The 144,179-nt window shown below is 37.0% G+C and overlaps 1 protein-coding gene, 2 long non-coding RNA genes and 2 other non-coding genes across 6 annotated transcripts; 2 read left to right on the forward strand and 3 right to left on the reverse strand.

The window, feature by feature from the left end:
• Positions 1–1,695: 1,695 nt before the first annotated feature.
• On the forward strand, positions 1,696–7,373 carry LOC134153767 (uncharacterized). Its single transcript, XR_009961227.1, has 4 exons — positions 1,696–1,731; positions 2,400–2,498; positions 4,958–5,071; positions 6,787–7,373. It is a non-coding gene; the product is annotated as an uncharacterized LOC134153767 (long non-coding RNA).
• Positions 7,374–13,342: 5,969 nt separating this feature from the next.
• LOC134153766 (uncharacterized) lies at positions 13,343–68,518 on the forward strand. The gene is made up of 8 exons (XR_009961226.1): positions 13,343–13,481; positions 16,253–16,397; positions 20,268–20,393; positions 54,423–54,504; positions 56,346–56,379; positions 64,545–64,589; positions 65,094–65,236; positions 66,825–68,518. It is a non-coding gene; the product is annotated as an uncharacterized LOC134153766 (long non-coding RNA).
• Positions 68,519–106,668: 38,150 nt separating this feature from the next.
• Positions 106,669–109,181, reverse strand: LOC134153855 (cytochrome c oxidase subunit 7C, mitochondrial). 2 transcript variants are annotated; one of them, XM_062600347.1, is made up of 3 exons: positions 109,024–109,179; positions 107,861–108,006; positions 106,669–106,763 (listed from the first exon to the last, which is right to left on the reverse strand). In XM_062600347.1, the coding sequence occupies exons 1-2, from the start codon at positions 109,096–109,098 to the stop codon at positions 107,890–107,892; spliced, it is 192 nt and encodes a 63-aa protein (XP_062456331.1). In that variant the 5' UTR covers positions 109,099–109,179; the 3' UTR covers positions 106,669–106,763; positions 107,861–107,889. The 2 variants fall into 2 exon arrangements, with proteins under 2 accessions (XP_062456331.1, XP_062456332.1); XM_062600348.1 differs by lacking the exon at positions 106,669–106,763 and adding an exon at positions 107,202–107,211 and having other exon boundaries at positions 109,024–109,181.
• LOC134154027 (small nucleolar RNA Z39) lies at positions 107,437–107,498 on the reverse strand. Its single transcript, XR_009961310.1, has one exon. It is a non-coding gene; the product is annotated as a small nucleolar RNA Z39 (small nucleolar RNA).
• LOC134154026 (small nucleolar RNA Z39) lies at positions 108,478–108,540 on the reverse strand. Its single transcript, XR_009961309.1, has one exon. It is a non-coding gene; the product is annotated as a small nucleolar RNA Z39 (small nucleolar RNA).
• Positions 109,182–144,179: the final 34,998 nt, after the last annotated feature.

Raw genomic sequence — 144,179 nt, forward strand, 5'->3', positions numbered from 1 at the left:
GATACTGATCAGCTGGATAGTGGTTCAGTACAAAGTCAGACCTTAAAAATATTGTTTGACAAATGAGATGCAGTTTTAAAAGAAATTAACATCTAACTTACTGGCTAAGCAACACTGAACTTGACTGAAAAGCGGAAACTGAATAACAGAATTCAGTTAGAGAGCTTACTCATAACTGTAGTTAGCTCAAGGAGTACAACTCTATACTCAGCTGTATCTTTTGGTTTGGAAATAGGGAAGTTTTTTATTGGGTTTCTATGTAAATCTAATAGAACTTGAAACTGTACTCATGACATATATCAGTAAAGTAATACAATTGAATTTTTCAAATTAAATACTTCAGGGCTTCAAAAATCTTTAAATGTGTTTTTTATCTGATATATTTAAACTACCCATTTTTTTTCCAATTGGTACAAAGAAAAATATTGTCTTCATTTATCTAGAAAGGCTGAATGGAAGGGAGAAGAGAGCAGAGCAGAGGAAGATTTAGCTTATAAAGACTCTCAGAAATAAAGCCACTAGGAGATACAGCTATCTAGGAGCTTTTTTATTGCACAATTTCTTGATCTGGGATGCTTCAAATAAATATAACAACACCTACTTAAATTACCACTAATAATTAATCATCATCAAAAAGTAAAGTGTTAAAATTCTTAGTTTGTTTCCCTATCTGTTATCTTAATGGTTTCAAAATGAAAAGTTTCTTTGCAGAGATGTCTACATATTTTTGCAAGGTAAACTATTCCATATCTGTAGAGTAAAAAAAAAAAAAAAAAAAAAAAAGGAACCTCATTATTTGCATGTAATCCCCTCGAGAACAGAAACCTTTTTCTGCTGGTCAGGCTTCTGTCCTTGTCAAGTGTCATCTGTCTGTCACTGTTCTGAATTGTATCTCATGTCTTCAAGAGCTGAAGCCCTAGTTAGGAAATAGCCTAGTTAGGAAATAGCCTTCCTCTTTTTACTGAATTATCGGTAGGTGGCTTTTAAAATAGTAAAAGACTAAACTGAGAAATTCCTTACAATGAATTGAATTAGAAACTAAGTATTTATCTAAATAAGACATAACAATGAACAATAAAGTCCCTCTATTTTCTTTTCTTGTATAAATTACTCATTGCCATAAACCCCAAAAATAATTCTTGCATCATGGAAATTCTCATCTATGAGAGGCAAGAAAAAAAGGTTTTAAATAGCATTCAAAATGCTTCCTCAGCAATTTAGAATAAAGATATTGCTGAAGTACAGATTACTTATGCTATTTTTGGATGAAACAGTTAACTTGTGCAAGAATTTCAGTTTGTATCTGAGTCAGTTATTCATGTTGAATTCAGCAAAAGCTAGGAATGACAAGTACAAGTTAACTGTGAAGATATCTAAAGGTTTTGTCACAGGCTTACACTCAGTTATTGAGGCTTGTGTGAAAATTATCCAAACTGTTTTGTTTGTAGAATGGGGTTTTACTTATTTTCTTAACCATAAGATTCTTTCTTTTTTTCCATCAAATTCACTAGAAATTAAAGTGTTGACGGGAAGAGTAAGGGAAAAAATATCTTAGGAGATTTTGAGAAAAAATAGGGATGTTTATCCTCTTTTTGCTTCTAATGAGAAGACAAATGGTTTTATTTATTTGTATTGTGCTTTTCTGCTCTACTTGTTTAGGCAATTAGCAAGGATTACATGATATAAAAGAAGGGATCTAGCATAGGTCCTGGGGCAGAATGGAAAATAAAGGTAAGAATCAGTGCATGGTTGTTTTTTTCATGAAAAGGAAATCCAGTGCCTGTGTCAGAAGTCTTTTAAACTTGTCTTCACGCCTAAGATTTCATGACTTTTTTCCTGCTAAGGCAGCCGTTGTTAGTAGAATCATCACTTACCTCCCTGCAGTCAAAGTTATCTGCAAAGGTCATTTCTCCAATTTAGCCTTTCCAAAATAATTACTTCTCCTAAACACAGACACAGTGTTGTTTCTGCTAAAGTTCTTTTTTTCTGCCTTGAAGAAGTAGAGAAAGAAAAATTTATGATCTAGTACAGAAACCTCAGATGCTGCCCAGGTCATTGCTGATGCCACAGCTCACCTAAATCTTCGCCTGCTGAATTTGCCACACTGGACTCCTGGGATCCTAAGTTTTGCTTCAAAGTGCATTCTAACTACTTTGTGAGCACAGACTGACTTTCAGGGCTTCGCAGAAATGTAATCTCAGGGCTCAGCTGAATGAGGCACTCCAGCTCAAATGCTGATCCCATGCAAACATCCCCATTGCTTAAGTGCATCCTTTCTTAGAACTGCAGCCATGTACACAGTCTAGTTTACTCAGGCAAAATAGTTTAGACCAGTGCTTTTCAAACTGCTGTCAATACACACCAATGGGAGGGTTGAAAGTGTTTACCCCTAATTACAGCTGGCTCTGACATCCCCTTTGCGGAGGAAGTGAAATGCAGCATCTCTTCTCAGAACTAGGACTGGAGGTGGTGACATCTCAAGATTGAGGAGCTCAAGGGTGAGTAAACAGTAGTTCAAACCTCAATCAAGCATCTATAATTATCCCCTTCCTTGTTTTTTCTCACTAGTTAGAATGTTCAAAATCTTACGTGCACTCGGATCCCCTGTTTTTTCTCCTGCCCCACCTGCCTTTGGAATACAAATCTCTTAGAATTTTCTTTTCCTGCCAGAGAGCATCTGGTAGTGCTTTCTTTTTCAAACGTCGGGAGAGAGATCTTTTCTATTGAAATGTTCAAATTGCTTAGCTGGGTAACTCTAGACTTACCAGCCAATAGGGTTACACTGGTTCTCCTAAGCAGTCAGCTCTATGGTGTGTAAAAGCAGGTGTCATCTGAGAAGATTTGTAGCTCTTTATTACTGGTCTGTTTCATGATCCTTTGTATTCATGTCCAAAACAGAGTAAAAAGGTAACAGAGAAAGTAGACAAGCCTTAGGTTCAACAGTTGGTAACCTGATTGCATGTACATAAAGAGAAAAAGAGAGTTCCCCAAATGACTGGGACTTATAAAATGTATACAAGTCTGTAAGTTCTCCAAGTCAGTACAACTAGAGTATACAACAGAGACAAGTAGATAGACACGTATGAAAAAAAAGCAAGAAATAAGCTGTTTTAACTTGAAAGAAAACTGAATGTGGTCCACACTGAACTTCTGTGATATTTTCAGCAACTTGATTTTAAACTGTTTCCACACTTCAGAGATGTCCAAACATTTACCTACAGTTCTTAAGCAAACAATTTTCTGTATCATAATTTTCTACATCATAATTTTATATGTCCCAGCAGCTCTGGTTGCTTGTGCTCATAAGGCATTTTATTTTTGTCATGATTACTTTTCATACTAGTCAAAAAACCCACAGTATAGATATATTCAGTATACAAAAATTGAAATGAAATCATCAAAAAATAATTGACTTTAAATCCAAAAGTGTTTTATATTAAGATACACTTGACACTGAAATAGGTGAAAGTAGTTCTTTAATTCCATTCATGTCATTCTGGCAAAATCTCTTTGGATATGGGCACAAATTCTTTCAGCTCTTAAAACTGTGCGCTCCCTAACCATTCACTAACAGTTACAAAATAAGTTCTATAAACTAGTCAAAAAGAGATCAATGTATGTGACTGAAAAGACCAGTCTTTTCGTTCATCCCATTGTCATCCAAAGACCTGAGGAAATGTAAGTTTGAAATTAGTAAGATTAGATATAGATTGGAAAACAATCTCTCTGAAAATGAATGTTTCTCTGAAAATGAATCTGAAAACAAAACCCACATATACCTCCCATCTCTCACACAGCTTCTTTTATATGCTTCTCATGATCTTTTTACTTTTGATATTTTCAAGCAGAAGGAAGAAGAAAAAGGTCTGGTGGGCTGTCTTCATTTAAGCTTGCAGATAGAAGGCCTACTCTACTTTTTTTTCTTTTTGTTTTCATGAAGTTTGCATCTCAAAACACTTTGCACCAGCTCTTTGGGACCTAGGTCATTATGAATCACAGCCCCCACCAGAACTGAGCTTTCTGATGGAAATTATTTTCCAGTGTCACAAAATAACTGAAAATAGAAATGAAAAATAATAATCCAATTTTGTTTGCAACTCTTTCATCAATTAAATCACAGGCAGAGGTGGCCTACAAAGGTGGTTTCTGTCTTGAGAGAAGAACCAGCTTCTGACCAAAATAATTAATAATACTAAAATAATTAATACACTAAACACTAATACGCTAAAATAATTAATAATTTACTTGGGGTATTGACCTCACATTGATCTCAATTTTGTCGTGAATTTAGGTGTCAAATAAGGTGGCAAGCTCCTAATGGTAACAGAGAGAGCAGACAAGCGTGATGTTCAACACAGAATTGGTAATCTGATTACATATATGTATATCACTCTTTATGTGTACATACTGAAATGCATAAAGAGAGATAAAGAAAAAGGAGAGGCTACTTGATATAGTGAAGTTAAACTGTGAAACTCCTTCTTGCAACATATTTTGGATTTTAAAATTCTGCTTTGGTTAAAAAAGTAATTGGAAAAATTCATAATAGAAATATCCCTTTAGCTCTGTTAAACACAAACTCAGAAAGTTCCTGAGCTGCTAATTGCTCAAAAAGTGTGTTGCAGAGAATGTTTTCACTCAAGGTTTAGCTTATTTTTGTACTTTTGGTTGCATTTGTTGTTGATATTTGTCAAAGATGGGATACTGGACAGGACACTATTGTGACCTGTTCCAGTAAAACTTCTCTTATTTTCTTGTACTGGGTTATTAGAAATGCAAAATTAAAACACACAAAGCACAACTATAATTTCTATCAATTCTTATAGCCTATCAATTTATAATTTCTGTCAGCTTAGCTGTAGTGCTTATGTGTAGTAATAGTTAATTAAAATTAGACAATGCAAATTCATTCTATCCATTGAATTATAACGTTTATTTATTCTCTTTATTTTTTCAGTACCTTATGAAGGTTTTAATAAATCTTACTTAATAAATGTTGACGCTGGAGACCAAGTTAATATGTTCTTAGGATAAATTGACGAGTCACTGCAACTTAGTTATTTTGGGCTAGGTAAGTTTACAAAATTGTTAATAAATTCCCTGTTTGATAACTGTTTTGAGTTCAGAATATATTTACTATAAAACCTGCTCCAGTATAAAGCCCATTGCATGCAGTAGGTCTGTTACTAGCAAGAATTCTTAGACTAATGAGCCACAGGATGGCACTGTTCAACCAGAAATAGCACAACTGTCTGTCGTATTGCACTAGCTGAGCTGCAGAGCCTGCAAAGAATCGCTGAAGTTCATGAGCTAAAGATCCACCCAGTATGAGAAAATTACTAGAATTTTAAAGATAAAATTAGCGGCTTCCCTTATGTATAAATTATTTAAACTATTTTGATAGCTTAATATTACTTCAATTGCTAAAGAAAATAAAGTTTTGTAGGTAGAGCCTACAAAATCCAATATCTTTTATTGGATTAACTGTCAAAAAAAAAAAAAAAAAAAAAGGAAATGAAAAACTTAGGGTTATACAGTCTCTTGTCTTCCTCAATAATTTAACATGGCAGCAGGGAGATTTCCTTTTTGGTGGATACAGCAAATAACAAATCTGTATGTGACAAATGTTAGCCTATCCCACAGAAAAGGTTTTCTCTCTACAGAGAGTGCTTTTGAGGAAGAATCATTGTGGGAAAATGGAGAACTGGAAACTAACCTTAGTGCTTAAAATAATCTTACAGTCTCATGTCGGTAAATCCTGACTATGCTTGGCACTGGCAAGTTACCGCAAAAGTTGACTTATCGAGCACCAGCATGTGTTGCTGCTCACGCAAGTGTCAAAGAATATAGGGGAGAGAAAAGTAGCACTAGGATGACAAGTCCATAAAGAAAGAAAATACTATACCATTTTTGTAATTTATAATAAGTGCAATTATTTCAGACTGGCTTCAGATGTAAAGCAATATAGGATACGTATAAAACACATACTGTGAATAATCATCCCTTGAAAGCTCTTCAAATTTCACCTCGGCTTCCCAGCACTGGCAGATTTCTTTAACACCCAAGAATTATGAGGTTTTCATGACAAGCATATGCTTACAGTGGTATATGAGGCAGACCTTTGAATTGTTAAGTTAGTTAAAACCACAGAGAAACCTGTTTTTATGTGTAAAACTATTTATCCAACTGTGCTCTTTTTTTTTTACTGCTACTAGGTCAAATTTTAGGGTTGAGTGGAATAGGGAAAACACTCCCAAAACAGTCCCTCACTTTATGTAGTGCATATATAGTTGTAGCTGCAGGCTATTGAGGTCTGTAACTATGTTGACAACTGGAAATATGTAATACAAAAAGACTAAGCTAGCTGTAGAAAGAAATTGAGAGATAGCAAAAGACCAAAAATAAATAAAACTATAGACTATAGAGTATACAAGAAAAATGTGAGAAAGGAAGGAAATCACTTTGCCTTTCTTATTTAAAAGGGGAGGAAAAATGAAATACAAGATTTGAATTTTCATATTTGAGATAGTAGGAACACATTGCCTGATTGGGAAGTGGCATTGACTGAGGCAAGGTCAAGATGACATGTTCTGCCTACATCAAAACTTACACCTTAGTTTTGCCAAAGGCGCAGCAGGCATACACAGCTTGCCTACCCCCTTGTACTGCCCAGCCCCTTAGGAACTTAAAGTAGAAATTCACTGTAGGTTTAAAATTAGACTCTGTACATGCTCGAAAGTGTCTTGGTGTCTGTCTCCTTTTCAACTTCTGTCTTGTTCCCCACAGGTGAGCACCAGGGCCTAGCTGAAAAGTAGCTCATCTAGTAATTGCTAACAGGCCTTACCTGGGAGGAAGTCAGGCAAGGCTGTTGTTACTGTTTCTCCTTTCAAGACATTTATTCCTTCACCATAGCATTCTTTTTTTCTTTGTTTTGTAACTTTCTGTAACTTTCTGTTTTGTCCTGTCTTGTCTCTGCCAGATCTATTTTATCAGTTTCTGCCCTCTTCTATTGAAATGTTGCTTTGCTGCTTCTGGGACTTCTACACCATTATGCTTTCCTGTTCCTGCTGTTCTTTCTACAAATCCTCTGAAAAGACCCTTAGTTATGGAAAAGTTCAAGAGAGTAAATCTGACTGTTTTATGGTTTTAGCTGGAGCCCCTGCGAGGGAAGACATAGAGATTTCTCTTTCAGAAGCACCAAGCAGCTTGCATGCTGCTCTCTTCAAGTCAGGATTTCCAACATTTCTATTTGCACAAAAGTCAATAAAACTGGTTGTGTTATGAACAAGCAAATCCGAGTGTCCTATTTTAAAAAAATCCATGATTCTTTGGACTACCCATTCAACTGAATTTGGGTCACGAATTATACCCACAAACAAAACAATCTACAACAAAATCATCTACAGTAGCATTAAAAGATAACTAGATTGGAAAAGTTTTACAAAAATCATGCAACTGATTCTTGTGCTCTGAGTTATGCAAGTATTCGACTCATCGCATAACTATAGTAAATGAAATGCTTGCAACAGATTACTTCTTCCCTTGAAGTAACATACAGATGTAAGTGTCCTTCCTTATGCTCTCCCAATTCATTTCCAAGCAGCCCCACCAAGATTTGCCCTTCTAAAAAGCCTGGCTTCCTCTCCCACTTCCATTCTTGCAGCACCAAGTCTGTCTCTCAATTTTCCAGTCCATTCACTATTTCCTTATACTGCATTCACTTCTCTGCTCCAGAGTTCTTGTTCCCTTTGTTCAACTCTGGATCTTTCCTACCTATGTCCAAGCTTTCTGTTTTTAATGTTCAAATAAAATAGCTTCCTCTTATAAATTCTGGAGGCCACTAGGTGCTCCAGAATTTATACAAGAATTTCCATTTCCCGTATTTTCTAGCATCTTTCCATACTCTGCTCTCAAGCAGCTGGGAAAAAACAGAGAAAGATTAGGTCTATCATGCCCCAAATGCCAAGATTGCTTTTAAGTGCTATATGTCTATATAAAAATCTTTGTCCCTTGTTAAATTTTAGTCTATTGCTTCATCCTTTGGGGCGTTGGGCCAGTGTTCAAGAACAGGGCATTGGCATACCACATTGTGATGAGTGAACATAAGGTGTGACTAGGTCTTGAGTCCTCAATGGATCATCTGCTCACCATGCTTTTTCCTCTTCTAAATTAGTCTGGTACTACCACCATTCTGTTTACCAGTTGTGTCCAGCTGAAACACTTGTGCATGGCACTTCATGCACTCCTTTCTTTCTTTCCTCTGCTAAAAAAATTGAAGTGTTATACTCTTTCAGAGAAAAGGTCGCCACAGGTTTTTGTGAGCATAACAATACGTTTTATTGTACTTTTTTTATTCAAAGCAAACGTTTTGACTGATTTTTTTTTTTTTAATAAAGTGAGCCTGAGGAAGCTTGTCTGTAAAATCTTACTTTGTCAGAGAACTGTTATTCCGTTATGAACAACTGAGAATAGAATTGTGGCCAGGATAATTTTGTTACGTTTAATAAGAAGCAATGCTGAAATACATGCCTGTAACAAGTATAGCTTTTACATTTGTTTTGAGATTTAATTGTTTTCTGATTTGATAGAAAAATAAACTTTTTTTCTCTGCTCCATATTCTCACCTAGACTGTATTTCCTACTCTATGATCCTCTTTGTCTCTCCTGTTCTTAGTGTTTCATTAAGGACTTAGCTACATAATTTGAAATTTTGCCTTTTAGTTTTAGAAGTCATTATGTCTATCAGATATAAATATAATGGCAAAACTTTTCAAGCATATGTTGAAGCATTTGTTGAGATTTCTTCTTGACCTTTAACATTGTTTATTCGCATGTTATCACTTTTAATAAGAAATGAGGCCAGTATTCTTTGGCCTCTGGTATGTCAAAGTTTTTGAATTAATCTGTCTCCTGACTGAAGTACACCAAGTTGTATGATGAAGAAGGTAGATGAGTATTTCATCATTCCTGATAGATTTGGTTAGATGACTATTGTAACTCACCTGATGAAACTTGGTGTGACTTCAGGGAAAGCAATGGAATTACATCAACTTAGGTCACATGAGAATCAAGCCCTGAAAACATGAAAAGGTACCAACAGTATGAAAATACTAATCAACACTGCGGTAAAGAGAGACCTGCATATTGTACGTACATTGGTCAGATTTCATCCCAACTTGTAACACATAGTTGTATTTTGGTATGCTGAAATATTTTCTGGTATGTGACTATATGGCATTACACTTTTTTGAAACTTAAAATATAGCTCAGGTGTATAGCCCATTTACACATCTCACAAGGCTTTTGTCTCAAAACATCATAAAGAGCACAGTGACTGACTGTGACTGAAAGACAATTTTAATTAGAAGCCTTACTGTTATTTTTGCTGATACTAAAAGAAAGTTTTAATTTTAATCAAAATATAGTTTATAGGAGCAAAGGAGTAAAGTACTTTTGCCTGCAAATGTATTTTTCTCTTTGCTCATACTGATTCATTTTTATTTTTCAAATAGAAGGATGATATCCAATTGGACTATGCAAATTAAATCACTAATGCCTAATATTTCTTTAATGACTTCTATGAAACAGAACAGATTTCTTAAGGAAGGCATTTATGTCAAGGAGGAATGGGAACCTAATCTAAAATTGGTTTTGTATGGATCTGAGGTCTGTCCTTTGCATTCTGAGTATCTTAATTTTGTTGTATCTCATTTTTGCGTAATAAGGTGCTTATCAAATACGAAGTGAGAAAATAAAAAATAAAATTCCTTTGCAATAGATTAATTTGAGATCATGGCAGGAAGAGTTCTATCAAATTCTTTGCTGGACATTTAACTCAAAATCTCGTAATGGTCTCTCATAGATGACTTAGAATAGTAGATTCTAACTTAAGTCCATATTTAAATATATTCTAGTGTTATAACTGTAGTTTGGTAAAATCTAAATTCAATTATATTCTGAGAATCTGTAAGTGTTATAACAGGTAAGATCTCAAAGATTAGTCAAAAATTATTTACACTTTTAATATTTATTGAAGTTTACAACTTTACTACAGACTTATCCAACTGTAACACAACCACATTTTAAGAAAACTGAATTGAGGGGTCTTGTTCCAGCTAAGAAGTTGTACAGGATGGAAGCTAGTTCTTAAACTATACTGACTTCGAAATAATTTAGAATTATAATTTTTTTAGTGGTCTGTGGTATACTTTTAAAGTCTACTGCAATGTAGCTTGCTGTCAAAGAAATTCATTTCTTCTATACCCCATTCCAACATGTCCTGCTATGCTAATGCTGGGAATGCTTTCAAAAGATTTGGTTTTATCAGCTGCATACTGATTTTCCTCCACCAAAGAAATACTCTCTTGGCTAGCTACAGCTATGCTACATTTATGTTTAAGTAATCAAGCTGTACAATGGAGATTGAATTGACATAGGATAAGACTGGACAATAGGTGTGCTCAGGGGTGCTTCCTGCCCTCATAGATTTCATGGAGTACATGCAAACACCTTTATGATATCAATGGTCTTCAAAATTTCCAATCCATGTGAGCAACAGTAGGACATGAGAATACGTCCGATGTAAATCCACTCCAAATTAACTGGCAGAAGTGGTTAGGAAAAATGACAAGTTTTAACTGCAATTGATACTTTTTTCCTGTCTCAGCATAGATAGCAGTGATAAGTGGGGCTGATTCTGGAATACAGGATTGCATGAATTGTGTGTATCAATTATTGTTAGCATGAAAAAAAACATTTAAAATTCATTGGAAGAACTCATTGGAAAGACTTACTGTGCCATAACTACATGATCAGTCAAGGTTTAATGTCTCTGAAAAAAAGGCAAGGGGCCTCAGGAGCTGCATGTTTTGTCACTGTGGGCATATTCATTGTCCTTTAACATAATAGCAGTTTTCTCTTTCTATTTGCTTTTACCCTCTTAAAGTGTTTCCAGACAGCAGTCCACATCCACTTTGCAGATCTAAATAAACCAAGTTATTTAGGGGCAGTCCTGGAAATTTGAGGTTCAAGGCTTCATCCCACAAGTCATAAAAATAAACCTTTTTTATTCTGGAAAGTGGAAACTCTGGCATCATTTAAAGAACCATCTAATGGCAAACTTTGGGGAAGTACTGACAGGAACATTTGCTAAAGTTGACTTGATTAGTCTTATATTGGGAAACTTTCTCAAACTGGAAACATTCTTGAGGAACTGGTGTAATTCCTCTGTTATCATATAGTAGCAACTATATATACCAATATACTGCTGAACTTGTTTGTGGGGAGTAATAAGGAGTAATGATTTACCCTCATATATATCTATTTGTATCATCTATATCCGTATCTGTCTGTGGTTATATCTATCTTTATTGTTTCTTCCTGTGTAATGCAACATAGCAGGAGTGTGTATGTTCAGAAATTAATTTCCCCATTTGAGAAAATACAGAAGACTCCTTTTGCCCTTTTGTGTTTCCCTTATGAGTACCTTTAAACCCTTTCCACCCCTGTCATTTTCACAGGTTGATTCCTTTTTGTTAGTTTCAGATAACACTGATATTACTGTACTTTTTTTCCTATGGTCACGGTGGCAAGTGACCATATTTTTTTTTACTGTTATCTCAGTTAAAAAAAAAAAAAAAAAAAGAGGAAAGAAAAAAGAGTTAGAAATATGGTCTTGAACAGATGAAATGCAAATATGTTTATTGGATTAATAAAAATAGGATGCATGAGAATATTTCTCTACAATCCAAATTTACAGAAAAATCCTTAGATTAGTTCAGTCATCTGGAATTATGCATAATTTTGGAAAGGAAACATGTACCTTGGATAAAAAAGATGATAAAGGAAAGTGGAAGTTGGGAAGCACTGATTCCTGGTCACTTCCAAGTGCAGAAATGAAAATAACTTCAATAAAACTAAGAAAGGGTAATGATAGACCACAGTTAAATAGAATGACTAGCGGGAGATAGATAACTGATATACAGTAAGTCATTGTAATGCTGAGTGGTGAGTTTCTAAAGGTTATGCTGGATCAAAACGGCATCTGAAAATTTTATTGTTATGCCACCGATATTCAGATATAAATTAATTTTACTATACATTTTTAGCAAAGCCCTTCATCTCCTTCATCTCAGATAAAGATATGGACCTGAAAACAGGGATTTGATTAATGATCACTGTTATTTATTTATTTATTTATTTATTTATTAGCAGTGTCAGTATAACAACGTAGTTTGGAATGGTTATGAGAATGATTAGGTCATATAACAGCATTGTATATTGATTTAATTCAAGAAAAATTTCCTAATTTAGTTGTGCTCCACTTATGCAAACTCAATACTGGCAACAGTGTCTTAAAAGCAGGGATACAGGTTAGCACTCAGAAGGATCTGACTCCTGTTTTGTCTAATTTAGTTTATATCTTCTCTTAAAATTATACTTCACATATCCCAGGCAATTTACATTTACAGTAACTGTTCACTGCTGATGACAAAAGCTTTTATCTTGTCATGCAAGAATTCAGCTGGTCCTGTCAGTGCACTTACTCTCAAAAGTGGCCGGATACCGTCAAATAGCAAGGCTTAGAAAGCTCTGCTGTCAAAGATGGATTCCGATTAGAAATTTCAGTTTGTGCTTCTTGCTGGAACTGCAAAAATTTGTTCTGACCTCATCTGGTTCTGATGCCACAATCCTTGGCTTTATTCACAGAGTAATTTAGAAATGAAGAATGTAACCATTCAGAGTTCATAGATTAAGAAAAAAACTACTTGAACCCCACTATGAACTAGAACAGAATTTTAGCCATGGTAATAAGATTTGAGAAGAGATAATGGTTAAAATAAAGTCTCCTTAAGGCACATCACATGAAGGAGATAATTGGCATATAATTGGTATATGTGTCTTCAGACCCTAAGACTGTTGAAAAGTTAAAATAATCATTAAAGTACAATTAATTCTTTTCGAGTCAAAAGGATTTTTGTATTCAGCTAGCAAATCTTATCCACTACTTAAATAGCCTAATTAAGAGAAACAAATGTCCTGAAACCTCAATAACTTATGAAAAGATGAGTTATCAAATGATTTCTTAATTTCAATAGCAAGAAGCATGATAATTCCCATAGTATAATTAGCTGAAAAGTTGATATATTGCATATTAGAAATAATGGTTATGTCTGATCAGAATGAGTTCTTCCTCATATTTTTCCATTCCATTAAAAAGTGAAGGACCCTCAACCTAATTATGAATGTTGATAGGTTAAAAATGTGAAGTGAAGAATAAAAGACAAAATTAATTAGTCATGTTAATGAACCTTTAATTTCACTTTTATTCTTTCAGTCTTCTGAGAGAAAAAAAAGGATCCCTAACACTGCAAGAAATAAACTGTTCATTAACAGATTTTCAGTGTTTTTCTTGCATCTCCTATTACTTATTTACCTGGAAGTGCTATTTCTCCTACCTCTTTAACACAGAGAGATGCAAGGTAAGTATCATTGAAAATACTGGCAACATCTTATTATGGTCCTCTGTTGTGGCAGTACCTTCACAGGGTTTTGGGGAATTTAATTTCTACTCTGGAATTCATTCTTAGCTGTTCAAGCCATTTGTGTACTGTGAGCTGTCTGTCTAAGTTCTCTTGCCCTTTTCTTGCAAGTGGTAGTGTTTAATCTAGTAAAGGTCCGTACTTCTCTCTTAAGACTCACAACTTCTAAGCAGTACATCAGTTTTGCTAGAGCTGCTATGCCTAAAGGATAATTTCACATGCTCTGTAAGTCCCCAGAGTGCCCTGAACTATTTTATGTTCACACACAGTTTTGTTAAAACTTGTGCCCGTGTTGAACTCTGAGATACTGAGTCAACCCAGGAGGATGGCACACTGTGTCTTCACACATGAAACAGAGCAAAGTAGTGAGGACTTCGAGTCCGGGACATGAGTATTTCCTGGTTATGCTGTTTTCCTGTACAGGAACAGATTCTGCCATGCTATTTCTCAGAAAAAAGGGCTGAAAGTGCTTGTAAGTAAAACAAGTTTGCAATATTTCTTCAAGGGTTTATATATATTTGAATGTACTTGAACTCTTCTGCATTTTAAAAAACATAAGAAAGACTTGTCAGCAATTAAGTGTGAAGATAAAAAAGAAACTTTAATTCTCAGATATCATGTGCCATCTAGTTGGCCTTTCTGCATGTCAGAAATCACAGTTTGTGGTACTTAATCCCAGACTTGAACTCACAAATGCGCATTTTAGCATATCACTTTTGAAGGGAGGTAAAAGAATGTCCTATCGTATTTACATGGTCACAAGGGTTTGGTGTCTGGTGGACTTAGTGCCCAGTGACAGGATGAGGGGCAAGGGGTACAAATACAAACACAGGGAATTCTGACAGGGCAGACTATTTAATTCCTTCCACAAATAAAATAAGGATTTACTGTGGTATGAATTTCTAAATATAATTTGAGGAGAAAATAATATGTCACACAGAGCAAGACATGAGAATATATTTCCAACTTTATTTCTTAGTGTTCAGCACCTTTTCCCAAAGTGCTCAGTATCATAAAATCCTAACAGAGGGAAAGGGGTAAGAAAAATTACCCAGGCATAGAGTATAGCTTCCTCCTAAAATGTCCATTTCTTCCAAATGAAAGGTTTTCTTCTGGCCAGTATTGCTTCACTTTATACCATCTGTCACTGAAAAATTTCATTTTCAAAAAAGAAAATAGTAAGGCTTTTATTCAACTCTGGGGCACCTGGATTCATTGTATTAAAGAAAAATACTTCAGTTTCTGTAAACAAAATGACTTTCAAAGACAATGTTTAAATGAAAGATTCAATCTTTTATGGTACATTGAATTTCAAAGATATACAAAGGAAAGAATACTAATTTCAAAAACCCCAAACCTCTGCATGCTATTTGACTCAGCACGTTCAATAAGAATTGCTGAGCAAAGGAAACAAAGGCTGTATCTACTGCAGTAAGTGCTGCAGTGAGATAATTATTTCCTGTACAGAGAATTATTTTATGATATTCAGAAGTAGATTTGCCCCTTCTGGGGGTGGGAACATGTCTGCATGGTTTGCTTCAACATATGGTGATCCTTTTGTGTTATGACCAACACAATTAGAGATTATCAGAAAGAGATTCACAATGACACTTTACAGATATGAGACTTTATGTTCTGGCATACAATTAATTCCTAAACTTTCCAATTATGTTAGTACTCAAAATAAAACATAAATGGCAGAAGAAATGATAAAAATGCTTTAAAAAATGACCTATGAAAGCTGCACTACTTGATCTTCTATTCCTTTTGCATCAGAAATGCCTATAGAAATCAATGGAAATTTGCTATGTTGATGAATACTGGCAATACTGGCTATGACATGCAAACACACAGATATAGTAATTGTTAACTTGTTTTACTGAAATAAAATTACAGAAAAAAATTCATTACTCTTAATTAAACTATTTAAAAGAATTTGTAGTAAAGATAATGCCAGTTTAACATTCTTGTTCTGAAGATCACCTTTCTCTGTATTTGAGGTGTGAATCACACACCGATCAGGAGATTTGATTACAAGAAATGATGATATACCTAATCTAAATTTAGTCTAACTACCCGAGGTAACTACAGTGCTGAAGATAAAGTGGCATGGGTCTACAGATGCTCAAGGAAGAATGTGAAGTCCTGAGACAATTTTTGAAGCTTATGTTTTTATTGCTAGAGTTACTTGAGCTAGCTCAGTTAGTTCTTCCTTGCAAATATGATGTCCTGATGATATACCACACTACTGAGAGAGCCAAAGAGACATCAGAGCCAAGGCAATTGAATTAATTTGGGAATTGAAAGGATCATATATATGTCAGAAAGATCAACTAATATCTCTGTGTGGTTGGCATTAACTTATGTAGCCCTACCAGCTCTGGCTTAGAGATCACTGTGCTATGTTCCACTGTTATGATGACATTAGTACATCTTTCCTATGTACAGAAATGATATGCTAGCTTGCCCCTTTCTCACAGATAATACTAAGTACACATTCAAAATTGAGAAAATGAGAGCAAGGGTGATGAACCATTATTCGTACCATTCTGACAACAGAAGAAGCATTCGGAGAGTGGTTTCCTTAACAGACACTGTAAAAGCTTTTTTCCTGTTTATAGTTTTTACTCTAAATTAGAACTTCAGAGGGAATTTTGAAAAGTAATTTTAGGAAAAAATAATATCAAAACATTTTTGTTTTTCTTACCCAGTTCCCAGGAACTTCTCATAGTGTCCTAATGCTTGGGAAGGACCTTGAAATGTCCCTGCCTCTACAGGGCACTCAGAAGCACTCTGAGAACCTTCTATCCAGTTCGACATGTTCATATCAGCAGTCCCATTCTCCACAGGGCTCTGGTAAGCTGTATCTTCTTTTCTGGCATTACTCCAGATATGCCTAAGAGGCAGAAAATTTATGTGATATCTTTTCCATCTAAACTATAGAGGATAATAAACACTTCTATCAAGGTAAAAACTTCCCTTTCTCACTGCCAAACTCCTTTAAACTGCATTTATGTAAAATAAGGAATATTCACAACAAAAATATTCCAGTAGTACTCATATCTTGGGAATTTGGGCACCATGTTGCCTAGCTGGATGGTTTGCTTAGTTGCTTAGTGTGTGATCTGCAAAATACTGCAGGCACCTCAAGAGCTTTCAGGTCAGACAGAAAGGCACCTAGTATATGTAGTCAGATCCAAGTCCAGCTGGAAGCTGAAAAGCGCTGTTTGGATTGCAACTTTGTACTTATGAATCTAGCATAATATTCATCTCTCCTTGCTTAAGATGTCAGGTATAAGTCTACATCTGAGATAATCGCCTAAATTTCCTTTGTACTCAGAGAAATAGGCATTGCTAAGGTACAATTTCTATAAATCTACAGCAGGCATCTAGATAGGTCAGATGAATAACATCTTAAAAATTCTCTTTAATGACTATAAAGGCTTTCTGGAGCGACCTTCACAAACACAGACATCAACTCTGTAGAGACCAAGGATTAGCTGAGTCAAATGCTCCCTAAACATTTTTAAATCATAATTTAAGCATGCTAGTTCATTTTGCAGTCTGGTTGAAAATCAGAAAAGAGGTAAGAAAAGGTGTAACTTTGTGTGAAAAACTAATTACTGTTTTTTGTTCACTTGAGTTTTGACTATTCCTGAGAATGGAGGCTACAGCCTCTCTGGGTAACCTATTTTAGTGCTTAACTGCTCTGGCTGTGAGTAGTTACTGGCTACTCAGTCTCTATGATTGAACCTCTGAATCTTGTGTAACTGGTTAATGTTACATGATGATGGGAATAACCTGATACATTTTGATCTCTGGGCACTAGGCATTCCTTAAAAATTAACAGAATATGTTGCTGAGAAGTGTTGTTACTTCACGAAGACTAGCCGCAAAAGAGTTATTAGATAATTAATAGAATGCAGGCAGAGAGTAAATTCCTATCCAGTTTAAGATTTGCAGGTAATACTTGACAATGAGCCAGGAAAACTGATAGCATGTTAAAGCACATGATTTGCGACCTTCAGCCTTCTTACCAATTCTGCTACCACAGGAGCTCTGCTGATTGTTGGAGTGGTAAGCAGTGATAATACAGATTCTATTTTAAAATTAAAATGTCTTTTATAATAACTGGACCTCCTCTTTTCATTTGCATTTGCTTTTATCCCTTTTCTGGATTAACAAAAAATGCCCCGTCCATGACTTTAGTCTTTTATGATGGTTCCTTTATCTTTCAGCATAAAAACAAATTGGCTGGTGAATAGGTTTTGTATAAAGCTATCAGTTGTGTGTTATTTTCTTTAGAGCCAAATTAAGTAAAAAATGAATAATTTATTTTTTTTTCTGTCCATAAACTACGTTTTTTACAGTTATGTGTTGTTTTCAAAATAGGGTCCTCTTGATATGCAGGTCTTAAAATTTATCACGCTTGTCATGCTGTTATTTCATTAGTATAATTTAAATTATATTTGTTGAGAGGATAATAGAAGTCACTACAATATACAAAAAAGATGTTGCGTTAAGTCTATATATGCAATTATATGCTGAAATATAAAATTTTATTAAAAGATATTAAATTCTGTTAAACATACAAAGTTTTATGGATTGTGAAATTTTTAATGACACAGTTTAGCAAATCTCCTGTTTATGTCAGTGTTACATATCCAAATGAGCTTTTTCATTGCCTGAACAGTCAGATATAACAGCATAGGCCTAGTACTGATCCCTTTGATGCTGAGCTAAGCCCTTCACACCTGATAAAGTTTGTCCTTTTTGATAAAATTTAAATTGCTTTAAAAGTATGATTCAATGTGTTTCAACACTACTGTTTCCTGTACTACACATGTAAAAAAGCAATCCATAAAATGTTTTCTACCTTATGTCACAGTTACAGCCTAAGATGGCTGTTCAGTATGCCTCAACTTAATTGTTTTCGCATTTTTAAAAAATCACTGACCTTCTGAATACAATATTGATTAATAGTCACAGCTCCCATAAATAAAGCATTTTATAGAATCTTAGTGAAGGGGGTGCAGGAAAAATTAAATGTTATTACATTTGCAGTAGTCGCAGGATGAGATCAATGAGCCTGTGCTAGGAGAAATTAGAAGGCATTCTGGGGACCAGAGGATCAGGTGAAGGGAGCTATAGGGATGTAAAGTGAGTGTACCTCCATGTAGGTATACCTGCTGACATGTAGGTGTACATGTAGGTATAAAGATAGATTATTAGAACTTTGTAGAACTTCAGAATAAGGACTACTAGAAGTGGTCCATTGATCAGTTTTGGAAGATTATGTGAGGCTTTGCAGGCCTGCTGTTGGAGAAAAGAGCTATTTCTGCCTTTGCCCTCTGTCAGCTTACCCAGCTTCTCATACCCAACACATCTCCACTCTGATCTTTAAAGCAGAAAGGTATGTTTCAATATTCCTAAAAACAGTGTTTAGCTTATTGTGCAAGACCGGGTTCTGATGGATTCTGACTCTACCTATTGTAAAATCTGTAAAACTAGATCCAAATGGAAAAAAAGTAAGAGTTTAAATGTGTGGTCCTAGTGCCTGTCTGTCAACAGAATAAAAAGAACAAAAAATGGCATACAAAAGAGCAACAAAAATGAACCTTCTCTGCTTCCTCTACCTTTCCAAAGAGTGAGGAATGGGAAACCCCGTATTTGTTATGTTATGGGAACAGAAGCATAGTAATACTAGAGGATCTCAGTATGATTCAGATTGGAAAAGTAAACCATCTTCTTACTAGAAGTTTCAAATAAAATTATCTTAGAAGAGACCCATACCTAACCTCTTCCTGTCTTTAAAAAGTTTCTCAAAACTTAAGAAGATGGGAGATTTTCAGTATAAGGTACCTAGCTAAGCATAGCTTTTCATGGTGAAAGTAAATGCAAAATTGAGAACACCAGGCAGTCTAAGCAGTGTTGATATAACTATGATGGAGTAGAGTGAGACTTTTTTTTTTTTTTTTTTTTTTTCATTCTGCAGTTTTGGAGTATCTTCTAATTTTAAATAGCTATATCCGTCTCTGAAATTTTCACATGATTTGACTGCTTAGTATGACCTTTTGACAATGTGAACAGTGTATCAAAAAAACTTCAGGGGATTTCACTTCTATTTTTTAAAATTACTTCCATTGCATTAAATTTCTCACGCAACTAAAACACCTGCTGATAGTCTTATGTGTCAAGGCAGTGTCTTTTGAGAGTGAAAAAAATTCATGAAGGGTCAATGAAGGGTCCAGCTTATTCTGCTAGTTCTACACAGCTTTCTACTCTGTTTTATCCACAGTAAGTTTCTTTCCATGGATATCCTTTGCAATGAGGGTTTTTCTACCCTCATTAGAGGATAGAATTATACGTATGTGAGCACAAAGGAAAAGATAGATTCTGTACCCCTAAAACTCAGAAGAAACCTCCATTTCCTTTCCAGGGTTTGAACAATTCCTACCACCGCTCTTGTACTTATTTTTTGAATTCCTCTTTCTGTTTCAGTCTCCCTTAAAAGCTGCCTGGGACATCATACTTCTCCAACACAGAACTTACACAAATTATTTTTTAAGGCCTCTTTTTGTGGGTTTACCTTTATCAGGGTTGACATTTCAGTGTTAGACAACCATGAATTACAACCACAAATTTCTCCGTGTTGTGCAAGTCTGTTTTACTCATGCTCTTTTTTCTCCCATTATGTACTATGGCAATCAATCCCTTTACTTCCAGGTCTGAGCTGAAATGAATCATTCTACAGATGGCCAAAGAAGTAGTCACAAAAATGAACCAGATATGTACGGATGTCCTTGGATCCTGGATTAGGATTATCATCTAAGAAAATGTTAAAGTCGGCCGGTAGGAGTGTTTTTTCTTGTATCTTTTTCCTTCTCGCCAGCCTCTACTAGCCCACATGGCAGCCCTAATTTAACATTAACTTTAAGCATTTCTGGAACAGTTTAAGGCCCATGTTGACAGTGTATTCTTATGATTTAAGATTAAGAACCTCGTGAAATTTCAGCCCCAGTCCTCTATGTAATACCATCAGACAAAATACTGAGCTGATGGCAGGATATGGCATCTCTTATCCTAGGATCATAGTGCCAGGCTAGTACAGCAGTCATTGAGATGCTGCTCTGCGTAGAGTGTGTAGCTGCAGTTAATTTATGTTTTCCATACCTTTCTTCCCCTATAGCACCTAGCTAATATTCCATTATTTTGAGGTGAGTGTGCATGCTACGTGTACCATAAAGGCTGGGACCTCAGATATGGCTGGCATGTGGTTTCATAGGGGTCAGCATGATATAACAAGACCTGCAACAGGACAGAGCTTGTGCAGCCTTGCTGCACATGCAGGTGAGGTTGTAGGATAGCTGGTAGTCTCAAGGGCATCCTACATCCGGACACATTTGGGCTACTTTACATTCCCCTAAGGACATGCAGAATTGACCCTAATAAAATGCTTCTAGCAAGATTGAAAGAGCAAGGGCTGCTCTTGGGAATATCTTAGAAGAGTTGTATAGGCATAGTCCAGATGTGTTAGCTGTTGTCCCAGTCTGCTACAAGTTTATACCTCTGCTTCAATATGTTCTTTTTAGCATTTATAGAAATGGTGGCAGAAATAATACTGTTAAACATTTACCGGGAGAAGAAAATTCAGACTCTTTTTAGAAAAAGTATTCAGCTTAAATACTCTGTAGCTTGGTACTGTATAAGCTATATATGGTTATGTGTATGTATATTTTAAATCCTTTTTGGAATAATGATAGCATTAAGAATTGACCTTTCCTTTTCCTTTCATGTTCTTAATCTGAGAGGTGATTTTTGTCTCTCCCGTGTTTCCTTTTATGCGTAATCAAATGTGTTCTACTGTTTTAATATATTTCTTTTGGAAGATTTTGTTATTCATTTGAATTCCACTTACTGCTATGATTTCCCAGATATGTTAAAAAGATGCCAGATCTTCAAGTGGTGTAGGTTTGCAAAGCTCTATTTCTCTGTGTTTTGTCCAATTCATTTTTTATGTATTTTTCTTTTTTTTAAGTTTAGACATAATTTCTTACTCTCATCAGTTCACTTTTGGAAGTCTTATAAGTAGATTTTAAAATAGTTTACATGTAATCCATTTATAACAGTGAAATTTCTATTCCAGAGGTAAAATATTTTCTATATTTTAAAATATGTTAATAATTAATAAATTAAAATTATGTTAACAAAAATTAGTAGACACTTCAGGTTCTTGCAATACAAAGGGAAATTACATTGCAAAATAATTTCTTCAGTCAAATCTTTACTGATACTAGTCTGGCAAGAGATAACAGTGATATCTTAAAATTAAAAACAATACCTACTAGAGGTAGGTACCTATCTACTCAGGAAATTAGATAAGATATTAAAGAGAAAAAGGTCAGCATGCTAATCTTGATAAGCTTCACAAAAACATAGCTGATTGTGTCCCCATAGCACAGGTTAGTCACAGGCTAGTCGACGTGGACTGGAGTAGAATCTGTACTATTGAATTAAAGAAGTATTTCCTGTGGGAAGCATGATGAGAACAGGAACATACTGAAAAAAAAAAGGAAAAAAAAACTGTGCTAGTAAATTAATTTGCTAGCTGGTTTAGCTGGTTTGTATCCATTGAGAATCTGGCCCTATACAGTAAACCACAGTCAGACAGGATAAATAAAATTGTCACTACTGTAATAATAAATCCTCCAGCTGTTCTGGCTTAGTAAATCTACTTTAGTGCATACAGAATGCTTGAATACATGCTTGAATGTACAGAATGTGCGTTTCGATATTTGGATGTGGTAGCCAAATGAGTCAAGATTGCATTTGAGAACAAAATCACTATTAACCAGCACAGTGGATGTGGTCAAATTTCCATTCTGAGTAATAACCCTTTAACCATATTACAAGAGGTGACACGATTTCTAGCTCATCACTTCGTGACTTTTTCTAACTTTATCTTCGTCTAAAATGTGATTTATTTCAAATATTAACATGTTATTCATTAACAGCTCTTGATTGTGCATTTTCTTCTTCATCAATCTGCCTGTTTTTCTGTACTTTATGCTCCATCTAGCTTTATATTCAGTTGGTAATATCTGCATTATATTCCAACAATCGTATTATAAGCTTTTACCCATTTAAATGGTTCATGTTTTCTTTATGGAAATTAATTCAGTTCATAGCCTCTGTTACTGTCCTGATTGCCCAGGTTCAACTTAGTTCAGTAAAGTCCAGAACCTTAAAAGAAACCTTCATTCAAAGTAACAAAGCAGTTAAATTACAGTTCTGTGAACTACATGACCTGGCCAAACTTAAAACATTGTATTTAACATCTGTCATTGGAAAATACTGATGAAAGGCTGTTGAAAACCACCTCTAGAGGTTGCCACCTCTAGAGGGCTGATGAAATTCCTTCTTAAAAATAATGAAATAGCTTAAAGACATCACCTTTTTCCTGATAGATTCAGTCTTCCTGTCTATTTACTGTAGGCTTTTAATTAATCTTAGTTTTTCTGTATGTTTTTGACATACTTTGGGTCACCTTTAAAAAATCTGAGTAATAGCACACATTTTAAAAAACTTAGCACTGTGGGTCACAGTGGCAGCTCTGAATCACAGAGATCTGCTGAGCACAAAAACCTGTCAAAACTTCTGAAAACAACTTCCTTTTGTGTCTTAGTGAGAGGCAAGCTCCCCTGAAAATCTGCCTGTCTCATAACAAAGTTCTACAAATCTTTTATCATCAACATTTCCAAAACTCTGTTAGCCTCTCTCACTTAATGTTCTACCAAAACCAAACCAAGTACAAAACCTGATGCTGCAGTGGCATAATTTGAGAAGGCTGCCTATTGACTGTGACCTCCTGACTCACTTGTCTAAATCCAGAGAGCAGCGGGACGGCAAGAAATTCCAAGGCAAACAACTAAAAATTATAGCTATATATATAAAATTTAACACAAAAAAACCTGAGAGGATAAGTCCAAATATTTAAATAATTGGTTTTATTATCTTTTTGATTCAAAGTTCAAGATCTTGAAGGCTGTTTGTATTTTAAAGAAAAATTGATGGTGGAGTGGGGCACCTATGATGCAGTGATGTTTATTTACAAATAATATGCTGAATCCTTTTTCTCTGAAGGAAGAAAAATCAAATGACAGGAGATAATCCCCTTGCTCAATGTCCTGAGTCCTTTCCATTCAATAATTATCAAAAAAGCTTTGCCTTCAGGATGACACTTCTTTAGGTATAATCCAGCTTTGTTTTTCTGTGTGTATGTGCCCTTTCTGCAGTGTTTCTTTTTCTTTCTAACATGAAAATGTATTTTATTTCCAAATATACCTTAGCAAAATTTTTGCATATGCATTTCTTTTGTTTCAGGTCCTGACAAGGGCCTTAAATAAAGTTAAGGATTACTATTTTATAACAAAAGAACTCATAGCTTTTTTCCAAGTTTCCTATAAGAGCATTTACAGCTAACATTCCCGCAAGAGCTTTTACATCTACTCATTACAGTGATATTTTGTTCATCCCGCAGCCATTCATAGGCCTATGGTCTGTAACGGAGTTCCAGAAAATTAAAACTGAAATGAATGTATATTTATATTGCTTTTATATTTCCTAAAATCTTTAGTGTTTGTATGTTTTCCTAACAGAATTTACTCCAAATTTCATAAAGAAAAATCCAGAGGACACCGATTAACTTTAAAAACCATGCTTTGTATATGCATTGTACTAGCTTGCATAGAAACGCTTTGCTTAATTGCATGTCATCTAAAGGGAGCACTTCTTGTTCTCATTAGTGTTAAGAAGGAACTCCAGTGAGAAACTGCTGCCTCATATCCATTTCCAATCTTTAGTGTCACTTTTGCATGGATTACCTAGTCTTTTCTTTCTCTTTCTCTTTCTCTCTTTCTCTCTTTCTTCCTCATGGCTGAGTTGTGAGACAGACAGACAATCAAATTATGGGAAAAGGGCTACTATGCCAAATACAACTTGTTCATCTGCATTCTGAGATTGGCTTGCAAAGACAACAAGTTTAAGCACAGATTTGGTCTCCAGAATGCAACTTTGAAGCTGCTTTACTCCTGGCATGCTTCAGAGAATCTGGGAATCCAAAGCTATTTTGATTGCAGTGGCAGATGCTGTCCAGACAGATTCTCCATGGGGAAAGAAAGGCCTCAGAATATTACTTCTTTGCTTGCTGACTTGCTTACCCTCATCTCTTCTGGTGCTGCTGGCTATGAAACAGAATATTTCTGCTCAAATGGCTACAGTGCACAACAGTGTGATGCTGAGTGTAGTGAAGGAGAATTAGAGTTAGTCTAACAAACTCTAGTTTATAGTACACAGCAGTGGTATAGAGAGGTCACAGAGTGAAATAATGATGCTAGGTCTGTGAACAGACTAGTGCACAGCTCGTGTACAAATACATTAGCCTCTTATTGTGGCGATATCAGCAAATCATTTTTGGGGCATTTATGACAATCATCTGAGTAACACTGAAGTGTTCAAACTAAAGTTGCCTTCTCATATCACATATTTTAAGATTGTTGCCTGTAAAAGATTTAATTAGATTCTAGTTTATTTTTCATACCTTGTGTTACCTTATGTCTCAAACAGAAGCAATATCGCACATCTAAAACCATCTGCACACTAGGATTTTCTATTTTCAGCAGCAGTGGTTCGCTGCTGTATCAAGTCTTCAAATGTAGTTATAAATACTAGTCAAGACCTTATTTTCCTTTTATGCTTAAAGTAGTCTTTTAAACTTTCTGTGCTTCTCCTCACACCAGGAACATTGTATTAGATTATCCTGTATCCAAATCCAATCTTTTCTTTGTAAAAGAGACTGAGTAGTGAAAATTACACATAACCTTGGTGAGCGTAAGAAGGGATGAAGTGAGAAGAGAAAAGAAGAAAAAGCTAGAAGGGTGTCTTCTGTCCAGTGTAGGAGGAATTTGAGAAAGTTAACAGTGTTCAGGCTGCAATTTTAATAAATTATTTAGGTATTTGCACTCTCAGGACAGATTTCCTGTTCACAAGACTGGAGTAATATGGCCAAGGATCCAGAAAGAGTGGGACACTGAGAATGGCATCCAAGATATTTGTTGAGATTTACTTGGTATTTGAATGGCTTTTTCAATCTGCTGTAGAGGCTTTGTAGATCAGAATTACTGAACCATCAAGTTGTTATCACTATCACTTACTACTGAAATATAGAAAGAACTATTCCAGCTTATTCTGAAGCTACCTTTCACCTTTTTCCATTTGCTGTGCATCTTTACATGCATCCATGTAAACGCTAGGTAGAAACTTGTCTTTAAATCTTGACTTGTCTGAGGGGATTCCTGACTATTAATGTAATAATTAGAGCTTTTTCTTTCTCTAGTCTATCTTCTGTCTACCTCGTTCTCACAGTCCCTAGGGCAAAACATGTAAACCAGAAAAATACAGCAGCAGAAGAAAAGATAGTACTATCTAATTATTAAACAATCCCATGTGCATAGTAGAGAAGGCATCTCTTTAATGAGATGCATCTAGCAAGCTTATTTGGATTCTCACTCATCACTTTTATCATGTAGCCCAGCAGGAAGCTGAAATGAAAGACATAAAGGGGAGCAGCTATTGTGGGAAAAACTCCTGTAATCACAACAGCTTCAAAAGAGTGTTTTCCAAAGTTAATATATTGCTTTTTAAATAAGAAAGTTAAAAGTAAAATGCCTTAGGAGAAGGGGCAAAGCTGAGTCTTGCTGCCAGCCACATGTACCTGATGTTAGTGACCTGTATTTACATGGACCTTTATTCAAAAAATTTCTAAATGTTTTGTAATTTTTTTCTCATTGTAAGCACTGAACATATGGATATTTCTCTCTATATCTGTTCAAAACAAACTACCAAGATAATCACTGAAATCTAAGTGTAACAATGTACAAAGCAGTGTAGAGAATGCAAAGTTTCTACTAATAGATTATTTATAATAACTTAGCAAATACTCAATGACTAAATCAGATCACTGACTTAATTAGGAATCTAGATACTTGCCTTGGAATATGCAAATTTAAAATTTTGATCCTTGATGTTATAAATTATGTTTAGTAGTGCAACTGTATGTATCGATGTGAGCATCCAGCTGCCAAGAATGCCCAAAAATCATCCAGGTCAAAAAGGCAGAATCCTAAAGCTACTAAAATCAGTGAAACTTATTCAGTGAAATTTATTCATTTCACTTGGTGGCATTAGGATTTCCCTCTGGAGGCTGTTCATTTTACACTGGATCAAATCTGAGTACTAATCAAGACTCAGACTCTAATTAGTCTACATAGTACTCCCAAGTTCTGTGATCACACAGTTTCTGGAATACAGAACAGCTCATTCACCATTCTCTTACATTTCTTTACACTACAGATAAATCTTGTGTGCTCTAGATTATTGTTTTGTTCCTCCATGTCGTGTCAGAATATCTGTAATACAAGTTCACCGCCATGGCCTGTTGCTGGGGATGGGTAGATACAAGTGAAATACTTGGTTTTGTTGAAATGTTATCTACCTTTCACCAGCAATGAAAAGAAGTGAATGAACATGGGATAAATGTTATTAATTTCTTTACTCCTGGATTCCATCTCTACCTGCCTACATTCCCCAACCTGATGGGAAGTACGTGCATTATCTATGTATGACTAGGGTTACACACAAGAAAGTGTTTCTCGAAAGGTATTTTACTGCTTAGATCTCAATCTCACAGAGAGCATTCCTGTGGAACCATAGAAAGGTAAATAGCAAGGTAGCTATTTTCTGGCTTCTTTGGTCTCTCTGACACCTTTACTCTTGGTCAGGAATCAACAAACGGAATATGTCCCCTGCAAATCAGTTAGAACAATCTGTCGGTAATTTGTGGCCTTGAGCTATTGAAGGAAGATCCATATTCACTTTCCTGCAAAAATTTCATCAACTAAGTTACCTACAAGCTAATATATAGATGTTAATAGCTTTTAAGTATTAATGTGCTTTCTTGTATCTCTCTCTTTTCTTCATCACTTGTTTTGGTGTAGCTAAAGAAGAGATGGAAGACTTGTAATACTATACAACAGAAATTGCTGGGTGCATTATCCTGGGAGCCACATCTGGCTTTGAGACACAGTTACTTTTAAAACTTGTATTTAAATTGCTGACAGGAACATTTTAAATTAATTGTTAGCATTCTTGCTGTAGTTGCTGTTATTCTTCCAAACTTAACGGCTTATTATCAAAAGCTTCGTGGCAGACTATATATTTAAAACAATGCAGTGTACTTTATTAAGATGTGAAGAGCAGCCCAAGGAAGTCATTGTACGTGCCCAGAAATGCACACATTTGCTTTTTAAAACTAACAAATTATGCCAGACACTTTGAGTGCTACAGGGAACTTCTGTAATATTTGCATATTCAGAATAGATCTAGGAACCTGAGACTCCAGCGTCCTGCTGTGGGGTAGACCTGTCAGGGGACTGATGGGGAGCAGTGGGTGCTGGGACTGCAGGGCCTGTGACATCCAACATCCAAGCATATCTGAGTTATCATTGTTCTGTGCTCTCATGTCATGAGGCTAAAACCCTTGTCTAGGTAGAGCTGACATGTGGGCTTACAGCAAAAAATGCAGAAATACTGTGAACCTCTGCTGCATATATTTTCTGTAGTAAGGAAGAGTATTAAAGACTTGCTTATTCCACATACACTTATGGACTATCATTAAAGAGGAATTGAGTTATAGCTGTACAGAGCATGATTCTGCTCTCATTTGTAGTGGAATTACATTGACATAATTTGATCCATTTCCATGGAATTACTCATCCCAGTGTGAGAGGAGAGGCATGATCATCCCAGTGTGAGAGGAGAGGCATGACCAGATTTTATAGTGGCTTCAAAAGTTTGTCAGTGCTTAATGGCATCTTTTCCATATGTGCTTGCTTTTTCTAGAAATTAACTACAGCACAAAAGTGGAAATAATCATGTCGGCAAACTGTTAAGATCTTATGGCGTATTTTAAAACTTTATGTACTGATTTATTTTGAGTATAACATGCTTATATTGTTGAATTAAAAATCAACATTGCTCTGGCTATGTGAGATTCTCTGCTCTGAGACAAGGCATATGCCTTAGCTTAAAATATTTCCTGTCTGAATACATTTTAATAAACAAATAAACCACTTCAATGGGTAACCTAAATAAATCAGTAATAAAGAAGTCTCTTCAAAAAGCAACATCTGGTGCTCTGAGAACAGGATATTTTTGTTAATACAGATGCAATACTAATCACTTGTAACCTCATAAATGACCTTGCTGTGACATTGAACAAAGGATAATAGTTTAAAACAGACATTAAGGCTAAACAGCATTCTAGAGTTATCTCTGATATTGCTATAAGAACGCTTATACTAAACACCTGGCATGTAAGTTAGATGTTGTTAGTTTGCAATACTGTTTATCCAGCAAAGCTGGATAGCATCTGGTTTTCAGTCATGTTCTGCTTTTTCATCCTGATTTCCCTCGGAGTTAATGAAGACATTGGGCTTGATGTGTGCATGGGAAGAAGAGAACCTAAGCAACTTTCCCCAGCATCATGAAGTAAGCCAATATCCTGATACCTTTTTCAATTTTGGATCACACACCTGTGTTAGCTATGGTATATGACTGTTATCTCTAACAAGGTTTCCACAAGCATATCTCTCGTAAGCCTCTTCAAATACTCAACACCCGGCAAATTTTACCTATTACAAGTGATTTTACTTATTATAAACGGTGTAAGACATTAAAAGGCAGGTTTACAAGCAGGATGAATGCATTATAATTGCAGATCTTGCACATTTTGCCTATTTCCTTCTTTAGCAGGATGACAGTAATTAGAGATAAAAGATGCATTGGAGATCTGATTCAGTACCCATTCAAAGGAAAAAAAAGTGTCTCCCAATTATTTTAGTACGTTTTAGATGAGAATCATCAAGACCATTTTCTGTCAAAGAAACATTAATATTTCCAGAAAGAGGGAGTACCTGGTATTAGTCTGACACAAAATGTATGTTTTTTTGTTTACATTGCACCATTATGCATAGAAATGTCAACACAGTTCGGATTTTTTCCCTCTACCTGCCATGCACCATGAAGAAAGATGGTGAACATCTCTCTTTAAGCCAGTGCTATAAGGAGCTCTTCATGAAAACCTTCATTTATTAAAAAAACCTTTACAGTCATTACCGAGAAGGACTTGTCATTCACCTGCTAATTGTTCCCCTGCTGTTGTCCATCTCTCACTAGCTACAGTTCTCAGGTTCCTTACTGACTAAATAAGATCATTCTGAGAAAGGACAAGACAAGACAAGACAGGACAGGACAGGACAGGACAGGACAAAGGTCAGTTATATATATCTATATGAGATCTATTAGAAGAAATAAGACTATCCATTCCAGAAGTTTCCAGACAAAACATATTAAATTGCATCTTTATTTGGTTGCCTGAATGTATTTCCACATATTCTTAAAGGCAAGAGCATTTAAAATAGTGATATATGAAAAGTAAGACACGAGAGCTAGGAAACATGGGCATAGACTCTGAAGATGGTTGTCTACACTAGGAATTTTCCTATCCATATTAATGAGTAAAGGGAAAAACATTCTCAGAAGCATCTAAATATATTAAAACATTAAAGTCTCCTTTATCCTGGAGAGTCATTCAATACATAGAAAACATTTACTATTCTCTCTATATATATTCATACTGGAAAGCTATTACTAAACAGCTTATCAGATGTGAGAACTGAACCTAGAAATTCTACGTTTAAGACACAGCCCTTCACTTCAGCTAACCAACTCCCCTCTTCAGCTGAATTTCTAGGCCAGTCACCAAGGGGTGTATACTAGAAGGCAAGGATATAGATTACAGGTGGCTCACCTTTTCCTTAACAGCTGTCTCCATTTAACCACTGTAATTAGCCAGTTTACATTCATGCCCTGTTTGAAAACGGTGCTGAGAAAGAATGATAGCAGTATGATGCTTACAGTGTAACTACTTAAAAAGATAGGAAGTTTGTTTGTTGTTTTTTCAGGTAAGAAAATTTTTTGTTTGTTTGTTTTTTGGGGTGCTGTATAGGTTTTTTTTTTTTTGTTTGTTTGTTTTTTATGCTAGTACTTCTTTTCCTGGTTTGCTTAATTCATTTGCTGGCTATAACTTCTGTCTTGGCTCTTCTTACAAGTTTTGTTCAGCCAGATCATGGGAGAGTTTTCTTTGATGCTCTCTTAAAATTTCAGGGCCTTAATTTGAAAGCACACCGGCAGAGTATTGAGTCTCCTCCCTGTTTTGTCTTGTTGTCTGTAACTTGAATTCTAAACCAGATTTTCAATAGCTCATGAGAGAGAGAGAAAAAAAAAATTAGGGTGCTACTACCTTCTGGGAAGTACTCCTAACTTCTCTTGTGATTTCAAAGTGCTATTCCTTCTTGGAAGCATGTATGTATCAATTACTCTATGAGCTTCTCTTTTAAAAAGGATGTGATGCACATAAGCAGTGCAGGGTGAGATGGAGTAAATTTGTAAGGGCAGAAAACATTAGCTATTAAGGGTAACTTCTCCTCTGCAAAACTTCCAGCTAGATTAGAAGCACTACATTGCAGTTTGGTGACCTTGAGCAATGAAGGCTGAAGCTGGATAGCCTTGTACTGGTTATTAATTGGAAAGTTATGGTTATTAACTGGCTATTAACACTGGGGAAAAACATGGTTTTTAATGGATTCACAGTTTTTCATGAACCTGAGGTATTTTAGCCACATAACTGGGCTAAACTAGCAAGTGGACTCTGACATCCTTCCCAAAACTAACTTGGGAAAGGGGAGGGCTACCTATCTTGAGTTGGTAGTCATTTCTACTCCAAAATAAAACAGGAATCTAAACTGAAATTGACTATTCATCTTGAAACTGATGCAGCTAAGGGTATGGAGTATTTTTACAGTAACTTTCTATAATTTTTTTTCCTGAGAAAAGTGAAAAACTCCTTCTAGGAGAACATCTGGAACACTGGGTTACAGAATCATCCTTGCCCACTTAATGCCCTTCCCCCTCTGCCCCCCCCCAATCTTTCAGATGAGATGAATGGATGGTTACTGGGGGAAGTGCCTTTCCACCTCTAGTTTTGCAAATGGAACCTTTTGTATCTACTAACAAACTCTTCAACATAAAACCGAAAGATTCGTTTGGATTGAAACTTTCATCCAGTTCATCTACTGAGCTGATCACCAAAGTTCTTGTCTTGCTTGTTAAACTCATGTTTCAGTTGAAACTCTAGTTCTTTAAGTGATACAGAGAAAAACTTATCTTTTCTTTTTTTTAATCTGGTTTTAGTCAGTAGATAAACACTAAAAATAAATCTTTGTGTGATTATATCAATTTAAGTGCCTGTTACCTGTGGAATTAATGTTTTCTCATGAAGGTGAGAGTAACCAGCAATTATCTAAGGAATAGAATCTCTTATTCTTTTGCCTCACTTCTATTTGTTTGTGATGTTGCTATCACTGCATTAATTGCAATTAATTGCTTCTATGTGGTCTTCAGGAGCACTTGTTTTTATTGTTACGCTAACTGCTTTGGTATCTTTTGGAAATTTATCTGGATTTAGTGTGAAGGATTTGTAGATACAGCTGAGGAAAATACATGGTGGATGTCTGACCATAGTTTAAATGGTATAAGAGAGGTGAAGAAGCCTCTGTTGTCTCTGTCTTTGCACTTAAAAGGCCTGTCAAACTTCAGCAAAGATGACGGTCTGGTTTTATTGTTATTAACTTTTCTTAAGAGACATGAGGTAACCTTTCAAAAGGGAAGCAGTTTCTTAATAGGGGTTCATCCTGAGTCTACGGAATTGTTCTCAGGTATAAGCTCTTGGTACAAACCTAGCTGACTTTCAGGAACAATCACAAGGCTAAGGTTCCAAACCAGTGAAACATCTAAGTATATGCTAAAGCTGAACATGAAAGTTCTGCACAGTACAAAGAAAGTAAACATGAAAGTAGTACACAGAAACATTCAGATTTGCAACATCTGTCAAGTTTTGTTGTGTAACTTGTACCTGCTGCCTTTCTGAGAATTGGCCTCAGGTATCTTTTTAAATACTGTAGTTGCTTTTTCTGACAGAGTATGTGTTTTTTCATCCTTTTGGGAATTATTGCTAGGATTCTATCAAAAACTAACAGTACAAAAAGTCAATATATGTGCCTTTAATGACAAAGGCTGCATCTGGTTCAGACAAGCATCTTTGTAAAAGGCTTTGGCATACAGCTGTAGCTGGAATAGCAGATGTTTACTTTACAGTCTGTGAAATCTCGTCTGCTATTCTGAGGAAACACTGGCCCAGCTGTAGCACATACAGCTTTGATATTAAGGATTCTGGCACTGTAGTGCCAGACCAACTCAAATGAAGTTTAAAAGCTTTAATTCTCTCTTCAGCCCATTGTGCTATAATAGCTAGCAATTAGAGAATAATTATGCTGCTTTTGAAAGCTCATAGTCGCAATCAAAAAGATAGACAAAGAAATACTTACTTTTATAACATGTAAACTTTTCGCATTATGGGATCTCTGGCTAATGTAACTTGCTTTGGTAGACTCTGTAATTGCTTCAGTATCTTTCACCCATGCCAGGTAGTAAAAGAAGAAAAACAGAAGTTTGTTCAAATAGCTTGCCTAGACTAGAGCTAAAGAGCATGAAGTTGCTAATGAGAGGGCGATTTTGCTGTAGCTTGACAAGATGCTGTACCTCGTTCTGTTTGAGTTGCACAGCACGGGTAGCAATGCTGACTAACTGTTCCTAGATGAGAAACGAAGAGGTGCGGACTAGGCTGTCGCAACTCGGTTTTGAGACCTTTAGAGATGTGCCATTACCACTGAAATCTTCCCTGAAAATCTATGAGGGACTAGTTTCATGTTTCATTGGTAGGAGTCGAAACTAGAAAATTTTATTTGTGTTATCTCCTAGCTAGGAAAACCTGTGACTTCTGTTCTTTATAGATGATTTGGGAGAATATTTGCAAGCTTTTATGGTACTTTAATTATTTCATGGTGTTTGAGGGATATTGGATGAAGAGAAGAGTTTTATCAGCCTCAGGAGAAGTAATTCATATATACATTATGGTATGATATTCCTTCCATGCTCAATCAGTAGCACTCTGTGAATGAATTGCCACTGGGGAAGTCATTGTGGTGTTGCTGATCCAAAGAGGTATATAACACTTTATAACAACTATATAACACTTTCCCAGCAAAGTGTTATCTCAGAATAGCTCTTGAAGTCCTACCTATCCTTTCTTGTAGCTTCAGTTTCTGTGTTTGCTTTAGAATTGAGATACAAACGTAATCTAGCTCACTGAGCTCCTGTCAGAGGATGCTTGTCGTCTTGCCTTTTTTTTTTTTTTTTAATAGGAATCTTGTTTTGTAGTCTAATCACGATGAAATCTTATTTTCCTAGAATGAATTTGGTACTTGCAGGCCTCTGCAAAAATTTTTTAACAGATTTGGCTTAAATTATTTGTTTCTATAGCTTTATTATCTTGTATGATGTGATGGAGAATATAATCAGGTTGTTCCCCAATAAGCTTATTGAATTTACTTAATGAGGAGAAAAGGCAAAGCGGAAGATGTCACTTTTGCCAAAACTCATTATGTGTTCAGGATTCATGAACGTTTTTACAATTGGTGGTTGTATGAATGATGGATAATATGGCCTCATGAATCACAGTGAAGGTACTGGCCTTTGTGTGGCTGGGTATTTTTATTTTTACATGGAATATTGTAATATTTTGAATCTATAATTAATACAAAAATGCAATTCATTTTGCATTAGGTCCTTTTCTCCAAATATATTGACGTTTTTATAATACAAATTTTAAAATGTGAAGGTTTTTATATTCTATTTTTATAGAAATGTGAAGTCAAATTGCTAGCTCAAACATATATAACAAAGATTATTTGGTGTGGAGCCACTGCAGTGCTTGTGTTATAAATTGGTATGTAAAATGCTAACAAATATTCCTTGGGTTCACAGCCTGTAATACTGTATTATATCCTCTGCTAGAATTCCAAGAAGTATGTTTAGAGGGAGATTCTAAATGACTTTTAAAAATTCTTAGTTCTATATTAAAATTATTTTAAAGATTCCACTACGGTTATGTGGACAATGCCAAATTTATCTTCAGATTATCTATCTAATGGTATACTAATGAGAAATATTATACAAATATTAATACAATATTTTTATTATCACAAAGAATAAATTGAGTCTAGAAATACTAGTTTTGTAATTAAAAAGGTAATGTGTTGGTTAACTGTTGAAGGACAGAAATATTTTGAAGAAATCTCTGGTTATGGAGGATGGCTCCCTTGACTTCAAGGGAGAGAAAGAAAGATCTCAGTAGAAACGTTCATCTCTAACTTGCCTCAGAGTTGGACCTTTGCCTGAACTGTCATGTAAAAATGCTCTCACATGAGTGAGAACTATTCCCCCAAAGCTGGAAAACTCCAGCCTCCCATAAACAGCATTTGGACAGCTATCAAAATACTTTATGTTCAAGTATAGCCATGCTATTGTGGTTTTGTTTTTGATAGACTATGCCTTCTTAAATCATCCTGACAAGACAAGAATGAGGGATTGTGCTAGCTGCAAGAGGTCAGAGGAAAGGAGAAATGAAGCAAATTGTACCGAGATGTAGAGTAGTCTTGTCACCTTGGACTTCAGCCAATGGACTGTGGCTCTGTAATTGCCCAAGCCACAGGGCAGGGCAGAGGTGAGTTCTGGTGGGAATCTTTCCTGCTAGTTAGAAGTGCTAGACATTTTTACAAGACACATCAGAAAAGAGAGAGAACCTGCTGGGAAGTTCCGCCAGCTGACACACACCCAGACCCCAGAGAAACATATTGGGGGGGGGGGTACTGAAATAAAAACTTGTTCTTCATACTTGGCTGCAAAATTGAGATTTGCATCATGTTCGTGAATGTGAAGATCTAGAATTAAATCTGTCTTTTTCTATGGTATATGTGGCAAATTCCCTTCCATTGATTTATTTAATCAGCAGATGGCACCTAGCCTGAATCAGATTTTTGCACAACAGCGTTAAGGAAAAAAAATGATCAAATAAAAATTATTGCAAAAAAAAAAATCTATGTTTTTATATAGTATATGCATGCAGAGAGTGCTCTCTGAAATATAGCGCCAGGTACCTAGGGAGCACTGAATGCAAAGGAATTAAAGCAGTTTACACACTCTCACCTTCTTGCTCATCAAACCATCTTGGATTAAAAGTTATTTTTTATTATTTTTAACTACCTTGTAGGTATTTGAGGTAGGTAGAGATTTATGTTCACAGAAAATTGTTTGAAAGACTGACCTATTCTGCATCTCTTTACACTATGCTTTATCTAGAATATTAAAAGCTTTCACTAGCAGAAATATTTTAAATATCAGAAATGTGCATCGTGATTTTTTTTTTCCCAGGGCTCAAAGAGGAGTGGGAAATAAGGTTATAGCCATTAGGTGCCACAGTAATAGAAATTATAAGATCAGGATCATAATGCTAGTTCAGAATGCAATGGCAATTAATTTTGCTCACCTAAGTATTTAGTTGAAATGTCATTTCAGTGTTAGGAAATGTAGGCAGAAAAAGGGATTACCTTGCTCACTCCTTAACTACATTGTCTTTTAATCATATTTTTAAAAAATTGTTAATAGTTTCTAAAATCTTAGTGGAAGGAGATATTCATAACATCAGCTTATTTTCATTAATGTGCATGTATGAACTATAAAGAAATTGTTACCTTTTTGGTATCTTGGTTAGTCTGCTGCTGATAACAAATGTCATACTTTGAACATGCAAATTCGCGTGAGAACAGAAAAATTGACTTTTTGTTTTAAGGTGCAACAAAAATAATATGGCCTTAACTCACCATGGTAGACTATTATCACTGAAACAGCATCAAGTGCAATAGCAGTTCTGCTGAGCACAAATATAGAGCAGAAGTAAAATGCAGCTTACTAACTTTAGTTGTCTGTAGAAGTCAATGCTGTCACAGTAATAAAAATTTGAGAACAGCCGTATCTAACACAGTGCTTGTGCTTCAATTCTGTAGTACTTCCAAAATTGGAGAAAACATGCCACTGCAAACTTTTTTTTTTTAATTTATTGAGAAACTTTAATGGTAAAATGGCTTGCTGTCTTCAAGTTTCATCATGTTTTTGGAATTTCCATCTTTTCTTTAGTCAGGTTAGAGCAGGTAACTTTTGTGAGACTTATGTGAAAGATCAGATAATTTGCTTTTACAGAATAAATTATTATGCTTGCTACATTCTGGTACTCATTATTTGAGTTTTCAGTAGCAGTGAAAGAGTTAAGAGGGAATTTCAACAAAACAAACTTTTGCCAGGCCATATCTCTTCTAGAATTTTATTCTTCCATGGTATCAGTGCACACTCAACTCACACTTTGAAAAGAGCAAATTTTTAATCCTTGGTATAAACCAATGATTAAGGAATTCATTTTAAACCAGATGGAAGCTTGTAATATGGATTGCTGTAACTGAAAGTGGTAATGTGTCCTTCTGGGACTCCTGCCGTCCTAAGTAAGGCTGTGACCTCCTTAGGAAGTTGCTCCAGAAAGATACCTGACTTCATAGGGCACCATTTCTATAAGAATTACTGATTTGACAAGATTTTACCATCTTCAGTTCCCAAAGTCATTCTGACTTTGCCTTCAGGCAAAAAGCAAGATGTTTAGATATATTCCTTTCTTCTTTCTTCTCCAATGAGATTAGACCTTGATCCCAACTTTATGGGATGCTTATCCCTCATTTTGTCTTTCTTATCTATCAGTTACCATAGCTACTGCTATTTAATGGGACAAAAAAAACCCAACTTTGAATTGGGGGTCTCAAACAGAGGGGTTTCTGTGTGGAGTTCACATACAAAGCATGAGATTTATTGCTGTTGGTCAACCTCTTACCTGGAGGTGTTAAAGAGTGATACGGATTTAGGACTGAGCTAAATATTCTGTACCATCTCATTATGAATGACAAGTGGGCTGATAGTTTGGAAATCACTAATTGCTTCTTGCTCCTTTCTTCTAATTGGTTTTTCTTGCTGTACTACGTATCTTCTGGCTCCTCAGTTTTTGATTTATTGAAGCTTAGCCTTAATAGCTAAGATTACTGCTTTTCAACTGCTACAAGACTTTTAAGTAGCACAGACTGGAGCAAATATAGTGTACACAAGGCATTATTCTGCAGCAGAGGAAAGCAGTTAATGAGCTAGAACAATATTTCTTTGTTTCAGCATTTTTCTGAGCCAAACTGTGGTTTGGAAAGACCAACTGGAGCAGGCAACAATTACATCATTTATAATCTTCTCAAATAATGCAAGCTAACACATTGCCATTCTTCCCTTTCACATCACATTATGTACCTATTTTCAAATAGTACAGAGCAATTTTTTTAATCATTATTTTTGATTTTTTTCATGGAAATGTGGAAATGGAAAGATGGTTGGCTTCAATAGTCTAAGCCCTACTCTCTGCTGCACTATTCAGGAGCTCCTTTGTTTTTTTTTTTTTTTTTTTTGTACTGATTTTCTGAGCACTTTTCTGGTTTTTGATATCTGTACCAAAGATACAAAGATACAGGTGGTGTTTTTTTTTTCTTTTTTTAAATGGGAATGGCATTTTGAACAGAAAATTCAGTGCCATAATATGTATAACATCATCTTCCACCAACTTGTGCATGGTTATGCTGCTTATGCATGCTCGCTCTCACTGTGAGTGTGAGGGCTTCAAGAAAACAAAAGGTAAATATAGCATGAGGCATAGATATTGGTAAAATAGTTTTTACCAGTGGAATGCAACATTACTAGCAGATTGGATTTTCTATCCATGCTCAGTGCAATACTTGCTCTCCTAAAAAATTCCACATATATTAGACCTCTCCTTTTTTTGTTTTTTGATTCTTGCTTTACCATTCATCTAGCTTTTCAGATGTTTAGTCTTGACTGAATGAGATACTATACAAACTCAGCATTCATTCATGACTTAATTTTGACTTGGGTAATACTGCAATAGAAGTACATGATGAATAGCATTTATTTGTCCTCAGCTGCAATGCTGTATTACTTTAAAAATGGTATGGCTGTATCAGGTGGGCTATTTTGGAGAGAGGAAGGTGTATTCCTTCTGTGGGAAACAACTGGACATATCTGGAGAAGGGAAGATGTTGGAAGGCTATAATGGCCAAGAAAGGAGTGAGTTTTTGGCAAAGAGAGCCTGCAGCAGGACACATTGCCTGAAAGACCAGGAAAAGGGCAGAGAGCAGACTCTGTAATGACAGAATGGGAGACTTCCTCAGGACCAGAAGGGAATATGTGGAGTTTCTTGTGAATCTGAAAAATCATTCAATTAACTGAAACTAAGTCTTGAAGCAAGGACAATTAAGTTAACTCTTTTAAGAGTGAGGGTGAGGTGGGAAATGCCGTAGAAACCTCTAACTGAACTAAAGGTTTTCAATTCTGCATGCAAACGAAGTTCCTACAGGAGTTCTTGCTGCTTACTTTAGCAGAAACATTGATTTCACAGGTTTCATATGCATTTCTCTCTCCTTTTTTTTTTTTTTCTCTCATTAGTGTACAAGTTATAGGAGGAAAAAAAATATGCTCCCAGTGGTTTTGTTTTGGATGATACGTATTTAAGACGGTGCTGGCTGATGAGCTTCTCCTTTCACGTTGACAGGGAATTTGCTACAAAGCTCTTAGCTCACTGCTGCAATCACTTCTTTAAATGCATTTGCTTTTATGTGAAAAGACTGGAAAGAACCTAAGATGAAATTTTAAACAGAAAATGATTTTCAGCCAATGGAGGAGCCTTATTAAAGATTTTAATTGCTTCCGAGTAGATTATTTTCTAGTGGAAGCCTTTAACTTATTTCTGTTTAAATGGAAAGCACAAAAATGTCATCTTTCAGGTGGTAATTTACTCTTCTGGTTGGTGACTTCAGCATCACTGTTATATGCTTTAGTAGTACTTATGGTTCCATATTTGAGCATGTTGATATGACTGCACAAATAGCTGTGCACACACAGCCATGCAAAAACCCTACCAAGCTCTGGAGAGAAAGATACTGTTGTTAGTAAAGTCTTTTTTTTTCTTTCTTTCTTTTTTTTTTTTTTTTCCTCTCTCCTGACAAAGCTAAATGATACAACTGTTATTTCTCTTTCCTTCAGATAGAGGACAGCCCTTTTTGGTTTTATGGTGGTGAGACTGAGCTGTTACAGCTGGACCAGGCTGTGGCAGAAAAGTGCTTTTTGTTGTATCAAAGGCTACAAACAGATTGCCAAAAATAAAAAAAAAAAAAAAAAAAAAAAAAAAAAAAAAGGGGGAAGAAAAAGGAAAAAATCAACAAAGCTGTTTAGATTACTTTGAGGTGAGAATCATTTTGTATATTTGGTTGTAATAGCTGGTGTATAATGCCTGTGATTGTTTTTGAAAAAAGCTAATGAGCTTGCTTTCAGGCCTCTAAAGATGCTCTGATACTGTCAGTCATCTAATTATAGCTTGTCAGTTTGTAGCATATGGAGCTGTATTATTCAGCTGTATTATTAATTTTACCCCTATTTTATTGAAAACATGCTTTTAAGCTCTAATTATCAACATAGGTATGACAAAGTCCTTAATTTTCGGTCATCTTTGAAACGGACCGTTAGTTATTAAGGAAATCTAGGCCTGTCTGAAAGTGAAGTCTGCTATTATTTCTACTTGGCCTCCAAAAGTCTGGTTGGGACCCGAGCCACCTACTGCTGCAGGGTTGGCTGGTCGATCATTCTTTTTGTTTTAAAAGCTTTCCAAAAAAGGAATGCGATACCAGAATACAAATTCTCCAAACTTCAATTAGAAAAGCTGCATATGTCAGAAGAAGAATTTGCATCCGTTCATAGCTGTGCTTGAAATAGGACTCTGAGTTGCACTGAAAGAAAATGATGGTCTTGTTAAGAATGTATCTTTCAGAAACCCATTCAGGTCCTTATCTCCATCACCCCTGGGGATGCTGAAGTAAATCCACCAAGATCAACGGTGTCACAGTGTGTTTGTAACTGAGATTAAAATCTAGCCCATATGATACACGCCATTTGTTAGGTCTGGCTCCAAGGAGATTTGTACTGGGGGAGGATTTTAAGAGTGGTCATAAAGTGGTATGTCACAGAAGTCCTGTATCTCACAGCATGGAATTTTATTGGCGCTACAAAAAATTCCACACTCTTTTTTTGTGTTCTTGAGCGCCATCTACTGATGACTTATGCAAGTTCATTTTTTGCGTTTTCCTTAATACAAAAAAATAAGTGCAACATGTCTTGCTCACTTACAAGCACCTTACTTACAGGGCACTCCTATAACATGGTAAAACTGACATTCTGCTAATGTCCTCTGAATATTTTAAATTCATGAGGTAATTCCTTTAGGGAGTGACTTTTCAAATTGATGTGTAGCTTTGATTCCCTTAGAAACTATTATATTGTCCAAGTAGAAATTTTAATGTCTGTCTGATGGATTCTAGAAGTAATCTTAGAAAACTGAGCTCAGTCACTAGACAGTAATTTCCTGAATAAGTTTTAGAAAAGAAAAAAACAGGTTGTTCGAGATGTAGCTCTAGAAAGTATATGGTAGTTGGTATGCCAGGCAATGCCTTAGACAGGGATTTAAAAGGCAGTGGATTGACTATATGCAGCACAGTGTTGTTAAATCGCATTAATTTAGTCTCTTTGATAATTGTCCAAGCTTATTGCATAGTTTTGCCTGTTCTTACACTGTAGTCTGCCATTGCCTCCTACCTGAAAATGTCAATCTGTTTAAAATTTATGCTGTACAAAAATGCAGTATGAGACTATACCTCAGTCAACATGAACATTGTTGTAGCTTCAGTGCCTATAAAACCCTATTGCACTTAAATCACAAACATCATCATTACTCTGCTATTCATTTATTGCTGGTTAAAGGGATTATGCCATATTTTAGAGCAATGTATTGCTATGACATACAGATGTCTGGATGATGAAAGATTGGTAAACTAAGTCACAAAAAAGCTTTGTCACTACATTGTACTTTTTTTGTATTGGTGGTACACAGTAAAGTATGCATTGTACATGGTATTCTGTGGCTGGTGAGCCCTCAACCCTTATCGAGAGCATCATTGCACAGCCTTCCCGTACAATACAGAGCACTCTTCAGCCCTTAAAGCAATTTCAAGTAAAGGCAAAAATCAATAAAGAGCTCATCAGAACAACAATTTTAATGGATTTATGTGTGTGCACCTACACATGCATGCAGTCAAGTATACTGGCCCATAAACCGATTAGGTATGTAATAGGACAGAAGCATATAGGCTCAGCAGAAGATATAATGCACGCTTTGAAAACTGGCAATACTGAAGATGCTGCAGAAGGCATAAAACAAAAGTCAAATGATTATGTTCAGGATGTATCATTCTGGAATGTGCCCAGTATTTCAAGCTGATTGCAATATCCTTTATTCTGATGACGATGAGATTCGTCACTGCATTTTAGGACTGGATAGCTTTCTATACAATATTCTGCTCATCCTCAAAACTAAAAAAAAAAATCTCATTTTTATAATGATTCTTTGGATAATATTTTAAAACAATGCAGGAAACTAATGAAAAATTTCACATAAAATCTTTATCTCATTCTTTAAGTTCCATATTTTATCTAGAAGGGAAGAAGGTTAGAGTCTAATAGTTCTTCCAATTCTCTTTATATTTCTCTTCTACATTATCTCCTCTTTCATCATCAGTAACAGCCACTCTTTTCATCACTTGCTTCTTTTCCAGTTTAACAGAACAGTTTTATTTCTTAATTAAAACAATAAATAGGTCCATACATTCTGATAAATGAAGCTTTTCCCTTCTGATAGAAAGCAGGCTGTACTTTTATTAGAGGACAGCTAAACATCTTGCAGAGTGCTTCTTATACTATACAATGTTCAGAATTGGGTTTTTAAATGTCTGTTCGTTCAGACTTGCTCTGTTGAATACGAAATCAAGTCTTTCATTTCTTATATTCTACATTTCCACGAGGTGTCAGCAGCAGCATTTTATTTGAAATACCTGTGAGTTCACAGCATGTACCTTCTCAAGGCCACAAAAATGTTTTCAAGGGCATGCTGCATTTTTTTCTTTTTTTTTTCTTTTTTAGCTCTACAATAGATGAAAAGTGTTTGTGGCCAACAAGGAAGTTCTATCTGCTGGTAAGAATTTATATTCTAGTTACTGATTGAAAGTAATAGCCACCTTTCAAACACAGTAGTGGACACAAACATATTTTGAATGTATTACTTCGTGACTCAGCAGAAACTGAAATTGCATTGTTAATAAAAAGAGTAGATTTTGACCTTGTTTAATTGCAAGTCGTTTATATCATCCTCTGTGCCTGTAGCCTCATAAATTAATACTTTATTGTTGCTCACCCCAAAGGCAGCAGAGTTCTGGATACTGTATGGCTGGGTTCCTTCGGGGAGGAACTGCTGCTTCAGTAGGAGTAAAATCAGACCCTTAAATGGGCTCTTAGACATCAAAGATTGATCTTCCTTGACCTTTGCCCCATACAAAAATACCTATTTTTCTCAGGATAACCTAGAGCAGTTTAGTGTGAAGGAGATGCTAAATCAAAGGGGAAAAAGCCTTCCCAGGTGACCCCAATTGGAATTTTAGTATTTTTTTAGTTCAGATTACACAGAGGTGATAGATTTATGATTATTTTTTCAGTAGTGCACACAATACAGTAGGTTCTTTATAAGTACTGAAGAAGATCTCAAAATTGGTGGGGGGGGGGGAAAAGGACCAGTTGATCTGAACCTTGCAGGAAAGTCATGAAAAAATTCATTCCACAGCAAGGCTAGTTTTCAAAAATATATTGAGATAAGAACAGTAATATGGGTCACCTGCCTGTCAGGTCAGTGTTCTGGTCCAACTGCCTTGAAAATGGAACTTAATAGTTTTAAAACTAAGCTTGTATGATTGTACCTTCTATGTTTGGCTTTTATAGGCAGGAGATGCAACTGGTATTTAAAGTCCCCTTTGAAAACCTTATCGTGGAACAACTGCTTTAGCTGAAACAAACTCTGAAAGACAAGTGTAGTTCTTTATTTCCTTTTCAAAAGCAAAATTATACTATATTTCTAGTTCTTACATGTTAATAGTTCAGCCAGATCTGTGCACCTTCAAAAACTGCAACATGCATTTTATAGGGAACAAAAATATATTTGTACAGTTAGCTTAACTGGTTAATTTCTTTCTTGCAAGGAAATATTGGAGAACTTCGAGTGCTTAGTTTACCAAAACAAGGAAGAATTAACAGCTTTCATTTACGTAAAAGGCAGCAGCAGTGTTGGGGGGAAAATCTTACATGTTTTCCCCCCTTTCCCTTGCAAAAGGGACAAGAAGATTTGAGTTCAATGAGGAAAAACATAGGCTGTATGTAGTAAAAAATTCCTAAGAGGTTATTTAAAGGAATTGAGGCTTAGCAAAGAAAAATACAGTATATTGCAGAGCATATAATGTAAGTACCTTGAGGTTTGGAAGAGGTTAGCTGTTTGTCATGATTGACTCAGACAGGAGAACAGTCGCTTCCAAATCTGTTTTTCCATGACTCAGAAGTCGAACTACAATGTCTGTGTAAGGACTGAGATGACTTTGTGCGCTGCCTCTACCTTTTCTGCAGTAAAAGTATGGCCTGGTGCCTTAGGAAAAGCCATGTAGAAAAACATGCAGAACCACTAAATGCCACTGATGCTATTAGCTCCCATGGCAGAAAATGCCAAATGCTGTTTCTGTTTGAAGCAGATGTTCAAAATGTTTGGCAGCACTTTCTAATCCGACTTGTAGCAGAAGTGTCCTTGTATCTGACTTAGTGCCTCTGGGCTGGGAAACAGTTGGGAAAGCCTCAACAAAAGGTATCCTACCCATACAAATGCAGGACTGGTCCATTGAATTTTAACGCATTCATACTGAATGTCTTATTTGAAATCTGAGATTTGTTTTTGTAATGAAGGATGACTACGTTAGTTTTATCTAGTGTGCTGTGTTCAGATGTGGGAAGGAATGGATGGCTGTTGGCCTCGCTCTTCACTCTAAAAGGCAGTGGGCAAAACAGGAAGGCAAGGGGCTGAGGAAGGTGGGTTTGTTTCACCTTCTCTAGCATTAAGCTGAGACTTAGTGCCCTCAGGCATTGAAAATCTTAGAGATTTAATACAGAATAGGGGTGGCTGTACTTGTAGTCAGTGTTGTTTTCAGATTGATGAACTGTATTAATTGTTAATCTCTAGGTATCCAATTAAAATCTCATTAATAAGTTCTCATGCATACTGGAGCTTGTGGAGTGCATCTTCACATCTTTTCTCAGGAAATTACAACTATTATTTTGTCTTCTGTTTGTTTTTAATTTTACTCTATACTAGCAATTTTTGAAAATACTATTATATGCTGGTGAGGAAAAATATAATAGTCTGTGATTCGACTAAGAACTACAGAGTAGCTAGCTATCGGTGTATAGATTATGAGCCATGGAAATCCTTGTCTTTTGCTGGTAAGTACGTAACTCTTCTCACTTCAAAAATTCTTAGTTCCTTGTGTATGGGATGCTGATGGTCATGCAACATTTTTTTTCCTCTTCCTATGCTTTATTCTATTTAATGTGTCATTGAAATACATGAATGGCTGACTACTGTATTCAGCCATACAATAAACATTAGGCAAAGATCTACTCTGAAAGTTAGCTTCCATCTGAAGGAGACTATAACGTATACTGCCAGAGTCAGGAATTTGGGATGAACGGGAGGACAGGAGAAGAAAAAAAACCTTAACTTTTTTCAGAGGGCTGAAGAGGAATTAAGTCATTATAATGGAGCAGACTTCCTCTACTGTAAGCCAGTGCTGAAAGAACACTTGTTGGTGTGTGCAAGCCTCACACTAGATGTAGTCTAGTCTAATTTCTGTAAAGAATATGCCTGTCATGACTGGTGGTTGTTGTGGAATGAGAAGGAACTTGTGGCCATAGAAGAACAGCTAAGTCCTATTCTGGAAAAACTTTGAAAGTAATGTTTGGGATAGGAGCTTAAATTTCACTTAGAATTATTCAGTTATAGCAGTGAGTTAAAACAAGTTCTCCACGCACTGGCAATTTAAGACATCCTCCTGTATGTTGTACCATATGGAAGTTCTTCCACTTTGAACTTCAGACGGAGCATAACTTTAACTATGCTTTCATGTGCCTGGAGTGTAAGCTTTTTTCTTGCATGAGCTATTTTTCTGTCAGACTGGAGAACTCATGCACAGAAGCCATTTATGTTTTCTTTGTTTCAGTCCTAATTCTTCAAAACAAGAGTGCAGATTTTGGAACACAGGTATTCCTTGCTGCTCTTGGGGAGGAAGAAACAAGTTGATAGATGATAGGAAGCCTGTTTTCTTTTCTCTAGTTTTTCTGTTAGTTAGAAATAGGTCTAGAAAGAGGTTTGGAATTGACATACTTTAATCTGAGTTTAGTCAGAATATGTATGCCAGCCTTTTGATAGAGAGCAACATTGAAGAAATTTTAACAGAAGAAAGAGGTTAAGGGGAAAGCTTACTGAAGCACCTACTCCAATATCTTTGAATGACCTTTATTACTATGAATTTGAAAGTACCTTACAGGTGACCAGATATAGATTTATTACCAAGGACTCAAAAGAGAGAACCATCATTCCAGATATCTTGAGGACTTTCTATCTTGTCTGAGAGATCTGACTCAGTGAAATTCCTCACAGTATGCTTAAAAGGTTAGACTTTGCACAAAACACAGTTAATCTCTACTAAATCTCCCTAAGGGAGTTCTTTTTATCCAGCTCCTCAATGGGAACAGGTGCTCTGGCTTTTTCTCTCCTTTGGATGAGAAGGACAGACCTTTAGAGAGGATAATCCCAGTCTAAGAGTCACAGACCAGATCTTCAGTAGTTCTGTAGGATTTCCCATGCTTCTGGGAACTGTCAGACCTGTAGCTCTGAGGCTCTGCATACGTGAAGTAAATGTGTTACATCTTGGTATGACACACGAATATACGTTTCTACCTAGAACAGACAAATTGGGTGGTGTCTTCCTGTTTTGAAATCACTCCTGTTCTTTAGAGAGCCTGAATACATGACCCAAATAGTGTAGTTAGGCATATACCGAATACTGAGCATTACTGCACCCAAGGTTCTAGTGGCTGTGTTTTTATTAAGGTTCTTTGATTTGACTGTGTGGCCTGTCCTTGGGAAAAGACCTGGACATATACTAGTCGCCCTCTGCATGGAAGGAAAAAACAGGCAGAAGGTATAAAACAGAACTTTGTAATATGATCCAGTATGTAAGTGAAAATGCAGCCATTATGAACCTGGTTTACAGTCTCTCTGTCAGCTCAGCGTTCGAGCTCAAGGAAGATAAATATGAGGGGTGCATATTCTGTACTTTAAGAGCATTATTTACACACACACACACAGGTATGTATGTCATGATGAGATAGAGGAAAGCTTGATTAGAAAGTAGATATTAAAATTAAATGCCTTCTCTGCAGGAATGACAAACTTCCTATTCTTATGAAGTTTAAATGTACTATAAGATATCAGGTCCCAAAGCCCAACAATTTCTGAAGATAAATTAGATGACTATAGTTCAGATTAAAGCATTAAGTAAAATCTATAATAATTTTGCATAGTATCTTTCTGAATCTCTCTGCTGAAGTTGATTTTATTTCATTTACTTGATTAAAAACTAGGGTTATTTTTAACTAGGGGCATCCAAATCTGCATACTCTCATTTCACTTGCATTTTTTGAGAACTGTATTAAAAAAAAAAAACGGCTAAGTGAAGCTAAATATAGTTTATTTTAGTAAATATCTGCAGTATAACTAAACCTGCAATTTGTGTAAAGGATTCTTTGTCAGCTTTTATATATCTAACCTAGCAGCAGTGTATAACGTATGGCAGAACTAGCCTTACCATGAATTAATTGCCTGAGTAAGGATTTGTCCTCTTTAGATATTCATATTAAATTTTATACTGTTGTTTCTTTATTGATTAGAGCAACTAGATTAAAACCCAATCCAGATATATCTAGAGATGCTGCTGCTGTATGTATGCCCCGTTTGAGGATAGACAGAGGGAGAAGTTCTGGAACAGCTCTTCTGTTTTGTGATCCGACAGAGTGAGTCTCATCTCTGACTCGTCCCCTGTAGATTACCTTAATACAAATACATAGTTTTAAAAAGTCATAATTTATGAGTGTGTTTCAGCTCATACTGGGCCAGATTTCCTTCTTTATTTACTGGCAAAAGTAAAACAGAGTCCTTCACCAGAAAAAGAATAGGGACCGTTGCGCTATCAGAAATGCTGTGGGAAGAACAGAAAGGATCCCCAGGTAAATTAAGGGGCACTAGGCTTTGTAGTTTATTTCTGGCAAGAGGTCTAGGACAAGGCTTTATGACTGTGTGTGTAGCTTGAGGCACTGTTTTAACAGTATCGGCTGTGAGCAGAGGTGTTTGTCATCAAACATCTTGCTTTGAGTTCAGAACGTGTAATTTTGTAGAAGAAAGAGGATTTGAAGAACAATAACTTTTTCCTCACCTGTATAACAGTGCTTCCTTCTCCAGCTTTAATTTTGCCTAAGGAAGTGTATTAGAATCTGTAGCATTGAACTCACTATCAGTTACTTACTCTAAATCTGTTAGTTCATTTTCATAGTTTTTTTTTTAATGATGCAGCCAAAATGGCAGCCAAATTTTTAATATGGCAGCCAAAATCATAAGAGTTCTGAAAGGCAGAGCTCCAAATCAGTGATTTGTAGCATTTATTGTGTTTCCCGTAACAATGAAGGCTTTTATTCTCCCTTCCTTATTAGGATAATGTAGAAACTTGTATATAACAAGAGAAACGGAGGCTGAAGCTGATGAGGCACTGATGATGCTTCCATTAGCCACAGAAGCATGATTACTGCTTTCTTGTAATTCCCTACCTGAAAATAAATTATACATATATATATATATATACACACACACACATATATAAATCTGTATATGTATATGACTAAATTATTTTACCGTAAACACTGAAACATCCCTTGCTTTACATATAGAGGTCTTTTCTCCCTTAACTGTCAACTGTCCTCACCTAGCTCTCATAAACTCCCATAGGACATGCATGCACGTTTCAAGGGGAAAATAGATCATTTAATAGTTACCAACAATATTTATTTTAATGTTAATGGGTGTGTAGCATGAATGTCATTATCTCAGTCATTTTAATTTTCCTGCCATGCACTAACAAGCAAATGGTCAAAACCAGAAAGATGCTCATGGACGTTACCTGAAAGTTGACTTTATTAATGAAAAGAAACAGAATTTCAATTAGTAAAGACGACCAACTACTGACTTCAAAATGAAATTGAAATATTTTCCTTTTCACTTAGATAGGACTCTAATGTGATCTGCATTAAAAACAGCTCTGGAAAGATATATTTTATTCTTTCATTAAGATGAAAGTGATAACTTTGGAGTATAATTCTTTCTCAGAAGGTTAGTTACACTTAGTCATGGATCAGACAAGTCTCTGCCTTAGTGTCTGTGCAATAATCTCAAAATACTTTCTTGGTCGACTTAGCTACAATATCAGTAGTGCTCTTATCAACATCATGATAAATGTTGGCAGAAATCTCTGAATTTTAACAAACTGAAGACGACATAATAAGTATATGTAATAAGTATAATAATACTAGTAAGCGCCATTTCTCAAATATACAACTACAAAAATCTTCCAGTCGTTCATGTTAATAGATTTTTTTTTTTTTTTTAGTTTAGTTTTAGTTTTGGCTAACTGCTGTAGTCCCATTCTAGGCAACTCAGAAATACATGTTTTTTTAATGAAGTTGACTAAATTGTAGTTTACATTACTGTAAACAGTAATGAAGTTAACTGAAGTTACAGAAAAGTGTAAGTGTTCAAATTCCTCTCATTTCCTGCAGCACTGATCTAGATCTCTAGTGAAGAAAGCATTTAAACACAATATAAATATATTCATAGGCAATATGCAACTGCAAGAATTAAGTGGGTTTAAGTGTCTGCGTGTAGCAAGAAGTATAACTATAGCATGGAACAGAGTACCCAGTATTTCTAAGTGTCTATTTTAAATTACATGTATACTTCAAGTCCCTCATGCCATATTCAGGAAGATGTTTATGCATGTACTTGTCTCTGAAAATTCTTCTTTGATATCAAGCCCCAACTGTTTTGAAAATTTTACCTTTGAGTGCATAGTTGTGTAAATATCAATAATTTTATATGAAATTATGGACACAGTCTATTTTTATATTCATTTTAGCTACTGAATCCACTCAGTGTAGAACCACTAGATGCCACTGTGCCCTAAGAGAGACAGTAAACCATAGCTTCATGGTCTACTTTAAACCCCGGGCATAGACAATTTTAGAAAGCCTGGGTGTATTCAAATAGTGTCATTTCTTCAAGTGTTTTTGTGACCAGAGACAACTAGACTGTTGATAAGAATGATTCCCTGAGGCATGAAGTTGAGCTCAAGAGGCTCAAAATACTTTGAGGTGTCACAACTGTTTGTGGAGCTGGTGCTAAAAGTTGATTTGAATTTTTGAACGAGGCGAATCTTCCCCGCACCCGGGGACGGTCCCTGAGAACGTTTCTGCTTTGCGTAGGATGGCTGCCGCCGCCGTCTGCCATATCACTTCTTCTCCCTCCCAGAAGAGAAGGGGACATGTTAGCTCCAACTTTGCCTGCCACTTTTCTAACTTGCCTCTCAAAGCGATTAGTTTTAAACTGACACTGGTATTTTTCCGTATAAAAAAATGTGGTAGTAACTTAGACAACATAAAATTGTGAAGGAGCGTGCTCCCTTGCAGCTCACAGTGTAAGCCTTGCCTCTTATACTTGTAGAGCTGAATTTCTTGGAAGTGATTTTTTTTTTTTCCCCCTAAGGGAATTGAGACTGAGTGAAAATACTGGGAAGTTATTGTCTCATAACATAGGCTGAACAGTGTTTTTTTTTTATTTATTTTTTTTTAAGGCTTTTGGTGACAAGCTGTTTCAAGTGTTGAAATTCTCATTTCTTGGAACCATTTTTAATGGGGTAACTGGATGCTTAGAAGGAGGAAAAATCTTCCTACATTTCCAGGAGGATGAACTTGCACTAATGGCACTTTTGTGGCTCTAACTGGTTCTGTAATAGTTGAATTGGGAACAGAATAATAAAACCCAGTTCAAATAGCTCAGAATATTATATCCAATTACATGAGCATGAAATATTCACTGACAGTCAAAGAACTTGCCAGCGAAAGGGATACTATGTTTTTTTTTTTTTTTTTTTTTTAACTTAAAAATCTCTTATTTTCCTTTTTCTGGGTGAGCTGGACCTGTGGGACAGTGTGTTCTGTGCTGCTGCACAGAACAACCAGAATGTTGTCTCGAAAGGACTGTAATGATTTACCCTGGCAAAGGTTTCTTGAATTCTCTGCAATTTTAATGAGGCCTATGGCCAGAAAGTTGTCTTTCCACTGATGTCTGTATTGCCAAACCCTTTGCTGGGTCCTATTTAAAAATATCCTTATAAATGATTCATCTGATAGATTGATTAGCCGTAATTTTCTGATAGTAAAAAAAGATTAAGTGTTTGGACAGGGAAGTCTAGAAGAAGAGCAAAATATTCCCTACAGTAAAGTAAAACCCTTTATTCCCATGTTGAATATTTCATTTACAGTGAAAACTTTCTCCTTCAACCATATAACACTATATAATTATTTATGCCAAAATATCCAAAAGAGCATAATAAATAATAAATGACTAATTCATTGCCTTTGTGCTGAAGAGCTGCATTTTTGTGTAAAAGGGTGGGAACCATAGCACAAAAGCCTCAATGTTGGGAGTTTAACAAAACTAGGGTGTCAAAGGAGGTGCAGTAAGAAGCAAAGTCCCTCAGCAAGGCTGTCCAGGCAAATATCAGAGATGGAGGGAGGTATTCCAGCCGCGTTAACAAGTATGGTACTCTGGAAAAATACAGAGCTGGCAGAATATTGAAACAATTCCTGGTACAGTTACCTGCCCTAGACATGGAACTGGGAATAGACAGCAATATCCAAAAGACATGGAGTGGATGTTAGGAAGCTCAGCTTTACATGGGAGGTACCTTTGAGGGACCGTGCCTGAAATATAGCACCATATAAGAAAGGGAATAAACCATTATTTTTCTTTTGTGGCTGGGACAAAAACGATAGCATAATTGTAGCGTATAAAAAGAATCCTCACGGAAAATACAATGGAGCCCTGGAAGGGATTCGTTTGTGTAGGAACGCTGTTAAATGTTTGTTCCCTGGGGATTTTAAGATCAGGTCAGGCATAGCTCTGCCAGAAATGATGGCAGAATAATTCAGAAGAAGAGTTGGATTACATAACCTCTTGCTGCACCTCCAGGGATGCTTAAGCTATGATTCTATGAGTATGAACAAGAAGAAACACTTGCTGGTTTAAAAAAAAAAAAAAAAAAAACGTGAAAGGAGGATAAGGTCAAAGGATCTGTAACTTCAGACCAGATTATAAATCATGTAGAGTTTAATCTTTGTTTTGAAGGTAAAGAGCACAGTCATCTTTATACCATTAAATGCAAATCATGAGTAAGTTTTCTCAAATGCTGTTTTGAAGAGGTATGACAGTGAGATGTATCTTTATTTTCAGTTTGCAATACTAGATGATATAGAGATGAAGTTTAACTAGAGTGATATACTAACAAAGCAAATGTACGTACATAGTATCATTCCTGTCTGCAACATGGGATTTCAGGGCTATTGGTATTTTTTTTTTTTAATTCTTTCCTACTTTTAGATGTATGGTTGACTGACATATTGTACTGGGTGTATTCTGTCCAGGCACAGATTTAAAAGTACACTGCATAGGACTATAATCCCTCTCCTTCATTATTACTAGTTGTTTGTGACTGCTCAAATTTGCATCCTTAGCCTTCTTTTTACATTTGTGTCAGTAACACAGTTGTCCCTGAGTTTGTCTTTATCTTTCTTTTTTAGTCAGGAGACCTCAATACAACTGCATTAATATAGTGTATGTATTGAAATGACACTTATTTTATGCATTGCAGAATGTCAGAAATATTCTGTTATTACAACATCTTTTTGTTTCAAAGAAATTTCCTTAAAGGTGAATGTATTTCTCTTCTGTCTGGCTGCTGGAACATTTTGATGCAGCCTCTTGTGACTTTTGGTTTTCTGAGTCTGAGTGACCTGCATGACAAGGAAATTAGCAAAGCCCTGAAGTATCAAGACTCCTTTATCACACTGCAGTGGTAGTTTAAGACTGAATTTCGTCAAAGTTGGTATTCAGGGGCAAGAAATCACTGGCTCTCCCCCCATAACTAAAAATGACAAAATAATATCTGAGATAGGAAGGAAGGAAAGAATGAGATACTAACAGGAGAGAGAACAGCCTAGAAGACCATAATTCTTCTTCAAATTTCAATGCATATCTCTGCTATTGATAAATATCCCCCCTTGTACCTGCATACCCACGCCAAGCTATGAGTGTTCTCAGTGTCTCATCACTATTTTGTGATGAATTTGTTAGTCTATTCAGGCTGTCTTACTCATGCTTTTATATGTTGTTCTGATTTAGTAAGGCTCTGCTTTCACTGACCTTCATGATATCTTTTTTCAGTGACAGGCTAGTTTATGCAAACTCCTGTGGGGTTGTTTAGGAGGAAGGCTCTATGGACATCATTAGGAAACACACACACACAGAGCAAAATTTTAAAATGTAAATGTTATAGAGGTATCAAGGGCTTGGTTGCATGCTGAGATTCAATAGATACAGCTGTTTAAAATGGTAATATCCTGCAGTAAGATGAGATCTGTGCCTTGGGCTCGAGCACACGCTTTCGTTCTGTCCTTTACTTGTTTCTCTATCAATTTGTAGCTAAGTGGTTTTACTGTCAAGACACTGTAATGAAAATAAAACCTATGGCAAACAATGTTATTCAGCTGCAGACTACTCACCCTATTCCTAGATGCTACAAAGCTGTTAAGCCAAAAATGTCTTGGGCTTTTTTTCTTTTCAATGAGTTAAAGATGCAAATGAAACTCTACTGTCAATGTATTATGATGAAAAATCAAATACCTTGCTAAGTTCTCTACATACCCAGTTTCTTCCAGGCACATAAAGTATTGAATAAAAATAATATGCACAGAAGTGTTCTACTTCTCATTGCACTTTTAATTCAGAATGCCTAACGTCTGTAAGTCTGAGTTCTGGAAATATATTAGCAAGTTGTGAGTGATCCATGGAAAGACTTTAGACTTTAGTTGTAGCTATGAAATTCAATCACTCCAAAATCTCAAAATCCCTTGGTACAAATACTAAGAAAAATGTATGACTTTGTTTTGAAGGCTATTCCTCAGACACCTGGTCAGACAGGACAAAATCTACCAATATGTGTTAAATTAATTGTAAAGAACTTCTAGAAAACTGTTTCTTTGTTTAAAGAACTTCCTAAATCAGCTTTACTTGTTGAGAGATTTTTGTGTCTGGTAGTATTTTGTAGTCTTTCTCTTAATTTCTTTTTTCTGCAGATCTAGTTAGGATATTAAATAAATCAACCACTTAACTAATACTTTTATTCCAAGCAAAGAAAATTGTTACACAATTTTGAGGCAAAGTATGTCTCTTCATGATGTTTTTTCTCCTTTAATTCACACCTTTCTTTTCATGATTGTGACATCTTCCTTGTGTCCGTCAAGGGGACCTTGACCATCCAAACTGTGAATGAACCGGAGTTCACTGCAAATCACTCCTGTAAAGAGCTTTCTTTCTAGCACAGAGGTGAGTTTGCCAGCATGTATATCTGTAACAGGATGTAGAAAGTGCTTTTAGGATTCCCAATTTTTATATATATTTATATATATATATATAAACACACACATGCACACATATATACATACATATATGTGTGCATATATACACGCACATATATGCATGTATGTGTATATATGTGGATTAAAATCCTCAGATACTTTTATTGATTTCAGATGTACTATTTGAATGTATTGAAGGTAGTATGATAATTTGGCTTTTGAAACTGGGTAAGTTTATCATGAAATTTTGTTCAAGAATACAGTCACTGAGGAAATAAGATTCAAATTACTATGATTAGCCATTTGGGTGTGCATTTGTTTACTTTGGGTAATGCAGTTGCAGTGTTTTACATCAGAATATCACAGAATAAGTACATGATAATATAATAAAAGTAGATAACATTGAGCCTGGTTAGGTAGATCTTCTGCTGTCCTATAGCACAAGAACAATGAAGTCTTTTAGTGTGACTGAAAGGAAATCTATAATGCTATTTTTTCTCTTAGAATACTGTGACAAGATGCCACAGGGCCAAAAATTTAATTCCTAGAGGGCTGAATATTTTTGAAAGCTTTTATTCTGCTAGCATATATTTAGTGGAAGGTATATTAAATATTTTGTCAGGGTTTGCCAATGTCTGTAAAAAAAAAAAAAAAAAAAAAAAAAAAAAGGAATTCTGACATGGTCATTCCTGGATTCTTCCTGCAGATATGAAAGAGGTAATACTAGTTACTCATGGAGATAGGATACTGGACTAGACTGTCTTGTGTTTGGTCCAACTGGAAATTCTATATTTCCCATTAAATGTGCAGTTGAAATACTTAACAAATGTTTTGTCAAATTATTGAGGAAGGAGAAAGAGAGATGAGATTTACAGAGTGGAAACTATGCGTAGATATATTAAAAACTAGAATGTCCATTAGCTTGCCTACAGTAGCAATTTAGTTTTAAAAGTGTAGGTTTTAATCAAGTGAGATAGCAACTTGATTTGTGTGTGCCATGAACTGTTCTTAGTCTTAAGATCTGAAAGATACTTGGAGTTCATGAGGACAGTACCCTGTAGTTTTTTTTTTTTTTCTCATGCAAAAATGTGATTGACTGAAATGAGTGCTTTGGCAGAGAATATAACTTTTTTCAGACCTTAAATTTAGCAGGAAAGAAGAAATAGCTATTAGGTGGATGCTATGGGAGGAACAACCAGACAAACATTTTGCAATACTAAAAAATTTGTTTTAAAACTGAGAGCTGTATTTCAGCTAACATTTTAGCCATTTTAGGGGAACTTCATCAGATAGTTACATTAAAGCAAGCAATTGCAGGACTCTCAGGTCGAGGTGTGTTCCTGGTGTTGTGCTTGATGGACTCCCCACAACAGCTAACTCACCCAGATGATGATACTCAGAGCGGTATGAGAGGTGGTGAAGTGGTGGCAACTGCTTCCTAGCTTCTCTCTGTGTGAAGTTTTTTATCATGGCTCTGGTATTCTTGCTTTTGAGTAATAGCCAGTGGAAGAGTTTGTCTAGAGACATGGCAACTCTAAGTAAATGCGATGGAGAGACATCTTATCATGAAAGTTTATGATAAGCTTTGTGTTTTATTACTAGTTCAGTCATGAACTTTCTGGGAGAAACCAATTTTTTGGATCTCCCTTGATCCCAGCCCTGAAGAAAGTAATGTATTCCTAGTTAGTAATTTTGCAAAGGAATGAGGGAGATTTTACCACAGGGGGATTAACAAAATGTTTTGAAGTTTTTAGAAGAAGAATTAAAATTGAAAAGGGTATTTAATTTCATGCCTTTTGATATTTACAGATGGCGTTTCAGAGGATGGGGACATCTAAATCAGGTAACAGTTCCAGAGGAATAAAAGAGAAGAAAGGAGAAGGGTTTTTGTAGATTGGCATAGGAAATAAGTAAATAAACCAGCTCTTATTTTGCAAAAACTAATTTCTAAAGAAGAAATAAAATGGAGTAACAAACTTTAATAACTGTAAATCTTTCATGATATGTCTAGAAATTCTGTTCAATATCTATCACTTTATGCTGCTGTTCATAGAATTTTGTTATTAGATAAGGGAATATATTTGAATTAAGCAACACACAGTACATGAAATCTCGCATTCTGAAACAAACTGTGCACCACAGTGAAGTAATACATCTTTTTTTCTTTTTCTTTTTTTTTATTGAGAAGGCTGCTTTGAAAGTGTTCTTTAGTTTTCTTCTTTTTTCTTCATTTTCTTCCTTCATAAATATATTCAGGCTTCGCTTTTCTTCTTCCAATCTATTGTCCTGGCTCCTAGTGATAAGGCTGGTATCAAGCTAACAGTGTCTTCAAGAGCCTCCCAGGAGATTGTCAAAGCAAAACTAAACTGTGCAAAGAATGGGGCTTCCTGACACCTCATTTAGTTGTATGGATTTCTATTTATCCTTTCATCCTCTGATAGTTGCTTCCTCATTTTCTGTGCTAACACATTAAGACTAAAGGAATTATCAAGAACTGTGCAGGAAAGGGCTCTATGATGATTTATTTTTATATAAATACACACATAGTGTGTGTTTGCATGTCTCCCTTGCTTTTAATGTCAGACTGATCCTCTGAGGTCAAATACTTAAGTGTTTTCCAAATTCTATAAGCTGTGTTATTTCTGAACAGAATGTTTCATATAATTGAGACACAAATAATTTTGCTGGCAAGCTATTGTGACTGCTGCACACATCATACCTGAATAAAATGCATAAAAGTAAGGACTACAAAATCTAAGTTCCCAGCCATCCATGTATATTCTTTTACCTGTAGACATTCACCTTACTATTCAGTGCTACTGTTCACAGAGCATATCTGATAACCTGACCTTCTTCAAGTTTTCTGCATGGGCTTTTGTGCTCCTCCTTTCATCCAAACCAGAGCACATGAGATAAAAATAATACAGATAGTTCTCAGAAGGTACTTCTTGGTCTGGTTAACATTTGCCAGGTCTTCCACTACTCATACGTGAAATATCTAATAGATCTAATCCATCTGACCATATGCTTTTTTGTTTGTTTAGATGTATATGTTTTGTTAGGTGGACAAGAATGGTTTGTGGCATAAATTTTCCAGTCTTTAAGACATGGAGGGAAAATCCCAGAGAGCAGAGAGACACAAACACAAAGTCTTGTTGAAGTTGAGAGAACAAATAAATCAGTATGAGGAAGTGTCTTTTGGAATAGCCACCTAGTGTGATGTTACAGCACCCTGGTGTGCTACCATCTGGGAGAGTTCAAATAAGCTGTAAATCCCAGGCCCTCCAGGCTGTGGGAGGCTGGCTCAGAAACTTACATCTGTTGTTTCTTGGGAGGTAAAGTAGAGACTGGCTAGTTGATGCTATAAGCATTCCCTGCCGGCTGATCAACATCAGACAGAAGAGTTTTTTTAACCTTTAGCCAAAGATAGGGCCAAAATGACAGACTGTGTTTAGAACAGTGAGGAAGAGCTTGCTAAAAAAAAGGAGCGAGAGATGACAGAAGAATTCCATGCTGACCAGAGATAGGAACACCTACTGGCAAAAAGACTAAAAATTTTCATGTGATTTAGATTCTGCTATGCTGAACACTGGAAGTCCTAAGGACCAGATATTTTTAAAGAACATAGATATTTAAGATGAGGTCAGATAGACTCACTGGACACCTTCACATAGGTTTCACAGTATTTAAAAAATGTAGTCTCTAGTCCAGCAAGGTAATTCTGTGAAACAGCTGGGCACAAAGACTGTGGAGATGCTTTGCCATTCTGAAGGACAATTTGTACTGATCATTTGTAAGGACTGAATAGGTAGTGAAGATCCATGCAAATGGATACAACTGAGAACTACCTGGAGATAGCCAGCACAGAGTACAGGAGTGTGTCTGAACTGCTGAAAACCTCGGACTTGGTAGTCACTGTCCACTCAGAACGCAGAAGCGGTTCTGACAATAGATGCCTGAAAACACCAGGGTACCTCTTTTTAATATGTAGCTATAGCTCACGCAGGTAGTGATGCTGGAGTGCTTTTCATACACCTGCTTATTCTTTAGAGTATTTGTACAGAACTGGGAGACATTGGCTCGGGGCTTTCTTTTCTGGAGACGATTAAAACCCACTTCACAGGAGAGAGCTGTAAGCACGAAGCTTCAGGATGGACTGTGAACAGCACACATTTGAAATTTGGCCACTGCCAATTCAGGAGTGCAAGAGCAGTCAGGCTAGAAAGAGAGCAAGCAAAAGAGCACGTGCTTGGCATTATATCAACATTGCTACTTACCTAGTTTGAGTGGCCTTCCAACTCACCTATGGATACCCTTGGATCTTAGATATTTAGCTTCTCAGATGAGAGTACCTCAGAGAAATTAGGGAAGCCTTCCTTTAGAGGTAGGAAAAGTTGCTATTCAAAATGAAAGCACTGAGTTCATGCAGGCAGCTGACAGGCTTTGCAGTTACTGGAAAAGGGAATCTCTGGACTGTGTATTCAATATTCATTGTAAGGTCTCTTTAAAGCTTCTCTGGATCTCATTCTATGTGTACTTGCTGAATTCATTTCCTTTCTGATCTCTGAACCGTTAACTTATCTGAAATACTTCTTATTTCTTGCTTCCATCGAAAAGCAAAACCTGGATTCTGAAATTGTGACCCAGATTTTGTTTCTCAGGCAGCTTTGAATTTTCACTGGGATAGGAAAATTAACATTCTGTGTAGAGAAAAGTATCTGGAAAGATGGCATCTACCTTCTCCCTTGGTTCTCAAACTTTATAGAAATGTAATAATCATCTCTTTAGGATTAATCACTGACATGGCTCTACAGGAGAGAAACTGAGGGGCAGTGCTGTGTGAAACAGAGTCCTCCTAAATTCACCAGAGATCCTCACTTAGGTTTATCTTTCATTTGAGTGTTTTTTTTCTACCTGCTCATTTCTCAGTGTGTGAACTGCTTATTAGAAGAAGTTGTGAGGAGCAGAGGTGTCAGAAGATATTCAGACAGGCAGACACATGGCTAGCTCTGTATAATAGCATTGTGCGACAAGAAGATGGGCATTAGTCAGTATGAAATCAGAAAAGCTGCAGCACTAGAAGAATACCAACTTTAAAACTGATAATTGTGTAAAACAAATAAAGGGGAGAAGGTGATTAGGTAAAGCATTTTCTGGGAAACGGATTTCAGTCTTGCAGCAGCTTTAGCTGTATGCTTCTCTCATATTGATAATACTTCATTCTAACCAGTGACTAAATGTGAAGGACCGCACAAGTGATGCCACCTGTAGTAGCAACATTGTGGAGAACTGCTTTGATGCCCCCCAGCCTGGGGCAAGCAGATGCCCTGGCACACCTGGCCACTTCAGAACTGAAAATGTTTCTGAGAGGTTTAGGCTGCTTACTGGGAAGTGTTGAAACAAAAGTAATTAGATTTAAAGTAAACATTTCAACCTCTTCCACTCTGTTTTTCAGAGTAATGTAGAAGATAACACAGTACTAACCAAGTACTAAATATTCGTACTGCATTTTTGTTACTGATTTTCAGAGGAAAACACCTTGTGAAAGTGAACTAAAAAAAAATACTAGGAGTAGTTCTGATATACACCCCTTAAGAGCTAAGGTGCTTTTTGTGTGCAGCATAATTTGGCACTAATAGCATAATGGATAATGTCAATTATAAACACAGCACAGATCTGTCCTCTTACTAGAGAAAGCAGGGAGCACAAACTCCGTCTCTAACATGGACCGTTTCACCAATGCATTCACCTTTGCATTCCTATCTGATAGGATAGATCAAGTTAGCTATACAAGGTGTAGCACAATCCATGAAAGGGTTTAAATACATAAACTATGACATAGGCTGGATTTTTTTGCTAGTCTGTAAAATTTAAATCCCCAAATTCCCAGCAGAACTGAAAATTAACAGAAAGTCCACTTGTTTCTGACATACAGCTAATGCTCAACAGAACATTAAATGTACCTCAAAGTATGTTTCTCGTGACTCTGCTGAGCAATTCAGATTTGAAATGCTGTTGGGATCAACACCTTTGGCAATTCCCTGTCTAAGGGATGGGATTTGAAAGGTGGTTCCCAGAGCACAGACTGGGGTCTGCGCAAGGCACAGCAGCCCTGGCAGTTTTCTTTCCTAATGAAAAAGCCTGGCTATGTTCCTTCAGAGCAAGTGCACGATACGTCCAACGCCTCCCGGGCACGCAGATCTCCTCTCCATGTGACGGAAGGAGGCTGCTCATATGCAGTGACTATTTCCTCTGACAGGGCTTTTGGAGACCAGACATCCCGGGCATGGGTCCCCCCCTCAAGCAATATGGCAATATTCAGTAATAGGCAGGAAGTGGAAATCTGTTGTTAAAAGCAGCAGTGTTGACAGGGGTTTAAATCCCTCTGGGGTTCTGGGCTGCCACGTTGAAACGGTCTTGGGAGCAGGGGCTGGTGCCTAGATCTCTCCCTCTGGCTTTGCACAGAGAGGTGCCAAGTATCCTTGCTTGCAAGCAATTGAATTAGTGGATTGCTTTGCTTCTATTTTCCCTGAAACAAATGCGAATCACCTCTAGATTTCAAAGTGTCTGCTTTCTCGCATTAAAACAGATGTGTTCTCTGTACTAGGAACGGGAAAGTTCGGGCAGAGGAAATTGAATTAGAAAAGCAGGTAGCAGCTGAGAGCAGAAAGAGTGCATTGATTGAATCAGCAAATCTATAGCTCACTCCCAATTACATCCACACTACCTGCTGCTGGACTGCCCACGCTCCCCACTGTCCCCTAGGATTTGTAAACAAGCATCTGTTTTCTAAAGAAACATAAAAACAGAAACGTGTTGAAACTTCAGGCGGATCCAAGACTCACAAGTTTGACAGAGGATCTAGAAGTAGTGGAGCCCAGATTTCATGTTTTTGTTAACAAAGCCAGACACTCAGCAGGTGTATCCTGGCACAGCTCCACTAAAATATGATGGTGTATCCCAGTTGAAAGTCTGTCCTTCTGAGTAGGTTTCCCTGTGTGTTTTATAACACTACTCAGAATAATTCCCTACAACAGTCTCTCTAATGTCTTATCTAATTAATTTCTAAGTAGAAGTTCAGATGAGATTAAGTACCCCCCTTGGCTCAGTTGCTGTTGTTTTCTCCTAATCTCTGGTATTAAAGGTAAGTGATGCAATCTGTTATTTGAAAGTAATTTAACAACTTCGTCTTTCTCACAGAGCAATTCTTATGCTGCAAATCCTGATATTAAAGAAAAAAAAGAATTAAAATAAGTACATGGCTTGTTTACCCTGCTCTTAGTGCTCGTTATGGGCAAAAAGGAAACATAGCCAATAAGTAAATTCGAAAATTTTCAAGAATGAAAAATTATTATGAGCCCAGATTTAATATTACCGAAAAGAAAAGAAGGAAAAGAAAGAATTTTATTACAAAAAAATCCATTACAAAAAATAATCATAACATTTCAACTGTAATAATACTATAATTAGAATTGTTATACACAGTCTTAATTTCTACCCCTCTGTCTGGTGTTCCACTTTCCCTCTGAATCCTAAGCTCAATGGTACTAGTCTTCCCCAAGAAAGGGAGGGTTTGCAGCACCCTCACAGTTTCTTTACTGGGAATAGTGTCCTGTTGGTGGAGTTTCTTTTTCCTCCTCAACTTTCTTATTTTTTGATTAATCTAGGGATATTTTTGTATGTTTTCTAACATAACCTTTATATATTGCTCTTTCTTCATTGGTCTGAAAGTCCATGTTACATCCACATTTACCTATACTAGAAACTTGTTCTTTGCTTTCTTTGTTACCCCAAACTTCGCTCAATCCAGCTCCAGGTCTACATTTCTTTAGCTGACCACTGATGAGTTGTTTGTAGCCGTGCGGTTTCCAGTGCCAGCCTGTGCCCCGTCTCTTATCACCCCACGCCTGCCCTCCTCCGTACCGCATCCGGGGTCTCCGCCTGCCAAGGCCTCCGCTCCTGTACCAGGCTGCATTCCTCTGCGCTGCATCACCGAGTCGTAAAGCTCTATACTACGTTAGAGTCCTAAATATCTCATTCTACCTGAAATAGCTATTTGTTACCCCCAGCTATGTAAAAACTATGGTTATGCTATATAAAGATAAGCAGAAGTAAGATAAATTGGCCACAGCCACCTGGTCATTAGGAAAACGGCTGTTGCAGCTAGAGCAAGAACCCAGCAAAGAAGCTGCAGGCAACGGTGGGGACAAGAGGAGAGAAAGCGAGTCTGACCAGGCTCAGTCCTGAGGCCTTGCAAACTCAGCACAAAGCCTGTGGCTGTTACTAGCAAGAGCAGTATCACATTTCCTGGGCTACAGGGCTACAATAAATATCAGTTCAGAAAGGGAGAGCATTGCCAACAGTAATGGTGAAGCTTTCAGGTAGAAACATGACTTTCAAGCTAGCAATATATCGTTAACTTCAGGCCTTTTTCTCATTGCATTATTCTCCGTTAACAGAGATGGTAAATTCTTTTTCATTATTACCTTGAAAGTATGCATTAGCCTGTGATCATGTCTCTCACATGGGTGTTCTCTGTTTCTAGAGTACGTAAATTTAAAAGTCTTTAGTCTCTGCTCAGACATTTTGCATGAGTCATGTTCACTTCCTTATTGTTTTGAATAATTTGGGTACTAACTGTGAAGTGCACGTAACTGAGTGGTTTTGATTTTGTTTCTTTGAACAGCTTTATAACCCCAAGAATATTTATAATTTAACTACTTGCAAGAAGGAAACCATTTATATGAACTGATTGACAGCAGTGATTTTACTGCGCCTACTCTCAGAGAATAACCTTATAATATTTGTTCATAGGTTTTGGTTGCTGACACTTTTCTGCCAAAAGACACCTAGGTATGACAAGATTTTGCATCAAGCCTCCTGTCTATTTCAATTATTCTTTCTTTTATATTGTTTCTTTTACAATGATTTTCAACATTAGCTCCAGTTTATTTTTCTGTCAGTCTTCATTATGCTGCCTTACAGGGTAGGATCCAAGCACGTTGCTGCTCTGATGAGCCGAGGATCTGTGGAGAGCTGTTATCACCATTAGTTCCTAAACTCTTCACTCCTTCCAGATTTTAGAGTGCCTGATAACAACCTGAAAATCTTCCATCTCTCCAACTATCCTGGTGCTTTCTGCCAAAAGGCTTTTTTTTTGAGGCATAGGCAAACAATTGGCCTCCTCTTGAAGGTGTTGAAGAGATTCCCGTCAATTCTGGCTGATTTTGGATCAAACTCTGTAAGAAAAACATTTTCGTGATGTTTAGCTAAAGTTTCATGTTTATAGACAGTTCACAAATTTATAATTACAAATAAAAGCTTAATTTTTCCCTCCAGTCTAAATGGCACCTGAATTAATTTAAAATTGTGAAACCCCATCAAAATGTTCAGCTAATTAAAGTGAAGTATGGAGGTTTTAAGCATGCTAATTTTTGCCGTGCTGTTGATGACAGTACATTAACTGGCTTATAAGATGACATGAGACAATTTTCTGTGTTTATTTTCTGTCCTTTGGCTGCCTCATGAAGTGCTTCCTTTGTTATCTGCTCAGGATGAGTGTCTTCTGCTCTTTTCATAATAACTTTCATACAAATTATAACAAATCTGCCAAAACACTGAATTAATACCTTGCATGAAGTAGCTTTTGTGTATTGTAAATGTGTATAGGCAAGAAATTTTGACACTGGATTATGGTGTTATGCTTTCCATTTGAGGACAGCATGATACCAATTTGAATAGAATATATATGTGTGTGTATGTATATATAATATAATAATTATGTGTATGTATAATATAATAATATATGGAATAATGTAATAATGTGGTCAGATGAAATTTGCTCTGTAAATGCACTGGAGATGTCCTCTCTGAACAGCTGAGAGCTCCCTTTTCTCCTCACCTGTATTGACATATTTTTCAGGGATTTTTAATTGTAAGTAGGTGAGTGAAAATATTGCAACAATTTCATAACCTTTTCAGTAACATAAGCTCCGATCTTTCAATTAGCTCTATGGAGATGGGTCCCCAGAATCATCCTATGCATTGGGAGAGGTAGGAGAAATGCATATAAGGCTTGATTTCCATCAGATATTCTAGATATTTTTATCAGGTATTAAACATTTAAGAACTACAGAAAGTTTGCTCTCTCTATTTTTCTACACTTGCTGTAACAGATTTTCATGTTATTCAGCTATAACATAGTTGAGAAAATAAATACTCTATTGGAAAACCTATACTTTTATCTCAGTAAAAAAGTTTTAGAATTTAATTTCTCTGAAGCTGAAAAACAAAATAGCACGAAGGAGATTAGATGGTTTTGCAAATACTTGAGAATATAAAGACATAGTCATTACCCACTGGGTTCACATTTGGTGAAAGTCAGCATAGCTTGTATCAAAGCCTGCACAATGTCAATTCAGTGCCGAATTTGCAGACTTAAAAGGCCCAATGCACTGCCTGACTTTTGTTCAGTTCAGCAGAAAGATAAGGCCTGAAAGAAGTGATAACTCACTAGCAGTTCCTGTCAGTAAACAAGATCTTCTCTTTAAACTTAAGGATGGGGATGGTCCGAGTTTGTTCCTGTCTGTGCATTACACGTGACACGGTTGTGCTGATTTCCAGTTGTCCTTGGCAAAGAGAAAAAGCTCTTCAAGGACCTTTTCTGACCTGGCAGAAATGACTGCAGCTCAGCGGAGATGGTAACTTGCTTTCAACTTGCTCGATTACAAAAAGCATCGACCACCGCTAACACTTTACAATAAAAGTAGCCACCATAAAGGCTGATAAAACAAAACAAAAGAAACCTCAACAAAACTCACAAAAATTTCCCCTTCCCTTTTCTTCTTTTTGTGCCGAAACCAGAGCGTAGGATGACATGAAGAAGTCTCTTACGTTCTTCCTTTTCAAAAATTTATGTGCAGAGAAAGCCTGTATTTAAGAGAATTCAGGAAGCGTTTGCCCTTGAGAACTGTCAACAGTCTCGAACAAAGTAACAGCACTAATCAGGGACCAAGGTTTTACGGCTTTCAGTTTCTCCTGTCCACTTTCCCACAAATACGCATTCTCCCCAACTTCACTTGCCTTACTCAGTACTCCCTCACTCACCTGAAAACATGTCAGCATTTTAGCCGGTAGTGTAATCCTCGGAAAATAGCAACTTTTGGGAAAACTGGAAGCTCTGCACTGCTTAAATCTCAGAGATCATCCAATTCCTTAGGAAACCTCAAGAATTTTAAATCATAGGTCAAATCCTCTTCAAAACGTTAGCACACAACCAAGGACACCTCAAACATGGCAACAGAGAGCATGTCTTACTCGGAAATGAGAAGACTACTGCAGCAGCAGTACTGGGAATAATGGCTTAGCTAATCGAGGGTTTGAGGCAAGTGGTTTGTAGGACAAACAGCTAAAAAATGTTTACAAGAATATAATGCCCCAAATAATCAGCTAGTCATCAGAAAAGGGCACCAAGCATGTGTTACAACAGTCAATCACAAAATTTCTAGCCTGGTATTAAATACTGACATAAAAAAAAGATTTTAAAATTATTTGATTTATTTGAAGAGAAAAAATAATGTACTAAAGTCCTCTCTGTCAGCAGATGGGCATCTGTTCAAAATTTATAAGATAGGAAGGTAACTTTAGAAATAGAATAAAAATCTACTTAAACTCACCTCTGGCAAAATAAAATAGTTTTTATATAATATATATTATTCTTCAGTTATGTGAACTGAATTGGGATTGAATTGGGCTTTTCTGAAACTCGCTCCATCAGTGCAGAGCTGGTCTCGGGATTGTGTTTCTGAGGTGAATCCTGTAACCATTAGAAGACTGTAAGAGCTTTTGACTTCATAGAGGCACAGGTTTCACTCAGATCGTTATTTCTTGGGTCTTCTCATCTTGCTTTGTCTGGTTGTTTTTCGCCTGCCTTGCCTCCAGTTGGCTTTCTGCCATCTCCAGTTTTCCTCTCCAGTTCTTTCTCCTCTATCTATTTAGTAAGGTTTCTCACTACAGTGTCAAAGTAAAATCTATGTAAAATAGGTTAACGAGTGAAATCCTCAGAGGAGCTGATGGAAAGTGTTAACTTTTGGGGTAAGTAGCACCGGTAGGAATTCTTTCATACTATGAATATTATTCTGTTTATGGTGGAAACGTTTATTAAGAAAAAAAAGTCTTGCAGCACTGCCTAAAAGTCATTCAGTTTGAGTTAATTTAATAAATACCTTTGTGAAATTCATTTTATAAACAGATTCTTCAACTGAAAAAATCTATTCTTGTCTCTTACAGGCTTCATTCTGAACTTTATTTGTGCCAATCCTGCAAAAGAAAACTGTAGTAAAAAGCTCACAGTATGTGTTGACAAATCATGCGTTATACAGAGAAAAACTGCCGTTAAATTCTGATCTCTTTCTTTAATTGAGGGATTCTTTTATTCTATTTTGTGGCAAGAGACTATTTAGTTCCAATTTAAGAGAACTTGTTTAGAGCAAATACATTCTCCCTATACAGCTGTTCTCTACCAGTCTGACTGCAGCTTAGCTATATAACCCCTTACGGATGTGCGAATGCTGTTTGAATAATTAACTGCTGCTAATGATGATCCCGTATTACAGTGATTGGAGACACTACAAGAAAAAAAAATATAATAGTATTTCACAAACACTGTGGGAAATGTGATTCTCAGCCAGCGCTCTGCATGAAGAGCAGGGGAGGCTCACTGAATTTTCTCAGTCACTAAATGGCAGAAAATAGGCTCCTAAAGGACTCCACACGGGATGCTGAGGCAGGATATGCAGTACTCAAATCTTGGCTCTGACACACGTTACAGGCAAATATCTCCAATTCCGCTGCAGAAGAAGAATCCTGAAATCCTCCACGAGTGAGGGTGGCTGGTTTATGTCTCTCTAAGCAAACTGACCCTTCTCTGATCTAACTTCTGTCTGGGCAAGGACAAGTTTGGGAAGATTTGGATGGACACTAGGTGTAAGATTACGCTTCCTCCATTCCACTTGAATAGTGAGGTCATCAGAGAATCTGGCCTTCTCAATATTTAATCGAAGTTAGTTTGATATCATAAAATTCCTAACAGTTACTTGAAACTCACTGTATAATCATATTGACCCCCTTACACATTCTGATAAATCCCTGCTGCTTAGTGAACATAAATGGAAGTCATGACCAAAGCTATCTTAAAGATGCGCCACGCAAGGCAGTATAATATAAAATACTCATAATTAGTGCTACCAGCTGGTTGTTTAAAAATGAATTTTGTTAATATTTGTAGATATTCTTCTGATGTAGGCTTTTGATATAGGAAGAGTTCTGGGATGAGAGTATGAAGACTGAAGTGGTAGGGGGGCTACATTGTGCCATGTGCATTGAGAACAACAGTGTACTGTTAGAAAGAAAAGATATTGGTCTCTTTCTTGTTACCACCATTTAATGATTAAGGGGCTCAAAATGTTTAAATTTTATCTCTATCAGGATTCTGTTATTCTGTTGTTAGTATTATATAGATATATATTTAATGCTAGTAATGCTAGTATATTTGTGGCATTACTGTTGTACTGTCACTGAAATTAAGAATACTTTTCCAGTTTTAGACAAATCCAATGACCTATAGTATGTCATTACAGACAGAGGAACAACAAAAGTAACAAAAAATTAAAAATTAAATTATTTCCTTGTCTTTAAAATTTGTCTGCATATTAAAAAACAACTACACAATTGGAGCTAACTATACCTTATTCACTTCCTATTTGGTTCCTACATAATCAATTTACTATATTGTTATGAAAGACATACTCTATGTACGTATCATAACCTTGTGCAGTAAATTATTTAGACTTATATGAAGTAAATCTTTGTCAGAGAATTGAAGATAACAAGAACTATTTTTTTCAAAAATTCTCTTGGATAGATTAAACTGATACTATTCTTTTCTTGCTATGTTGTCCATGAATAAAATATCTTTAAAAGAACTCAATACACAGACATTTAATGAAAACTTTGTATGAATATACTTCATTCCATGAGTTTTGTTAATTATTGGCTTTCACTGTATCTTTGAGTATTTTCTGTTTGGCTCACCAAAATCAGCTTTTGTCATAGTTATGACCTAGCTCTAGCTTATTTATGTTTTGGGTATAGAACTGGAAGATGTGAGCATTAATCTGCATGGAAAAGGGGTTGGCTTCTTGGTAACCTAATTCATCTTTTGCAGTTATGGATGGAATTGCATTAATTTTAGCAGTGTTTCCAAAATATCATAGAGTGGAAGTGCACTCTTAAGGTGAACTTTCTAATCCAGAGTGACGAAGCAGAAGTAAGATGTTACTACCTGTACTGATTTCCCTTCCCAAGTGCCTTTCACAGTATATTTCACTAAACTATGAAAAAATTGTCAGAGTATTTTATTTATGAGCTGAGAAGAGGTTTCATTCACTAACCCCTGGCTTGAACACTTTTTATACTGACTGCTATAATTTGACTTCATGTATCAAATGATGTGAGATCATTTTATTGGCATAGAGATTCTGTTGTGACAGAAAATGGCAGAGGTAATACTTGGGAAATAAGAAGATAAATGGAGAAAATACTGTGTGAGCTGTTAAAGGGGACCAAAGTAAGTGAAAGAAGAGGATGGGAAAGAGAATTGAAGGGAAGGGAGGAAATAATGTTAGTGAAATGTTACAGCCATACGCAGAGCATAGCTAGAACTGTTAAAATAAATAGTAGCATTCATTCATGTTGGCAGTGAGTCCCAGCCAAACTAAACAGCCTAAAGACCTTTAATCTTGATCTCTGTGGCACCACCTTGTTCTCCTTTCCAGCATACAACTGCAATGCATCAAGCTGCCCTGGAAATTCACAGCTGCATTACGTCTGTCCAGCCTTCATCTTTCTTTGGACAAACACTTCTTTCAAAATTCGAAACACATCAAAGTCATCATTCAAAACCCTGAGAGCCTTCTTTGTTTGGCTGTGCTTATTTGCACATGCTTGGCTGTGTGAAGGGTGCTAGTTTTCATTCACTGAAGATACTGCGCGAAATCCAGCGGGCACAAGCTATTCCATTGTAATGCGTTATGAAATGTATCAAGGACCAAAAATGCAGTTGATGCTTCTCTTTTATTTTTTCCTATGAGACACCCATATTAGATATACAAATGTCTTCAAGGCTTGTTATAATCTTCCCTTTCACAAGCATCTTTGGCATGAGGGAAAAAGCTGATATTCCCATATCCATGAAAAGTGGTGACTCTGGGTGACTAATGAGGCAAAAGCCAAAGTTAAGAGGCTTCAGTCATTCACTGAGCATCGGTAACCATACCAACACACAGTCTAAGTATCCTAATATTACAGTGTAAATGTCACTGTACTTAATGCTCCACTGAGCAACCTCAGAAGCTTGGATGAGACTGAGAATCCACCTGAGAACTGAATTCACTCTCTATTCCTTTACTGAGCTTTCTTTCAGACTCCCCAAGGTAGCTCCAAATTAAATTGCTTTATTGTTGTCATCTAAGTAATTTCATTGCTGTTTCGTTGCCACTGTTTGGTTGCCTCCGTCTCTTGTGCCATAAAAGTTTCCCACATCCTGCAAGTCATTTGCATTGTTATGTTCTAATTTCTTCAAATTCTTCTTCATGTGCTGTTGTTAACAAAATGACATGCACCAGTAGAGAAATCACTACATGATGCTTTGTTCCATGTTTATTTTTTTAAGGTACCAGAAGAAAATATGGAGTGAGTTGGGAAAGAGGTCAAGCAATACATATGGGACCTATTCCATCAATTAGGAAATAAACTTCGTTATCATCATTACCTGGTTTACCCCAGGTAAATGCTAACTATATGTATGCTTTATTAAGGTGCATTATAAATGAAGCATAGCTAGAGAGTTAAGAGCTTATGTGTTATTCATGTTTGAATTACATTTCTGCATACCATTCAACCAGTATGATTACTCCTGTTCGTTACACATATTGGCTGTTCTGAAAGGAGGACTTCTCAAATGACTCTGCCTACTTAGCTCTCATTAGAATTTAATTTATGGTAGTTCTGCTAATTCAGTGTTATAGTCAACTGCCAAGTGTGAAAAAAATGCATAGATTGATAGATTGCTTTTTTTGTTTGTTTGTTTGTTTGTTTGTTTCCTGCATTCTATATATTGAGAAGTATAGGAAATGTATGATCTCTACCTAAGGTGAAGGATCTAATTTGACTTTCTGTCATAGCATGGCCTAGGGCTGAAATGGACCCAGACTGCTAAGGAAGTAGTACAGATTTCTGGACCCACATCAAGATAGGCTGGAAGTTAGGTTTGGGTTCCCCACCTAAGGAAGGCTAGGGTTGTATTCAAATCCTCTGATATTTCAGATGATTTTTTAAATGTTTTTATTGCAGATGATTAATGTTTCTGGAAACTGCTTTAGCACAGGGCGAAGCATGATGAATCAGCTTCCTTCTTTTAGAGCTAATTTCGAAAGAGTTCAGAAAGCTATTCAAAGGAGGAGAGTCAGAACTGTAGGAGTGGGTTCAGTTCAACCCAGGCCCTCAAAAATCAAGAGCACAAGCTGTAGGTGCCTGTGTTATTGCTTATGAATACCATTAAGTGTTACTTTCCTTGTATAGAGTATATTTTATTCCTTCTTTTCCTTATGTCAAAGGTCCTAGGAATTGAACTCTTTCAATGTAATCTTTTTACTTGGGATAAGGTAGCAGTTTAATAAGCAAGCACAGTGGTCTTTTGAACAAAGTTGGCAAGCAGTGAAATTTGTAAATGTGAAACCACGTGGCCCTGAGCCAGTTGCATAGTCTTCATACTCTTTACTGAACTTACAGTTTCTTGTTGCAGTTAACAGCCAAATATAGGTACTGTATTTAGAGCTTCATTGGATTGTGACATGAAGTCAGGATGCAAAGCACTGTACAAACTGCATGCAACAAACCCAGTTCCCAATTTATGAAATTCCTCGTGTCCTTTCCTTATAATTTCTCAAGTGTGAGAAATTAGTACTAGCCGGGAATCTCTGACAAAGATAAATGAATTTACTGGTCAAGGACAGCTATCAAGGGAGTTAAATTATTCTAAACCATTTTTTGTGGTGCTCATAAAAGGAGAACTCATGGAATTCACTATAGCTTCATAACCATTTGGGGGCTAGGAAAAAGCCGCAGTCTCTATATCACCCTCTCTAAATAAACAGGACTCATTACTCAGATGAAACTGTTTTCCCTATTTATGCAGGAGGATCTGCAGATACTATAGACTAGTCCAGAAGATATGATCAAATTCTACTATGGACTTATAATATAAGAAGCCCTTTCAAATCAGTATTGGATTTCCATTTTTCATGGAAACTAATTTTCTCGTATATTATGAGCAGCACTGTCCTGCTACCAGAACTGTGCTGCTGTCTTGATTTTGGCAGAGACAAATCCATCAGGAGAAACACATCTTTTCTGTGCTCCTGTTGCACCAAAACCTCTTCTGAAAATATAATGGAACCTCTTCAGCTGTCTTCTTATTTAGAAGAGGAGCTTGAGCTGGCGGAAAAGAGGAAATTGTCATCAGGTGGGTATGCAACTTGATTGCCATGTTGTTAATTCAATAGCACTTTGGTGCTTCACAGATTGCTGTTACAGTAAGAGAAAAAATTAAGTTGTGCTCAGAGCTAATCTAGAGCTTTAGAAGATGTAGACACATGGGATGACAGGTTGAATGCAATGAAGTAGTTAAAACTTCCTAAGGATTCACAAGGTTTAGGAAAAGTCTCCAAACTATTTGCAGAGGAAGAAAAATGTCAAAAGTGTTTTAGCCCTGAATACTTTGAATGTATTTTCAACAGGAAAGAGTCCAGTTCCCGTTGTTCTGACGTTGCTTGGGTAAGTGTGTTAAGATTTTAGATTTGATGCTTATATGAAGTATTCTATTATTACTACCACCTGTGTCCATCTTAATGGAAGTGCCTCTAGTGTGCCCGCTTTCTGTGAACTATGGGTATGAAAGCAATTATAATTGTTTTTAACTACGAGTGTTCTACTGAACTGTGGGTTCTTGGTTATAGGGGAAGTTTTAAGGGTTAGTTTTTACTTATGTGGCTTTTTTGCTTATTTAACTTTTGATTATCAGGTTTATTTTAGCTTTTACAATTAAAAAAGGAAAAATTAAAAGGTTAGGAATGTTGCTTGGTAAACAGCTGCCAGCTGGGCTAAAAATTGCTGCAGTGTCGTTTTTCAAGCATCTGTTTCACATCTTAATCTTGAACTTTACAAGAAGAGAGAACACAAAGCTAAAAGATTAAAAGGCTAAAAAAGATTGAAGTTGTAATGTTACATCAGTTAATTAAGTCAAGTAAGTGGACAGGTTTGCAGGCTCTAGGCAAGGGAGTAGTCTTGTGAATATGTGTTATTACGAATTTCATAAAAAGGTTGCTTTTACAATTTAAAAGACTAGAAAGATAATTATTTGGAAAACACTACAGATGAGGTTCAAGCTATAAAGGTTCAAAATGAAGGTAAGAAGTCTCTAAACCCTTCCTTTCTTAAAGCCCCACCCCCTTTTTTTTGACTACTGGTTATTCAGGATTAGATTACCATATCAGACTTTTTAATACACAATAAAAAAAAAAATCTACTTTGTCTTCTTCAATTAATTTAATGTTTCTTCATAAGAATTCAAAAAGGAGAGATTTAAGTTGTCTCTATAGGCCCTAAAGTTCGTTACACGCAGACAGTGTGTTAAATTTAACCTTGTAAATCCCCAGACGAATGGCTCAATAAACACTAATGTAGTCTTAGATCTGTAGAGCTCTATCTGTCTTGCGTCTTTGCTGGATTTACCCTAACTTTCCTAAGATCTCCTCTGTAGAAATGACCTAACTTTGCTTTCCCTTCTCATTGTGTAATGTAGTATGATCCAGTTGTTCATCAGAATTAAAAGAGCTGATGATCTGGTTACTTTGGGTTACGTATGTCACCTGCATAGCGTAGACATATGGCCTGCAAAGGCATTGTGCCTACTGGGCAATTTCTCCCCTCCGTGTTTCTTTTTACTTAATTTTTTCACAAGGAGTCTTTCTTAATCAGGCGTGACAAGTTCTTTGTTTTTGGCTCTAAATATTTTACCGAAATACATAACACCCTGTACAAGAGTAGTGTCTTATGCAGATAGTGAGAATGTTTCAAATCTACATATTCTACATATTCTTTTGTTCTTCTGCAGCAAATGCAGCGCTTTTCTAATGAGGCCACTGGAGTGAGAAATTAGTCTGCATAGTTATGTGCAACTATCTTTAAAGACAGATATCTTTTTTGGGGGTGAAATTTACAGCAGCCTGAAAAACTGCTTAATTCATACAGGTTGAGAGAACTTCTCTCAGCCTTTATCTGATGAGCTATTACAAAACTTAATTCAAAATTTATTGATCTTAACAAAAAGTTTTTTGGTGGACTTCAGTGCATGCTGGGTTGACTTTGTGCATCCTAATGAGGTCATAAGAAATCAATCGTTCTCATGAATGATCACATTCAATGATTCACATCATGACATGCATTAATGCAAAGTATAAACTTTGTGACACAAATTTGTTTCTATCATCGACATTTAGATATTTTATAGGCAAATGGATGGTGATCATCATCTTGGAGATACGTGGAAGTGGAATTCATCTCCTTCTTAGGAATGATGTTAAAAATTAGACTGTAACAGTCACAAACATACTGCAGCTACTAACTACACATTCAGAACATTACAAGGGTTTGATCTGTGCATTTCCTTACCAGTTCAATAGCTTCTCCCAACATCTATTACAAGCTCATGTCTGGGAATATTGATTTGAACGTATTTTATTGTTAGAAGAATCTGATGTGCTTAAGAATCTGAAGATTTTGTTATTATCACACTTCTATCCCAGCTGTTTTCTCCTCTGCTTTGGATCTATGATAGCTTTCAAATCATTACTCTTCTGTGTTTAGTTTAATTTGAGATTTAGAGCTAAGTTCTTTTTGAGTTAGGTGATATTAAAGGGCCAAATCCAGATACTATTAAAGGTGGTATAGCCTTTATAGACATCACCAAATGCTGGATTTGATTTGAAGTAGTCAGATTCCCCTTCCATGGTTTCTTTTAATTCTGAAGCTAGTTAGGGAGTTGTGAGTGTGAGGCAGCTGGCTAGCTGCAGAAACTTTGTCATTTGGCATGTAAACAAGCTGTGACCAGTAGTTGAAGCTCACAAATACAATTTTTAATGTATGTTCCTACAAGATGTTTGTTCGTCATTTAAAGTCTGATCAATCTGATGACACAGCTGTTCTGATGTGCTGTGTCTTATTGCATATCCGAGGTGACTCTGCAGTTTAGTGGAACGTAAACACAGACAGCGAGGTGTTTGGTGAAGAGCTCGGGGATTCCTGCTTTTGGAGCCTGTGGAACAGAGAGATTTAGAGATTCCTGCACAGACTAATGGTCTGATTGATTAGCCCGGAGTCTATACTTCGAAGACTCTTCAGTTAGTTTAAGAGCTAATGTATGGTGAAATTCATTTTGACATCATCTGCTCTCTCCTTTCTTTATGAGAGGGCAAGTGGAGTATTTCTTGCCACTCTTCTACTTTTCGGCTCTGGAAACTCCAGCTTTTAAACACGGGCACACAACAAATAAAATAAATCCCCTACGTGTGCAAAACCTGATGGCTATAGTCAGGTATTGCATCGGTGCTGACTTTCAGTCACTTCTAGTATGTGATTAGACTGACTTGCTCTCTGAAGTGATTCCATAAAACATTAATTTTGAAGATGAACTACTCGGACTCCTCATCACAGCCCAAGAACAAATGAAATGCATGTTTTCTTATTTACTGAAGCTTCCTGTGGTGTTGTTCCTAATTAGTGATGCAAATTCATCTATTGATATATTCTTCTTTAAAGTGAAAAGAGAAAATAGTAATTTCAGAGTGATGTTTGTTTCATTTATCTTAAGATTAATCCAAAATGAGCTATCTAAGCTCATTGCCAGAGGCTCTTACAGCTGAAGAAAAGAAATTCATGAGGCTGAATTAGCTTTTCTGGACAGCAATTTAACCTGACTTTAAAATGTTTTGCTAGGAGTTGTCTTATGTAGTACCACACATAAATATTTTTTTCTCCCCTTTTGATTACTTCATAAATTATTCTGTGTAGCTTTAATTTTAAACGTATAGAGGATTAACAGGTGTTGAGACACTTGTCCTCAAGCTGAAATATTTGGATATGAACTAATATCCCTTTCTTTCTTCCCCAGCTAAATAAGACTGTCAAGATAATATTGTTTCCTAGTACTTATCATCAAGAAGGATGACAAAGTGTGATAATGAAATAAATTTAACAGTGCCAAATATATGCCAAAGATAACAGCATGAAATAGCTACGTATTTTTGTGAGTTCCTTGAAAAGCTTGTTTGATTAGAGCTGAGAAATGAGGAATTTGTGTTCCCCCTGCTTCCTTCCCCTGCACCTCCCAATTCTTGAATATTTTTGAGGGACTTTTCCTTTCACTTTTGTTCCAAAAAAAGTCAATCTGTGCTCTAGGACAGCCTTTGTGTATGGTGAGAGGACGTCTGGGTTGTGATCTTCCCTATCTGGATCAAAGATTGCATTGAGAAAGTATTTACCTTGTAGAATTGCTTTGTGGGTGATGCTTTCTACAAAATCACAAGTCACTATGTTCTCCAGTTGCCAAGAAAATCTGCACACCATGGTGGAAATCACTGTAAATTTCATATGTACTTGGATTACATCTTTTGAACACTGTAAAGATGCATTTCAGCCTAAGCTAGAATTTTTTGGTAGGTAGTTAAAGTAGTTGTATGTTAAAGTAGGTGTAAACAGGAATAAAGACACAAAACAAAAAACACTTACTCCTAAAATATCTCCTACCTATTTAGAAGCTTTCCACTGCAGTGTTGTATATATTGTTTAATGCATGGTGTTAGGAAGAAAAAAAGCCCAATGTTAGACCTAGCTTTGAATTTCCCTAGCTTGTTTGTTTGTTTTTTCCCCTTGCTTTGTGTCTGTGCACTAGCACATTCCAGCCATGCTCATCTTAAATGGCCTCCCACTGGTTTCTGTCAAATCCTGGTACTTCTTGGAATACAACAGCAGTCTGCCCATCAACCTCTTCTCCTTTTGGCTCTGCTTCCAATGTACCTTATCTTTGGGATTTTGCATTGTTTTTTCTCTGTCTAGATGAGCTAATACGCCCTATACATAATGTGACCATTTCTCAGCAACTGTTTAAACATGTTTTTGATTTTCTTAGAGTCAATAGTTCTAGATATCCTCAGAACTGAGACTTCTATGGCATAATTTGGAAACATTCAGTTTCCATCGGTGAATTTGGCTTTCCTATTACAAGTGACAATTCAAGTGGCAGAATTATTGGCACCAGTTTTTCATCCTGGGTCTGAAGTAAATACCTTCCCTTTGAGACTCATTTAAGTCTCAGAGGTAAATTTCAATTCCCTCAAAATAATTCAGACAGAAGTGGTGGTGAAAAGTGCAAACTTGCTGCTAATAATATTGTTGGCCTTATTACTTTTGCAAGTGAAATTGATAGTGGGAATCTGTCAAACTTTAAAATGTCAGACTAATGCAGTGCAATGTAATAACAGAAGTTCATTAGAAATGGGAACATCTTGATCATAAAAGTTTCCATTTTTTCCCTGAAATGAAAAAAGCCATTATTGAGAGGCAATTTTATTTTAAGTCTCACTTTGAAGTATTAAGGACTTTTTAAAGATTGCCTTTTTTCACAGTATTAATATGATCCTTTGTTTTAATGCTATACCTCTATCTTTAGCAAATGAATTGCTGCACTGTAGAAGAGGCAAGGCTGTGGCTTTATTTAAGGAAGCAGGGAGGACAACAGGAGAAGTAGAATGATTGCGGAGATTTTGATGTGACTTTTTTTTTTTTTTTTTAAGTAATTGACCAACTGCATTGCTTCAGCAGATGGTAGTACATCAGCCTGATGTTTCTAATATAAATGTATAATCCTATATAACATACTACATATACACTATATACCACATTTATACTCCTGTGTAATTCTGTCTAATTTGTTGCCTGGGGTTAGGTTTAGCTCTGTTGGTTAGAGCGTGGTGCTAATTATTCCAAGGTTGCGGGTTCGATCCCCGTATGGGCTACTCATTTGCGGGTTGGACTAGATGATCTCCAGAGGTCCCTTCCAACCTTACCAATTCTATGATTCTAATAATACAACCTGTTTCTTCAACTAATAAGTTCTAAAGTAAAATGTAGGTTAATCCTGAGAAATAAGTCATGTTCATTTTTTAGGCTAACATGGGTTACAGTCTGAAGAGCTCTGTGGGACTGAGTCATGTTGTTGTGTATTAGTTTCACTAAACGCAGTGTGTCCATTTCTTTCTCTTACTTATTCTGAGGTAAATCTTTTGACTTCATTAGTTTTGTTCTTGATGGCCAATAGTTCCAAGAACTGTATTGATACTCTGACAAATACTACTATGATACTTCAACATACGTGTTATAGTTTTGTTTTATGATAATTCACACTTCCCCAGCAATTATTCAACTAGGATGAATCTTATCCTTTTTATCCTATCCTATTTTTTTCTTCATCAAACTCTAGCCGGGAATTAGAAACTTGGTAAATGCTCTATGCTCAAGTGTTGTTTACCACTGTAGAGCTTTCTAGACAAAAGGCCAACTATCATACTAGACTGCTAAAGGTTAGTGGAAAAAGGCTGAACCTCCAAGTCACAAGTCGAGGGTTGAGATTTAAGCAGAAATTCATGATAAACTCTTCTAGGAAGATGTACCTCGCAACTGCTGGAGGAATTTCTGAAAGGGATGTATTCCTGGAAGCTTCCTCACATATGAACTCCTCCTGCAGCTGCTTTTTCTTAACTACTTATTGATTTATGATGAGATTTTGACAATTTATGTAAATTAGGATTAGTAGTCAGATTTTAATTCCTGCTGTGTTGGAGTTGACAACTGATGCGTGAAACTGTTCATATATCAGATCATACAGAACATGAGTCACAACTCTTCTAAAGACTTACTTAGGTAGCAAAACATGTTACCATCTTTCTAGGGGGGAAATGGTGTTAAAATGAACATTTGAACTATTTATTGTAATATGCAGCAGTTGCAGATTCAGTCTGGGTTATGATGGAAGCAGTTGGACATGATTCAGCCAAGAAGAATATTATCCAAAATAGCCATCCCTTGGAAATCATGGGTCCTCTAAGAGACTGTTGCTTAATTCAGGAGCAATTTGTGGGTTCTAATCTGGGAAAAATCTTCTAAGCAAAATTAGCTTTCTAATAAACATCTCTAAACCAGAAATGTCCTGTTGAGGTACTGGTTTTGTGTTTAAATAGCTCTTCTCTACAATAGGTCAGCTTGACAGGCCGTTCTGTGTTGGACCAAGACAAATTGTAGATCAGGCTACTCAATTAGTTTTGACTGAAGTCTAGCCCACAAGCTGCTTGAAAGCAGTGTACTATATGTATGCAGCCCTTACGTGGACACAGGAAGGCCACAAATGTTTTCAGAGAAACTAGATTGCTCCCTCTCTGCCCCTGAATCTCCAACATCCTGATGTGATCTCAGGTAGCTTCTAGTCTAAAAGGTAACTTCTAATCTACATCTGTGCTAAAGCTGCTCAAGTGGCAGTGTCCACCTTAACTCTTGCTATCAGCTTCATTATCTATGTCACATCTAGTTTTTTTCCTGATAGTCCCATATATTCTTCTTCTTGTTACTGAAGAAGTTCAATATCTAAGTCAGCTTTAAAATTAAGAGGGGAAAAAAAAGATTGGTATAAAGCTTAGTAGAGCTTGAAACACCGGCCTGTCATCAAAATTGTCATCATCTTTATCTACAGGACTCTCCAAAAGACTTAGAGCTCTGCTCTTCACACTTACTTACTCATTATTGTTCTCATGATGCTTTAAAATGAAAGTAACTAGAACTTCAATCTCTTTATCAAGACTCGAGAAGTTTTTAATGCAGGTCACTGGAAGACTGAATTGATTTGAAGTTGTAAGTTCTGTGAACCCTAATTTTTAAGTGTACTCCGTGCAGAACACCTGAAATAAAACTTTAAGTAGTATTTACGAAGAGGGAGTAAATTCAAGTCTCAGCAGTGACATAATTAAGGCAATGAACAGGGGTTTTTTTATAGGTCCCTTTGAAATCTGTAAATGAACTTGTCTGCTCTTAGAATCTTCCCCTTGGTTTAATATATGGCTCTTATTAAAATGAATTCAAATACATATACTTTTATTGCTCATATGTCCACATGAAGAGATTGATGGATGAAGCCATATACCATCCCCATAAAATCCTTCTTGTATAAGGTTTGAACCATTAAGTGGAACACTTTTATTAAATTCTCAAATGTTAAGCATTTGTGAAGATCACCTAAGTAAGAACTTAATAAAAGTATTAATACAATGGCTATATTATTACAATAAACTGAGAGAACTAAAGAATTTATCCAATTTGTTCTGAATCCAGATAAATGAGCAAAGTTGCTAACATAAAAGATACATTGGAAGAAAGGGCTATTATCAAAAGATGTCATTAAAACATCATTTTTAGTCAAATGTGACACTTTTTTTTTTTGGGGGGGGGGGGGGGGGTGTCTCCTTTTAGCCTCCTCAGATCCATGCTGTCAAATTCAGATGTCCTTCAGAGCATCAGTTTTGCTATTTACTCTGTTTTCACCCTTGATTCAGTCACTGCTCATAGTGCAACATGGTCTGAAATGCAGTCACGTTCACTCCAGCTTAGTGATGAAACTTCTTTTCTTTTAGAAGCAATGCAGAAGAAAAGGGAGCACAAATGCAGATGTTGTAGTGTCAGTGCTGAAGATGGAGCATGACTTCAGTGATGTTCTGGTTGAAATAAACTTTCCAGTAACGCGAAATCTGTACAGCACATTCCTAGCTTGACCCAATATACTTTGAGTTTTTTAAACCGTATTAAATCTTGTCTGACAGAAAACCAGCACTGAAAGATTCTTTGATAGGCCTAAACCAGACTGAAGAGACATACAAGAAACTTGGTTGTCTTCAGGGTCTTGGCCTCGCTACTGTAAAAGGCCAAGTGCTCCAGCTGAACATCTTTGGGTGTGCAGTAAGGTAACACAATTTGTCTAAAGGCAGGGAGCCTTAAAGAGTTCCTTTGGCTATTTGAGAAATATATGTATGAAATCAATCAGCTTTCTTAATTTATTTTTGTTACCTACTCTTAATTGCAGGCAGCAAGGAACTCGTCTGGGAGTGTGGTAATTTATCCTTGCAAGGTATTTCCAGCAATTAGACTTACATGAATTGAGAAGGTTCAGTGAATCTACTACTTCTCAGGCATTAACCACAGAAAACATATTTATCCCTCTGGGGAAAAAAAGACCTAATGTCAAATGTACTACATGCTTAATGTTTCTTCTATTATTTTTCCTCTTGCTCCTTTTTATATTTTAGAATGCTTTAGATTGATTAAAAATAACAGTTAAGAGCAAGTATTTTCCTATACCTCTAGAAATATCAAAAATATCATGAATTTCTGACATCTTTGCCTCCTGTGAGTTGTTAGCCTTTGCCTAGCTTGTTAGACTTGCCCCCCTAAATATTTAAAATAGCCTTGCCTAGCTCGTCTAGACTTTAGCAGCCTGTTCACAGTGGCTTTGCTTTAGTGGCACTACAGTCTCTGAAGTCCTAAGCGCTGTGGTGGGGCCTGCTCTCCTGCCGGCGCGCCTGACCCAGGCCTCCCGTGCTGACTGTGTTCAGCTCAGGGTAGGTCTTGATGACAGCATCTTCCTCCCCAAAGGTGTTTTGTCTCGAGGGGAATCTTTGTGCCCAGCTATAGGAACTGCACAGCTCTGTTTTGCTACTGCGTTAAAGGGAGAGTAATAGAGATGGAAAAGTCTGTCTTAATGACCAAACATTTCCAGCTTTGCTTTGGTTGTAGAATGAGAAACTAATGGACTTTCTCCTATCTAACTGCTAGCACTTACTGCTCTTTCCCTCCTTGCCCCACATCCCAACCTCCTTTCCCTCTCCAGCCCAATGGCTGCCTTATCCCAAGGGTTTGGGATAGTTGTATTGCTTTCGTGCCCAGCCTTGCTCTTTTCCGACTATCCTTGCTGGTTAGCTTGGCACCTGCTGCCAGCCCTCCGTCTCATCTTCCTCGTTGGCTCGGCGTGCCTCCACGGCTGTGGACCGGCATCGCTGGTGTCTCACGACAGGAAGCTTCTGTTCCAGGCAAGAGTGTTCGGGCAGGAGCCCACCTTCTTCTGGCCACAGACCAGCCGCCAAGCTGTGTGATGGTTTCAGTCATACGCCTTTACCCTTCCCCATTGGCTTTCATGGTGTCTCTTATGAAGACACCAATCCAAGGCTTCTCCTTCGAAAACCAGGCTTAATACTATGAGTAGGTCCAGGCACCTGAACTGGGAGAGTGAGACTCCAAACTAGAGTTTGGAGTTCTGCCAGGAAAAGCACAACTCGGTTATCTGAATAGCTAGAAATGTCAATCAAATGAATACACTTTATTTCCAATGAAAAATCTCAGAGTATTTTTGAAATGGATTATATATATTTTGTGTGTGTGTGTGTGTGTGTATACATACATACACACATGTAATATATATACAAATACTTATTCAGCTCCACTATGACTCCTTTATCTGCCTGTGGCCCCTGTCTAATCTCAGGAATGAAGGATAAGGAAGGAACAATCTGCTTAGTAATGGTTCATTCAGTGCTAGTTTTGCCTCTTTCTTATGCCCTTACCTGGTATTGTGCACAGCAGTGTATACACTGCACCTCCTGGGCTAATTCAGTCTTCGGGGCATAGCACGGGAACTGGCCCTATTTCTCTCCAAATGTATATTCATGACTGAAAGTTCAAGGTGAAAATATCTTCTCTTGAAAAACAAGACAAAACACGCTGGAACTTCACTGGTTTTAGGTTTTACGACAGCAATTTTTTTCCCTAATATTGATTGACAATGGATTCAAAACACTTCTGATGAATTAGCGGTGGGTGAATAACCCACAGTCAGTTCTTCATGTCAGAACTTTTTGCGTCTCATTCAGTGAACTGTTTGCATGTGAATGGATTATCAACTGAATAGAAAATCTTTGGTCCAGACCTTCAACTTAAAATAATTGCAGCCTTTCTGGTAAGTGAAGGAAAAGGAGGGACTTGTATAGCTATAGGAATTTGTAGTGTCCTGAAGTCCTAATATTCAGCGAGAGGGTCATGGAGAAGAGCCTTCTGGTTGGGACTGAAGTACTGCACTGGAACTAGTACATTATATATGTTATATTAATATATAGGGCTTGTTTTGTGAAGGTCAGACTTGCAGTGCTGCTACTGACGCCCCATTAGTTTAGCATTTACATATCTCCAGTGAGATCGGACCCTTCCTTAACAGTCAAACAGTATCTGCTGCTGTGTCTTGAAAGGGTAAAAACAGTATTATGTTGTTCTAAATTACACTAGTACTTTCTTAAGTAGCAATGAGAATTAATGTGAGTAACTGAATTGTGATTGCAAAACAAATGCTAATACTGATGCTCTATTTTTTATTTTATTTTTATATTTTTAGAGCACAGATGTTAATCCTTGCCCTTTCTAGAAAACTTGTAGCTAATATAGTTCTGTGTGGTTATATGCCAGGTCTCCTGGAGCACCTAGCAATGAATCAGATATGCCTTATTTTATCTGATCTGTCAGAAAAGAAAAAAAGTTACAAATATCTATACCCTGGAGTTGTATTTCAAGGTGAAATACAGCTATCCTAATTTGGCCCTCGCAATTTTAACAGAAGGTTAGTGCTTTTGAATAGAAAGGCTATACAAGGGTGAGCTGAGGAAACCTGTGGGTTTTCTGGCACTCAGTCTGTGGGATACACCTTGGTCTGTTGGTTGTATTCCCGTCCTCCTCCCGGTCAGAAGAGGAAAATCGGGTCTGCTTCTTTGCTCTGAGGGATTACACTCAGCTGGGGTCTCCTTCCCCAGGGGATGCGTCTCCACTCCTTCCTTATATTCTTTTAATTTTATTCCTTTTCTGAAACAGGCTTACTGACACAGAACCACTCTGTACTAAGTCTATAAGAAGAGCTTGAGCTGAGCACTGTAAAATCTTACTTGCAGACATGAAGTGTGGCAGAAATAAAAATCTTAAGAAAGTCAAGTTGACTGACTGTGTGCACAAACCACATGGAAAGTTAGGTATCTGTGAACAAGCTGCCTGAAACCAGTGTGATGAAGAAACCTGCCTATAGCCTTTAGGAAACCGCTTAGATACAGATCTTTCTCCGTCTTTCACCATTCCTTACATGTTCATGGGGAAAAATAGCTAGGCCTCTACTGCAGACTTCAGTTAGATGTATGGGCCCAGCTCTAGATTTAACATCTTAACTACATGTGGCACTTAAATCTATAGATACCAAAGCTAAGTTTTAATAAAGTATTGGAAACAGTCAAGATACTGTGGTGTGCAGTTCAGTGTCACCCAATTTATGGTGCTTTTTAGGTGAAATTCATATCCTAGGTCTGTGGAAAATCCACTTGTAGTTTTTTTCACATTATATATAATACTAGGTCTTCAGTAGGGCAACTCATGCTGATCTTTGAGGCAGGCTGATGTAGCAGGCTGATGCAATGGAAAAGAAAAGAGGTCTCATCAAGCAAAGCTTTTCATAGAATAACAAAAAATGGGACTGAAAAATAAAGATGACCTCACAAGGTCGCCTAGTCAATGTTCTGGCCCCAATTATAGCTAAACTACTCCTGACACATGTTTGTCTAACTTATTTTTCTCATTCCAACATGTCTTTATTCTTTGGCTGAACTTATTCTATTATGAATCAAGCACTGTCAAGTCTCCATAAAAGATTAAAAGTCCTCTTAGAATAAGAGGCTCTACAATGTAAGACAAATTATATACTGCAGACAAGGGAGAATTTCAGAAAAGAAAATATCTGACCTAGAAACTGATATCAAGGCCAGAAGGCCCTCTTTATAATTAATTTAGGATTTGATAGAAAAATATATCTTATAACATATGCTGACATTTAAAAAAATCTTCAAAAAAAAAAAAAAAAACCAACCTCCAATTACAACTTCAGTGGTGTTAATAATGTATACCACATCCTATACAAATCTCAAAGGAATAAATAGTTAATGCTTATTAAACAAGGCCCTTGGCTGAAAGGCACCATACAAATGAATGCAAATCTTCCTGGAAAGAAGAGATGAAGCATTTTTTTGGATTATATTGTTATAAATGTTGTAATGTTTTAACATTGCATCTTGCTTTTGCCTTCTTTACAGACTCTAGCTTTCTCACAAATCCCCAAATCCTTTTCTTGGTGCTGATTTTAGCCTGCGAAACATTTAAGCTGCCCCTCTACAACGCAAAGCAACACAATGTTGGAGCTATGCGGGTTTGCTGGAATTACATATTTTTGGCACTGTGTCCTTAGCCTGTGATGTATTAAGGGTCAATCGAAGTGTATTGTGTTGAAAACCTTGCACAATTACAAAATGTGCTGCAGGGGGCACTATTTACTAAGAAAATTCAAATTGGCGCACTTGGTGTTAGGGAGTGAGTAATGCTTAAAAAAATATACAGGGTGTTTTGATCGATCTATTTTCTCACTCATTTTAATCAAGCATGAAGCAGAGATTCACTTCAAATATTTCTTTCCCCCAAATACATAGATATGGAAATGTCTGCAGCCTGAATTTTCTCAGGATAATGTATGCACCGTTGTTATTTTCTTGGTTGGAAAAAACCTCCAATATTTACTAAACCCATATTATCTGACACAATGTTATGACCGCGACAGGGAATTTTTATACTTTTAGTTTATTGTGGTCTGTAATCAATCACTGGAAAATGAAGTCAAGATATAATCTCAGAGAGAATAACGTTATGCCACAATTTTCCACAAAAAACTTGGTAATAAAATGACTGAACAAGATAAGACAGTCAAGTTCACCATTTTAATGTGCTCAGAAAAGATGAGCGTATCGCCGTCTGTACACAAGACACTTTGTGTGCTATTTCAAATGCAGCCGTCCTACCGGTAATAATCCACATCGTGTGAATTCCCTGATGGATGTTAGGCAATAAGCAAATCCAGAATTTTCACAGGAGTCAAAAGCGAGGTGAGAAGATACCGGTTGAGAGAATGGAAACGCGTGGTAGGATGTGGAGCTCCCAACCTCGCTAAGTCGAAACATGAATCTCGACCTCGACCAGTCTAAGCCCGAGTTGAGCCCTCTTCACCGCGGAGAACTCGATTCGGGCTTGGACTGGAGACCTCGGGGGTTATATCAGTGGGGAAAGTCTGAACGCTGCTCTGGTCACAAGGCACGACCTGTTCTCGTGCTTGCTGCAAGTGCCGGTGGTCGCGGCTGGCCGGCCGGCGAGCGGGAGGACTTTCTTCTCCAAGCTCTGCAGTGAGAAGTGGCAGCTACCTAACTCGTATAATTTATATTATACTGTTAACAGTAGCAGTTCTGCAGTTGAGGAAAAGAAGCCAGTAAAAAATTGCATCAATGTGTTATTGGAGGAGAATATAAATTTCCTGTCTGTCCTAAAAATTTACTATTACTTGTTTGTTATATTTATGCTCTACCGACCATAGGCATCTACTGTATACAATTACCAATTTCTTCCTTGTTGTGTGCCATAGGAAAGTAACACTGTTATATGTTGCTGTTCATACGAAGATTTCTGGTGATTTTAGTGGCACAAAGGAGGCCAAACTGGCCGAGAAGCGTGGTGGCTGTTGCATTGCGATTAAGGTGATTTCCCCCCGACACAGAAGGGGTTTGCGTTCTGAATTTTGCGTTCTGAATTTTGCAAAAAGCCGTACAAGCTTTTGATGTTCTGGCCTGTTGGATTCAAACGTGCCTACGTTTAAGAATGTTCTCACAAGGTAATTATAAGATCACTTTGACGCTAACAGTAGTATGGGTAAGGAACGATGAAGCAGTTAGCTAACTGATTTTTAAGCAGTAGAATAAAAGACTAGCTACCTCAGTATATGTTTATAAGTAAGCTGATGCACATTTGAAAAACCATTTTTCTGGAGAGCATTTAGAGGAACGGTTGTTTTGCAGCTTTCGCTAAGATAAAACCTTTCATGTAGTTTTGCCGTCCTGTTTTGCCAAAATCGAGAGCGTTGCGAGAACGAAAGACAGGAAAACGCTTGCGAGACTTTGCTTTGTAAGAACGCTTCTCTGGGTTTCGTAAGAGGGTGGTGAAGTTTCCTCTTTGTTTTTGCTTTATATTGTGACTTTCTGTGGTATTTTTCACTGTGAGAGCTCAGAAATGAGCACAGCAAAACAAAGTTTTCATTAGCTCCTGTAACACCACAGTCCAACTTGATGGTTAACAATATCCGCAGCATCTATTCAAACCCTCCTTTTGTAGCTGAAACACTCTGGTCAACCATCTATAACTTAAACTATGAATGTTTCACTTCTTCTTGAGGAAATAAAACAGCAGTTAAGCTGCAGGACATGTTTAAACCGCAGGGCCTTGTCAAAGCGCGGGGAAGGCAGATGAAAGAGGCTCTCAGAAGTCCCCGAGTCACTGCCTTATATCTCTTATATCTCCTGACTTTTTCTTTTTCTTTTTTTTATGATGAGATAAATATTCTAATTTTGATAATTTTTAAATAGAGTGGCAAGATCAATGGTATAATCAGAATAAGAAATAACACAATATTTCCTTTTATTTTGCTAAACTGGTAAAGAACAGACTTGTACAGCTCCTAGTTTTGCTGTGAAAACCCCAGAGATCCCTGGTTACATGAAGCAGGCGTGTGGGCCGTTTTACTGCCCCATTCCCCTACGCAGCTGGATATGTTACCAGCATTTAGCACAGGCTACTAACTAATTGCCCCGAGGAGAAATTTTGGAGATTAAATTTTATACGAAACGGCAATAAATCAAGTTTGACAGTGATTCCTTCGAACCCCTCTGACACCCGCATTACGTGCTTCGTGCTCGCTCTTTTACCAGCGTTTCTCCCTTCGCTCTCAAACGGTGCGTTTGCCGAGAGCTGTCCTAGTACTGGCACCCTCCACTAACCGCTGCTGCTCATGAGACGATCTCCTCGTCTCCTAACCTGACACCGCGGTGGAAAGCAGGGGACGCTCGTGGACGTTGCCGAGCGTGCTCCTCTCCGTGCGTTGTGCGCTTTCCGTGCGATGTGGCCTTGCCACGGGCTCTCGGTAGGCTCTCGGGGGAGACCGAGCCGGGGCCGCGCGGAAAACGGAAACCTTGGGGCAACGTGCGTGCGCCGAGGAAGAGCAAAACTGCGTCGTCTGTGAACTGCTCGTAGCAAGACAGTGCCTTAAAGAAAGGTTCAAAAGGAAATGTTACCCGTTAATACGGCTTGGCAGGGAGCCCAGGATGAGAGTTTCTCTAAAAACATCATACTAACCTTTACACAAGATACTAAGGTTGTTTTCCATTATTTTATTTAAATAAACCTAACTACAGTAGCAAGCTCAAGGGAAATGAGACAAAATCTAGCCATAAATAACTACTTATAAGCATTTGTCTTAGCTCCCTCAGGTCTGTTATCACAAAATGTTAAAACATAATTCTTTGTTGCCTGTGTAAGAGCGGTATCAACACATTCATTTAGTCCTGATTTGATTTTCCCCCATGGAGATAAGAGGATTCATTTTGCTCATTTTGGTGTGATGAAACGTGATCTTAGAGAGGAATTGGTGCAATTCTCATGCTCCTCAGTGAACTGCATCAACAAAGATATTTTACTTGAACAATTTTTAGTATCTTGAATCTATAATAAATAGAGTTCTTGTGGATTTTTTGAGTTTCTTTATCAAATCTTTTGAGTCATATGGGCACCTCTGGTGTCTCTGCTTTCAGAGTTTGTAAAGAACATCCTGGCAAATACCTTTCAGCTTTGTCTTATCCACACTGTGCTTCAAGTGCCGAGCCATGCTCCTTTAACTGCCCAGCATGGTGTTGGCAAATGCAACTGGTAGTGCATTGCGACTCTTCCCACACCATATGCCATATGTTAAAATAGTTGTGGTTTTTTTTTTTTTTTTTTTTTAAACATCTCAGCTCTACTACACCTAACGCTGTTTTAAATCATATCTGGTGTTATAATCAGCTATTCCTAAAGCAGTTTGTTTATTTGCATCCAAGTAAAATCGTCTGTTTCACAGATCTTAGCATGAGACTTGACGGCATGTTCCGATGGCCTTGATGGAATACGTGTTTCCCATACTAGACCTATATTGTGTTCCTGAAACAATGGCAATTCTTTGATACGTTTTGGTACAGAAAGCTTTATTTATCACTTTCTTTAGAGAATAATTGGTGGCATTACTTAAACCTCTCCTACGGTATCCCTTATTGCAACCTGTGAGATCTTCAGAATAACTTTGAAGGCAGAGAGCTTTGTTATGGGGTCGACTGAGATAGGTAAGAGGCACTTGAGTGCAGGTTTTTGGTGTCCCAGGGATTTAAAACATCCAGCTGACCAAAGAGACATCATGTGGCTTTTCTTCCTCCTGGAAGCTATATTCTAATCAGCTCTGGGTAGGTACTGAATGGACATTTTGTTAGCTAATCTACAAACTGAGAGAATTTAAGCATCAAGAATTTTCCTGCCAAGATTCAAGTATTTCCACGCAACTTGATAACAATGTTTGGTAAGATTTTACTGGTTAAAAAATGTAGATAACAAGGAATGAGGCATCTCCAGGCCCAAATATGGGTTTTAAAATACTAATTCTCTTTATAGCTGTAGCCCTGAGATGTTAATAACTTGATAAAGTCATGACAGAAACTTAGGGTCACACTTGGGGGGGGGGGGGAATACAAAAAAAACCCCTCATACTGTTTTAACCTCAATGCCTTTTTTTCTTCCTAAATTTTTGTCTTCTCAATCTTTATTTATACTTTGTGATTCCTCCCCACCCCATCTTGGACCAGATATATGCAGGTTGTAGTTTATGAACTGGGCTTTGAAGAGCTTTGAAGTGGTTCCAAATATTCCATTTCTGGTCTTTCATCAAATCACTCCCCATCTTCTATCTATGTTCCTCAGCATATTCTAACCGCACTTAAGGCTAAAGATAATAGAGGGTATCAAACCAGAGAATAATAATGATTTTTTTTTCTAAATAGTCAGTGAAAACATAAGTGCTTATGAAAGAGAAGCGTTTATGGATTATGTGACTATATTGATGTACCAACCACATATCCTATTAAATGCATTACTGTGTTCTTATTTCACGTGCATAAATACTGCCGGAAGACATAACATCAGACATTACCGACATTACCAACATTACCACTGTAGCAGAGAAACAAAAATTGCCTCAATAGCCTTGCTTCCTGAGGAAATCATTTTAACTAGAAGTCTGTGAAGGCTTTACCTTTATGCTAAAAAGCATATTTCTCAGACTTGCACATTTTTGACCTCAAAAAAAAAAAATCGAAGAACACCATTGCAAACCAAGAAGTTGAATTGTCCCTCAGAGTAATAGCAGATGTCTTCTTGCAATGTTGTACAAGGGTCCTTCCTGGTGGTGTTGGCATTGTGTTTACAGATAAAACTGCCTGGTTCCAAGTATGCCTGATAAAGATAAGATGAGTTTAATATGCAAGCATACAGCTTTCATTTTCTCGTATGATGACCTGCCTGGAATTCCCTCATTGTACTGTCGGGAGAAGAGACAGTGTAAAAGGAAGGAGGAATATCCCTTATAAGAATTGTATGGTGAGGTGGCAGTAGATGTGACTCTATACAGGTGTGGTGCCATGCATGCTATCTCTATCAATAATTCTGATGCACCAACTCTGAGAGGTGTATTTTAGAAAAATGCTGATATTACTTATTTTTAAGCCCTTTTACTGCATAATATCCCAAATCAAAACTGCTTGTACAACTCTATTTCTACATCTATAAACAAAAGCAGTAGAGATTCTGACCTACAGAAAGGAAGTGAGGGTAAAGTTGGCTTTAAGCCATCTATAATTTCCAATATCTTACCACTTGTTCCCATTATAAACTAGTACAGCCATGGATGTACCACAAATGACAGATAAAACGATGTGTGCTCCTGTCATCATCCTCCACTCTACACCAGGGGACCAAAGAGTAAAGAACAGTGCTGTTCTCACAGCTTTGCACTGTTGGTTAAATCCCTCCTGGGAGCCTTATAAGAATTATTTCTTCAGACTTTGTGGCTCCTTGACGTTGTTCAGTTATCACATTTCCAAAACTTAGATGACTATGTAGTCTTGAGTTGAGGACATGAACTTTCATTAGGCACACGTTTTTTAAACAACAGACAAATACTTCCAACTTGTTTTTTCCTCTGAAGGAAACTGCAGGTTAGTAAATAGGATATTCATACATTGGGGCATTTTCTGAGGTTCATTTCAGGCCCTGTACCATCTTTGGCAGCTCACTTCAATTCCTAACTCTAAGAGTTAAGAAAGCCACAGGGACAGAAAAGCTCAGAAAATCCCAGCTGCTAGCCCTTTACATCATCTAGCTTATAGAAGCACACAGAGAGAAATGATTGTTTAGAAATTGGTCTGGGTTAATCTAATCTAGAGGAATTGGAGAAACATTGGCGTGATGGTGTAATGATCTCTATGGGTTTCCTGTTATTTTGGACGGTCTCGGCATAAGACTCTGGCAGCTTGTGCTGGCGCTAGACTCAAGACCACAGAGAGTGTTCATGGAGCGCACTCCCACCAGGTTTGAGTTCCTGCAGGCCCCTTTCTGAGCAGACCCTCGGATGCAGGAGCACATTAGGAGGGTCCTGAGTGGACCTCACTGACCTGCCACCCATCTCTTTACTGCTGCTGCCCATGACTATCTGTATGTGCCAGCACCATAGTTCACAACTGATAGGTCAAGCGTCGGGCAAGTGGGCTTCTGATGCGCTGCACGTGTGCCAGGTTATAACAGAGCTATATTCCCTGAGGACTGGGCATTTAAAGAGTGGATTATAAATGCCCTTTGGAAGGGACCTTGAAGCATACCTCAAACCTAGTGAAAAATCCAGTGCTAGATATATAAATCTCCAATGTTGGTAGCTGTCCCTGAGACATAAAGATACAGACAAAAAAAAAAATGAAACAGCTGAAGATTTATTTTCTCTATCTGTAGAACTGTGCAGTGAAGTGCTACTTATTTTTAGGAATGGAAAGAATAGGTGGCAGGTGTTCTGGTTTATTTTGTTCTCACTCAAAAATCACTTTCTAGATAAGTCTAAGCATGGGCAGTTTTATTTCAAATGTCAATGCCTGAAAACTTTGAGTGACTGAAAACAGGGACCTATAGTGTAAACTGCTACGAGATCCTAGCTGTAGTGCTCTGAAATCAGCGTCAGACTGTGTTTGTTCCACTGACAATACAGAGAATTTCCCTGCTTACAGTTTCTAATCACTCTTGACAACCCAGCTCACTTAACTTTTGCCATCAGTGCAGTGTAGATAAGTGTTATTGCTACAGTATGGAATAAAATGAACCCTCAAAAAGCCAAAGAAAAGGGACCCAAATTCCCTTTAATGATTTCGTAAATCTGAGCCTAGTAAACGTGCCTGCTTTTTTTTTTTTTTTCCAAATATGTGTAGAACAATTTCCTAGCTCTGTTTTACACCCACAGGTCTACCTCATGTACCTCTCACACATAAACAATTTTGTCTGTGAACACCACGTGCCATTAAGGAAAGGTATTAACAATTTCAGACACGGAGAAGGAACGAGTCTTAATCTACACAGAAATCTCTGTGGGAAGTTAGGAGTTGGTCAAGCTCGTAGTAAAGCCGTTTCCTGTGTTGACATCCAGGCATCATTTTCTTATATGCATTTTGAAGTCCTGTTTTAGTAGATTGTCTTAGGAGAACATGTGCACTGTAGCTTTAAATTACTGTGTAGGCTGAATTCTACTGAAAGAAAATAGAGAATGAAAGAAAAAATGTTCTTTGCCAGGTGCTTGCAGACTAATATGTTTCCCTGCAGGGTAGAAATAAAAAGCATCTTATTAAATCACATCATAAATGACCCATGTAGCACAGCTTATTTTACATTACCTAGGTAAGGAGGCACTGAGCCAAATAAATCAAAGTGAACAAGGCAATAATTGTTCCTCCTTTTATATCACCTAAAATATGGAAGTAATGAAGAAAACATGATTAAAGTGAGACTACTTTATTAGTAATAGGCTTTTCTTTCCTTGGTGGTTTTTTCTTTCTTTTTTTCTTTTTTTAGAGAAATTATGTTCACTGTGGATATAGAAACACTTTTCCCTGTATTTTCAAGCTGCCATTTCGTATATTTAAAAGGGATGATACTGTGGGTGTATAGCTGTAAAGCAAGAATATATACATACGTATATATATGTGTGCATATACAAAAAATACGTATGTAAAATGTACACACACACACATACAATGTACACACACACATATACGTATGTATGCTTTTTTTGGTACAGATTTTATGAGTTGGATTTGTTCTGAAATTTTTCTCATGACTCCTGGTTGTGAGAAATTCTATCATCAGGAACAGGTCAAAATCTCTCTTCAGTGCTTGTTCAAAAAATGGTATGATTTTGTAGAAACTAAAGATCACCATAGATTTTTTTTCGTTCATGTGCTGACTAGTTTTATTGAAATAAATGGAATTACTTAATGGAGGTTATGTGGTGAATCAGTTCCTTAACTGAACTATGTACTATATCCATTAGTCTTCAGTAGGACTAAGATTTTACAGAGAAGCAAATTAGATTTAATCATTACAACTTAAGTAAATGAAATAGCAATATGGCCCAAAGTAGAAAAATGGCCTTAATTATGAGTAAAAATATAAAGTAAAGAGAAATATATCTTCCTGATCAAGATTAATCATGCACTTGCCAGTTTTGAAACAAGATTAGAGTTTTAAAGGAGCATCTAAAAGACTGGTTTAAAATTTAATATTCACACCTGCTTGCGTAAGAAAGTCCTTACCGGCTCGGACCAAAGGTCCTCTTGACTCAACCGCCCGTCTTTGAGCTTAGCGAGCAGCCACGTGCACAGACGCACAGGAAAGGCGGCCTTTCTCGGGATACCTCCCCACGGTCTTTGCTTTCTGGTCAAGAGTTTACCTTGCCCTGGGGCCATCACGTTTATTTTGTGCTGACGGGCCTACGCTCTCTGAATTCGTCTAATCTTTTTTCTGACTCTTTCACGCTTCTTGTTTGCCTGGAACAACGCGTTCTGCGTAACGGAATTACACAATCTGCAAAAACAAAAGCAAAAAACCCCAAAGCCAGGTCATTCTGTTTGCCCTCATCGCAATAGGGTTAGGACGTTCTGCATATTTACTTCCCGCTCAGCAGCAACTTGCCCGGCGCCGCTGAAACCGAGCGTTTCAGGTAGCTATTGAAGCTGGATCTTGCGCTTTCGAGCAGCGCGGGACTGGAGGGGGACGGGAGGCCGCAGCGCGTAACCGCGGCACAGCTTGCCTTTCCTCCCAACTGCAGCACTCCCAACAGGCATGCAAACGGTCAGTACACGGGAGCTAAAAAGACCATGAAGCTGGCCTTCAAAGCGTGCCTTTTTTTCCTCTGAATTATTATATTTACCTCGGGATGAAGACTACGTTTTCCTTGTGTGTTAATGCTAACTGGTACGTAGAGCTCTGCCAGTTCCCTGATTGTCTGGCAACAATTTCCTGCTTCCTTCTCCGTCTCGTCGTTACTTCAATCGCTAGTCTTGACCCCAGTCGTATGTTCTGCCTCCACTCGCCCGGACGCGCTCCCGCCCGCTGCTTCATCCCCACATCCTCCGTTTGACACCTTCAGCGGAGTTTCTTACAGCTTAAACCCTAGAACAGGGGGGAATAGCCAAAAAGAGAATACAGCAATGACTCGAAGCAAGGGCTGGCTATTGGCTTAGCTGAGCACCGGCTGCAGTCCTGCCTCGTTTCCTGGGGGAGTCCTTAGGAATGAACTGGATATACAAATCTGCTTGTCCTCCCTCCGGGGAGGAGTGATCAATCTCGGCACCGAGCACTGTATTCTGTATTTCCTATTGCTGGCAGGTGTAAAACAAGTTGACGCGTAATGGAGTGTTTTGTAACCCTTTGGGGCTGGAAAAGCTTTCTGTAAGTACCATTATCCTCACCAGGGTTTGTGACTCTCCTGCGTGCCAGAAACGAATGGCAAGGACGAGCACTCCCGCCCCTTTCTCCCCACAAGATTTATGTAAGCTATTCCATAATTTAGACATCTAAACCACTTCAAAATCATCTTTACCCAAAGCACATACCTCCTTAGAGTATCGCCATATCAGCCCAAAACATCCCCATATATTATAAAAGGATTTCTGAAGTTCTGTCCAAGATTTGGCTCCAGAGTCAGATACCTGGGAGAAGAACAGAGGAACGAGAGCTGGGCCAGCTCCCAACGGTTGGCCAGAGACCTGATCAACCAATTTGTGCATCTGTGCTAACTAACCTGCCAACCGCTCTGTGACATATGTTGATCATTTTGATCTCTTATATAACAGTATCTTCTAGGATTAGCTTCCTTACTTCAAGCAGGAACTGGACCAACTCATCAGTACCAGGAATATTAGCACTTTGTCAGGGATTTTATTTTATGGTCATATGAGACCCAAAGCATTACGTTCTAGTGTTAGGCTATAATAACCATCAAACAAAAAATTAACTGTATTACTGAGGAGCTGTAGCCCGTACCTGAGCACCAGCTGGTGAAGAAGGGAAGATCCTCTCTTTCATATCGCGTCTGTATTCATCCCTAATGTAGCTCTATTACTGAAATTAGCATTTACTTTGGATGTAGGACAAGGAGAATAACGAAGGGCATTGGAAATGGTTTTAAAAGATGAGATTGCAGTGAAATAGCTCTGTGCAAAAGGAGACACTCATGTGCTATCCTAACAACCTTTTTGGGGTAGGGCGGGAGGGATAACAAGCGGCGTTTGCCATGAGCTGCTTCCGACAGGACTCGGAGCTCGGTGGAGGAGCCTGATGCGTCCAGCCAAAACGTAATCTGAAGGGCGTTTAGCCCTTGTGCACTTGGCCGATGAGCGGCACCTGCTAGTAGCTGACGGCTTGAAGTCACACTTGAACTGCGTATGAATTTCGTTTACTGTCGCTGAAGATGGGGGAAAAGTAAATGCTGCCTCTGTCGTTTGTTGTCTTAAACCAACAGCTTTCAAGGTGACAGTTGTTGCTCTGTGCTTATTTTAGTGGGATGTCATGGTGGTACACGAGCATAACAGGTAAAAATGACTTTATTTTAAAGAAGTCAGTCATAACAGAAAGAGCTAGAGTTTATCCAAAAGAAGCATTAAACTGGTTGTCCTGAATATGATGAGTTTTCTCAACCAAATATGTCATTGGAAGGGGAACAAAATATGGCCACAACTTTATTGCTGCAGCATGGTCATTCTCTCGAAGCTCGTAAACTATGCGCCGCTTGGTAAAACCGGGGTGACCTTTCCAGGGAGGAGCAGAGTGCTGAGGATATCAGATGAGTCGTATTTCCTCCTCTGGTATGACAGATGTTTGATTTTGTTGACATTTTCAGGGATGCGCAAACAATTACGACTTCAATTGTTTATTCATCAGAGAAGGTGGAGGTACCTGATGGTGCATGTACTGGCTTTCTCTTGTACCGTAAATCCTGCTATTCTTGTTCTTTTTGACGTGAGTTCATCAGCATTTAGAAGGACATAAGCAGTGACTCTTCATGCAAAGGTCATTTCTTTTTGACAGGTGATGCTTTAGTGCTAACAGCAGCTTAAGGAAGTCTGACATTTGACAAATTATTTTCTAGACATTGCAGAGAAATCAAGTAACTGCACATAACTACACAACAAGGCATCTAGTTTAGGTACTCTTGGATTATCTGAGCCTCACCAAATGGAGCATTCTGCTCTTTTGGCTCTCTGAATGTATGAGTTGTATCTGTTGGATGGTTTACTGGGAATGCTTTCCCTTTTCTTTGGCAGCTGTCCAGAAAATTTAATTTTTTGGAAAATAATTGAGCACGTATTTCACTTTTCTTCCACTTAAAATTCTTATTAAAGCAACACAGCAATGTAAAAACACCGTCTGCTGTGAAAATGAGGTATCAGAATAACTACAGCCCCTTGGACTTTTATTCAAGATCACTTGAACTGAGCAAGTAAGAATTGAACTGAGTAAGTAACAATATTTATTCAGATACTGCAATTCTACGTAAGTAACCACTGTACAAAAAATGAATTTAGAGGAAAGTTAAGTTTTACGGGTAAGCGCTACAGAATAGGGATATGTCAACAGGGAAGTTTTATACATGGTTTTAATTGTTTTATTCTGTGCATATTCATTCTCCTGTGAAAACATACTATTTCTCAGTGTGACAGAATGCACTTCTATGCACTTCTGATACTTTTATAAATTATTTTTATTCTTATGTCACTATACACATCTTTTCTAAAGAAAAAGAGAAAAAAAAACTTGGACTGAACGATGCATCAGATAGAGATATGTGAAACAGCACAAAAAGCTGACACCATTTTTCACATGACTTTGGTTTTTTTCTCTTTTATGGTAAAAGTACTCTTTACCGTTAAATTCCACAAGAAGACTGGAAAGCTTTAAAACATCGGCAGTTGAATGGGGCCATCAAATAGAGACCTAACAGCACCAAACCAGCTGAGTGCTGAAGTTTCACAGCATACTTGTTAGAAATTGAGAAACCGTAGCTTTCAGGCACTATCAAAATGGCTAGTGAGATGAGACACTTTCGTATAAATGGAAAACGTTTGGGGCAGAGGGTGAACATCAATGCAGCTTTTTAAATACTCAAGCAACGCTTTTCTAAATGACTTTTAGTTTCATGACTTACAACTTTTGGAAGTATAACTACATATACTCTACATAGGTCAGGTGTTTACAAAGTGGGTTTGCAGAATTTTTTTTCCTGAAAAATGGGTAGTAGATGGACAGGTGAGAACATTCTTCTGTGGGCGCTTTTCTTTAGGTATGGTTTGTTGCAGCTATGGGCCGCTTTAACCTTAACTTAGTATCTCTCCAGCCTTTCAGTTTTAGTGAGCTGTTGAAACTTGTTTTCTTTCTTAGATCAGCACATGTACCTTGAGTCATCTGCTGTTTCTATCTGGTCACTAATTTTTCAAAGCTCATTGATTTCTAAGGTAGATCAAAGGCTTCATTTAGTAATCTCATCTGAAAATTGCTGGTGTTACAGAAGAAATGAATGTTTTAAGTCATCAATGACAGATTCTATTTTCCTTCTCCTATAATTTCAAAAATCCTTCTAGAATATATCTGTCACAGTAGTGTCATTTTAAAAATTGGAACATGTAGTTATTTTCTCTCCTACGTGACCTGATTTTGTAGGTGTTAGCATGGTTACTGGAGGGAGAGCCGTATTTAGCTGGAGAGAGAAGCAGTACGTGGTCGTTGCCTATCGAGGGGAGCCTTCGTACAGGATACGAGAGACTTGGGTTCAGTCCGAAGTTCTCTCGGCTTTAACCGACAGGCTGCAAGGTATACCAGCGAGGGTGTTCTCTTAGTTGGGGCATTTTACTAGGAGAGAGGAGACTTGAGTTTATGTTCTGATAATGTAAAGTATTCATTTCATACAATGTATTTAAGTATTCACTGGGAAAGCCCTGAAATGCAAGTTGTCTCTCAAATAACACTAGGATGATCACAAAGCTATGGGCTATCTAACTCCATGAAAGTTTAACCCCTAAAAGTAAAGAGAGAGAGAGCATCCACATACTCAAAAGCTTGCTGGATGTGGTGTTAAACAGGAGCATGAATAGAGCATGTTCAGATCAGAGGCAAAGATCAGAACTGAACCTAAGCCCCTTTTCTTTTGTGGTTGTCTTCTAACTGCTATGCCAGTGTCTGAAAACAGAAGCTATGCTATTGCTTTTTCTTTTTCTATGTTATACAGAAAGAATTCATGTGTGTACCTGTGCTCAGAAAAGACAATTAGGATTATCAGAAATAATTAGTATTATGAATCCCTTCTGGCCCCTACCCTGAAACCAAAAGTAAGCCACTTAGGCCTTGGAGAAATGGTAGGATCCCGATGCTGGGTTTTGCATACCCCATTCTTGCCTACATAGCAAACTCAGAAAAATTAACTTGAATTAACTTTTTTAAAAATGACCTAGTTAATGTACTAATAACTTCTTGTTGACATGCTTGAAGTAATTGGTAATTTGGTTTACAGTAATTGACTTTGGAGGTGAATTTAAATTGAACTGATACAGGGCTACTTTAATTTGAAAGCAAAGTATGAACACAGGACTTGCATAAAGTTTAAGTAATTTTGAAGTTATACCTTCAGTTAGTTAAGATTAGGTCTCTTGCAAATAAGCTGTCAGCTGTGAATGAGCAGAAGTGCTTAAACTGCACTCAACAACTTGATTTCCCAGCAAGGCAGCTGCAAGTTAAGTGCTGCAGCATCTAAAACCTTTGCAGAATACCTCCTACTCGGTACTGCCAACTACTTCCACATTGGGAAGGGAAAATAGGATTTAGGGGCTGCCAGCCTCCCCCTTAGCCCCCGCACCCTGCTTTGGAAAGGGGGTGTTTAAATGCTTCCAGCCAGGCTCCCGAGAGGCACCCGGAGCTCTTGACAGCGCCTCGAGACAGACCTGAGTGTACGCTGCTGTTGGGCTGGGAACAATTTTCTGCAATGCTGGATTCGGAGGACAGCCGCATGTTTGGAAAAACAAACAGGAAAGAAAAGTGACAGCGGTGGGGGGAGATGTGCAATGCAGCGATGTGCATGTTTCCAGAAAAGTTTCCAATTAGCCATGCCTAAAACAGAAGTGGCAGAGCTTCGGGCTGGCAGAAAAGCTCCGTAACGCACGATCCTGAGGAGACAGATCCTCTTTAGAGAGACAGATCTTCAGGTTTCACTTTCAATTATGTGGATGGCTCATGAATGCATGCAAAAACAATTCTTCATTCATATTAGTGATGTGTATATATGTATGTGTTTTTTTTTCTTTCCTAATATTGTTTTGGGCAAATGTGATAGCTTTGGTTAACTGCAAAGCCCTGTTTTGTCAAATACCAGGCTTGACTCCTGCATCAGGTCAGTGGCTACCAGATTTTCCCTTGTGAAGGATGAGACCTTTCCTTTTTGTCTTTACAAAAGTACATTTCCTGCAGAGTTACGAAGCACTCTGTCTGCTTCGTGTAGGCTAAAGAACCCTTGAGCAATTCCAGATTCTAATGGTGCAGTCAAAAACTGCAGGAAATTCCACCCCCCACCATATACCTCAACCACTTTATTTCCCCTCAGCCTCTCCCTCTCTCCCCATCTCTGTTTTTACATCACCACTTCTACAGCGAGGTACACTTCTGCATTTTGCTGCTGGCTCGTAGAAGTTTAGGTAGGCTCTCAGCAGCACTAATTTATGCACTGGCGTTTTTCAAAGAGCTGCCTGCTGCACGTAGCTAATGAAAAAGGTGGCATAAGCATAGAGAAGAGCATAACATTATTCATTGAATGTTGAAACAGAAAACGGAACGGGGCAGCATAGTAATTTCTCTAAATACTATTATTTTAAGCTCATTGAAATGCAAACTTGCTAAGCATTTCATCCTGGATAGCAACTAATACTTATCTTCTTGCTGTAAAGCCAGCAAACAAAAGTTGATTAGGAAACTGGTCGGAGGCGGCACTCGCAGTTTGCAGGAGCAGACCATTAGCACAGCTGCCTCTGACAAAGCCTACGGATCCGTCACTGCGTTTCTCCAATACCCATTACCATTTCCTCTTAAACAATGTGGAGAATTAATCCATATCCCCCAACTCAGAATATTTTGACACATCAAAATAATGATTACAGTTAATGATTAGTCTTATGGCTATTTGACATACCCCACTGTGAGGGGAATGGGCAGGTATATTTTTATAATACCAGGACAGCTGATGCTATGACAGCCTTGCTATGACTTGGGGGGGGGGGGGGGGGTGTGAATCATGTCACCCTTCTATAACTTTATTTTATTGTCCATGAAACTAAAAACAACCTTTTTCCTTTTTTTTTCCTTTTTTTTTTTAATGGAGGAAGATAAGTTAATAATCTTTCATTTTTTTTCTTAACAATTCACTTAATGTTTATAAATAATAACTACTGATATCACTATACTATCAGCTGAGCAAATGAAATATGATGTATACATGACCTTTATCTTTTTAGAAATGATTTTCATGGGTTAATCGGTAGAATACTGCCCGAGCTCTCATCACACTGCTTGCATTCAACAAGAACTGCTCCTAGTTTGGTTGTCATGCCAACCACATCTCCACTTCTGTATTTTCTTTCTCAAGCCCAATTTGTTTATATACCTCTAAATCGTTTCATGTTCCTATGTTAACCTGAAATAGAAAGAAATATCTTTGGCTGCCATGTCCCTCCCCTCAAAGGGACATAATTAGCTAGTAACATAGATAGGATTTTGAATTTTTACTGTACTATTTAATTAGTGACAAAAGGATTACTGTTTAATTTCTGTAAATAACTCATACTCTGATGACTGTATAAGGCAACACATCACTTCAAATGGCTGTCATTAGCTTAGAAAGCTAAAATTCAACGCAAAATATTGTGGCCAGTCTTAGCCCAGGTTTCTCTTGCACTAGTATTATGCACCTCTATTATGTAAGAGTTTCTCACATTGGTTCAGAAATGCAGAGTATCAGATCCAGTGTCCTGTCCCCTACCAGGGATAATACCAGACGCTTCAAGGCATAACTGAGCCAAACTGAACTTTCCATTCTTTAAGAAAAAAAAAATCTTTGAAAATGGAATTTGAAGAGGACATATTGTAAAATTTATTGCTGAACAGCAATTGCAAAAAACTTTGATTTGGAAAACAAATATATTTGACACTTTTTACCGAATCAAGATATTTACCCCCACTTAATATAACTGAGCACAAATCTTTCTTCTTTTTTTACCCTCACAGTTCAATATTAAATTTCATTTCTGTACAGTGTAACACTGCTTAGTGAAAGAACAACTTTCATTGGTGCTTTTTAATTTTTTTAAGGGGGGGGGGAAAGACTCTATTTGACTAACCCAATGCAGAGGTCACAGGTTGGAGATGGGAAAGGGAATTCTTCTCTTTAGGACTAGTAATATTTTTCACAAGGTATCTTTTTTTTCTTTTCCCTCTTATTCCTTTCTAATAATTTACGCTTCCTTCATGTTGAAACCTTTCCATAACGAACTATTACTTTTTTTTTTTTCCATGTCCTTCAGTATTCTTTCCAGGTAGAATGAGAAAATCCCATACGGTAGTTAAAGAATTAATATGGAGAGAGGCACCGTGGTATTTGCAATTATGTTTTCCATCCTTTTCTTTAGGAGAGGTTATCATCTTTCTTGCCTTTTTGATTACCTACCACTGTACCCTGAGCAGATGTTTTCATTCATCTGTCCAAAATGGCATCTGCCTGAATGATCATGATTAGTTCCGAATGCATCACTTCGTATGAGAAATTTAAATAGCTGCATTATTACCTCGCAGTTGTCTTTACTGAATTTCATCTGCTCTCATTTTGCTTAAGAATTAGTGACCTCCATGTACACCTCTGAGATGTGTAATATTTGGAGAATTGCTTCTCTTTGTATTTGTATTCTATTTGTCTTGTAGCTTTACCGTTTGTTATTTTAAAAAATTCTAATCTGTGATAAACTCTCTTCTTTTCCCAATCCAAATACTTAATTTGATAGCTCCTGAGCTCTTTATATAGTCTTTTTGACTATTCAGCTGTGTTTATGGAAATGAAACAATGTCATGTTCTACAGCAAGCCAAAGAAATCCCAAACTGGAACCTTTCCAAGTATCAAATCACAAGGACATCTTCTAAATTACACCATCTTAGATTTCAATGTAAAACTGCTTGAAGGCTACTTGTATTTAAAATCATTAAAATGCTGAAGCGCAAACCTCTGGAAACAAAAATGAAACAATTTTGAGCCAAAATAGAAATTTGTGAAGGGGGTGCAGTTATAACAAGAAAATCAGGGTGGCGGGGGAATATGTGTCAGGCACCAAAAGGGATTTTTATTTACAGCTACCAAATAAAGCAGCTTATCATTCACACAGATCTAGTGTATTTTCCAGATATCCTTTAACTATTGTCTTGTTTCCCTTGAATAGTTATAATGATAAAGAAGCTCTACTTATATAGTGCTTTTTGTCTATAATGCCAAGGCTATGAGTGTTCTATTTCTCTATCTCTTATTTTTTGAATTGGTTTACTTTCTACTAAGTCAACGTGCCCTAAAGGCATCCCCACAAGCTATTTTAAAAATGAGTATTCTATGGATTATACTATGTGGCTGTATGGTGGTACAGACTCATGTTTTCAGCAGCTTATTTCTAGAACTCCCAATTTTTAATCAATCTAATCTGACCCTACTTATTTCTATAATACATCTGTAAGAATAAATAGATATTTATTAGCATTGCCATCTCTGAAAAGACTCAGGGCTATTTCCATGTTACTATCTGTGGTAAAAACTTGTTAAGAGAAGTCATTCCTCAATGAGATTCTGGCTCCATTAACATCACTCAAAGTTTGGTATTTAACAGGGTCACAAATTCACATGAGACATCCTACAACCTCTGGGGGAAGAAAGCAGGGTAGGGGATGTCAGGCTGTAGACCTGGGCCAGCTCCATTTGCTTGAAGGAAACTGTGACTTGCCAAGGAGACAAGTCTAAGTGAGGCATTATCATTTCAAATTTTAACATATTTGAAAAGTTTTTTTTCTTTATTTTCCTTATTTGCTTTCTGAGCCCAGCACTGGGTTTTCCACCAGGCATCACTTATTCTGCTCTATTTTGCTGCCGTAAATAGCCCTACAGCGTTGAAAGTCTAAGAACGGAAGAAAACAGCAAAAGATACTGTGAACAGTGAATAGTAATAGGTATGTCATTCATCTGTCTCAAGTTTCTTTGGCTTGTCTGCTCAGCAGTTTATTAAAAATACAGAAGAGTAGGAGGTTTTACACAGGAAGCAATAAAAATGGTAAAATAGAACAGATTTAGGCCAATATGATTTTAGGACTGGCAGAAAAAGACTCTCTAGACACTGTGTGTCATATGTTCCTAAAATCAAGTTTAAATATTAGCAATGATCTTTTCATAACAGCAAAAAAAAAAAAAAAAAAAAAAAAAAAAAGGCAATATGGAATTGTAGCTCTGTGAAATTAAAATCTGTCAAGTATCTGATAATAATGATAGGTGACACATGTCTGGATGAAAACTGGTATTTCTATCTAAGTAACCAAATCAACTACTTGATCTATAATCTCATCACTGTTCAACAAAACAAAGTCTAATCTTATAATAAAAGATGTCTTTGGGTAAAGTGATCAGAATTCCTTACTTTGCATTAACAGAAAGATGAATCAAAACAGATTTTGCTACCTTCTTTTCCTCTCAGACATGCACACGTTGAAAAACTAACAGAACGAACAATTTACAGGTCAAACAGAACTTATGGACTTGATAATTGATGGCACTTGAAAGTTACCGAAAACTACTCAAGCAAGGCCTATAGAGAAACAGTCCAAATTTAAAAGAATTAGTTACAGCTTTGAAAGCATTTAAACAGAGTTTACAATGAATGGAGAATAAAGCTACTCATTTTGGAACTCAAAATGTATAGGTGATTCATTAAAAATACATGCTTATTATTGGAGAACTGTAGGGATCAAATAGAGGAAGTATTCTTGATCTGTATTGAGTAAAGTAGGAAAAAATTAAGTGAGCAGATTAAAAAGGCTACAGCAGAGTTCTACTAAACTTTCCTTTTAAAGGAAATATAGATATAGGAATTAGAAATAAGACACCATAAACATGGGTTTATCAAATGTTAGTTCATTGCTAACATGATACATTTAGTCAGCTAACTTACTCAAAGTAGGGATTATGTGAATTAGTTTTTTGTATTACTGGCAAACACAAAGAGGAGCGTACAGTAGAGGCAAGCTGGAAAACAACTCCCAGTGCAGCAGTTTCAGATCATACCCCACAGTATGCTCTATAGCCGTAGTAACAGAAATCAAGTAAAATGGCATGAGATGCAAGGTTATGGGTAGAGTGACACTCATGAGTAATTTTTATAAGTTGTTGTTGCTGTTGGTGGTGGGGGTGCAATAGGGTCATAATTTGAAAACTCCTTATGAACGACTAGCCCCTGGGACCTCTTTGTTCCCGAATGACTACAATCCATCACTGTAATGATGATTCATAGTGATTCCATCACTATGAAAGAGATAATTACAGCTTTAGAATACACCATTGGAGGAGGAAGACTCTAAAAATTCATCTAAAATAACTGCTCAGGTTTAGCCATCTATTTTCAGAACTGTATTTAAATAGAAAAATTACAGAGAAGGTAATGATATTCAAGAGAGATTTTAACAGAATATTAAAGGAACTGGTTTGCCCAGCAGACCAAGATAAACCTTCACTTATGATGACTGCTCCAACAAATACATCAAGGACTTAAGAGTAAAGGTTAGGGGGAGAACTATGAAAGTGTTATTTAACCTGTGAACAAATACCAGCGAGTTAGCTACACATTAAATACACAGTAGAACTTACATCTCTGTGTGTATGAGAAATGTGATTCTGTAATGGCCTTCCATTATTTGCTCTGCACAACAGAGATAGTTGCTTCTTGTTGAAAAGGAGCAAGTCTGAGACTGTCATCTAAAAGCTCCCACAAAGGTACTTCAATTTTATTTTTTCCAGCCTCTTCAAACACTATTCATCATTTTAAAGGCATCACTAGGAAGAGATATGTGGCACTCAACTACCCTTCCATTATATCTTATTGCTCTTTTATATACTCCCGTTGCAGACCCTGAACCCCTGTGAAAGGGACCTTTCATGGACTGACTGATGTTGCAAGCTATATTACACTATTACAGAAAAACAGTTTGTTTTAGGAAAAACAAGCAAACTAAAGAACTTCAGTCAAAAAAAGCAACTCAGAATACTGATAACAGCATTATTTGAAAGGAGAATAACCAATATTGGGTTACGCTAGTGCATTTAAGATTACCCCAGTGGATAACTGCGTGGTATCACAATAAAAAGCTGTTGAAAAGTAGCAGACATACCACTGCAAAATAACAGCATCATGGATGGACATGAAAGTGATTTTGTACGCATGCAGTCAACAGGACCATTAATATTTGACTATCATATTCAAGTTGGTAGAACTATCCTAATAGCACTAACTGTTCAGGGATTACCTTTAATTATTCAGATTATTTGTTAGGCATGACTGTTTGCTAAGACTAGAACTATAAACTTAAGGAAGCTATCAATTCTTCCCATGTAGCAACTAACCTGAAGTAATAATTAAAAAATTCCAGTAACCTATAGAACCCCTATTATCTAACAAGTTTTCTGGAAAGGGTTGTAGTTATTGCTGCTACACTTGTTTCCAGCTACTTTACCAGCTGGAGCCTAATGAAATCAGCTATAGCTCTTCATAAGGCAACCCATGTGCTCACAGCAGCAATAATACAACACACTAAAGAGATCTTTAACAAGAGCTCTAACAGAAGCTCATTAGAAGCTCTTAAGCATGGAAGCAATGCCAGATAAAAGTGTTCTCAGCTAAACAATCTGAAACACTGAAGATGCAAATTCTGTGGCATGGATTATGCTGACAACATACCCACTGTCAGGCTTATTGGCTAATCTACCCCAGGTCACTATTCCACAAGTAATCTGAAGACTACCTATCTGAGATGTCCACATGATATAGTAGAGCTACTTAAATATTCAGTTCTTTCTAGAACTCCATTAAGCCTAATTTCAGCTTTAGGGGTATTGAGAGAAGAAAAGGAAGGAGAATAAATAACCTCAGCTTAAGAACTAGAGGCAACGAACATTGGTGTTTAACATAATCTCAATACATTGCAATTTAAAAGGCTACACACAGAGCTTCAGGAGTTTCACAAAGTAGACAGAGACAGTCAGATTTAAGATTTATTTACAGACATATCCAGCATGGTACACAATTGCAGCCATCCTTTTCTCATTGAGAGCTGCTGTGTAGAAGGCTTCAACTCTGGAAAGAAAAAAAAAAGAGGAGAATTAACAAGTTAAGAACTCTACATTAACTCTGAATCTAGAAAAGCTATGAAGATATGCAGATATGCTTCACTTGTAATTTTGATCTGCTTTGCTTCACCAAGAATTTTTGTAGCAAAGGCCTGTATCTATGAAAATACGCAGCTAAGTGCTCAGCACCAGTACAGGTCTCCCAGCTTTTATTTCTGTTACGTGAAAGAAAAAGTAAGTGGCCAAAATTATGAGACTGGCAAAGAATTATACAGAGATAGTGTTTTCTAGGTAAGAGTATCAGTGAGCATTATATTCCCTTATAAGAACTACTTAGGTCATCCCAGCTTCCCAAAAAGATTTGCTGCTTCTCTGTTTATTGAATTAGTTGTACGAGTTATTTCCAAAATGGAATCACTTAAATTAACATAAATTGAAGAAGAAATGCTTCAACTGGAAATGGCAGGCTTCTAAGAGTTTGAAGCTTGCTTTGTCCATAAAGCTCATTAGCATCCAAGGATCAGTTAACGTATCAGTTGTGACAAAACAACCTTAAACACCTTCTTTTAGGAAATGCATTTTATACAGTAAACACATGAGTGCTGTATGTAGGCATCATGACTGTTTTAACACAGTAGAACTGAAAATCAGTAAATCTTGTTTTCCACAATTTTAACTGGCACATCAGAAAGCGTTTACAGAGCCACAGTTTCTCATACCATTTTGTTCACACCACATGTGCCAGATAGTCCTGATTATACTAGGTATACTTTGTTTCTTTTATGTAGCAAAAACCAGGTCCATCTTCTTCTTGAATTATCCAAACCAATACCATTCTACTGCACATTTGCCCAGTTGTAGAACACCAAGAAGCTGCAGAGATGTATGGCCTCTGGGATGGAAATTGATAGAAACAGCAGCTGTATGAAACATACTTAAACCTACTGCCTCTGAGTTTTAGGCAGCAACTTCAGACCGCAAACTCTAAGCCACCGGTCATGGAAGGCCTGCAAATTCTGGTGACACTTATAGGAGAGGTTTGACTCAAGTCTCAGTTTTGATCACAAACTCCACCATGCTAGAGTATCTAACAAAGTCAGTTACCCAGTTAGTGGGATTACAGCCCATCCTCTTCATTTCTTAAGAAGCTGGTGTCTGACTATAAAAAAGGGGGCAATAAATCCACTTCCGAAAAATGCACACATTACTGCCAGTAGTCGCCATTTGTTTTCAATGGAAAACGGAATATTCTAGAAAAGAAAATAAGTGTCAGCTTTGTAACCAACATATTTTAATTTCTTCCTCACCTACTTGATAATAGTGAGATGCCCAGAGCACTAACAGGTAAATTCAAACTGACCTACCAAACATTCATTCTCAAAACAATTTTCCTCCCTCCTAAAAAGAGGGGCCCAGTAACTAGAAGGATAGAATCACTTAGGCTGAATGTGATCTCTGGAGGTCAGTTGATTCATCACTTTCCCCACAAAACTCAAAGCAGAGCCAAATGAGACCAGTTTGCTCAGGGCTTTGTCCAGTTAAGTGTCCCTGAGCATAGAAAACCTATACTCACAGTTTCTCTGGGCAATCTGTTCCAATATTTACTTATCACCATTATGAAAAGGTTGCTCTCAACGTTTAATTAGATTTGCTCATGCTAACTGGGTGTATAAAATCAGCTTTTAGTAGCATTTTAAGACAACATGTAATGATGCACATGGTACATCAGAAAGCGTTTACAGTATCATTGTTTCCCCTCATACTGCAATGCTCATCATCTGTACCACTGGAGCAGAAAGTACCAGTGAAAGGAAGTAAAGTCATTTTGCACCACCGTGTGCTTGGCTATGACCGTAACAGTGGCACCCAGAAAATCCAAAGCCCATCCAATGGCAGCCAGAAAACTGGCCAAAGAACAACCGTTACTCTGCTCACAGCTTGCTGGAATCGTAAGACCGGGTTACAGACAACCCCCCTCCCAAGGGCCTATCGAGCGACGAGCTCACCTTGAGCAAGCCCGCGGCAGGACAGGCCTCAGGCAGCCACGGCAGGCCCGCACCGCGTTTAAGCGGCACCCCAACGACCTCTGTGGCAATGGCAACGGCAAGATTTCCCCCTCGCTCGCCCAGGAGCTGCTGCCGGGCCCGTCCCCGAAGAACCGTTACCCGCCGCGAGCTGCTAACGCCCCCTCCCCCACCCGCAGGCCCCTTCCTCCCCGCGACCTCCAGGCCGCGCCGCGGCGGACCGGGGCCTCCTCCCCGCCTTACCTTTCCGGGCCCGTCCTCGTAGTGGCCCCTGCGGATGGCAGACGTGGCAAACCTGCGCACACCTGCGGCCAGCATAATGGCGACGGGCAGCCCGACTCACCAACCCTCTCCGCTGCGCGACCTTCCGCAGGAGCCGCCGGCGCCTTGTGGGACGCGGCCGGGCGGAGCGGCCGCTGCCGCGCGGCACGATGGGAGCTGTAGTTCCGCGCCGCGGGGGGCGCGGTCTCGAGCCGCCGCCAGCGCCGCCGCCGCCATTTTGTCGCTCGCCGGTGGCGAGGGTCGCTGAGGTGTGTGGTGGGGTGAGCGTGCGCCTGGGGGCGGCCGCGGTGCCTCGGCTGCCTGTCCCGGCCACGCTGTTCCCCCGACCGGGCCTGGGTGTTTTAGCGAAGCCTCAGCTATTGGTTGTGTAATTAGACTGTGTTGCATGATGGAAATAGAAAAAGAAAAAAAAAAAAAAGAAAAGAAAAAGAAAAAAAAAACCAAAAACCCAACAACCCTCTGGTGTCATCCTTATGGAAGGAGAAATGAAAACATGCTACAAAATACAAAAAGTTCAGAAGTGAGAAGAAATTACAACAGCGTTACATCAAGCTAATCTTGCAAATAGTAGGGCTCAACATCTAAAGTGGAGACCCTTGAGTGCTACCTGTTTGTGGGATGGCAAAATTTAAAGAGTCAAACTCTGTGCTTGATTTATATAATGACACAGAAACATGTCACAGCTGGAATTTAACTAATAGCCTTAGTTCTGGAAACTGGTTTCATGGGCATGGGTGAGACAAATGATACAGGCATATGCAGTATTGTCGGCTTTCGTAAGCTTATTCTGAAGTATTTAAAAGTTACAGTTTAAAGAAATTGTAACTATATGGAGAGAAACACCATTTATATTTGAAAGAGAATAATAACTCCCTCCACTAAATAATTTGCATTCATTTCCATGTATGCATCTGTTTTCTTTACATGAAGTATTTTAAAGTGAAACTATAGATTTTCTTTTCAACAAAGGAGGAGTTTGATGTTGCCATCACTGTGTTAAGAGGATGGACTATTTTTTTCATAGCCCTTCTACGGCTACTATTATACGTACTATTTAGGGAAAGCTAGAAGAACTGTATTTATGTGCTCACCAGCATGTCACTTTTGTGAATTCAGGTTAGCTACTATGAATTTGAGCAGTGAGACATCTACTTTGGAAAATAGAGAAGAGTAATTCAGGAGCAGTAAGAGGGGATTGATTATTGGTTGTATTGTATAAGGTTGTACTGAGAGGAAAAAATCTGTAGTCAAGAGGGAGGGGTCAAAAAGCAAAATGAAACAAAGATTTTAAAAATATTTAAAGTGCATCATATGAATGTATTCACATAATAAAAATTAAAGCGAGATTAAACAAAGATTTAATTTTTATGAAGGATTTGATTTATGAATTACAAAAATAAAGGTAGTATCAGTGAATTTGCAAGATTTCTAGGTGCTTTTATAAACACTTCAAAAAAAACCACTTCAGGTAGTAAGCAGTAAATTTTTGCTGAGATGCTTTCCTATACCTTAGTTTTAATGCAAGTTAAACTGCCAGAAAAATGCATTGATAACTTATTACACTTCTGAGTGCAGACCTTCCCAAAGTTAGAGTGTAAACAAAATTAGTTCAAATACAGTTTTTGGGGGTGTACTCTGTCCTTCAGCTTCCTGGGATAATGTAACTCTGCCCTACCTTTGTTGAATTGTGGTAGGTTCATAATACGATTCAGCCCTATAATTCTAATTGCACGTTTTGTATAAATAGGAGTTTTCACTATTTTCTTTGGCTCAAAATTCTTTTCTCTTTCCTGTTCTGTTGCTTGCATAGGGATTCTGTGGAAAGCTGTTTGGAAATCAAATTTTGAGGCAGGTCATCCTCATCCACATACTCACTGATGTCTTCACAGAACGTCAAGAGGTTTATAATATAGGGCTTCTTATTATAAAAGCAGTATTGACCTCTGTATGCCCACTGGCTCTGTAAATCGTATTAATTCAGGTATCTGCTTGTTCTGTCCTTATTATAACTTGTACTAAATTGTCCTGTACAGATTTCAGTCTCACAGACCTGTAGTTCCCCTTGGAAACTTCTGTAATAAATGGATATCATATTTGCTACTCACCAGTCCATACCAAGGAAATTTTAAGTAGGATCTTAGCCCAACTATTAGCAATTTAGCTATTCATCATTGATTTCTCTTAGAAACACACTTGTATATGATATCATTTAGTCCTGGTGATTTGTTAGTGCTTATTCTTAAATATACCATAACCTCTTCCATATTTACTTTAATTTTCATACAGATCCTGTGCTGCATCCCTCGGAGTGGGGGTTGGGGGGAAGTAGCATGCAAAGCTGCCCAGCTTCTTCCACAATAAATAGCAGTGCAAAGAATTCTTTCTTTGTCCTGAGTGCTTCTGTTATTCCTTGACCATCAGTAGGCAATACAGAACTGTAGCAGACCTTTGGCTCCTGTTTGAAAAAAGATTTAGTTGTGATTCCTTTAGCTAGTTGTTCCTGAGATTTTTTTTTTTTTTCTAGTTTTATTTTTCATTTGACATGGCAGATTTTACAATCTTCATTTTTATAATTTTTAGTTATTTTGGAAGATGCTATCCTGTTTATACTAACTTTCCTTACTTTTTAGTCAGGCTGTTAGTTACTAGGATAGATACTAAGTTCTTTCTATTAGATAATACTACTCTACCACTGCCATAGTTTACTTGATGTTTTTCCTGTGTATTTTGAATCCTGATACTGACTGCTGAGATGTCATTGTTTTCTTTCAGGGCTATATTGCGTATTTCTACACAGAATAATGTTAGCAGGGCCAAAGGCAGTAATCTCAGTATCTTGACTTGCCAGTAATCCAGAAGTCCTCTAGACTGATTCCTACAGTGGCATAGTTCTGGGCTTTCCCTAGCAATAGTAGTTTAATCCTTGATCTGGTTCTTTGCATTTCTTTTCTAGAGTTAGAAATCTGTAGGCAGATCGGGCAGACATTTTTAGGAGAAGGTATAAAAGAGGCAGCTTATTCTGTGGAGTGGAAAGAATTATATCAGTGCTCTTTTTCTGACTGATGCCCAAAGGCACAATTGCTTAACTCTGTTGAGCTTAGTTAACACCCTAAAAAATACATCATTGCTAATCAGCTAACAGGTCCTTTATTCACCTACTATCTCTTAAGACCTTGTATTTTTTAACAACAGATGAAGAAGTTTGTACTAACAATCATATCTACTTACCTTCAAAATAGAAACTTGGAAATGAAATACCTTTAACAGACTCCTGTGATGCTGTCCAATCTGAAGCAGGTGTTTGAGGAAACCATGCAGGTAGAGTTTAGAGAAGCAGACTAATTTGCCTTAGATTGAAATTTTGGCAAAGAAATTAAAGTTAATACCTTCCATATTATTAAAATTCGGTGTGCATTAATTACAATGATGATAATCAGGTATCTGGGCACATTATTAAAACAGTAAATGTTCTATTGGGTGCATTTTTAAAAAGACTGTGTAACTGATACAAAAACTGGGGGGCTTTCAGGAATGTCTGGGTGAAATTCCTGGCCTATATTATGCAGGGGATCAGAAAAGATTATTATAATGTTACTTTCTGGCTTTTAAATCTATGAATTTTTGAATATATGCTTTTATAATTCACATCCATTTTTTTATAGCCACAATTTTTACTTACTTTAAAAAATCCATTACTATAATTGGATAGATTTGCCAGGTTATCTTCTTCGTCTTTAACCTGTATATATATAACAAATTCTTTCCGTTACTGCTTTCTTACATCTATTCTTCTTTACAAAAAATATTTGTTTTCTTGAACTGTGAAGCAAATATATAAGTAAGAAAAAAGACAGATAATTAAAGTAGATAATTTTTAGTGTCTATTTTTTGTGGACTTGATGAAAGAAAGAAGCATGTAAACCTTAATTGGCATATTAGCAAAAATACACAGGGCCACCAAATGCTATCCATTTCCGAGGTGATCATACTAATTACTGATATAATAACAGAACCAGGATTTAGGTCATATTGATTTTTTGAATCCTATTTTATCAGAGAGGGAAACGAGTGTTTTTCAATATTAAAATGATGTGTGGTTGAATTCAGATCTATGTACTTAATGAAAATATTTTTATTAGCATAAATCCCTAATTCTGTTTTAGTAGTCTCATAAAGAGGGATCTGAGGAGACAAAATGATTCATATAAGATACCTTAAGAAAATACTGATTTCTTCAGAAACAGTCCATTATACTTTTTGGCAAGATAAAGTATTTTGCAGAACAGTTACAATTAGTCACAACCTCCAGTCATGAGGTTGAGGTGAATTACTGATGATTGAGATATTAACCACAAGCCTGAGCAATTGTAAAATGCCAATTAATGAAGGAGAAAGGCTGAAAATAAGCTGTAAGAGATGTTATATAATGGATATTAATTACATATTTCTAGCAAAGCTATAGATTTAACAGCAGTATCTAAATATGATAATTTACCAGTCTCATGTTCCACTCCTATTTCACAATTGTAAAACCATTTCTTTCCATAAACAGTAAATTTATAAATTCCACAGAAAATTTAGCCTGCTTTATATATGACAGGTCTATTTTTTAACAAAATGAGTATTCTGAAATTAAAAAAAATATTGCATATGTAAAATACAGAACACTATAAACAATAACATGGGAAACATCAGCCAAAAAGAATGCCTTAATATGTGAAATATCTATATTTAATATGATGAATAGTGGAAAAGGAATCAAAGAAGACAGAGAACGTTAGTTTAAAAAAATTCTTAGTTTACGAAGTTATTTCCTTTGCTTCCAAGAAGCCCAGATAATGTGCTGGAAAGTAAAACAGAGCTGTAAAAGAAATTGTCCTATGGAAACAGTTATAGTGGTACAGTAGACATGGATAGCATAAAGCTGTTTGTGAGACAAGGCTGTTAGGCAAAGTGGTGTCTTTTATTATATTGTTATGTATAGTTTGTAATAATAGTCAAGACTTCAGATGCAAGCCTTCCTTTAGGTCTGAACTTGATGCAGGAAGATAAATACTTGAAAGATAAATACAATCCAGATAAAATTGATGTGAGGCGTAGTACAAGGGATACGTTTTCCTGCCATGAATTTTTGAATGGATCAATTCACAGATCCTGTTCCTTAAATTATCATGACTACAAAAGCACAATAAGAACTTCCATGGGTCTCTCCTGTATTTAGGCTAGTCACTTATAAAGACTAGTGTCAAATCTTTGTGCAAAACACAAATACTGGAAGTTGAGCATATATTTATAGAATGAATATTGCTCATGAAAGCAAGTTGAACATAGCTCTAACTAGATGTGCTCAGTGACCAAAAAAAGGCCAATTTTGGAAATATATCTAGATAAATTTATTTTCACCTAGTGTGAAATATTTCAAAAGTTGCTACTTCATATAAATGATTCCTCATGGATGGAAAGACTCATTTGTATATACAGTAACATGTTTCACAGGCGGGATATATATGTCTGACAATAATATTTTACCCTGACAAACATTTTTTGTTCATTAATCTCAATGAATTTTGCAGCATTAATTAAATCTAATAAAAGTTGTATAAAATAGGCATTGAAAGGATTATTATATAGAATCTATTTTAGAGGTTTCACAAGAGTCTGGCATTTGCATAGTGACTAAGAACTGCTTTATATTATTTATTTTGTCTTGAAGTCTTCCTCTGAAATGGAGTATGTAAAGCTCCTTATTTGTTATCACAGAAACCAAGACACATTTAGTTTCTAATTACAGTAAGCACCATTCTAATAACTCGCATTTTGAACTAGCTCAGTGTAACAGTCATCATTGCTTGGTTGCTAAAACTTGTGTTTGAAGGAGCTTCTCTGGGTATGGGAATATTTAGAAGTCTTAGAACCATCATATTTACTCTAAACCTATTTGTAGGCACAGTGCTTAATTTGCATAGCTAATGCTAACTAACTTAATTTTTCTTCCTCTTGCCCTTAATTTATACTGATTTTTTATAGAGTTTAACAAAGGATTATTGGATAACTTTCCTTTTCTGTTATTATTAGTGGGATTTGAAATCTTCATATTGGTTTCTGCACTGTCTGGCAGGGTATTAGGGTAGCATGTGTTTGAAAATATGCACCATGCAAAAAAGCCCTCCACAAAAGACAGTAGTCCTAGAATACTTGTCAGATGTTAGATTTCCATTCTTGTTAGATCATTTTCTGCCGATCTCCTCCTTTACGTATTATTAGTTATGTACAAGCATATTTAATGTGTTTAAATTTTTGTATTTTTAAAATTTGGTTAGATAAATTGATCTGTTATGTCCATCTTTCCCACTGCAGGAGGAACTCCTTTGTTTACATATATTGTACAAATAGGAGGTTAGTTGTCTTCCTGATTCATTTTCTTCATATTGGTAGAGTTTTCCATTGATGCTTCCTTTCTAGCTATGTGAACAGAATAAGGTGCACTGATTGTCACACTGGCTGAGGAAAGCACGTAATCAAAGACTTACACACATCCTTGTTTAAAAAAATAAGTTTGAGCATGTGTTTATTATAGTCCCTTAATCTGCGAGAGAAACACCCAGGTGTAGAACTCATTTTAAAAGATCAACAGTGAATTTGTAATTGCTTTCAAAACCATGATACATATTGTAAACATTCCTAGGAGAAGATATTCGTTATAGTAGGCTAAATTTGTGATTCATTGGGCTTAAATAAAAGGCTATTGAAGTCTATAAAAGCTAGCAGTATTTGAAGCAGGTCCTTAATCTTTCTGGAAGTTTTGGGTTTTCTTAATGTATTTAAAGGACCAAATTGCACTAAAAATACCAAATCAAGAGACTGATGTAGAATGAGTTTGAAAGGGCTTGTTTGTGTACAAAGCTATCCTTCTGTATACTTGGTGAAAAGCTATCACATAGATTGCCTGAGCGTGCCTGTTACTGACAGAAAGGTTCCTCATGTCAACACAGGCATTCTTGCACAGGATATTGAGTTACCTCATCTGTCTGTTTCACTTCTGTGCTTGTGTATTTGTGTCAGATTGCAGCTTGTATGTGTATTTTAATAGAAATACACACTTTAGTGATACCCATTTTGATCCTATGCCTAAGATAACCTAACAAATCTGAGTAACAGACCTTGAAGAAACATCTTAAATTCCAAACATTTGGAGATACTAGCTTAAAAGTAGCTCAGTACTTGGTGGTGAGGTTTTGCACCAGGAGGCTACCCTCCAAAATTTTATCCAGCTTCTGGTTATGCTAATTTTTTCTACTTGGCTTCTGACAGAAGTAAGGCCAGTGTAATTGTGCTATTTGCATTTTTTTATGCTTCCTTTGATATAATTTGAACTTGATGGCCCATTTCAAGTATGTTTGACAAAAGATACTAAGATATGAAGTTCCTATACTTCTCATGAAAAGAGGTGACTATGCAAAAGAAAGAAAAATTAGGGAGCCTTTACCCTGTCTGAGAGGGTTTTATTTAGGTAGTGGTAGCCTTTTACATTGAGTGATTATCTGGGGCTAATCAAGTAATCAGATTGGCTAAGGGAAGCTGCTCTTGAAGGCTACCCTTTCAGTGATGTGGGAGGGGAGAGCCTGACAAGGGGGCAGAGCTTGGCCAGCCTTAAGGGAGTTTAAAAGCAGTGGCTGAAAGCAGCAGAGAGGTTTGCAGTGAGAATTTATGTTGCTAGAGGCCTGAAGACTATCAGGTCAGTGCAGACTATTTTTCTTATGCTCTTTAGTCATTTTCTTCTATTTTCAGTTGGCCTATTAAGGCTAGAGAATGGAAGAGAAGAAGAGGTAGAACTGTTAATAAGTTTCTGAGAATGAGTACAGTTTTGTTGTTGTTCCTCAAAGCATGGTCTTGCTGGTTGCTTTATTCCACAGTGTGTGACGTGAATTATCACCTGTCTAGGGAAGAGGCATTTTTTTGTGCATCTGATGCAAAGAGCTTGTGCGAGAACATAACTGTTCACCTGAATTCAATGTAATTGGATTTAAAACTGTGAAAAAACAAGGAGTCTCATAGTTGAGATTGGCAAGGAGTGGGTAGTATCCACTTTCATTGTGAAAACTGCTATACTACAAGGAGGATTTAAGCTTCATAGAAGGAAAGTGTCCTGCTGAGAAGTAAGGTTATGTACCAACCAGCTGATGTCTGTATGCTGTTACACTGAGGGTGCTTCTGTATCAGGGCTACTCAAGAACTGAGGGTGCAGGTGGTGGTAATTGAAAACTCTGTTAGGCACCCAGATAGCTGGGCTGAGAACTTGGTAGCTTGCCTGCCACAAAGCCAGCAGGTTTAATGAAGTGCCTGGGTTGCTTAGGTGTGGTGGATGGAAGCTGGTGGTTATGCGCCATGCTGGTGTGAGTGATACAAGGATGATGAGCAGAACCCTAACTTAAGCTGCTGGGTGGGAGTCTGACTGTTTAAGAGCTCCATGATAATGTTCTTTGAAATACTGCTTGTGTTGTGACTTGAGTCCTGTGAAGCGGGCAGAGGTCTGGCTTTGTAATGCCTATACATCAAGATAATGGTGTAGAGAGGAGGCATTGATGTAGTTGGATGTCATATGGTGACAGAGATAACCAAGAGGTGGGATATCTAGACAATGATGTGGCAACTGAAGAGGTGGGATATCTAGACAATGATGTGGCAACTGAAGAGGTGGGATATCTAGACAATGATGTGGCGACTGAAGTAACATTTTTTTAAACCTTGATTCACCTCTAAATTTGGGCCAGTGTTACTGCATAATGCTTCAGGAATAAGGGAAGTGAGTCCTAATTAATTTGAATAAGAAGCCTGAAAACCTGTTACTCGCAGGTCCATCATCCCTTGATATTTATATCAATTAGTATTTCTACAAGGCCTGGTTTCAAAAGAAATACCACAATTAAATAGAAATAAAGGTGAAAAGAGGAAGAGTTTATGTACTCTTCATGAAAAAATAACTTATCTATAGCATATTTGACCAATGCAATTACACTTCCATTTACTGTTATTGGAAGTACTTTCTGGATAAACTATGTGGACAGACATGTTCAGAAACTTGCAGTTAGTCATAAGCAATAGCTGTCTGTATTATTAATTTTCTGTTTGTAATAGCAGTGGATTGTTCAGCTGTTTAAGCAAGTATTATTCTCATTTTTCTTGTTTATATGTTGTCAGACTATAAATTCACTGTTGACAGACCATGCACAGCAGCTTCTAACTGTGATCAACTCCATAATGCTTTAAAACAAGGATGCATATTTTACTGGCCTCAGTGGAGTTACCTCTAACTTACCTTCATAAAAGAACAGTAAAAGAATAGTGTTTTTAAAATCCACCCTGAGATATCTCAAGCAGACACTTCAGTGTTAGCAGGAGCTGAAACTATCTAACTTTAATTTTGGCGTCACTAAGATTTGAGAAGAATATAGTATTTTAGATCTTACGACTCAAAGCTGGAGGTTCCACTAGACTCTCTTTCTAGTAATAGATGTTCTTTCAAACAACAATGTCTTTTTGAGGAAGATACTTGATCTATCTACAGCTAGTCTCAGGGAGAAGTAATGAACTAACCTGCTCTGCCTATGCGCAAGTGAAACTGTTCTAATACCTTGTTGGAATATGCTTTGATATTGTGGTAGTGATAATACTGTCTGGGCCACGTGCTTGTTAAGGTCCCTCAATGTAGAAGGTAATGTTAAGAGGGCAAGGCTAATGTGGCTGTGCTACCTGATGATGGACTTGTAAAGGTGGCTTTTTTTTTTTTTTTAACCATATATATAATTGTGCTGCTCTTAAATGCTGCTACATTTAATATAAATGAAGGTCCAGAGTTTCCTTTTTATTTTCTAGAGTTAGTATTTTTCCTCCTGTAATTTTATCACATTTACCTATGTGCATTTTCTACCATATTTTGATTTAGTTAGTAATACCCCAGTTCAATCAAGCTATTTTATTTACTAGTGACCCTTTTAGTCCCTCCACTGGCCTGATCACTTTTGGTCTCTTCTCTAAACTTTCTTTTTCAAGAATGTTTTTGTAGGATGCTGCTCATTTATGAAGCCAATCAAGAGGGTAAAATCTGCCTAAGCACAGATGAAATCACTCTTGCATCTTCCTCTTTTCTGTTCTGTTCTGTTCTTCTTTATGACCAGCCATTTTTTTGGTCAACATTCACGCACGTTAAAGGGGCAGTGAGTGAAATCTTGGACTTACTTATGAATTTGACATATAATTTGGAGTTCAGGTTCTGCACACTCACCACTAGCCAGAAGTCCTCATTCAGAGCTTTACTCAAAAATTTTCTTTATCTTCGTTATCAGTTTAATATTTGATCCTAATAATAATAAAAAGCCTCTTAAATGCCTGAAATAGTACACTCCAGAATTCATCTTAGGTGGGCTTACTGTCACTTTTAATTCTGTATAGTTCTAAATTTTATCAAATGCTTGATGTAATTATTGAATACCATGAAAAATTGCTATTATTAAAAAGATATCTTTTTCATATATTTCATCTTTGTCTTATTCTATATCTTGAACAAGTATATGTAAAGCTTCTCTAAAGAATTTGATGAATTCAGCAGCTTGCCACAGGATCCTAGCTTTCATTTAAGATAGCTATTTTGTAAGCTGTAATTCAGTATACTTTTTATAAGAAAATGTTGCAAATTAAAATCGGAGATAGCAGTATTTTTTTTTTTTTACTGCACATGCTCAACTACTTCACAATTTTATTTCAGTTGAAAACTTGACTCCTAACTAGAATTGTATGATACTGCCAATTTTTACTTTGACTATTCAGGTGTAAAAATGGCTACCTTTGCCAAAATACTGCATATTTAATGCAGTTAAAGAATGTTACATTACTGGAGAGCAAGTAGCCTTTATCTGTGAAACTAACCAGACTGAAATATTAGAAATCTAAAAAAGAAAAACTTTGCTTTCCTTATGTATGGAACTTGAATGGAATCAAAGATTATTTATGCCCCTTCTTGATTGTAATGTTTTATTTCATAATGTTTTATTTTTATTTAAAACTGTGCAGACTGGTCCTTTGCACTCATCTGATTCCTATCATTCTGGCAATGCATGGCATAGTTAAATCTAGCTTAACTGGTTGCCCTATAGTTTCTAAGAATAGAGAGCAGGGCCTGAAGAGCCGAGGTATGATTTTTTTTCAGTTGATGTTCTGCTAGCTTTTGCTTTGGTAGGACATACATAGCTGAATAGCTTTTACATTTGACTGAATACTGTGTGATACTGCTGTTAAGCTTTTTGGCTCGATTTGACTTTGATTTGTAAGTAGAAGTAAATGTGCTTGAAGCTGCATTTCTGTGAGTCATAATTCAAGGCTAGATGTATCTGCTGTAGGAAAGTGGAGTATGGATATAATGGCTCTATAAGAAGCTCAGTTTTCCTGCAAATTTTTTTTACTTATGCACATATGTCATACCTTGACCCTAACTTCATATGCAAAACTGCCTCTGTTCTTTTATCACTGAAATTGCTTTCTGTTCAGTTATGTCCAAACTGTGCGATGTAGAGACTTTCTGTACCTTGAGTTTGAGGAGATGTGCAACAGCAGCATTTTGGTTCCATGTTGTTTCTTGATGATTCTGCATATTTCTGAGGTTTATTTCTTGTGGAAAACTACTAGTGAGAAGGACTTAACATGAACACAATCCAAAGAGGTTCAATGGGGTTTACCTCCTCCTCCCCCCATCTCTCCCCCCCCCCCCCCCAAAGTCCAAAGACTCTGTCTAGGCCTTTGCAAACCTTCTTTATTATGGCCCTTAAGAGGGCCCATTCCTTTTTAATAATGTCGATATCAGTAAATGCTATCTTTCTGAATTTTTCTCTAGGACGTGTCTGAACAACCTTGTGTGAAGACAGGAGGCAAAAGATTGGCATCATCCCCATCCTAGTCTAGTGTGAAGTCTTTCATGCTAATGGATTATTAGTTACCCAGTAAGGGAGCTATACTGTACAGTCAGTGTCAGTAAAAGAACATGGTTGACAATTTTCCTATGGAAGAAACTTGCATTTTGGATGAGACTGCATGGTAGCCTTACTTCTATGGATCATGGAGCTTTGTTCTTTTTGTAAAGATGGCTCAATTTTCGTGAGTGCCTTCAATCTGATACTTTTCTGTATTCTCTCCCTCTCTCTTTTTTTTAATTTGTTCTGCTTTGCAATTTTTCACTGTTGCTGATCCTTTATTGATACAGCAATCACTTCACCAGCTACTGAAAATCCATATAACTTACCAAATTCAGCAGTTTCATATAATATATATGAGAAAGACGCAAAGACATGGAATATTAACTTTTATATACAGCTTACTCACCTGCATTTCTTGGGTTTTTAAAGATCAGCCTTGAAATTTGACACTATTTGACAATAGAAGATCGTGACATTATTTTTTGAAAAATGTTCAGAAATGTAACATTAGAGAGCTATTTTAAAAATAGGAATTATCTTGTAGAAAACTGCAAGGGATAATTCTAGAGTTCTATTACTATTTCTCCCTTGCATTTTATAGAATCATAGAGTAGTTGACTATTGACCATAGAATAATTGGAGGGACTTCTGAAGATTGTCCAGTCCACCCTGCCACCGCACCCCCCCCTCACTGCCTTGATCAGAGTGGGGTCAACCCGAGCAGGCTGTTCAGGGCTGCGTCCAGCTGGGTTTTGAATAGCTCCAAGGATGGGGACTTCAGCCTTTTTGGACAACCTGTTCCAATGTTCAATCACCTTCACAGTAAAGAAGTTTACTTCCTCCTGTATTTCAAGTTGTGTCCATTGCCTCTTGTCATGTCACTAGATACTACTGAGAAGTGTGGCTTTGTCTTCTCACGCAGAAGAAGAAACTTCTGCTAGTTTATTTGCTAGTCAACATGCTTCTTTACACATGCATGCATATTGTAACTAAGGTTCTTGGCTCTTAAATAGCCAAAGAACACTAAATTGCCCTCCCTTCCTTAAAGTCATTTCTGCTTAAAAATCCTGTACACAGTTGATGGAGTTGATGATCTATGCTAATTTTTGTGCATATGTAAATATATACACAAATCAGCCAGACAAAATAAGCATTACAGTCTTTCCTAAGGCACTTGCATTCTAACCAAAAAAACCCAGCATGTCAGTTAACAATTTGATACGAAGAGTATGGATCCTAGAAGAGTTCACAGCTGGAGAAGCTTTCCAAGAGTGCTTTAAACTGCAGCTCTCAGCTCCCTCTGAGTGCTTGGTACACAGGCAGTAGTTTCAGTGAGAAAAGAGGGCAAGAGCTGGAGGCAAATTCATCAAGGAAGGCTATTTGGAAAAACAGAGGAAAAGGCAGTAGTAAAAGTAATCATAGCAAATTGGGCAGTGCATATCCATGAGACCAACAACTGGATGTGTTCCATTCAAGTTTGGATTCAGCAAGGTTCTCTGGTGTACAAATTCATGATACTCAAATATATGTTAAAGTGCTTGTGCAATTCAGAATGACCTCATAGGTAAAACCATGAATGATGAAGGATACACTTGAACTGGGACATAAAGGAAAGGAAGACACTATTATTATTCTGTTATCACAGTCTCCAAAGGGAATGTGTTAGTTAGGAAATATCTATTAAATCCCCTGGAATTTGAAGTGACACTGTAAGAAACAGTTTTGGTTTATATTTACCATGTTTTGTGTGGTATTTATTCTTTTGCCTCCTGCTAATGTATTTGTATAGTTTATTTTATTTATTTATATGTATATATCTATATGTGTGTGTGTGTGTATAATATTTTTTACATCTGTTACTCTGTTCTTCTAGTAAAGCATTTCATTAGTAAACCTATGTCCTGGATGCTGTGAGGAGATATCCTAGTGTTGATGATGCACGTGATCAAGATAAACTGAATAGATTAACTGAAATGATGTAGTTTTTAACTTTTTTGACAAAGTTGAAAGATTCATCCTTCAATCCATTTTTGCACTGTGAATATGAGGCATGTTCTGTAGTTAGATGCCCAGTGTCTCTCTTGTATTGCTTCATTCCCCCCCCCCCAAAAAAAGGTGATTTAAGAAGCGTGTTTACACTTAAACTACAATAAACTTAGATGAATATGTAGGAATAATAAAAAAGGAGATTGTGGCAACATGTAAATTCTGTTACCTTAATCATGTCTATTACTACTGTTATGTGTAAGTATAGTTTTAATATATGATAAGCTTATAGGTGTGTATATATTCCCTTTAAGGATCTGTTGTTGTCCTATAGTTATTAATACCTTTAAAAATCTGTGATTGCTGAGAATTTGGGTCCACAGTAGAAACTTCTACCGCAAAAACTTGCTTTAAAAAGTCGCTTTTAATGGAAAGGGGATTTTAATTTCGATTCCTATTTAAAAACTGCAGTGAATTTATTATTTTGCTTCCTCCTTAAATCTTCAAGAGTAAACCAAAAATAAAACAACTTTTCATTTTATTTTCCTCTCTTAGCATTCTTTACTTCCTCTTCTTTTTACCTTCAGTTATGTGTGTGCCCATGAGTGCACTTCTATCATTATCATTACACTTCTTTTAATAGTATATTTTTGTGCAAGTATCTTTCTTCCTGAATTCTTGATCTGCCAGCTGTTCTTTTTTTTTTCTTTTTAATCAATCTTATCTTTGCAATTCTACCCTTCTTATCTTTCATGTCTCTAGTCTATGAACCTTTTCAGAGCTCTTTCTCACAGTTCAGCATTTTTTTTTTCATTAGCTTCGACCAAGGTTACAGAGCTGTACTTTATGACTAGTTTTTGGATCATAGTCAACCAAACATCTAAGAAGGTTACATAGCCCTTTATTTTAAAGGGCTTAGGGGTCTTCTGGCAACCTCAGCTTTGAGAGGTCTTTTGTTGAGAGGTATTTTGCATGATGCACAAGTACTGACTGCTTTTTAGTTTGTGCTGGAATTTATGGCCCATAAGCAAAGGTGAGTTCATAATACCAAGTCTTGATCTGAATTTCTTTTTAATCTGTGATTTAGATTTGAAGGGGTTAGCAAGGGCTGATGTGAATGGGTTTATCCTCCTAGGTCTGTATGACAAATGAACTTATTGTTAGTCTTGTGCTGGTAATGGTATGATCTTTGGTGGCAGTCTTGTCAAATCTCTCTGAGAGCAGCAGCGATTAGTGAGCCGTTGGCCAGGAAACACCTATGGATGATGCAGGTGCAGAAGAATGCATACTGCTGATACTGCATTCTTTCCTGTATCATTCTTGCTCTGTGATGTTCTCTCCTCGGAGTCAGAACTGCCCTCAGCAGCCTATGCTAATGATTCCCTTTTTCAGATAAACTATATAAATGATAATTCCATTACACTACTTCTAAGCAATATGTCATGATTTCTGGCTAGATTTTTACTTTACCCACATATGTTTTATAATAGTCTTTGTGATTTAAATGAGGAGACTTAGATTACAGTATATTAGGAGATAATGAAATGTTCTTGTTTCTAGTCACTGGATCCTGTTACAGTGGAGGGGGAAAAGTCATTCTTTCATCTAGGTGCATGTAAATGCACAGAGCGCCTGTATGTGCTATTTGGTATGGTGCAAGGGTTTTGTTAACATACTTTTGAATGTTCATAGTACTCTGATAGCAGACTCATAGCCTGCTTATTCAGTATCTGCTGATGCAACATTTATACATTGCCATTAGGAATTTAAAAAGTACTTTGCGGGAAAAACTAGGCATGATAATGATCTATGTGAGACTAGTTACTCTGAGTTCTGCTGTGTGGGACTCATTATTTTCCATTATGGTGGCATGACGAATGAAGTGATATATAACAAACATCTTTTTTCATTAATACAGAATATATTGTTTTTATAGTCTTCTTGTCTTAGAATTTTGTTATAATAAAATGTGATGAGTGCTGGGAAATGGAGATCTTTTTCTGATGATGTACGGAGCCTGTCTGGAGCAGGAGTTCACAAAGTTGGTCTAAAGCCTCAAAATATAAGAAGTTTCCAAAATAACATATTTTCCCTTGATTTCACTAGGACCAAAATTGTTCTCAAATTTGACTTGTCAGTCAGTTCAGGAATCCATAGACTGTCCTTACTAGGTAGGCGACAATCTTTAAGGCTCTACTTTCAGTTTTAGCTCTGGAACTGATTATCCCTTCTTCTAGAAAGGAATTTCCTTTTCTTCTAGAAACTAATTGCAATATTAAGTCAGACTAGTCCTAACTCACATTATGTGAGGAAACTACCTGTTGGTCACTGCTTTTTAGTGTACTATTTGGCTGTAACTGCAGTTTTAAGTTTATTCTTGCTCCTGATACAAATTTGCTTCAAGCCCCTGATTGCTGTGTAGGATACTAACTTGTGGCCTTGCTACAGAATGTGTTCTTGTCCTTAAGGTAGCACACTGAATTCTTAGATCTCTTGTTTTCCTGAACTGGCTTTGACCCTGATAATCCTTTTTGGCTTCAGTCTCTGTTTTGCCCTGGTGAGGTGGTTGTCCACAGCTGTTCGGGATGGTTAGAAGTGTGGGAATGTTACAAGATGGCTTACACAATATGAGAAGATGAGGGGGATTGCAAAATAATGCAACTTTTTTGATCTTGTCTGATGTATAACTTCTAAAATTACTCGTATGACATGAAAATTTTCAAGGTGAAAAAGCATTCATTTCTAAACCTCTATGGAATAACAATCCACAATGTCTCTGGTTTCTTAAATGATGCTGTCAGAGAGGACTTTGTTTCTGACAGTTTGAAAGGTGAAAGATTTAAATGCTTTGGTAGGACATTTTCCCCCTCTTACATTTCTCTAGGGAAGGAACTAAAAATGAATGTTATGTGATAGGAAATTGGTTTGGTTTGAATTCAAAGCGACTTATTTTAAGGCTGTGTAAAATTTACTTAGGCCTTTTTAAAAAAAAAAAAAAAAAAGAGTCTCTGCCTTGTAACTGTAACAGCAAGAAGGGGTTGGGGGGAAGACCAGGACCTCTAACACCTACAGATATGCATGTGAAAGGTCCTGGAGGCAATGGGCTTGGAACTACAGTGCTAGAACAGGAGCAGCCTATGGCAGAAAATTTTGACAGATATGCTGGCTTCCTGTGTAATAGCCCTCGGTGCCTTACAGTGTTAAGGCTCTCAGTTTGTTTTTCTTTTCTTTCTTTCTTTCTTTTTTTTTTTCTTAAAGCAAACAAACAAACCAACCAGAAAACAAACACCAAAACTTTAAGGATGATACAAATACAGTTTGAAGATGAGCATCTTAAACAGTGGACTGGAGCTGACAAACTTAAAGTAAGCCTGGGATGGTAGAAGTAAATATCTGTGAAATTGCAATTCTGAGGCTAAACCATATATACGTTATATATTCTGCTTAAATAATAGAGACAGAATGCTGTCCCCTTCTTTGGAGAAATAAGAATGCCTTTGTAGCAGGAGGATTTTTTTTCCCTCTAGTTGCTAACTTTTTTAAAGAGAAGAATGTGCATTTTCCTCCTATTCCTGTGAATATTAGATAAAAGTGAGGGAAACCTAATATCTAGCAGAGATGTAGATTAATGTTGGAAAACTATTTACTCTGGGGCCTCAATTCAGTAAGGAAATTCTTTGCACAAAGATTTAAAAATATAGACCTCAAGATTTTTACATTATTTTCCTCCTATTAATACAGAATAGGAGGAAAAATAATGTAAAGGCTTTGATGTATGACAAATAGTAGAATATTTGATAGAAAACAGAGATAATACAGAACTTGTAAGATGAGAAACTTGTCTGCTGCACTGTATCTCTGACACTTTTATCCGGGGAAAGTAGATTTAAAATACTGACCTGCATTCACTGTATATACATATAAATGACAAGTAAATGAGAGAAGCAGTTAATATTTATTTGAAAGTTCCTGTATGAATGAAATAATCTTAAGGTGGGAGAAAAAATAAGAAAAAAACTTCAAATTTTTGGATATTTCTATCAGTCATCCTAATATTTGTCCTGGAGTTGGGGCAATCAGAAAGAACTACAGGGTGTGTGCTGTCCTATGATCTGGGAGGGAAGGCCATGGGAAATCCATCTGCCCTCCATCCCCTGGAAGATGGATGACCTGATGATTGTTCCTCTCTGCAAAGTGTTTGCTCATTTTGCTCTTACGCTGAAGACGGTCAGGAGTTCATTTGAATTTCTGAGGAGCTGAATTTGAAACTCTACCTGTTCTAAAAATAAGTAGCTGCTGCTTAAGTTGCTTTTAGTCAGTGCTATTTTCTGTGGTTTTTGTTCATGGAACATAATATTTAATGACTGTATTTGCGCCAAATAAAAATTTTGTTATCTCCTCACCTTTTGTGGGTGTGTATTTATTTGGAAAACAGACAGGAGAGGTTAGGTCCCTGTGTGCAAGTCTCTCTAGTCACTTGCTTGTGGAGGAGGGAAAATCCAACATCTGAGGCTGATCTTTTAATCTATAAAGAAACTGGTGTATGTTCTCCTCTACAGAGAAACCTGCAAGGTAACCTGCTGTCAAAATCCTATTTGTTCTGGTCGATTACTGTGCGGAGGGGCTTAGAACAGCTGCCCCAGCGCACTGCTGATGTGCAGAGCTGTTCGGGTGTTCCAGATGTTAGCTGAGCTCGGGACCTTGGTGCAGCAGTGTGATGCTGAGCCAGGGCTGACACTGCAGTACACGCAGAAAGCCTTGATGCTTGTGACCGTCAGCTGCAGCAGGGAATACAAATGAGTTTTAAGAAAGGCTGGCATGGAGGAAAGGCAAAATGAGTAAGGTGAATGTTAACAATTTAAATAAAAGCTATCTGCTAACTCAGTTGGACTGGAACATGTTAGGAGGCACTAATGTGCACAGGTCGCTCAGAGAAGGTGGTCATAATGAGGAAGTGGGGGGGCTAATCTCTTCAGCTGTTACAGCAGTACCTGGAAGAAAATGTACTCAAGGACCTCTGAAGGTCACTAATCCATCATAAGCTAACTGGCTTGTAAGTGGTACTAACACTTCTATTGTATGTGCAAATGTTGAAAATGTCAATTATGGCAGTGAACAGTGTATCTTGCTTGTGCAAACTGATAAAATGCAACAGGGAATATCCAGTTGCTCAAGATTAGGAGTTGGATTAGATGTTTTCTTATATAGCACTCTTACTTTTTTGTCTCTATTTTTTTTTTAAAAAAAAGCCTTTCTTAAGTGAAATGTAATTTGAATTGTAGTAGTTGTAGGTTTCCTTTAAATATTTTACTACCTAGTAAATATTCCAACAGCAATGTAGATAATTTTAATGGAGTGTCTGGCTGGTACTACTCATGCTAATTTACAAGATTTACAGCAATTACCATTCTTGAAAGCCAAAAAATAGTGAATTATTTCATGAACACATAAAACAAGGCCTTTGGAAAGATTTAACAAGACTCTTAAAATGAAATATTTGCCTCAGACATAATTTGAGCTGGATACAAAATTAAAGTGCAGTGTCATTCCTGACATTCATAAAAATAAGTTATTGTGTATTGTTTCCTTCTCTTTGTTTCTGAATACAGATCAGTTTGAAAGAAACTAGATGCTTTTTTTTTCTCCCATATTTCTGAGGGTATTAGAAGGCTTGCTCCATGTATAAATAAGAGTACATCTAAATAACTGGTTAACTGTGGAACCAAAGATGTTTATCTCATAAGCTTATAAGTATAATAAAATAAATAGAAACTCTGCAGTCTTAAGTAACTAGAATTTTGTGAAAAAGCATTTATAAATATTTCATTTTTTTTTAATTATTGTTTCCTTATACTCCTTTGAACACCTAATCTGTAACCATTTTAGCGGGTGCTGTATTTATGTAGGTGATTTTTTTTCCCCCAAAAGAAGAAGCATAGCAATAGAACATGAGAGGCAATTCACTGTACTTCAGAGGTTAAAACTTAGTTGTATTAAAATCGATGGCAAAGAATATTAATTACTGGGACAAGATTTATTAATTGCTGACAGTTGGATAGAAGTTCACTTTTTAGGGTTTAAAGGAAAGAATGTGTGTATGTTTGTCCCTCTAAATGCTGTTTCTTCCCTTGTTAAAAGCTTTCTGGAAGGTTTCCTTCTGCCACATGAAATGCACCAGTCAAAGCATGACCCAGCTTCCCGTCACCTTCTGTTAAGTCATGTATTCATTCTTGGCATATCTTGGATCAAATTCAGTTATCATTTTTCCTCCATGTGTATTACCTGATCTAGGAGAATGTTTGGGGAAGAGGAATAAGAGAGACTTTCCAAATGTTTGAACCATGTAGTACTTGGTAAATAATTACTTTAGCTTTAATCTCATTTAGGGATCCAACACTAACCGCTGGACTATTTGAATTCATAGTCATTTTTATAATCAGCAATAATAAAAGCACTGTAAGGCTTTTGCCTTGTTTTGTAATTTCGTATCAAGTCTCTGATAAACACTCTGTACTATAATACACCCTATACTACAAAACCAAAAATGGTTTCTGAAAATGTGTTTTACCTGTATGTAAACTTAACTGATAAAAGTTGAATGGTGAAAGGAACTTTCTTGGTAGTTGTATTAAAGCTTGTCAGTTTATAATTAAATGAATATCTTCAGAAGATACAGAACAGCTGTGCAAAGTACTGTCAGTGTAAATCTATGTGAATTACACTCTCTCACACTGCTGTAACTTTTCCAGAACACAAGTATTTTTTTTTTTTTTTAAGACACATCATGGGATTTTATTTTCCCCCCCACCATGTCCAAAATTCTCTTAGGATAGACTCTAGCACAAGATTCTGAACTTTCATGGATCTTCTTCCTAGTTATGCTTTCACAACTAGGTGGAAATACAAGTTCACTGACACGTAATTGCTAATGTGATTGGAATCGATACATACATTTTTTTTCTCCCTCCAATTTCCTTTGAAAATTAGGATTACTTCTCTAACAAAAAAATGGAAGTCTGGAGACTATTTCCATTTGTATCCTTTGACTGCTGTCTTGTATTTAAGCTGTCTTGAATATTGGTTTATCATGTACTACTGTAGTAAAAATAAAATTCTAAATTATGCTGTGTACACCATGCTGGGATTTTTGAAGTGGCTTGTGTGCAGTTTCATAAGGGTGCTCTTTCCTGCGTCTTGACATGGGTACACATCAGTGTTGTATCTACACTTTTTCTTGCAGTTATCTGCAAAAAGTTCAGGATTAGAGTCCTGAAATACATTTGCATGTGCTTGTGTATGGTGTATTTTGCTTTGCGTTTCAAAGTTCTCAACAAAACTATGTGGGACTGCATTGATACTTCCAACGTGTTTTCCTTAGCCAGAGGAAATTCAATTAACAGCAAGGATAGAGGAAAAAAGATCTAAAATAATTATTGTCCTTTTTACCTTTTTTTTCATGTGGGTTTGGCTTCAGCAAAACAAGATTTCAAAGCAAGATGTTGGACAATTAAGCAGCTTATCAATAACACCTCTCCAGCAGGTTTTATTGACTTTGTTAAAGAAACTGTGCCTTTAAATATTGTAATTGTGAAGGGCTCTTTCTGTCAGTTTATTGGAATGATGTTTCATTTTTTTGCTTTATATGTTTTTAAAGCTATTATTTATGGTTTATTTTTTATTTTTTTTCCAAAATTAGGATTGCTTTCAAGTCTTTACTTTTTATAGACTAGCTCTGGTGTGTTAGCATAATATCAATAATGTGCATTCATTTCACTGACTTTTTTTTGTTTCTGGGAATGAAGTTTGAATGACTTAAAAGAATAGAAAAAGAGATTGGGCACAGCAGGAGAAAGAGGGAAGCTTTTACCTGAAGAAGGCAAAATGAAAAAAGATGAGAAAATAACAGAAGCCAGATTCTTTAGGCTAAATCAAAGACATTAGAGGTATTTGTGCAAAAATTAAATTGCTCCATTACACAAAAGTCCGTCTTTAAGGATGTGGAAAAAGTTACTGGCATGAAGCAATGTTCCCATGTTTTGTCAGGATCTTTTTATTGAGTGCGTACACTACTAGCAGTAGCAGACATTCATAATTTTAAGTATGAAAAGATTCAATGAATTAATCATGAATACTTTAAAATTACATTTGTACTTAAACTGGAAAAAGTCACGGAAAAATCTATGTAACTATTAAGGATTTCACTGTTTGATTTACCAAAGTAAGGACTAACGAGTTCTTTGTCAGAATGCAAACGCGAGTGGCATGTCTACTGTTTTGATTACAGTGGTGAGGCTGAGAGTCTTAAATGCTGAAGGCTAGTGCAATGACCAGGCTTTTCAGAAAGGTTCTGCCCCAGAGCTTAGACAAAGCTTTATGAAGTGCAGAGAGAAATCCTGTAAATGTATCTGCAAAGTGTCTGTAGGGATTCAGGAGTCTGTGCTGATAAGTCATCCAAGATGGGGGAAAATTCTGGGGATTCTTTACTTAAGGAATCTGAATTTCAGAAAGAATTTGTAAAGACCAAAGGAGTTTTGTCTGATATAGGGATGGAAAAGGATTGCAATTTATATCCAGGTAACTATACCTGGTGTAGGAGCAAAAAACAGACTGGGGGAAAAAAAATACAAGTCCTGGATCTTTCTGATATTATGAGAGTTTAGCTGATAGGGGTAAGATTTACCCAAAATACTCAATTTCTGAGAATTTCCAGCTAATTAAAAATGTGAATCACCTAAATACATTTGTTTGAAAAATTGTGATAGTTTACTTGAAAGAGAGATTTTGATGGTGGACACTACATGGGAAGATTATATATATATTTCTCTTTCAAAGACCAATATAATCTAGAATCTACTGCTATTTTTAGTGTTGCATAGGACCTTGTTCTACAGATACTTCAGTGAAATTCCAGAATTAATTGCAGATTGTTTGAATTATTTATATTTGGTCTTTATTTGAATAAGCAAGTTCTAGTGGATGAGAATGAGATGGTTTTGGCATACTGCTAGTGTCCACAGAAAATACTATAGTAATCTAACCTTAAAAATTAATTCTATATATTAAAGAGGGCAAATTTTTGACATGAAATCCTTGTCCTACTGTCAGTGGGATGGTCAGTGAGTCAGTAGGGTTCATGATCTTTTTAAAAAGTCTATGATGCATGCTTGTTTACCTAGAAGCCCGAGGAAGTATTAAATAGCCTTAGTATTGAACTGCTTAGGCGGTATCTTGAAAATGTTTCTCCAATTTGGCTGGCAGTATCTGCATTGTATTTTAGATAAGATTAGCTGTGTGCATGACATGTTCATTATATTTTGTTTCATGGTATTAGCAGATTGGTATATTGGTTTTATTTATTTATTTTAATGGATCACTGCAAGAAATAATCATTTCTTAGTGTTGGCGAGGAGGTAGAAAAGCAGAGGGAAATAATAGATTTTGTTTTACCTTTCCTTCCTGCATGTGTATTTTATGGACCTAAATGTGTTTGCTGGGAAATAAATGAATGTTGTTTTCCAGAGAATGCTTTTTGTGCATAAACATAAGTCAGGCACTGTTCTGTGTCTGTGTGAGCAGAGACTGCTCATCCTGGTCCTAAAAGTAGCAATGTAGTTTCTCTCTGCTTCTCCTATGTGCAGAGCACCTACATGTGGACTTACTGTACAGGTTCATTTCTCTCAGGCATTTATTTTCTTTTTCTTTGCCTTCTTTCATTTGGAGTTAGCTTTTGTGTTTCTACATGGTGACGCAGTTATGCAGGATAGCCTTCAGGTATGTTGGTTCAACTGTGAATTTTAAGACCCCTTCATATTTTAGTTTATGATTATTGAATCAAAACGGCTATATTTATTACTTTCTAGTGGTTCAAAGGGAAGCTTTTGGATGCATTTGCTGTGTAGTATGTGTCAGTTACCTTGTGGGGCTTCCAGGCTCCCAAAGATGGTCTGGACTTATTTGAATACTCACACTTAGAGCAGACAAATACTGTTCTGGTGTAAGCAGATCAGCATATATAATATGATATGATTTTAGTTCTCAATGAACAATGTTTCTATTTTGTTTTTCTCTGTAAAAAGCTGCTGAATCACATTAGACTTCTGAAGAAGACGGGCTATCAGCAGACACTGTGGAGCCAAATTACCAGTTTAGATTAATTGTCAGTTATTCTTTCTATGAGGAAACTAGACCCAAATGATTAGGAAGTGCTATCTTCATAACTCTTGAAATATCTTCAATTCTTAAATTCTGTATTTGCCATGATCGATGCTTTTTTTGAGAGGAAATGACTTGCTATCTGCAGGATTGTATTAGAGGAGCAGAGTTATAACAGTCCTCGCGCAAAAAGAATGTGCCTCCACTGATACTATGAATACTTGTCTTGATGCTTTTAGAATTGTAACAAACCATTAACAACAGACCATTGCAATGATCTTTCTACAAGAATGAATATCCAATAAGATGCAAGCTGAATGAAAACCAGCTCTGTGAAACTCCTAGTAAAAGGACTCTTTCTGGCAACTTTTGTTACTGTTTTGTGTACAGTGGATTCAGTCCTCACCTTGCACCCAGTCCTCACCTTGCACATATGTTTATGTTTTAGTCCACACAAACCTTGTTGACATCTTTCCAGCTTACTAAGTTGGATATCTGCTGTAACAGCGCAATAAAGGCCCTGTGATGCCCAAACCTCTTCCAAGAATTTGTAAATGCTTGGGGAACTGGCCCAACTTAGAGTTCCTTGTGTCAACACTACTGCCAGTTGTACTAAACTTAAATAGTTTTAAACTATCTTGGGTATGTCTATACAAGGTATAGTCATACCTTCAGATAGATTGCAGCCATGAATGTCTTGCCTGATACTGTCTTCTGTTATTGTTGCAACCACTTGACAAAAAACAAGATGGTGGAGAGTCAAACTGTGCTTTTGTCAGAGCAGGGCCAAGTTCTGCCAAAGCAAGTGAAAAGGTGTATGTCTTGCATGACCTTTTCAATGTTGGAAGTGTTCATTGGTGAACCAAAAACAGCTTAAATAAAGGCTAGTTTTGCTAATCTAAGGTCTATTCTACATGCTGTCAAGTTTGGAGATCAGTTCTTACTGTACAACCAATCTGTGACTGTGGCCTAGCTACGTGGCTTCTGCTTTTTGTAAGTTAATTCATTTACTATTCTTTAGCAGTTATGTCAAAACTATTAAAAAGACCTTTTAATTCTAGTGATATTTGGTAATAGAGTACCTTTGAAAGCAGCAGTCTGCACTCCTGTCTTGTGCATTATTGTCTAACCCTATTGTTTCAAGTCATGATCTTCCAGGTTTCTGGAGTGATAGACATCCAGAAATCTCACAAAGAAGCCTCTGCCCATACTCAAGAGTAACTCAGCTCTGTGTGCAATGTAGAGGTGGTCTGTTTGTACATAATCAATTATTTGCAGCCTTTGATGATGACAGCAGATAATGTCCATAATTTGAGGCAGACCTTGCACTCTCAAACCTTAGTGTTGACTTAGGGTTTATGCATCACTTTCAAAATGGAGTGTGATTAAGATCTGTGTGGCTGTGTGCAGGGTCTACTCATTTTAAAGCTTGTTAGTATGAACAGCTATAAGATAGGCACTGAAGGAGGTATGAAGAAGCCTACTTGCGCAAACACATAAAGACCAGCAACACATGGCATTACTTCAGTGTCATATGAGGATTCTGTAGTCCTCACTCATGAAAATCCCAGCAAATGAAAATGTTAGCAGTGTTTGCAGTTTCTTTCTTATGAAGACCTTTTTGTGCAAAATTAAATTCATTAAAAGGTGAATGACCTTCAGGATCACTAGAAGATGATATGCTATTCCTTGGATGCCATCAGTGGCTTTTTTATGTCAGATAGTGAAACCCTTGTCTAGGAAGGGTACGTTTCTGGTATATCATCTCTACACGTTTCATAAAATAAACATGTAGAAATGTTTCAGGCTGCAGTCAGATGTGTTCAAATGAAGCCAGGTGGAGAGGTTACTGTGTCCAGCCCAATTTCAGCTGCTCATCCTTGCCCTCCTGGAGTAAAGGTAACTGGAGGTAATTGGCCTCTCCAGTATATCACCGTAACTTTACAATTAGTGTAAGTGTTTTGAACAGTAGCGTTTTTTTTTTTTGATGTGGATCAGTTTGACAGACTTGCCTAGTTATACCACCAGATTTCTATGGATGATAACCTCCAGCAAGGGTCTAGGGGTTTGTAGCTAGACCTGAAGTAGGACTGCTAAGCTAGGTACTGCAACAGAATTGTGTCTTACTGCTGCCTCAGAAACATCTCAGGACAGGAACAAGATGGAATTGAGCACTGCCACTGCTATTTTGCACTGACCCCATAGCAAAAATGTGATTTATACTTACCTTTATATTGGATTGGGAGGAATGCCAGACCTGAATTTGACAGCCACAAACACTTCCTTTAATTCCATCCTGTCCACTTTCAGCTTCCACTGTTTCTTTTGCTCAGTAAAAGAGCATATCACAACTTACAGTGTATGTCTGAAGAGGCAGATTTTCAGCTGCTGGCTTCCTCAGCCCCCAAAAGTGTGCTAGTTCATCCATGCACAAAATAGTGCCCGTTCTGTATGTGTGCCAGGAAGCACTTCCTAATGCAATTAGTAACAAGTGTTGGTATTTCCTATAATTTTTCCTCTTGGCACAAGCTTTGTTGTTTGTTTTAAAGCTTTCTCTGTTTTTGCATTTCTTCTTCTGAGAACACAGAATAAGAGGTTTCTAAGAAGGACTACCACATCTTTGTAAACTTGCAGAGCTATTTCTAATGTTGACTGTCAGGAAATAGGAAGTTAAGTGGAAACCTGTAGAGTTTGGGCAGACACTGAGTTGACTTTCTGGCTGAAGTTTCCAGATGATTTTTTTGTTGTTTCAAATGTGTTTCAAAATCCAATATCATTGGTCAACTGGTAATTATTTAAAACATTTTAAACGCTGCTTTTAGCTTTCATAAAATGCATCTTCAGAGACACCTGATATGTATATTTCAATCTTGAAGTATAATGTAATAAGGCATTATCCTAATCCTTGGTATGACTGGAAAGAAAAACAAAAGGGAAAGGACAAAGGAAGATTAAATAAAAACGAAATTTTCTATAAAGTGTGTGGGGAAATGTCTGTTTCCTCACCTCCAATAAAATGAAGGGAAGTTACTGACTTTCCTAGTCACAAATAAGTAGTTAATGACAGTGTGAGAGTGTCTCATATATTTGTACTTATCTGCAATATAGGAAGAAACTTGCTTTTCATTTCAGCTAGAAAACAGCTACTGATCATAAAGGAGACTTTAGATAAGAGTAGAAATCCATAATACTGAATGATAGGTAGGCCAAAAAGGGCACTTAATTCTTCTTTCTTGCTAATATCAGACTTGATATATCTCTTTTTGATAATTATCCTATGCACACACATGAATTCTTCAGGCTCCTAAATACTTTGAAAATCTAGTTTTTAGCTAAAACTAAAAATGGGATTGTTAAAAAAGACTTGAATCTTGCAACACTATTTAGCAATGACAAAATGTTTATTGCTACTTCACAGTGAAAGCTGTTAACAGCTGTTTGCCTTCCCTTGGACAGAGGCTTTTGTCAGTGAAGATGGCAATATCTTCTATGCATTTAGTTTCAGTGAAAAAGAGGAAGCTGAACTACAGAACGTATTTTTTGAAATTTAAACTAGATCAACTTTATTGATTGAGGTGAAATGTGATGATTCAGAACACAATTCACTTTAGCCTCTCTTTCAAATTGTCAGTGAATGACTGGAAGCAGTTTTGACATTATTACTAGTTTCTAAAATGTAATTGTAGACAGAATAATGGTAAGAAATCTCCCACATGGCGGGATATATATATATTTTTTTCCCCTTCTCTTTATGAGTTAGAATGAACCTTCAGACTTCAGTACTGTTTCAAGGTTCTAAAGTTGCCTGATAAGCTTAGAACATATTTTTCTGCAAGTGTATCTGACAACTATTTTTACTGATGTGCAGAGTGTGATGGGCCATCAAGACAAAAGGGCAAAAAAATCTTACTGTTTCCAAATCTTTTTTGAACTTCTAAGTTTTTTGCTTTTTACAAAGTTGTTTGCATCATACAAAAGCCTGTTCAAACTTCATTACATATAAAAACCCAAAATGAATGGAAAGCTTGGTTTGGGATGTGGCAGTTATGTGTATGGGAGTGCAAATGTAATGTAAATAATGTCATTTTTGTAAGTTTTGTGCTCTTTGCAGTTCTTTTCACTATTTAAAATGATAATTATATCCACAGATCAGAAAATGTGTAGTTATTTTTTTGAAGCTGTTACTTTCTTCTGCCACTGAAATCACGAATGGGTTTTCAGTTGGACTATTAAAAAATACTATTTTGTTTATTACCATCTTGAGTCAGAGCTATGTTGGCTCTGAAATCATACCCTAGTTGACCTTTCTCCTTGTCCTTCCTTTACATTTAAGGGGAAAAAAAAAAGTGAGGGGAGAATGAAAAGGAATGTATTTAATGTGTAGCTCAGAGCTGTGGAAGAAGTCATTGGCAAGAAGTTGGAGGTGAGGGGAAGGCAGATGAATAAATTAGAGAACAATGCAATTTTGCAATCTATTAAATGCAGACTCTGCTGTGATGAAACTAAAATAAATTTTCACATGGTGGTTACTTAGTATTAATTAACCATTTGACGGTTGTCTAATATCCTTACAGATGGACAAAATGTGCCTGTTGTGCATCTTAATGAAATAAGCATATGAAAGGAATCTGCCAAACAGAAGCCATTCTGAAAACAGGAGGCAAGGTTCACAGTCTCCCTCTTACCACTGTGGCACCAGACTCTAACTGAACTTTGTTTTTACCTGACTATAAATGGAAAAGGCTGAGAAATGGTCACAGGTTCCTGTCACTGACATGAAGTAGCAGAGGTTAGAAAAGTGGGGTGCACAATTGTGGGCATTCACATTTAAACCATCTCAGTGAGCTACACTATAGCTCCCCTGAATTACCAAGGTACTACAAATAATGTGGTGCCTGGAACCAAGTAATGCGTCTCTGCATTTTTCTCTCTAAGTTCTGAATGACTTTTTGGTTTGAGAGCATGGTGCCACATACATTCATGCAGTTTGAAAACTACTATGTTCACATGGTGTTGCAAAAAAAACTAAAAGCCTTCTCAGAATGGAGGAGCTTGGCACAACAGTACCTCAAGGGCTCTGTGTTAGGAGCATCTGTATCCTACAGGACTAGACTAGGAGCTTGTGCTGTTGGCTTATCTGAACTTTCTTTGCACTGAGCTGTCCAGGTACCTGAGCTGGTAATTTGCTATTAGAAAATTAACTATCTTTGCTAAATTAACTAAATAACAAATGTGACTGTATTGCTTGCATAAACATGGTTGGTTCTTTCTAGGCCCAAGTCAACTTCTTAAAATACATAGTTGTATTACGAAAAATCCATCTTACTGGACAGCTTTAGTGTTCTTGGACACTAGTCTGCAAATATGAGAAGTCATCCAAGGACAGTGAAAATTTAATTATGTTTTCTGGTAAGAAAGTGCAAAAACTGAACAAAGTTTGCTAGTGGAGGTGCTGCTACCTTTCTGTACTGGGCCATTATGTGTTAATGTGAAGCCTTTATTCTCCCACGTGTGACTTTAAGCACAAAAGGATGAATATGGCACTTCCTGGTGCAGTAAACATGCTACGCCTGTAATTCCAGCACCTCTGAATAGGATCTGTTATAGCCAGAGCCTATTGACCTTTGTGCCAAGCAAGTTGATGTGTCTATCTGGAGAGGCTGCTGCAGAAAGCGGTATTTGGGAATTAGATCTGCTTGAGGAGGAGTGTTTTGGATTTTGTGTTCTGCTGGCTCTTGGAGATAAGCCACTGTACAATTTTTTTTTGCTCCAATGATTTGTTTCAAATTTGCTTAGAATCTTTGCTAGAAGTCCCTTTTTAGTATGACATGCTTCTGGATAACTGAATTGTCTCCATTGGTAAAACTGGGCACTTGAAAAATGAGCAGTGAAATGGTGATAATCAATACAACTTACTTCCATTCTGAAGAAAAAAATTGAAGCTCAGGAGCGAAATGGATTTTGCTTTGTGGAGGGAAAACTGAAAATTTGTACCTACTGTTTTCTCTCATGCTGCCTTGTTATGTGAGATTAGACACATCTTAAATCCTGAGTCATTTAATAATCAAATGATGCAATTAAGAAATAGGGACTGAATTAAGGATCTTCTGATATTCAGACTTCTATCTGGACCGTTTGTGTTTTCATTGCTGCTTTCTGATCTTAATGTCCCTGGAAACTCTAACATCTCAAGTAGGAGGTCGGACTTGTGAAATGTATATTTTCATATTAAGAAGCATTTCCTAATGCCAGTCATGCATCTCTATGCACCACTTAGGGTATATTCAAGTCTTTAAGAGGTGTGATTATTTCTAGTAGCCCTATAAGGGTATGAAGAAAATGAAAACCATGCCTAAGACAAGAGGCAATGGGCAGAAATTGAAGCACAGGAAGTTCTGCCTGACCGTGAGGGGGAATTTCTTCCCTGTGAGAGTGACAGAGCCCTGGCACAGGTTGCCCAGAGAGGTTGTGGAGTCTCCTTCTCTGGAGATCTTCAAGGCCCGCCTGGATGCAACCCTGTCTAACACGCTGTAGGTGACCCTGCTGAGCGGGGGGGTTAGACTAGATGATCTCCAGAGGTCCCTTCCAACCTCACTGATTCTGTGATTCTATGATTCTATGCTCTTGAGCATATTGTTTTATTCTGTGATTGTTGTACAGTCTTTCTCCATAAAAGGAGTATGTCAAGTCCATATTCTTAATTGTGTAACGAAATGTATGTTGTCTTTGTGGTGTATGTGTGTGTGTCTGTGTATATCACACATTATATATGCATCTGAACTTTATGCCAAATCAGTGAATGACATCACAGCAAATTATTATTTTTGGATAAACCTTACTATTATGAAAAAAAGGTTCCCCACTGTCAAAAGGAAGTTTGGTTTTTTGGTCAATATTTTATTGGCAGATCATCAGGCTAAGTTCTGTAAACAGTGGGCAAAATCAGTACCTGTCTGACTGAAGAGGGCAGTGCTGCCTAATGTGACAGAATCCCCTAATTTTCAATGAAATGTACTTTACTTCTCACTAGATTTCCTTTGATGGATAACTTGAAAGTTTTCTATTACTGTTTTAGAAATGCTTTATGCTATTGCACTTAAAAAATGGTACTTCTATACATTAGCTTTTAGGAAATATCTGACTTTCAACCACTGATGCATCAGTGTTTCTCAGATTGACTGCAAATTCTGCCTTAGGTGAACAGAAATAACTCTTTGAAATCTCACTGATTTCTTTTATTTTTTTTCTTTTTACCTCCCCCTGTTCTATGTCAATTTTACACTTATGCTTTTATTTCTTTTTAAATTCTCTCATCATTTCGAGCTGCTTGCTGTAGTTTTACAGTCATTTGGGACATAGTCAAACTGATTTAAGTAATCTTAGCCAGGCTGAAAAGCTGATGATTTTGTGCTTTTATGTTTTTAGGTACCCAAATATATGTATCTTATGAAACCTGAAAATGATGTTCCCTTAATATATTTTAAACCAGATACTCAAAAAATACAGGCATTCCCACCTATGAGGCAATTCCCAAAGTCATAATCAGAAAGAATGAAATATGGAAGGAAAGCGTTTTTTCTTCCAGAAGACTTTTTAAAGTGAGCAGTTATTTAAAAAAAAAAAAAAATCATTAGGAAAAGATGAATGAATTGGTAGAAGCAAACAAAGCAAAATTGCTCCTTGGTTCTTTCTCTTGATAATATTTTTCTATTTACCACCTTTGCCTATCAGACAACATGCTAGAACTGTTAAGAAATCCATTACACTAATTAAAATGTTTTTTTATTTTTTGTGGAAGACTTTCAGTATGTTTTCCTCTTTTGACCCAAGTGATGCATTTTAATTGTAGTACTACTGATGCAATCGCATAATATTCTAATTCAATCTGGAAAAGATTTTTGTCATATAAACCAAGCTGGCAACTTATTTGAAGTTTCTATAATTAAAGCATATATCTTAGCTGAAATTCTGTTTAGCTAGTTGTTTATATTTTCAAAGAGCTAACTAAATTGGCAAAGTAAACCTGAAGAGATCAGGCTTAAGCTATTGATGTTTCCATGAAACACTTCTAATTAGATGACCTTGTAATGAACGGAGGTTAATGCATGTACGGATTTTGATTGAGTTACTGGGTTTTGACTTTTAATTTTCTTTTTTCCTCTCCTTTCTTTCTTTCTCTCTTTTTTTCCCCCTCCTTATTGCAAGTGAAATAACCTGCTCCAAAGCAGAGAGAATGAAGTAACGCATTTCACTGTAGCATTACATGCTGTTCCTCTTGTAGGTTTGCCTGATGGTGGCAGGAGAGATCCAACTTAGGTTGTTCTAGTAGAAGGTAGGAACATATTTTCTGTAGCTGGCATATGGTAGCTTTTAATATGAAGTTTGTGAACGGTAATTCAGGCATAGCCTGTGTACAGTTGGTTCTTTTTTTTTTTTTTTTTTTTGGGGGGGGGGGGGGAATTCCCAGCCTTTTGTACAATGCAGCTATATTACCTTGCAGCAAAAGGAATTGAAAGGGGAGTGTTAAAATACACATTTTGGGGGTTTTGTTATATACAGAATCTGAAGCCTAAAATACCATTCCAAAGCCTTCAGGTCAAATTATCCAAGTACCACAGGGGTAATATTCATTATATTAGTTCAGATAACTAACGCTAAAAGACGTCATGATTTGAAAGAAGTATGGTACTTAATCTAGCAGAGATTAAGATCTAGTTTTGTTCAGTTTACGTGGTTGCAATAGTACATGTTTTTGGAGTAAAATGTGCAAAGGAATAATTATTAAGGAGTAGGATTAGCAAGAAAAATAAATATACATTAATCACAATCATTTCATTCAGGTCACCAGTGATGAACAGCAATCCATACTAGGTGTTTTTTTCTTTTCTGAAAAAAAGAAAAAAAGGTGAAAAAGGTGAAAGCAATGGATGTCTCAAAAGATAATACTCAGAGCAAAGACTTCATAGCACATTAACTCTTAAGTTCCCCTTCTGGTAAATATACTCCTGAGTGACAGCACTAAGGCTTTCAAGAAAGTCTGTGTTACTGAAATAGGATTTCACTTTGCTATTAGAACATGTTTTCCATATTTAGTAAGGCAAGCAACAGAAATGATAACAGCTTCATCACAAGGATAACAGCTAATACCTTGCAACTGAGAAATTGTTTTTTATTCAAACTAAAAATATTTTCTTGAGTAAGAGAACACAAAAGTCTTGGGGGTGAGGGGGGAAGGGTAGATCTTCTTAATCATTATCAGACAACCTTTTTCAAATGTGTTCATATGTTACTTCCAGCTCCCTTGTGCTCTTGTTCATATATTCATTCCTGCAACAGCAGAATATTACTTACATTCTCCTAGAGTCCATACAGCATAAAGGGAAGGTATAATGGAAAAGTAAGACTTGAACTCTTTGTGTAGATTTTTGGCGGCTTCTGAGCACCCAAATACTTCTGTAACAGAAGAGCTTATCTTCATCCTTTTCCTTGCTAAAACTGCATGTTTGGTCTGTTTAAGCTGTCGTAAGATGCTGAAGCCTAAATTTAACTTGAGCATATGGATAGGTACAAAAGCTCCTTAAAACATTGGTGAGTGCTTTGCTAATACAGCTGACTCAGAGGAGGCCTGGCTGAAATGGAGAGAAGGCACGCAAACTGTGCTTGCTCCTTGGTTCTGATCTACTTCGCTGTGCTTGCGTGGGGACTAAAGAGAGGTTTGGATTTCTTCAGATTTGGAACTGGATGAGATTATTTCCTCAGCTTCTAAAGAAATCACATTGGCAGCTCAAATGGTGATAGTGTACCCTTTTGACCTGACAGAGACTATACCACGGACCTCAATGATGCTTCCATTGAAGCATGTAGCTGAAAGATTTGTATACCGGCCATATCCAGGTCTGATCAGAAAACAATCACTCCCTGTAAATTTGTCTTTCCCACTTCCATCCTTTATGGTGCATATAGCCCATCTTTGAGCAAGAGTGGGGTTAACACTTGCACAGGTATAACTTACGTGATTGCACGTGTAAGAATTCTTCCTTTGTACTAATACACAGAAAACCTGATTGTGACAGCCTTGAATATATAGTAACAAATGTATCCTTGAATTCATACCTAACACCTCCAGTGTTTTTGCTCTAGAGGGTATAGGTATATAAGCCAAGGTAAATGCAGGATAGTCACAAAGAAAGAATCCTGAAAGTGTTTCTTCCTCTATTAAAAGACTTTCTCAGCAACAGTGTTATTCTTGGGCAGACTGCTGCATCATAGGCTTTCAAGACTGCGCAGAGTACCTCTGACTCATACAATACTTTTCTTTATATTTTGTTCAGCCTCTTTCTGTCCTTTGTGAAATGCCTTTTAATAATCCATTAGCTGTATAAGGAAACAGTCACCAAAGGCACTGCCTCCAAAAAAGTTTCATCTTTGCAGGTGAATACTTTATTGATTTCTAGAAAAACAGGTCCATCAATAAGGTAGGTGGCCTCTTTTGAAATGGGAAAGCTTCAAGAGGCACCAAACTTAGTAGAGAATTTTCGGGGGGAAATAGAACTTCCTCAAGGTAAGTGCTGAGTGTCATTTATGCCCATGGAAAGCAGTGGGAGATAAAGGATTTTGTGCTTTTGAGAACATCTTGGCGTTTTGGAGGACTGAGTGTACCCTCAAAAATGTGCAAGCATCACTTTTCACTGCACAGAATTTCCATAACTTCACAGTGTGCCTCTAATGAGAGGATTGTATCAAATTATTCATATGACAGATATGAAATATATGCTGCTAAACCCTTCCAGGGGCAAAACATTTTTCTACCCAGTATTTCTTAATCTCTGAAACAGAGCTAGTCTATCCTGTGACAGCCAATAAATCAAAAATTGTGACAGAAGAAATGTGATCAAGATAAATTAGCAAGAGGGCTTCTTCCGTTTTTGGCTGTCCAGGAAAATTTTACTATTATCTTGAATACCTACCTAACTGATCTGTGCTTTCATCTAGTTCTCCAATGCATTTGAAAAGTGT

The sequence above is a fragment of the Rhea pennata genome, chromosome Z, assembly GCF_028389875.1.
Source record: "Rhea pennata isolate bPtePen1 chromosome Z, bPtePen1.pri, whole genome shotgun sequence".
In the NCBI taxonomy this organism is placed as follows: Eukaryota; Metazoa; Chordata; class Aves; order Rheiformes; family Rheidae; genus Rhea; species Rhea pennata.

Coding starts and splice junctions, on each gene's coding strand:
- LOC134153855 (XM_062600347.1), bottom strand. CDS start 109,098: ATGCTGGCCGCAGGTGTGCGCAGGTTTGCCACGTCTGCCATCCGCAGG. Junction 108,007..109,023: donor ACGAGGACGGGCCCGGAAAG/GTAAGGCGGGGA, acceptor TTTCTTTTCTAG/AATATTCCGTTTTCCATTGA.